Raw genomic sequence first — 144179 nt, forward strand, 5'->3', positions numbered from 1 at the left:
GGCAGACTTGGCCTCTGGCTGCAGATGAGTGCCAGCAGGGAGAGTCTGGTCATGGGAGCAGGAAATTCATCAGAGGCTGCAAAACTCTCCCAAGATGGGCAAAGTACTCCTTAATAAGCTCCTCGCTGGCACAGTGAGACAGCTACCAGTGTGCAAGCAAGGCAGCTTAGGTTAGGTAAGTTTACATTACAAAACCATTCTGTCTGCCATGTAGAGAAATGCTGAAACATTTTGACATTCCTCTAATAGCAGTACCTTTATTCATAATGAGTCTAGGATACTGTAACACCTAGTAAAACCATAGTCCAGACATGCAGAGTTTAAGTACTCACAGTAATTAAATCAAACTAGTAAAATCAAATCCGCTTCCAAAAAGGAGTCCAATACACCTCCAGGTTACCGCTTTGAATGCTTCTCTTTTGAACATCCCAGTTGTCATAGGGAAAGTAGTGAAACTGGATATGAAATGCTGGTTTTGAAATCCTCTGCAGAGCCATGAGCAGGTGAGGAAGATAAGTCTCATGTGTTTTGCTATTTTGGACCCAAGACCTCTGTTCCACTCTGGAGGAATAAGAAACAAACATATTAGACTGGTAAAACAGACAATGGCTGCCTCTTCAGTAGAGACATTGTGTATTCTAGTGGTATAGATTTGGGATAAATTGTCCAGACAAAATAAATATAAGTGCATCTTCTGAGAAGTGCTAATTATCTTTTACCTTTGGAAAGGTGAATTTTTTTAAAGGTAAGGATTTTCTAGTACACAGAATATATTCTTCCTCCAAAATCAGTCTCAATTGTATTTGCTGTCTCTTTCAAGCAACATCAGAAACACTTTGGGGATAAAGGATCATTTTCTAGCGAATACTTTGGTAAGATGAGGGGTCTTTAGCCAAATACGACAATAGTCAACATAGTTCCTTGTGTACTTCACAGTTAAGAAATCTTACTGAAAGTTCAAAGGATTGGATTCAATTCCTCTTGGATTTCCTGTGATAATCTCAGTTGAGTCATCTGCTCTTACATGTTAGAGCTCAACAATGTCTGACTCTGTTAAGGAAAAATGACGTTTATTAGACACAACTTTCCTCTACAAACCTTTCTCGTCTGGCTGGGACAACAAATGCTATTTCAAGGGCTGTCTTGCAGCTAATGAGAATTTTCTATAGAGAACCAAAAAGTAATATCAGATGGGAAAGAATGAACTGCATTAGCCCTTTACCTTAAAAAAAACCCCATGGTGATTTTGGATTTGGCTTCTCCCTCTCCGTATGTTAGAGTCCATTTCATGTGTGCTGCAATTTCAGGTTTTGTTAGCAAAGGTTATACTCATCCTGCTTTGCATTGCTGAAGGACCTGCTTTGAAACATTCATATGTTATTCAAATTCATTACTGGTATGCTCAGGAGTAGTTGCACAGAATGATAATTTTCAGCACCTGTGTGCCAACCTGAAAGTCCAGACGGAGGTTCATGACAAGTTATTTGGTGAACATCAGGGGTCAGAGTCCTTGGATATAGACTTGTATTTCAGGAAATGTGGTTTGTGGGTATTGAAGGATAGAACATCATTCAAATAGACTCATAAATGAGCAGAAGAGTCATTCTTTGCGTTTGCTCTTTGTATCTTTTCTGGCATCCTCCATCAGCTATTTTTAAGGGCATCTAGATGCTGGGAAGGACGCTTATCTGTTTGTTGTGTTAAAATCTAAATACTAAATATTCAGCTAATGGAGATCATCCTAGTCCCACTGACATTAAATTTGCCCAGCTAAGCATCTTTTCTGGTCTATGTGAAGTCACTGGAAGTTTTGTAGTTTACTTTAGAGGACCAGATTTCAGTCACTCTTTTAAATATTTAAACAACTATATTTAGGAATTGTGACCTTGGTGAGTGCTTTGAACACACCTGATAAAGGAAATAAGTTTGTGATGTGTTGTACCATGTGGTGAGAATGCATACATTGTTGTTTTGTTTGGTTTAGTCTATTTTTATAGAGTACTTGAGGAGAAATCCATTAATTTGAGTAGTTTGGTAGCTAAGCAAGTGTAGTGATCTCTTTTGGATCAAAGCTTCTTGTTTCCTCTATTTCTAATGCAGAAGTTATTTTGTAAAGATTTACCTCTATGACAGAGGCAGGGTTGCTAATTCTCTCTATTAGCAGATGTGGATTTTGCTTGAGCAAGGTTAAGTGACTGATAGTGGTCTATGTCATGACTCAAACACAAGCATGGAGGAAAGTTTGTGCTGACTTCCCTGAAAGAATGCTGTTGCTGATTTTTATAGACTTCATCCAAAATCCAATAAGAGAACTGTTCAGTGCTGTTAGAGAGGCAGAAACATTTCCAAGAAAGTGGAAAATTTTAAAATCTGCATTTTCAGCAGTGACTAGTATTGGTTATTCCTTAGTTTCAAAGTTTGCAAGTAGAGAATTCAAAGGAAAATTTGGAAGAGAATCCAAACGAAAAGAGGCCTCAGTTTCAGGTTGTTGGTACTTTCTGCATTTCAGACTCTTCTTTTGAAGTGTCTCCAGTCAGGCAACTGAATTACTAGTTGTTTTAGAGCTCTCGGGCTCATTCTTTTCTTTTTTCTTCATCTTTTTCTCTTTTCCTCTTCTCTTTTTTATTAAGGTCAAATCCTGCTTCTCCTGATGCCAATAATAAAACTCCCATTGATTTCAACATGAGCAGGAAATATGCAGTTTGCTATTTACCACAACCACAACAATGAATCTCTGGGAAGAATTCATTTATATTCATTCCAACGATGCCATGAAAAATGGGCTCTTGCTATTTTATCACATCCAAACTGTTGCTCTAACTCTAACATCCTAGCTGTTGCTAACAAGTCAGTGACGATTTGTAAACCAACAATTTATGGTAACCACATTCCATCCCCATTATGATGTGCGGTTTGGAAATGGAAAAGTAATCAAGACCTCCTGTTAAGAGACTTTATTTCAGTTGAATGTTTCTGTAAATAAAAGCATTTTGAAAGGATCACTGCTATATGTTTCTAACTCCAAATTGTTCGTTTGATCTAGGCCCCATCTACACTCCAAATTCCTGCAAGGTCTGTCTGTCAGGAGTGTGAGATGGTGGCATGAGCATACTGGCAAAACTGTTTCCATCAATAGGAGTATTTTCACTCAACCGGATAGTTTCACTAGACTGGAACAGCAGTTCCATTTCTTGGAGACAGCTATGTCCATTCCTTGGAATACTTCATAATATTTTATCAGCACACTATAAGGGTATTCTGACATAAATAAAGGCCTCCTACCACAGTTACAGTAACAGATGAAGAATTATAGTCAGAGCCATGGTACGTAGAAATGCCCTTGGGAATTAAGAGACTGCGTAGTTTTTTCAAGACTTTGTCTTGGTTGTAAGGATTGTGGGCAGTCACTGTGACACTAAGGAGGACTTTCCAGCACTTTGATGGGAGACCACCTAGAATGACTGGTAAATAGACTCAAACAAGGGAATTTTGTTCCAGTACTAGGTTCCAGTACCAACTAGGTTATGAGCCTTCTTTTGATCTCTTGGACACTAATACACTCTGTCCTTTCAATCCTGTGTAAGGAGCCTAGCAGCCTGGGTTTGAGGTTAGAGCCACTTTGTTTGGTAACCTGCTAAAGGAGATAGATACCAAATTAGGCAGTTTAGAGCGTGCTCTAGTTAAGCAGCACTAACTATGATGTAATATGAAGACAGAGACCACACTTATTAGGAGATAAAACTCTCTTCCTACCCCTTCCTCTCCAGAAAAAATCACTAGTTGATTAGTTGACATATTCTAGGCTTGTGCACAATTCATGGGGGTGGTAGGATGTCAGCTCAAAGGGATTATATGAATGCTTTGATTTTCTGTTGAACAAAAAACCGACTACTAAAAATCACTCTCAAACTGACTTTTGTGACTTAAGAGTATGAAGAGGTTTTGAAGCATGTATGAAGTCCACAATAAAAAGTATTCATGGGCTTAAATCCAGTTTGACGTTGTCTTTCCCACTCCTAACTCTCTGCTGCAAGCACAGCGCCTTCTCATCAGTGGTAGTACAACCATTCACAAGCCTGTGAACTAGACCTCTGAAATGTGGTTGAAATGTGGTTGTGAAAAAGCAGTATGTGTAAGAGAGAGAATAACAAAGTTGAAGTAGTTCCCTGATCTGTTGTAGTCATGCTGCCGGGTGTGGCAGACAGCAATGAGGGGTGGAAAGTGGGAGGAGGTGGTAGATGGGACTGTCTGAAACCAGTAGTAGTGTTGCCAAAGGCAAAACTATAATCTGAACTAGCTTTAGAGAAGAGCCTAAATATCTCACTAAAGAGATGACCAACATATAGTCCTACAAACCGCTAGATATGGGTTCTGGTGGGCCTTGAAAGGACAAGTTCTACCACACCACGCTGCAGCCAGAGAGCCACTCAAGTGTGATGTTAGGGGCCACTGCAGCCCAGGCATTTTCACCCCCCTTGAGCAGCATTTGATAATATCTGGCCTAACCAGTTATGGAAAAAAGTCAAAAATCTCTAAGCTGGGTTACATGATTTTATGCCTACCACTTACTGCTTCCAAATAGCCCTTTTGGGCATGGAAATAGATTTTCTGTATCTCTTCTTTATTTTCACAAATATTTGCTATCCCGGTGTATATGTCTTCATCCTAACAAATCACACTGTTCTTTAATTAGAAAGTTAACAAAAGGAAGAAGATTGTCAACATTTGTCCAATAGTAGGAGTCTGTCAGGTAAGTGGGCAGAAGTCTGCCCCCATGTTTACATTAATGCTAATGCTGCGCTACCATCTTGTGGACAAAAGGTAAATAGCACTGAGCTGTTCGGCACTCAGGTACGTTGTCCGTATGAAATAAACAAAGCACTAGTTGGGAAGGTGATTGTGGGCAGTTTAGCTGATAAGGACAGTATAGCCTGAATCCCTCATACTGAGCCAGTTCAGGATCTGGGCAGCCAATAGAAGCCGAACAGATTGGAAAATCTGCTGGAGCTCTAAAGTGTAAGAGAAGCTGATGGGTATCCCTCAAAGGGATATGATAGTCTGATTCTCCTCTAGGATAGCGATAGAAGCAAGTAGGAAATCATGTTCCTATGATACTAGTTTACTAATGCCTTTACATAGGCAACTTCTCTGATCTTCCTGCTCTCAACTGCAGTCCTCAGAGCTGCTTGCACCTTTCTTGACTGCCTTCTACCTGCTAGCTCAACTGACAAGTTCTTTGGCAGTGTATTACCTTGGAGTTCAACTCCTCCGTGGTCTTCTCTCCACATGCTGGGATTACAGCAGCTGTCTTGCACTTCAGTGCTGTGCTTCAGGGAAAATAGAAATCAGAATGCTACCTAAAAGTTCAGTTACTGAACATGTTATTAATAAAAATATTATTGGTGGTCTCTTCATCGGGATAGGATGAAGAGGTTCCACTATGGCATAGGTCCCCTACTGCATTAACATATTTCAAGAGAAGAAGGTGTATTCAAGACCTTATCTTCCTTTTCCCTAAAACTGAAGGAATCCCCCTGGATCAGGAGGAGGTGTACTGCCTGATGTGCCTCCTCGCACATGAAATACACTGAGATACTGAAAAATAAGTATCACTTAGGCATCTCAATTACATGACAAAGATGATGGTTCTGATTTGGGTCTTACACTGCTGAAGGCAAAAACTTTTAGGGGACTGAGCCTCCTGCTAGTAAATAGGTTGGAGATCCAGATTAATAATGATGTCAAATTCTCTCTGGGGTCTTATGTGACACAAAATCAGACTGAGGCTTTCCACATTCAGAGAACACATCCACAAAAAAAACCAGCTTATGTGATATTATAGAAAATTCCTCAATTGCTTTTCTATTAGGGTAGGTCTCATTTGGTAAATTAGGTGTCCACGGGAGCAAGCACAAGAACTTGGGTCTCCAGCATGGCCACAGATTGCCTTAATGACAGGTAGCAGAATTCCTGCTGTTTTCCTCCATCTCACATCCCCCACCCTCTACATTTTCATAAGACAGTTTGAGCATTTTTTCCAGGATTGCCTCTTCCGAGCTCAAGAATGGTACATCCTGTCGCACAGGAAGCCAAGAAAAGACAGTAGGAGGCCTGGATGGGTGAAACAAGTAGCTCCAGACAAACCTAAAACATAAAAGTTAAACATGCAAGAGGTGGAATTAGTTTCAGATCTCCCATAAGGAATATAGACATATTATATCATGCAGGGATGTGGTTAGGAAAACCAAAGCCCAGCTGGGCTGGGCTTGGATGTAAAGGGCAAGAGGAAGGGCTTCTACAGATATATCTGCAGAAAAAACTGGAAGAAATGTAGGTGTGCTGCTGAATGAGGTCATGGAAGAGGCTGAGGAACTCATAGACTTCTTGGCTGGAGAAATGGTACAACGAGAATCTCAGGAAACTCGGTGAAGTACAAAATCCTGCACTTCAGGATGATTAGCCCCATTCACCAGTGCAGGCACCAGTAGAAGCTTGTCAGAAAAAGGCTGCTGGCCTGGGAGTACCAATGGGCAATAAATTGACTTTAAGCCAGGAATCTACCGTTAAAGCAAAGATGGTCAACAGCATCCTAGGCTGCATTAGGAAGACCATTGAAGGCAGATGGAGGAAGGTGATCCTTCCTTTGTGCGTATCACTGGTGAAACCACATCTGAAGTGCTGCAGCCAGCTCTGGGCTCCCCGTACAAGGATATGGACATACAGGGGCATGTCTAATGAAGGATCATGAGTATGATTTGGGGATTAGAGCATGTGAAATACAGGGAGATGCTGAGAGAGCTGAGACTGTTCAGCCTGGAAAAGAGAAAGCTCAGTGGGATCTTATCAGTATGTATAAATACCTGATGAGGAGAGTAAAGAAGGTAGACACAGACTCTTCTTAGCAGTATCCTGTGAAATTACAAGAGGCAATGGGCACAATTTCAAATACAGAAAATTCTGTTTAAATATAAACCCCTTTTTTTTACTGTAAAAGTGACCAAACATTAGAACAGGCAGCCCAGAGAGGTTGTGGAGTCCCTGTCCTTGAAGATATTAAAATCCTGACTGGACACATTACTGATCAACCTGCTCTAGTGACCCTGCCTTCAGTAGGGTCTGGGACTAGACAATCTCCAGAGGTCCCTTCCAACATCTGTGATTCTGTGAAGTAACATGTTCATTATTCCAGACACAGTTCTGATAGGAGGAATACTCCTGTGTACAATTTATTGTTCCCTTTTTGGCAGAGGGAGGAAAAACATTTCTATCTTTTGATTCTGCTTTCAGGATAACATGACTCTCTTCAGCACTTTTCTCTGCCCTACTTCTCCTGTTACCCAAAGAAACTTACTGAAGCATCACAGCCCTCTTCTCTCCCCAGCTTCTGTCTTACAAGGAGATGGGAAAGACCAAAGTATATATATTATTTTTTGGTATGACAGAAGAACAGGAGAAGTTTAGGGCATGAAGGGCAGTAAATGTACTGCAGACATTCTTCCTGTCCAGCTCTATGGAATAGTGGTACTTTAATACAGGATTAGATCACTCACCCCTTGTTCTGCCTCAAGTACAGCAAAATTGTTACACAGGACTATCACGAATCTAGGTCTTTCTCCCATTTATGCTTCCCTGCTGTCCTTTTGCTTCTCTCTTCCACTGACCCATACTGTGAAATAGCAAAGATGCCATGGAGAAATGGGTTGTGTACCAAAGACTTTAATCTTAAAGATGTGTTAATTTCATCTACCAAGATCTTGTTAGTGACAAATTTTCATGTCATACCAAAAATAACAATTTCTTTACTGAGGGTGGAAGTCTGGTAATGTGACAAATGCTGAATCTGTTTCTCTGGAGAGAAATTTCCAGCAGAAGACTCTGTGATGGTGTTGTAGGAGGAATTCAGAGCAAAACAGTTCTTGCTGGGTTTTGTTAGTGCCCTCAGCTACAGGAGTACATTCTTCCTCACTTCCAGGATTTTGGTTACTTACGTAAAAAATTATTTCTTTTTGCTCCATGTTTCCTAATTGATATTATCTATCTCACTCTGTCTTGTACACGACTATAAACAGGATTCCATAATTTCAAAACTGATATATTAAAAAGTGCAAAACTCCAACTTCCTTTCATGAATTCTCAGGAGACATAGCAGGCCATGTAGCATAGCCTAAGCCAGCTCTTCTGAAACTGGTGTTGTAATAACATTTTACTATCACCTTAAGATACAAACTAAGCCATCAATGGGAATCATACTAGGCCAAACAATCCTCTGTAATAACTTTAGTTTCTTCAGCTTTTAGTCAGCACCTAAAGAATTTACTAAACTGTTGGAATGTGAAGAACAGTTTGCAGAAATTAGTTAGAAAAGTCTTTGTACAGCCCATCTTTGCCATTCAAGGAGTAAAGACTGATGTGCTCTCTAATTTTCTGCATGATGACATCATTGTTTCCTTGCTTCATTTTTCAGTCTGGTTGCTGGACAAATACAGATGTCAAAGCAATAGGAAAGTCAGTTCTCTCCACCAAAATTTTTTTATCTGTCTCTAACTGCATTTCACCAAGTAAGTATCAATGCAGAAACTAATGAAGTACTTTTAGAAAATGTGCTGGAACGGTTTGCCCACAACCCAAACAAACAAAATCATCATAAAGCCATTACCACATTAGTGAGGGAGTGGAACTATTACCAAACTATATGCGCTTGATAGAACTATTGGATGATACCTTCATAATAGAAAATCCATTCTGGTAACTTTTAACTTGTTTCCTGCATGGGATAAAGATCAGTAATAGGAAGAAAGTCACAAGCAGCACAGTGATTAGCAAGTTTCATTTATGAAACTCCTTCTTTCTCAAGCTCCCTGCAGCTAACATAATGTTTTGTAAAGGGGGCTGAAATTCAGATTCAGTTATAAAGCCTGCCTTTGTAGGACACTAGAGACACAAGAATCTAGTGAAATCATTTTGTTTGCTCAGATTTAAACCAAGAAATATGAACTAATGCAAGAGTCAGAACCAAATTGAAATGTCTGAAGTACAAGACTTAAACACTGTACAAAATTCATGCCATCATCCAACACACATTCCATTTCTAACCCATCAGTTTTGGGATTCATTCAGGAAATACTTAAAAACAGGCCTTTTTTTTCTTTCTTTTTTTTTTTTTTTTTTTTTTACGGGTTCTATTGAGAATGTTTCTAACTTTCTTGTATAAAACATAATGGTAATAATCCATGTAATCTTGTGAGATGTTCTTGAAAGACAGCATTTGTTAATTAACAAACTAATAGGTATTTTCCTTTTACAAGTTCATTTTAATTGTCTATTCATGTCAGAGTATTTGAAGTGTGCCAGTCTACCACTGCATGGAATATTTCTATAACACTGATAGCTGGGTTGTTTTTTTTTTCTGTCAGTAAATATAAGAGGAAAGTACTAAATGCTGCACTGTGATATGACTGTGAATTAATCCTTCATTTTTACTTCCACATTTTAGCTCTCAGCCTGCTCAACAGAAATTTTGGTGTTGATTCTTAGTCTTTAAGTGGGATTGGTCAAACTGGCTTTGCTAAAGGCAACAGCATATTCTGCTTTCTTGCACACCATGCTCAAACTCCACAACTTCAGCAACAGCTGCAATAGGCCACATAATTTTAAATGGTATCCAAAATTGTTACAAACCAGCCAGTTCAGATACTGAACTTCCAAGTCGGAAGATTTTTCTAGTTACCCTACCTGTCAGGTGTTATGTGATATGTTTTATGCTTAGTAGTTTATGTTTAAATGTATCTTTTGTGAAAGATGTAGCTTGAAGGCTAACACTACTGGTTGTGGATGGGAGTAGAGATTTGGTTTGGATACATTAAATGGTAGCTGTCACCTCTTTTACCAAAATGTAACCATTTTGCCAAGTCTTAATTGCCATTGGCAAAGGTCAGGTTTAAGTTTAAGAGGGTCCACTTGTTGCTAAAGTTCCACCTAAAATCCTGGGAAAATAATTTTGAACTTTCTTGTGTTCGGTCAACTAATTTTCCCCATTTGCAAACACAGGTCAAAGGGATCAATAATTAAAGAGAAAAAGAAAACTCTTGAAAAAGCAGTCATGCAGGGTAAAAGACAGAACCTACCATACAGCCGTAGCAATAATGATTGCAATTTCACAGTCACCTCCCATACAGGCAGCGCATGGCCAGCTCACTTTCCCCTCTTAAGGAAGCCTTCACACAAAATTTAGGATTCTTGTGTCTTGCAGGGCAGCAAGGCCTTGTCAGCTTCAGCTTTCCCACACACGATTAAAAAATCCTTTCACAAAGACCCCTTTTCAACTTTCTAACCTATGTATCCAGCGCTGAAAGTAAATGGCCTTAGATAAAGTTAACACTCCTCAGGCACAGTTAAAAAGTCTTAGCTGGTCTCACCTCATCTACAGTTCTACAGGTACAAAATTTCCTCCTTTGTGCTAAAAAGCTCCCTTTCAAGCAGAAATGTTTCACAAGTATAATGAAACAACATATGCAAAACAAACATGCTTTAGGCCTATCTACTGGTCCTTTCCATTCCTTGTCCCTTTGCTCTGCCAGTTGTCAGCCAGACTCCTTTTCTAGTCTGACTTTCATTCCTCTGAGGAATTCTTGTGGTGGGAGGAAGCGCCAGCGATTTTCTTTCACTTTGGGCCTCAGCCACCAGCATTACCCAAAGTTAGTGTATATTTAATATGATACAGCCAGTAACCCTTTCTGCCAACTTCTGATCATACGCCAGCTGAAGAATGCTGCAAAGTTATGTCCTCTAACTAAACCTCAAAGCCCACGTATAAACTCCTGATTAGCGGTGGGTGAGATTACTAGGGATGTATGTATATATCCTTCTGTTTCTTTGCCAGCTGGAATTCTTCCATGCTGTAGGATATCTGCAGAAGCAGGCTCCAGAGAACCTTCTGTTTTTGCAGTACGTGCCTAAGGCAAAGCTACCGGAGGGTTTTTCCTGGTAGCTTCATTCCCTGCCTCAAGCAGTCGTGTAACACTTCTGTGCGTGATTAATTGTTGGTCATGGTTTACAGGGTAAATTATAGCATTTCAGTGGTGGGTGTAAGGTGATCTTCATGTGTATAGTTGTACAAGAAACAATTTAATGGTTTAGGTTTCTTCAGGAATACACTATCATTTCCATGGAAGTTTGCTTTTTTGTTTTCTTTTCTTCTTTCTGCATGGATCAGCAGAGACAAGGAATACTGACTGTAATGAAGTTTCCTCTCTTGGAAGATCTTTTTTTGTTTGTTTGTTTCTGGTTTCCCCCCTTTGGTATTTCTTTAATTGATTAAACAAGGTTTACATTCACCAGGTAGTATAAAGGTCAAAATGTTAAGGGAACCAGAGGGAAATGATTGAGAAGGTCTTTCTGAGGATGACAGCTCTGCCTTGTAATACAATACTATTTCTCATGGGAGTGGGTGGAAGGCCTGCCTAAATTTCCTCTTCCTGTCCTGCCAAATTCCTCAAATTGCATAACTGTGTATTCTCCTTACACAGTGGTACCCTTGGCATCCCTAGTAAATCTGCAGGGAAGCAGTGAAGCAGCTGGAGGCTTGAAGGTGGACCAAAATTGGTAGAGGACAGACTTGGTTAGCCAAGAAACAAAACAAACCCAAACCCACAAACTGAATTACTAACTCTCCCATGTATAACAGAACAACACAATACAGATTTAATAACATACACTATTTTGTTCTAAATGCACTCCATCTAGGAAAAATAAGTTTATCGGGATAAGCAAAGGACCCATGGGGAGTTCATCAGTTCAGTTTCAAGTCACAAGATGTGTTTTACTTGGCTTTGGAGACTTCTTGTGCAAGATTAATGTGAAACTGCTGAAATGCAAACTGACAAAAAGACATATTTTTGCTGGTTGGTGCTTTTTCCTCTGTGTCATTATTTTCATCAGGAGGCTCCATCACTGCCTGCCCCATCACTACCTTCCCCATCACTCCTCCTTTAGACTGACAGGAATATGAGGTACTACTTGGCTTCTGTGAGGAAATGAAAGAATGACTATTAGAAAAGCAGCATGACTAGCGTACCTCATAAGGATGTAACCCTGAAGGCTTTGTCACTACGCTGAATCAAAAGAGAAGAATTTGGACCTTCTTAGAGGCGAGTGTCAAACATGGCTACCCTGGGATAGGTCTTGCCTGAATAAGGAGGGTAAGATTTGCCTCCTTTGGAAAAACATATCTGTTTCTTTAAAGCTCAGGTATCCAAATTCATTACTTTCGAAGCTTTGCTAAGCTTCACTGGAGCCTACCTTAGCTGTGTACACTGGCTGACTGTCATTAAGACAATAAAAAAGCAAGTACACCCGCAGAGGTTTTGATAATCCTGCTTTAACTGTCTGTGTACAGCACCTTAAATACGCTCAGTACCGTCTCTGAGATTGCTTGAGAGATCGGGTACTACTCAGCGTGTGTAAGGGTGGGAGAATCTGGCTCCAAATGGTTTCTTTTTCTCTCCTTGCTACAGGAACTGGAAAAGACAAGGGTGCGTGGGCGGGCCTGGAGTCCCTCCAAGGAAAGTGTGAGGCCTTGGGCAAAACAAATCCATCAGGTCTCTCATTTCTTCCAAATATAGGTCTGTTCTGAGCAATAGCCAAGCTCAAGTCTAAACTCCACATCCAACCATTTCAGAGGGAATACATGAAAAAGACCCTATGGCCTACAGAGTCCATCTACAGAAAATATTTTGATAGCTCTTCCGCTCTGGCATTATCTTCCACTTAAAAAGAAAGAAAAAGAGAACACACAAAACTGGAGCACATGGTTCAATTTTCACTGTAAAACAACTGATTGATGAAAATAATAGTTCCGAAAACAATCTGTTGTGAGCTATCAAGCATTTTTGCCTATGCACCAATTGGCAGGAATAAGACAGATAAATTATTACAATATGTAACAAAACAAATTGCTCTGAAGAGAAATGGTATTTCTCTGTGTGTGTACGAGCAGGATGAGTAGAATTAAATCCATAAAAGTATGCTGAGAGATCATTCTCAATCACAGCAGAAATATACTGGAAGCAAAGGAACTCACTTCAGCTCTGTCACTGTCTGAGTCTCTATCAAAACAGGGTTTATGATATGCAAGTGTTCTGGAGTAGAACAGAAGAATCCTGGACTTAAACTAAAAAAAAAGAACAAACCTGGGATGTTTCTGCTGTTGAGTGGAAGAGGTTTCAGAGCCATTTTTCCAAGACGCTTCCAAATTTTTCAGGCATCACCACATTTTAATAAAATGGATCAATTGCAGCAGCTCCCCAAACCTTGAATATTCTATTACTGCCCATGGGAAAATTTTCTGAAGTGCTTATAGACATGAAGATTTAAGAGACAAAATCCCATTAACTTTCAATAAGGCTTTCTTTAGAGCCTGGCACATGGACAAATTACAGTGAGATAAGCGCTGTAAGCAGTAACAGCATGTGTATTTTTCTGTTGTGACTGTCTGTGTACACACTCCTATCCCACAGTGACCAGTTAAGGCAAAGATGATGGCTCCTTTTCCATCAAGAAGCAAAGCACATCACGTTTACCTCAAACTTCATACCCTGTACACTGGCAGTTAGTGGATAGCAGTGGACAAGTTTGCTGTCCAATCTACTTTTGAAAAAAATAAGTAAAGTTTCTAAGTTGCACGAGATAAATCTACCTTGACACTTGTGGATCACGGTCACCCACCCTGAGCCATGAGATCCACATTGCCCCTGTTTATGCCATACCTGATACCTGCCCCAACCCTGTCTGCACTGCTGCTAACAGGAGAGGGGATCCTTCTAGGCATGAGCCTTGTTGTCTTTTCCTGAACTAGTCTCTACTTGTGGATAATAGAGGAAAGAAGGAGACACAAAGAGCATGAAAGTCTGGAAAATGCAATTATGGTATTGATTCTGGGAAATGTATCCTCTAGAATGTAGATAAATTTCAGACATATCCCAGAGAGGAACTGGAGAGGGAGGCAAGATGAGTTGGAGCACATATCTGATATTGTTTTCGTAGCAAAGCTATATGGCTACTAGTGGTTGATCTTAAGTTTTGCACCAAGTGTTCCATAGATTTGGCCTTTTGGTTATTACTACAGTCATAATGACATCAATAAGAAACACAGGTTTTTAAAGGTCTTCAAGGGTGTCTGAAGATGAAAAACAAATGGGACTTTATTTCTTAAAGGCTTCTTCAAAAATCATTCCTTAAACCGAGATTTCCTTTCCAGGATTGAAAATTCCTTTTCAAATTAAGCACCCTTGTATGTGTCAGAGCCAGAGTATCATGGGTCTATTATTTTCTGCCTTTTTTTTTTTTTTTTAGCCAAGGGACAAACATTCTGAGATGTCAAATATGACAGGAAATTATTTTGACATATTTGAAGGCTGCTGAATGAAATGAGTGTCTAAAAAATAAATAGTGAGTGGAAGTGAAGGGTTCTTTTTACAAGCTCTTGCATTTGCACATTGTAAGGGAACCATTCATAGTTTGTGAGCACAATAGCTTATAGTAATTGCTAACAGAAATGAGCTAACTGCAAGGACTGCTAACAGTAGGCAACTAGCCAACCTAAAAGACTGTGATCATGTCAGTAAAGCAGCAAGTAAAAGACTGTGTAGCTGAAGAATTACTGTGCTGTTCTGTGACAGATAACTTGAAAAGGTGGCAGGTGAATAAAAAAACAAACCTGTAAGGGTCCAATAATAACAGATAAACACACTCCAAACAGCTGTAGCTCATATCACCTACCAAAAATTGGAGTACTTTGGTCTTGCTTGTCATTGAAATATACTCATTAGGAACTTATTACTGTGGCTAAGTCAGCAGCCTGAATTACAGTGAAAAGATTAGCTTAACAGAGCTGTTTTGCGGCTTAAAGATTTTCATATGCAACTACAACTTCTTCTCTAAATCTTCAAGTGCTGGAACCCTCTACAAGTATCTCAGTGCCAGATGAGATGCACTGCTGTCGATTTAAGAGAGGTTTTCAAGGGCCAAGCAGAGGTTTTTCAGTTCCTCTTTCATCTGACAGAGTGTCTTCTTGACTTTCTGAGGTGTGTTCATAACCTCTATGCTGCTGGTGAACGGGTTGTAGTGCAGAGAAAAAGGCTTCTTGATCTTCATTGCATAGTTTCTGTGGGGGGAAGAAGACAGAGCTGCTAATTCAGAAGACATTTCCCAAAGTGTAAAACCTGCAGGACCTGATTTCTTAGTATGTGGGCATGGACTTGGAGAGCAGAGGCTGCTGTGACACCTCATCACTGCTACTCGTTAACGTTGTCTGGTGCAGCACACTCTCCCCACGGCTGAGCTACTTGCAGCCCAAAAGATCTGCAGTGCCTGCTTTTCAGTGCAGCTGGCTCAGACCCGTCTGTGCTCTTACAGCTCTACGCTAACACAATTCAGAGTTATTACAACCACAAGCTGAGGAATGCAAGAACACAGCATGTCTGCTGCCTTCACTTCCAAGAAATAACCTGGAGTAGCTCTTTCTGCATAAAATTCTAAAAACCTGCTGATAGTGGGCATCTTGGACTATTTTTCTGTCTCTATTAAAAGAAAAAACATGATTTTTTGCCATTTTTGACAATGTTTCCATTAAGTACATGGTGGTAGGAACCCCCTGTACTGATGTTGCTTTATGTTTTCGATTCTGACAGATTCTTGTGCCTTTGGTTATTTTGAGCTGCTTTGGCTGCACAACTATTTTGAAAAAATGCATGAAAAAGCTTCAAGTCTGAGAATGGTGTATTCCCTATCCTTGTAAGTTCTTTTCAGGTTTGCCTGAGTCAAATGCTCTTGAAAGTCTGCTCTTTTCTGCCAGTGAGTTCTCAGCCACGTTTTTACTCACATTAATAAGTGACTGTGAACCTTCCCATTTAAGACGAGGGGTCTAATTTGCCATTGTTATAACCCCAGCAGACAGTGCATCTGGGGGAAAGGTGGGGGGAGTAGGGAAGAAGTCTGGCACAGGTTCTCTTCCTCTAATAAATTCCTCATTTCAGATCCTACATGTTCCTCAGTAGCTCCACAACCAGTCTTCTGCCTCCAGCCAGAATTGGTTATGTTGTTCTAACTGTTGGAGATAAAGGTCAGGATTTGAACCCTGCTTACTTTAAAAAGAATTAAAAAAAAAAAGTAAATAAAACCTTACTGCATAACACAGTCAAAAAAATGCATTTAGAAACACCTCGAGCTAATTTGAAATAATGTTATTCAAGTTGCAGTCGGCTACTTTGTAGAAATTAGATTGCCTGCGAATGCTGATTCTGCATTCTTGTGCAGATATAATCAGAGGAGAAAGGCAATTCTGTTTTTAAGACCCTTGCTGATCCATGGTAATTCCTAAGTCTGCTATAAAATTTCTGTGTGGCCTTGGGTAAATCAGTTCTTCATGACCTCCTATTTGTATGGACTAGCACACAGGCACCCCAACCATTGGACTGCTCTCTACTCTCACTGTTCAGTTTCAGATTTTACTTCAGAAGTTGCTAAAATGAGGTATTGCTCAGATGAAGCATGGAACAGGGCATAACAATATATAGTTATGGTTTTCTATGAAGCTTTTATGAGATAAACAACCTCATGTTTATCTTTGTTGTGAAAAAGCCACTGTGCGGAGGAAGTGCACAGCGAGATAGCCTGGCATGGTTATTGCAGTATTGGTGGATGTATTTGAGAGTAGGATTCAAGCCAGAGTGCACCCCTCAACGAAAACACATTCAAACACTTACTGAAGCTTGGCCTTGGCATCTTCCAGACTTTCTGCTATGAAATAGAGAGGTTGAAAGGCTTGATCCTGATAGGGGTGAACTGCAGTCGCTTCTGGATCAAAAGGCTTGTACTCTGGCTTGTTGGATAAAGCATACTTCATAATGGGAACAACACAGGTTAGATGTGTTAGCAGGTGAATGAACATAGCAAGAATTAGTGCCCACGTGGCTGTGAAATACACTTTGTGGCATAGTTGAAGGTAATATCAAGTCCTGTTCTGTCACAGGTGAAAGCTGCTTTTTATAATTACCAGTTACTAAACCAAATAATAAATTTTAAAAATTAAAAAAAAAAAAAAGAGAGAGCTGTATTTCCTGCATTAAAGTCATGCATGATTTAGTACCAAGGCCACATTCTCAGACAGGGAGGGGAAAGACTATGCCAGCTCCCAAAACTTAATATCTAGAACAAAAAATAATCTCCTGCTACTTTTTTTCAGCTAGTATCATAGAAGATTCACAGTCCTGTGCAGCACTATTTCAAAGTCCCCAGCCCATGTCACAGATCTCACATTTCCTGCTGCAAGGAAGAACAGACAGAATGCTCCTGGTACTTTTTGCACAGCTCCCATGCCAGTTAAGCAGCCTAAAATCTTCCTTGAAATCCAAGATATAAATATGCGCTATACTCTGTGCATGCGTGTTTGTGTTTTGGGTCCACAGAGGTTCTTTTATATGTTCTTCTCAGGTTCTTCTACATCCTCCCCTCAGGCAGACAGGAGGATTATGGAAGCCACTCCTGTCCACACTGCAGTCCATAAGCACAACTATCGTTTATTTGCACATACTGGAGATGCCTTTAAACCAGCCAGCACCAGAGCTGGCCACAGCATGATTGCGAAGGTATTGGTGTTGGCTGTTTAGTACATGCATAGGGTCCTGGGAAGGCAGTGCAACTCAGGCCTGAAGTGAATTCCTGCACTTTTTTTCTGCCCCTGAAACGTAAGCGAAATAGTTTAAAGCCAGCTCAGCTCCAGTGACAGTGCAACTGCACCACAGATGTGCCTAAAACCTGGTTTGGCCTCCGTTTGTCCTCCGTTTGGCCTTCATTTGGCCAAGTTGGGGAATGCTATGGCCGCTTCGATGAAGTGTCCTTTGTACAAGGACACTTTGTACTACAAAAAAGAAAAATACAACTCATTCCAGTCAACACTTAGACATTTCTTTCCACCTTCAGCCTGGTCAGTGGGCCCCATCCACCTAGGGACAGCCTCTTAATACCCACATACTCTTTGAGATCTTCCTGTTTGTCTTTCTCTCTCCTTCCCCAGTCTTCAGAAACCAGCCTTCACTATTTGATAGTCCAAATACCAACTCCCATGATACTTGTAAATAACTAGTAGGTGTGCATGACACTTCACAAGACTTTCAACTCTATCTGCTAACTGAAAAAATTCAGACAGTACCTTAAGCACAGTTTTGGATATTTCACTGAACTGAGCTTGAACTCTCCATCACTGGAGGCCTGCCTTAACCAGTAGGCCAATTTGCTGCAGAACTGGTGCAGAAATTAATACAGGGCTTTAAAAATAAATAATATATAAACAATGCTAAAAGATGGTGTTTTTCCTGTTCTTCATTTGCAGTGTGTAATTGAAGAATAAACCTTGGAGAGCACTCATACAATCTAAGATGGATGGTATACACAAACATGAGGCTGCTCTTATAATCTTAGAAGCTCTGGGGACTAATGGGAAAAGATTTCAGAAACTCAAAACCTGACAGGGGTCCCACTATGCTGTCAGTGTTGAAGCAGAACTGAAATCCCATTGATTTCAGTGGAAGTTCAGCTTAAAACTGGATGGCCTTAAAGGCCTCTACAATAAGTACTTGTTGTGCTGCAAGAAAAGCATATGTAGCACTGAGTGCTGCCAGAAGTGTGGTATGAGCCATAAGATTTTACAGTATGTAGGACAGAGTCCAGCTGAGTGTTAACAGGAGAAGCATTTTGGATAATGTAGAACAGCTGACAATATAGTGAAATAAACAGTGCAATACTGAGAGTTGTTGGAGAGGAATTCTTACAGTTCAGAGGAGGCAAGGTTGGCCAGCAGTCAGACCCATTACAACTGTTCAGTTTAGACTTAGTATGGTTATCCTGTCCCTTCCAATAACTAGCTGCTGTCACTAAATGATTTGTTAAATAATACAGATTCAAGTGCAAATCACATGCAGAGGGTGTCTAGCTCTACTTCTTATCCTCTGCCTTTCTCTCATGTTATGCCCCAAGCTTGAGCACAACCAGCCAACAGAAGATAACTACCTGAAGTTGAGTTCAAACTGGTCAAAGTGGGTGCTGTGGAGAAGAGGAAAACATTTTGAAGATTTCATAGTCAGGATATGGTTCCGTGGGTTACAGTCACACACCCACAGACAGTCGGTCCAGGGTGCAGTTCAGAGATGTTCCCAGGCTCCTTGCTGATGCTAAGTTCTCAGATAACATTAGCTGGACATGCTGCTGCTCACCCTCTCCAGCTGGTTAGATGTTATCTTCTTGTAGCCAACCACCTAGCCTTAGTAACTCATACCTTTATTGCCTCCTCTATGTTCATCATCCTGCTGTTCCTGACTCAGAAACCTTCAGTGATGAGGAAACCCCTTCTTTGCTCAGGTTGCTGTAGCATGTCTCCTTCCACCACATGAGCTGCAGCCAAATATGCCTGTGCCAAATATGCTGATCAGCTAAATGATATAGAATCAAGTTTGAGGCCTCCATGCAGAAGCCCTCATGTGGGCCCATACTGAGAAGACTGGCAGATAATTGTAAGGATGGACAATGGCTTTCTCCCAAGCAGTAGCAAAACTTACCTAGAGCTTTCTCAAGAGTCAGACTAAGACTGCAAAATGAGCTTTGTAAGAAACTGAAAGCTATCATGAGCCTCACTACCCTCCAACCTTCATCTTCTCTGACAAAACTGCCTAGCCACTGCTGTATTTCCAAAAACATCCCTGCTACAAAACAGGCACTGCACTACACATATTTCCTCTCTTCAGCTGTGAAAGAAACAGTTGGTATACATTTTCAAGTTGCTAGCAGGTGCTTAGGCATAGGACCTCAGAACTTTACTCATACCACCACTGTCTGAAGTTAGAATCAGATGCTTATACAGACTAGAATGATTAAATGTAAACATTTTTGTATTTTAGTTTTGTTCCAAATAAAAACCTCTGAGATAAATCAGTCAACTGTAAAAGGAAACTTCAGCATGTCAGGCCATGGATATAATTGTGTACAAGAAGTCTGAGATGTTCAAGGTGAAGTGCACCGAACCCACTAAGCTGCTCTCCCAAAAGCAGTGAGTGAGAAACTTGCAAAGGTCGCACAGGGGTTGTACAGGGCAGATAGCAGCATTGCTGGTGAACTGCTTGCTCATCTTCAGACTGTCTTAGTGCTACATGCAAGATGGACACTTTGGATGGGGGGTAATATTTCTTCGTCACCTATTAAATATAAATGCTATCACATCTGCATGTAATTTCAGTAATGTGATGGATGAAGACTTAGGTGGACTCAGCTGTAACAAAAGTTTATCCAGCAGCACTACCCAACAACAACTGATGATAAAAGAATCTACCATTTATCAACTCAAGGACAGTTACTACTTCCATTGTCAATCTTAGTGGTAGGGAATTGGAGATGCAGTTATAGTTTTGTGTTATATAGCACAGTTTTGTGAACAAGCAGTTCTTGCCTACCACTTTAATCAAAAGCAGGAGAGCTCATCAGTGTCTGGTGAAGAAAAGGGTAGAAAGAGAGGAGAGCAAGCACAAGTCTGATACACTCAACTCCAGCCACCAAATTGAACATTTCTGATATGAATTTACCTTCATCTGTGTCAGAATTAAACAGAAAAAGGAGGTAACATCGTGCAGACAGATTCTGTGGTGCATATTACTATGAAAACTACATAAGTATCGGAGTCATGATTTTAGTACCATGTTTAACATGTAAATGCATTTGAAACGGTAAGATATTCAGGCAGGCAGAGTAGAATAAATGTTGCCTTGAACTGTGTTTTGTTATTGAACTTTTTTAGTTTTATAAGGTAGATAAAAGCAAGCTCTGCAAATCATATGCCACAGAGTTTACTCACAAAAGTCTCCAAATTGCAAGTGTTGGGAGAAAACCAGGGCTAAACTCAGCAGGAAGGTTGACATCTGGAAGGGTTCCCTTTCTATATGTTAACTCTCCACTGCCACTCTGTTGGGACTCCTATTATAAATGTCTTGAGATATGTTAACATGTAGTTTCTTCCTTCTGTCAATTGACTGGGAAGCCAGCTGACCTGTATACCGCTAGGACAGTTTTGTAATATGTTTATTGTCATAACAATCCAACTATCTCCAGTTATGGGAGTCCAAGCTGTGCTAATCCTGCCATGGTTCCATATGAATGTATCATGTAGCTGGCTGTTAGACTGCTGTGTCTACCTGTTAAGCTTAAAATATATCTCCCATGAAAACAAATGGTTTCTGGTCTATAAAAATGCTTTAAAAATATGCTTTTTTATTTTCCTTTGGCTCTTACTAATTCCAAAAAATCATCTAATATCTGCATAACCCGAAGCAATTGAGACCTACTGATACCAGTTTAGGGCTTTTTGCTTCAGAGCTCTGTGAAACTAAGGACAAATTACTATCTCCCCTATCATCTGTTTTTGAGGGGAAACCCATAAGCTTTCTGTAAAGGTGTACAGTCTCTCTTTCTACAGTTAATCTGTGCAGGCAGGGCAGTATCAAACCGATGTACACAGATTTTCATCTACATAAATTTAGTTTTGAAACATATTTATGCGTATAAAATACTAAAGCATTTTCTTTTTGTCAGTGTCTGTGATATTTACAATTTCTTTGCAACTTTTCTGTCCAGTCAACAACTTTCTGATTCATACATACATGAATGTCAATGGCATGGACGAAGTAGCAGAGTTCATTATAGGCATAATATTGCCCTCTAGTGTGTAATTCAGAAAGGTACATGAATTTTATGTTAAAAGTCAACTATATTGCTACTGGCCAGGAGCAATAAGAAGCAAATCTAATGCTTTACGGTATGTTTGTTTTCACTGCATTTCTTCTCTTTGGGTGAAAGACTGGTACAATCCTACAGTAGTTTTTTCCCTACTCAGTAACTTCTGGGAAGGAAGAATAAATTTCTTTGCAAAAGAAAAATACATGTTTTAAAATCATATTGGTTTATGTGAGGAAACAATATTTTGTTTTTACCAGAGATTTCAGAAAACTGGATTATAGAAATCTTTCAATCCCATGCATTTGATACATACCATAAGCTCCCCATATGACGAAAGCAGTCCTGCCCCATAAGCTTTGATCGATCCATTTTGCTTGCAGAGACCAAACTCCACAGTGAACCAGTAAAGCTGGTAATAAGAACAGCTTGTGAAATACAGTCTCAACAGGCAGCTGATTTTTAAGCTTCTCATTTATCTTTTAATTTTCTTTCATTCCTATATTTTAATGTCTTTTTAAGTTTTACAGTTGTATATTTTAAGGAAATTATTTTTTCTCTCAACACATGTAACACAAATTGCAACATATTTTTTCAAAACTTGCCATCCTTCCCATTCTGAGTCCCTCAAAAGAATGAAAAAAAAAAAAAGAATTGCCAATGATAATTACATGGGTAAATAAAGTCATAAAGTCCTATCCCCTTCTTTCTTTGGAAGATTTTAAAAATTACCCTGCAACCTCTTAGACCTGAGTTTCATCACAGTCAATGGAAGCTGACAGATTTCAACCCATAGTTCCCAGAAGGACAGGCAGACCCTCATCATGGGTTCAAGACCTTAGGAAAGGTACTTGAAAGGACAGCTTCCCTTCTCCTTTGTCTGTGTGATAGCGTTCAGAAGAATTGAAGAATGACTTCTGCCTTAGCAGCAATGTGCCCTTTAAGATTATACCAACTGCATCTTTTTAATGATCCAGTAGAAAATAAAGATACATGTCGCTAGGATTCTCTTGCAATAAAGTGTGATTAGGACCATACCTCCTTTACCTACTGGACAGTAGTGGGATAAAAGCAACGCTTGGCTGTGTCAACCTGTTAGCCCTCCCCTTATTATAACATCTAAGGAAATGGGCAGTGAAGGACCAATTCTGGTCATAGCCTGACCCCATAGCAGCTGGATAAATGTTGTGCAAAAGAAAAACATGGAAAACATGAGGCATTTCAAGAATACGGATCTGTGTCACAACTCTTCAAGGCTCCTTTAGGGACACATAGCTCTTTGCTGACTTCTACGCAGGGCTTGGCCTTGGCTTTGGTTTAGGCATAAGTAAGTATTGCATTCTCAACACACTTCTCAAAGAACTGCAGGCAGTTTGTAAAATAATGTGAAACTATGTTATTCTGTCTATTCTGCTGCTTACTTTCTTTTTCCTTCTTTCTCCCACCCTCTTTCATGTCTTTTAATTTTGATGACTTTGTTTTAGCCTGCAAATTTACCTCTAGAGAAACAGCATGCCAGGATCTTTCTGCAGAAACCCAAGATGCTTTCTCTATAGTACAGATAATAATTCTGCATTCTAATTGTGTTAATAATCTTAATTCTTATTTCACAGTGAAAAGTCTTTCAAGTATCTCCTCATTTTGCAGAAGGTTTTTTTGTCTGCAGAATGAGACATGAAAGGAGAAGGAAAAATTCTTTTTAATGTTTCCTTAGATATCCTGCATTTGGCTTTTAGTTAGTGTGGCTCTTTCAACTCTCACTGTTTTAGCAGGGTACAAGACACAGTACTACTGCCATTCTGGGGACAACATGAACACTGGCAATTTCCCATCTTTTGTGCATGGATCCACCTGTTTAGAGAAGTCCAGGGACTAAATGAAATAATGGCATTTCAAAGTTTGTCTTGTAAATGTTATAGACCATAGCAACAAGCAAAGTTGAGATTCATTAAATGAATTTTTAGTTAGCTTAAATATTGTTGTATCATCTAAACTAGTTACCTACATTCTCTTTATAATGAATAGAGAATGACAGGGACATCCAGAGAGAAAAAAGGTTGACAGACATCCATGGCAGGATAGTGAACACATTACAGGTTCTTCTCTATCTCCACTTGCTAGTGAAGGAACCTAAACAATAAGCCCAGATTAAATGTCTAACATTTCAACAGTTGAAGATTGAGAAACCAGAATATGTTTATTGTTCAGAAAACTTGAATGGCACTTAAAAATTGTATTCTCACAGATCCTGACCTGCAGGTAGCCCTTTCAAAAAGGGGCCCTTATTCTACCTCCCCAAACCAGAGATGATACTATGGCAATTTCAAATGTGAGACCCATCATTCTTCTAACCTTAACCCTATCCCTTATCTAGTACTAGCCAGTCCAGGGTCAGGGAGGAGTGCTTGCAGGTGAAAATTCTGTAGGCCACTGGCCTTCACCCAATCTCACCAAGACCTGGGTAACAATGCAAAATGGCTCTGTAGGACACATAATTCTTTTAACGCTAGCAAAGGCATGGATCTTAATCTTACTTTAGCCTCTCTAGACCCAGAGAGAGGAAACTGCAGAGGAAATGTAAATGTGTCACTGCCTCTTCCCACATAGACTCCTCAGATCAGGACATGGATGATGACACGAAAAATGCAGCACTGGTATCTTTTGCTTTCCGAACTCTGAAAATACTGCTAGTCTTACCTAGTCCTGATTCAAAGGTGGATATGTGCAGATAGGTTTTAGCTGAGCCATAATCTCCTTCACAGAGTGCCTCATTTCACTTCACCATGAGCGGGGCTGTGAGATGTGAGGAATTTCAGGAGTGGCACCTCTTTCCTCCCACCTACCCTCTTTCCTGAATGAGCCTCACCCAGCTGGGGAAAGGTAACGCTCCTTTCCTCCCCTGAAAAAATCATCAAGACTGGGAAATGGCTGTCATTAGAGAAAAAAAAAATGATGTGGCCTCCAGTCAACTTTCAGAACAAATTAGGATGGCAGCAAGGGGCTGCATAACTTGGTTTGGCAGATGTATACAGCCTAGTGGCTCAGAACTGAATGACAGTACCTGCTCTCAAATTGCTTTTAAGAGCTCACCTATTTTGTGAGATTAATGACTACAGGGTGAATCAAATTCTGACAGTTCCCTGCATCTTGTGTAGGAGAGAATGCAGAAATCAGTTTGGGTATCCAGTCTATTAGGTGGATCTGGAAAGTGAGTTGGCTGATATTGTAGTAACTCAGCTTCAGCAGTATATTCTTATAGAAGCAACAAGTATAAGCATTCTCTTAGGTGGAATCACATCCCTCTGTGCTCTGCCACAGGGGCTCCAGCCCCTGCTCCAGCCCCTCCCTAACCTGTGCATGAGGAGAGACAATACTCCTGATTCTCCCATTTTTGTAGCTAATCTGAGACACTGGAGAAGCGCCTTCCCTGCACAGTACAGGATAAGCAGTGAATCGTTTGAGTTTAGCCTCTGATATTAAACTGCCATCTGTACTTACTGTGGCCAGTTTCTCAATCTCCGCTTCAGATGATCCAAGAGAAGCCAGTCCAATATCCTAAAGCAAGTAAGCAAGCAGGCAGTGTTACACTAGTGTGATTATTCAGCCCAAGGGAGAGAAAGAGGGGAAGGGGGAGGACCACATCATTTCTAGCATGAATAGCATGAACTATTCATTGTTTTTGTCACCCAAAATGACCTTCCATGGCTTCCAGGATGCCTACCTCTCCCTGGCCCCCAGCTACATACCACTGGGAGCAACATTAGATGAGTGTTTAATCCTCAGTGTTCTCTGTGCAAAGTTAACCATCTCTTGGCTTAATGCTGTACTATCCCTGGCAGACATTTATGGAAAGACATGAGAAGGAAGGACAGCAAGGTGGGTTTTATCATGGTCATTACCTTTCTGTGTTTCACTCTCTTTCTGACAGCCCATATGAGTGGGTCAGATCCACGCAGGGAGGATTCTGCTTACTCCAGTCTGCGCTCCTTGTTAATTGTTATTCTCACAGTAAGAATCTGTAGATGTCTTGTCTTAAACTACCCCGGTAGCCATATCATGCAGTAAACAATCAAAATTAGGGCATTTTCACAATTCATCGTCTCGTATTGAATGGAACAAAAAAGAATTTTCATGGGGTGAATTTCAGCTGTGAAAATACTTTGTGGGGGAAAAAAGTGAAATGTGAAAATCATTTAACGCGATCCCATGTTGTATAATCTGTATTATAGATGGAAAAAAGAGGAAAGCTGAAAATTTTGAAATTGCTACAATCTCTTCTTTCTAATGTGTCTTCAGTCCTGGTACTGAACTGAAGATGTTTCTTCCAGAGTAAACTATAGATCACTAGGATATTTTAAGTACTATTCATCTGTATCTGGTAACAAACAATATTTATGTCCAAAATAGAAACTGGCATGTATCCTAGTCAATACAACTAGAAACTACATTATACGAGGTGAAAAGGCTGGTTTTTTAAGATATTCTGACAGGGACCTATATCGTGTAACCTCTCTGCTCTTATTGCCAGTTTCCACACTGGCCACTGATTGATAAGCCTAGAATGTGAGTAATTTTCCTCCCTATGCTATAGTTTTGAGGCACATTCATAGTTCTGAAGTCTTTAATTATATGAGGTCAGTGAGTTCAGTTGGGTTTGACACAGACTGCTCACACTAAATAGCCCCTTCTTGTACAAAGAAGCCTTGTTTCTTCTTTGGAGCCTCCTGACTAGTACGAGCAATGCTGTGAGAATCTGTTGAGTTGTAAAAGGAAAAACAGCTTGAATGAATGACATGGCGATGGACACAATTAAAGTATCATGTGAGGTAAAAATGTACATCCAGAGACAGAACCAGCCTGGGAGTTCTATGGCTGTTGCTGGTTAGGTTCATGCGGTGTAGGACAGGAAGCGAGTGGAACAGCATAGTCATTACAGCTCAAGCATGCAGCACTGCAGAAGTTCCACTGGCATCCTTCTGCAAACTGACATGGCCCTCCCACAGAGAAGTCCCACAAGCACTGCCTGTCCTTTTTACGCGATGTCCATAGGGAGCAGTGCTGCTACTCCCTTGGAGTAAATGTCTCCCAGAGTGCTGCTAGTCCACCACTTGAGTCTGTGATTCAAGTCGAAATTAGCATTTCAAGTGTCTGAGCTGCTTGCCTGCTTGCTACATCTGAACTGGTAGCCGGAGCAGCTGGTTAAACAGCCAGCAGAACAAGCTTCTTACCTGCGAGAACTGGGCAAACTCCTTGTCAGCTAGCATGGGAACATGACCCAGTAACTCATGGCAGCAGTCTCTGCAAAATAAGTGACCTTTATATTTAATAAAGGTTTCTTTTCCTGTCCAACATGAACTTCTTATGAGGTGCTTTAGCCAATAGATCCCCAGCGGGAGCTGGTGTGAGGGCTGCTCCACGGTAGCTGCATCCATACCTGGCCTGGCTCTGCAGAGAGTATGCCAAAGCATTTCCTCCCACCACGGGGATCTAGCTACCCCCTGCTACCTTGGCTACTGTCTCACTTGGGTGGCATGGGCACTAGTCTCCTATGTCACAACATCTTTGAAAGGCCCCTGTTTTGTCCCAGAATACAACAAAAGTGTCTGTGTGAACTTGTAATTTCTCAGGAAATGTAATTGCTGTTGTCTGGCCAGCACTTACTGGGAGAGTTTCACAGCAGGGAATCAAACCCCAGCAGATGGTAACTGAAGGCAGGATGAAAAGATTAAACCAGATATTCTCCAGTCTCTTCCTTCCCCAGACAACTTTACAAGAGAGACAGAGATCCACATCCTCTCAGGCATGACTTCCCCTTCTAACTCTCCAGCTACCACTTTCTCAATGTTTCATTCTGTGGACTACTGGATAGACCTCCAGAGTGATTCCCAAAAGAATCATCCCCAACACATTCAGAAGAATGAGATTGTGCCAGGGCATCAAACTTACGGTTCTGGGGAATGCATAGGAGAAGAGAAATGCCTTATATACTGCGTGCTTTGGAAGACACGAAATGCCAGGCTGGCAAGGAAGTCACGAGCAGACAGCAGCCCTGCAGCTGGTCTCAGCTGGAAACCTGTTCTCTCTGCAAAGGGAAGTAAGACTGAATTTAGGCATTAATATTAACTACATGGCACACTGACTTCAGGTACTTTCAGAGTACTTTCGTGCTCTGTTGTAGTAGCTCTCTCCTTCTAAGCAGAGTAGGAACATCCTGGCTTATCATTATCACTATGCCCTTGTGCTGCTATAGGTCCAATTACTGCAACATCAAACCACCTAGCCATCCATCCTACACTTATACATACTGCCTACCCCGGATTACATTTTTAGCACATTTACACACATTCATCTACTATGTCACACATATCACTGATGTGTCTGAGGTCACATACAATCTTTATGATCATGCATGGAACAGAACCCGTGTTTTGAGTCTTGTCTAGTCTATTCATTCTTGGATTATCTCTCTCATTTCCTGTACAGCATTTGTAAAAGAAAAACAAGAGTTAGATAAGATAATCCCTACCCTTATCTGAGAGCACCTGGCTCTTCCCTGATGCTAGCCCCCTCCTGCAGAGGAGTCCCCTTCTTATTCCTTGAACTGAAACCCCTGATATCTTGCACTGTTGAAGATGGAAGACGGTGGACCATGGGTCTGCTCCAGTCTGTGCAATTCTTCTGTTCCACAATTGGCCTAGTTCAACATAGCTCAGTGGCAGATTTGGTGCATTCTATTCAAGTTCATTTCCCTTTATCAATGCATGCCCCATATGTACAAGCTAGCTCAACACTGGCAAAACTTGTTATCAATTTTATCTTTTTGCCTGTACTTCATTAGAATGGGAACACACAAGAGAAAGAGCAAACCTTGTCAGAGATAAAGGTGCTGGAGTTTGGCCCTTAACCATTTAACATCAGAGTTCCTATCAGCGCTTTCACCTATTTTTCCCCTCTGGGATTTTTTTTTTCCAGCATTATGTTTGTCTAGAACTAACTACACAGCCTCCCAGTCATGTGATGCTATGTGTTTTGTTTTGCATGTGTCCATAGAACAGGACCAAAGAATGCAATAATTTGGAACCATGATTTCAGCTATCAGTGTTACTCCAGGACACCTTGCATTGCTTTAAGAGGTTTTTTAGAGATGACTAACAAAATAATCAGCCTTATGGTCAGCAGAATACACAATCTTCTTTTCCATGGGAAACACATTGGTGGTCTGCAAAGCTAAGAAAATTGAAAATCACTGCTTTAAAAGAGAGCCAATGATAATCTTTTTGAAGTCCTATATTCAAAATCTGTGTTGCATTCTCAGTTCCCATAAATGACATTTCATCTTCTTTAAAGCATACAACTACACTGAAAAAAAAATCAGAAATGGCTTTATTCTCCCTTCTCTATCCATATTCTATTGTGTTATGAAGCCTGGAACCTAATTTATTTTATGTAAACAAACAAAAAATTCCCACCCAGAAACCAAGCCATTTACAAGTTTTGGGTTGGGTTGGTTTTTAATGTTTCTTCCAGCATTTCTTGTCTTGCTCTGTCTGGCTATTAGCACTTCTCTCATTTAAAAAAAAGAGAGAGAGAGAGAAGAAAAGCAGGGGGAGGGGAAGGCTTCACTGGAAGAATTAGAAGCAGCAAAACATCTGAAGTGATACAGGACAAAGAGTGGACAGCAAGGAATGCTTCTATCTGACAATGTGAGGTACAGGTGGTTAGCATTTTCCATGGTTATTTTCTATTGCGCCACTGAATTCAAAGGTAATGCATACAGAACTGCCTCAAAGCTGAACAACAACAAAAAAACCCATTAAGATTATGTCTTCATCTTTTTTGTATGCTGAGCAAAGGCATCAGAGTTAAACAGGGAATCAGAAGCAGTTATAAGGTAGCTTACTATTCTCACCTATACCCAATTAAGAAAGCAGGGTGTTTGAGTGAATAGACAGACCATCAGCTATGCCTCCTTTGGCACTGGTCAGGACCTGACACAGGAAGGATACTCCCTTGCTGCTGATGCCATACTAAACCAATCCAGAGGAATGTGAAAATCTTAGAATCTGGTCATCTTTGGGCTAAATTCTTAGTCTGAGTGAAGTGAAAACTGCACCAGCTGAAAAACATATCAGACGAGAACTAAGCCGTAAGTAACTCAGTTTTGGAAGGACTACGAAAGAGTCTAGGAAAATTTATATTGCTTTAGCATACATGTTGGAGGAGCAGGAGTGAAAATGAAAATTACAGCTTATGTTCCCTGAGGTGCCCTTTTAAATATAGGTCAGTGAATCAGACAGTCTGCTGATGGAACAGACTTGGCCAGTTGTCTTGAAAAGCCATAGGAAAAAGTTATCTGCTGGAGGTAATATCTGCAAAATCTGAACTTCTATTTCGTTACTGTACAATAAAACCAGCAATCAGTAGAGAATTGGGGGTGTGGCTGATTAGACTGGCTGCCTAAAGATCTATAAAATAAAAATGAGCTGAAGAAAAGGTCTTGAGCAGTTGACCTAAAGTGATCTATAAAGCTTAATTCTTGGCCTAAAAACCTCATGTATACAGGCCTGTGCAATATAGTGTCAGCTTGCTGGAGTTCACTGGCTGTAATTTCTTCCAGCTGCAGAGGACAAGGAATGCCTAAATCCAAACATCTTTCCTAGAAAGAAAGTTGTGCTTAGGTTCACCTAGTTAACTCTTTAGAAAAACACTTGCCAGATTGAACAATCACATGGTTGACCATTTCAACCCACTTTAGGTAATTATGAAGTACTTATGATGTAGAGTTCATTTCTGTTCACACCAGCTTCACTAGCAGGTCATGAAACACTAGACAGATCTTGTAGTTCAACCTGTATTGAAGTCAAATGGAATAATGTGTTTGAGCTCACAGATACTGCTGAGTAAAAGAGAAGGTGGAAGTTTATCTGGCTGTGAGGGCTGGTTATAACATGATCGCTTTCTTTCCAGGATATCCCCCCCTCTCTCTTTCTTCAGTTTATTATATTCAAAGCTGAGCCAGGGGGAGGTTTTTCAAAGCTGCACCAGGAGAGGTTCACACTGGACATTAGGGAGCGTTTCTTTACCAGGAAGGTGGTCAAACACTGGTACGTGCATACTAGAGAGGTGGCTGATGCCACAAGCCTGTTGGTGTATGAGAGGCATTTAGAAAATGCTTTAACTTTTAGTAGGCCCTGAACTGGTCATGCTGTTGGACTAGATGATCACTGCAGATCCATTCCAATTGAATTATTCTATTCTGTTCTGTTCTATTCTATATAAAGTCTTAGCATCATATATGCTAAAGAATGGTCCGGTTCTTAGAGGCAGTATTTAGCAAAGATACATGCTGGGATTTATGTTGTAAATGGGAGAGTGGGGCAGTTCAGGGCTCACCCAGAGCTACCTTGTGACTGGAGGAAACGCACTATGCATTTCCACACAAGCTGTAGTTGAAATATATCCACTGTATGCCAAGGAATTTTGGGAGGCACGTCACAGTCTATAGTTTGGTTAAGGTTTGGTTGGTTGAACACTGCAGCACACTGATGCATTGCAGTGCTCAACTGTAACACAGGAAAGAGCCTAAGCACACAGTTGGTTGATGAGTTGTAAGGAGAAAAGATTCTTGCCTTGCTGACACTGGTGGTAAAAGCCACCCAAATTAGTAATAAATCACTACTTATAACTCATTATAAATCATACCCCTCACCCAGTAGCTGCTTGGCATGAAGCTGTCTTTAACACAGATTTTACAGACTTTGTGGATACTTATGACTCAGACTGAGTTTGTTACACAGGAACCTTGCAATAATGTCAATATTCCTGCTATTGTACTAGTCTATTTCTGCATAGTGAAATAATCTTATTGGAGGTAATCATTGAAGATAAGATATTAGTTCAAAGCCTCATATAATGGAACTAAAACAGCTTTAGCAGCCCAGTTACTATAGGAGGGAAGTAAAATGGATAGTTGAATAGAAAGGAAAATACATAATGCATACGTCGAATTCCTGCAGCCGGATGTGATGGTGCTCATGAGAGATGCTTTTCATATGCCAATCTCCTGGTCCCTTTCACTAAAGGTGCAATAAATACTTTGTCATTGAACAGCTTAATCTTCCATAAAAAATGGCAATGTCTTAGAAAACTTCAGCAACAGAAAGCTTATTCAAGCTTACTAGCATCACTTACTGATACATGGAGCATGTCACTTGATTTCCTGAATATTGTATTTAAATTAAATTTACTTATAGCTAAGCCATACTTTTTATTATTTATTTCATCATAGTGATCAGCTATCCTCCTTTTTCTGGCAGATCTCCTTCTTCCTGAGAAGGAAGGAGACTTTAAAACACTGCCCTTCTTTATTCATTCTTGATAATGGTAGGAAATTGGCTGGTTGACACAAAGCACCTGGATTTAGCAATCCATGCAGCTTCATAAAAATAATGCAGGCTCCCTTCCTCTTGTGTCTCTTGCTAGTCAGGCCCCAAGAAACAGCAGGTAGGTCAGCCTAGAAATCTTATGTGTCTTTTCAACTATGGCCACATCGTCATGCATTTACAGACTTGTTGCCATGGCCTTTCTGCTCTCCTGTCACAGCTACACAAGTAGGTATCAGAGTTTAGTGTGGCAAATAGGACTACAGAGACAGAAAGAAGCAGTGTTGTTTCAAGGTAGCTGTTGACTTTGCTCCTGTAAATCATTTCTTTCAGCAAATATTGCCATTCTGTCTCATGCTTCAGAAAAAAAAGAGGGACCTGAGAGGTATGTACCTGTATTTGTGTTTGGGTCTTATGAGCAGTGTAGTTATAGAAGCATAAAATATAGCCAAACCCATAGAAAACCTGTGTATGGAAGTCATGCTGAGCAGGGTGCAGTACGGCCATACTGCTGCTAGTACTGGAATTAGCTGGGTAGTGCTACCATGACTGAAGCCACACATAGAACAAACACAAGCTTACCTATAGCTTCATACCTAGATATGCCTGGTATTAGTGCCCTGTGCTACAGCTCTTCTTGCTTCAGGGAACTCTACAGCTAATCAGCTCTGCTCAGCAGCTTGAGTCCTACGAGATGGCTTACATGTGTATGTGGTGCACAAACATATCCAGGAAACCCTAGAATAAACCATGGTTCAGCATGACTGACCTTTTAAAAATCTGGAAACTTCCTGAAGTTGAGGTATGTTATTCTCTTGGTAGCCACAGTATTTCTCCAGCTGCTGGAAAGCATCCAGGTACTGCGTACAGGCATGAGTAGGGTAAAGGCTGCTCAGCTTCCTGTAGACTTCCCTCCTGAAAAACAAAAACCATATAGCATGACCCGCCTCCATAAAGCAGTACTTACCTGCTCTATCTACAGAGAGGCATAAATCCCCAGCACAAGCAATGCTCTAAAAATCTGAACTAAGGACATTGGTTCCTGAGATCTTGGAAGCTGATGCCTGGGTGGACGTAACAAAGCGTAAGGGTGTCATGGTTTAAGCCCCGCTGGTAACTCAGAACCACACAGCCGCTTGCTCACTCACCCCTCTCTTCCTCCCCCCACTCCTGGAGAGTTGGGGAGGAGAATCAAAAGAATGTAACTCCAACGGGTTGAGATAAGAGCAGTCCAGTAACTAAGGTATAATACCAAACCACTACTACCACTAATAATACTATTGATAAGGGAAATAACAAGGCGAGAGAATACAACTGCTCACCGCCCACCGACCGATAACCAGCCCGACCCGAGCAGCGATCTGGGCCTTCCAGGTAACTCCCCCGAGTTTATATACCGGGCATGACGTGCTGTGGTATGGAATACCCCTTTGGCTAGTTTGGCTCAGATGTCCTGTCTCTGCTTCCTCCCGGCTTCCCTCCTCCCCGGCAGAGCGTGAGCCTGAGAAAGTCCTTGGTCAGAGTAAACATTACTTAGCAACAACTAAAAACATTGGTGTTATCAGCGTTGTTCCCAGGCTGAAAGTCAAAAACACAGCACTGCAACAGCTGAACCCAGGACAAAGGGGTTTTGGTTACACTTTTCCTTCAGAAGGTGGGTTCTGTTCAGCAAATCTTTTTTATCCCTTCCTACACCCTCCTTTAACAGGAGGATCCTGTAACAGGACTCTAATCCTGATTCAGAAGTGTATCTTGCTTAGGTATAAATCTGTTGGAGGTACCAGGGAAACCCCAGAGAGAAAGTTGAAGCCATGGCCCTCTCCATGTTGTGCAGTTTAGGGATGGAATGAGCCAATTATTCTCTTTCTTTCTATGATTGGGTACAAGATTAAATGATGGTCCCACCATCTCCATGCTGAAGCCTAGCCTATATTTGATTCTTACAAGCCTCCTGAAAAAGCACGTTTTCTGATACTGAAGAGTGATATTTGGACAGGCAAAGAGGTTCATACTTTTGCTGTTCAAAATGCCTGGCATGGGCTATGTATTTGAAAGACTTGCCAATTTCCTGAAGCATTTAGCCCATTATGCAAAAAGAGACCAGCTGAAGGAAAATATATATAACCAGATTTTGGCACAGGCTTCAAGCTTCTCCCAAACTTGATGGTGCTTGGATTTAGAGCTGTGGTTTGGAATATGTTTAGCTGTTGCAAAATAAACAAGTAGTAATAGGATGGCAAAGAACCTTATAGAAATGGTTATTTTTGTTCAGACATGGCCCTAGGGTGTTAACAATTTTATAAACATTGTTTTATGAAAATTGAGATCATTCTTGGAAATGTTGGGTACGGAAAGTGACCTTTTGTTGTTTTTGTATTGTATTTTTTTTTGTGATGCTATTGTTGCTATGGAGGTGATAGCCAATCCCTGGTAATGGCTCTCTTCATTTGTATGAATGTCTTACACAGTGTGGGAGTAATGAACCAGAATGATGGGGGGGAGGAAAACCTTAGGAGGACAAAAAAAAAATAAAAGAACAGAGGAAAACAGTGGCTGCTGTCACTATTGCAAAAGCCACAGGAGACTGGGCCATTTCCATAGAAGAATTAGGAAAAAATGAGGAGGACTAGAGTTCAAGTGTTGCCCTGGCTTATTTCCCCATAGAATACTACTGACTTCAGTGGGATTGCATAGAATCTGAACCAGTACACAGTTCATCCCCAGACTGGAGTCTAGAGACTTGTTTAAGCTTCTGCACATATGGTCTCTTTTATCAAAGTACCCACTGTGTGTCCAAGCATTGACTATCACAGAATCATGGGCAGTCTCGGAGACTAGTGATGAATTATCCAATGCTAAGTGTCCGTCCTCTCTAAGTACCTCTAAGACAATCATTTAAGTTTCCTCCAAAGTCAATAGAGTAGCAGATATTTCCAGACAACAATTTAGCTTGCCCTAATGTTGTGTCTCAAATAGATGTAATGCCTTACCGTATGGAGGTGCTATCCCTCAAAGGACCATTAAGCTGCTAATTGATGGTACTTCAGTCCAGAGATGGAAAGAGAAACTACTGAAAGTGTGGTCTATGAAATACTCTAGAAAGGAGCCTCAGAACAAAGGATAGAGCAGCCACTTGAAAGACTTTATTGTCAATGACCTTATTTTACATAAATATTGTTTAAGAAAAAAGTGGCACTATTCAGCTTTGTTATGAAGATGTGACAGGTGCATTTCCATAATTTTGTCCTGGATTTTCCCTTTTCTTATATAACTTTTACCCGTAAGACATCTTAGTTTCAGGGACTTCCAAGAAGCCTGCTTGAAAACAGAAACTCTGATCATCTCTACTCTCTGTTTTCTGAAAGTCGTATTTCTTCACTTGATTAGTTTTCATTTTTACAACCATGTTGCTACAAACTGAAGGCATCCAACAACTCTTCAGAGTGAGCACCAAGGGAATTTAATCTGTGCTACAAATTTCCCGTTCAATTGCACAGCGCTCAATTAAGTCGTGCTGTAATGCAGCTGACCTCAGGGCACAGCCCCAGGGGGCTGTGATGACCATTGATGGGGTCTAATTTTGGAAACAGCTTTACATAACAAGACAACCCGGGTTTGTGGGGCTCACTGTTTGGGGAAATGGGCAGATATTCCTTTAAAGGTCTACTCCGTTACCACAGTGGGACTAATTCTAGGTGGAGAATGGCTGGAATGACGGAGGTTGGCAACAAAAGAGAAAAACAGGAAAGAACACAGAATTCAATTTTCTTAAATATGACATTCCCACACACCATCCCATGCCAAGATTGTTGGCTGGTGGTAGCAATCATGAGAATGACACCGACCATCAATCTTTGACAATTGAAAGATGCTGTAAAAACCTATTTGAGCTTAATAAAAATGTGACTGCCTGGCTGAGTTGGGTGCAAGGTTTCTACGTGATTGTGGCCAACACCACCCAAACTTTCTATGGCACAGTAGATTTTATTTAAAATGAAATGATCACTGAAAAAGATGGGGTAGCCCCATGGCTGAGGTTCTGGCATGTAACATCTAGTGTATGGATTTAATTCCTGGCATTGACATAAACTTTATATATAATTTGGAGCAAATCACTTAAGCTCCATCTTTTTCAGTTCCACAGTTATAAAATGTGGTTATTATTCTTCCTGTTTTCCACCTTTAGGCTGTCTTTTAGTTTCAATTGTAAACTTTTCTGAACAAAGATTTTCTCATTAAGTGCACATGTGGCACAATCCTCGGACTCTGCTCTTAATTGGGTCATTTGGACACATTTATGTTTGTATTACCATACAAATGTGTAATTATTGCTGCTTACTGAGATTTGTTAAAGTTAGTGGGAGAAAGTGAAAACAGGTATACGAAATAAGCAGTCTGTTTTCTTTCAGATCTGCCTCATATCTCACATAGTGTCTACAAACATACTTTGAATTTAACTAGTTTTGTTTGTTTGTTTGTCTGTCTTTGGGGTTTTTTTGGATGCCAAACCTTCAAGAGAAACAAAGTCCCAGTGCAGAAATGCTGCACCCATGTGAAAGTAACTTGCCATCATTTCATATGACATCAAAGGCCATTTTACAGTGTAAATAATACGTCATAAGGACACTCCAAATTTTCCTTTAACTTCCATTTGAGATAATGACACCTATTCATATTAACAGCAATGAATACTTGCAGGAGAACAAGCAAGGCAGGTCTGTCCTATGAACATTGGATTAGCCACACCCTATCAGTGAACTTCCGTCCTGCAAGTGGGCATTTTCTCCTTGTAACAGATTTGGAAAGGTGATATTTATGTCACCACCATAGTTATGGTTAATTAGAGAACAGTTAAAAGAAGTTGCTGGAACTAGATGATCTTAAGGTCCTTTCCAACCCTAACTATTCTATGATTCTAAGTTATACTATAGGCTCCAGCTTTTTCTGGCTTCTCATATCTTGATACGATTGGCAGGCAGGGAGATAGTCAGAAAAATTTTTCTCTAGAAAGTGAGTAGTTATGACCAGCTCTGAGAATGGATTTCTGCAAAACATATGACCAAAAGCTGACACTTAACCAACCAGTAAAATTTGAGGTAGATAAACATGGTTTTAAAGCGTTTTAACTGTCTCACATTGACAGTCTTTCCTGGGACTGCAGTGAAATGGCCCAGGAGTCAGAGTATAAGCAACAAACTCACCAAGTTGCAGTCTCCTGTGCTGTGTATTCAATGCGAGGCAGAGGGTCACCTCTGTAATGAAGAGAGGAAATAATGCCTGTGTCTAAAGCAGATTACAAGTTTGGTTTCTAAGTATTATTTTCTTTCCCTGCACCATGAATATTTGCCAGAATGAGAACAGAAACAGCAAAATAGTACATAAGTAACAACATCTTAGTCTCGGTAGGCTCCAATGTGTGCATTTTCTTCTCCTTTCCAGTGTGGGGAGGAAACAGAGGGATACGATAAGAAAGTGAATCATGTTCTGCTTTACAGAAGAAAAAAGAAGCCTTCAGGCTTATCCTTACCTCTGCTGAAGGCAATCTAGCAACCAAAATGCAGTGTCCATCCCTGAGGGATGTGATCAGCAAAGTAACATTGCAGAGAAGCATTCATAAACTCAGCAATAGAGAGCTGCCCAGGCGTACACTGCATGGTTATCACTAACTTCTCTGATCAGCAGTCTTCTCTTCCTCGCTGTTGCTCCTTCAGTAGCAACAGTTCAGTGTGTGCTTTTGTTCTGTTTTGTGCTTCATCTGCTGTGAAACATGGTGGCTGTGAGAAAACTGTACTCAAACAGAAGCCTCTAAAGACTTGGGAGATTTCACCAGTTCTTGGACACCATGAAGATGATAACCCGCAGCCAGTTCTACCTATGCATCTGATTGACTCTGTCAGACAGCAGTGTGATTCTGATGAAGTTTTATACATAAAGGCAGAAACATTTTCTACCACCCACACGAGTCCTGAGAGGTTTTTAGGTACATGGCTAGAGGCATTTTGTCAAATAAATAACAAAAATATTAAATTGCTTTTCTTTGTCAAAAATATGTTCCTAAACATTATTCCTTATAGTTCCTTGAAAAACATCAACCTCAGCTCAGTGCAAGTCCTAAAAGGAAATCCAAAATTGAAATGAAGGAGTCACATTGAGAAATCGCCTCTGGTAAGACAAAATACAACACTGAAGGAGATGTGAATGCAATCGTAAGATTTTCATCTTAAGGTATATTTGCTGTGTTGTGGGAAAAGTCTATTTCATATGGAGTGAAAGCTTCTGTGGCTGAATTCTTTTTTCTAAGAGATAAGCCCATTGGTAAACGGGAAGTTCAGGTTAGATATAAGGAAGAAGTACTTTACTGTGAGGGTGGTGAGGCACTGGAACAAGTTGCCCAAAGAAGTGGTAAATGCCCCATCCCTGGCACTGTTCAAGGCCAGGTTGGACAGAGTCTTGGGCAACATGGTCTAGGGTGAGGCATCCCTACCCATGGCAGGGGGGGTGGAGCCAGGTGATGAACAGGTCCTTTCCAACCCAAACCATCCTGTGATTCTATAATTCTATGATACATTGACAAAAGATTTCTCTGGTATTTCTCACACTCAAAGATGTCTGAAAGCACACGTAGACTGCTGAAGCTTTGTACTACTTTGGACCTTCAGAAGCTTTGTTCTTACGATCTGTAATTAAAGGCAAGGTCAGCAAAGAATGCCCTCCGTTTCTTATACTCCAGGTCAGCGTATCCCTGAGTTAGAACACAATTTTTAAGTTTTACATTAAGAGAGATTTGTGGGTATAAATGCTAACAAAAGCATTCAGAAAACCTAGGCCTCAAATAGGTTGTTTTCTCTGACACAATGAATCTTGAGCCTTATGAACAGGGTAAGCCAAAGTCCGCAATCAGTTACATTCATGACATTTGATGAAAATTTGGCCCCTGTGACCAAACCTTCGTGGGAAGGTTTTGGAGTTGTTCATAAACATTACAGCGCAGACCAATAAACTTACAGGCAAATTTAAATGCAAATCACATTAAAAATTAAATTGAAATAGAGGTGTAATTTCTGTTGGCAGAAGAGCTGAATCTCTGAATCATTTCTTTCCTGCACTAAGCACAAAGGTTGCAATATAGGGCTGTCATGGACATGATGGTACCAAGCCTAGTACCACCTTGACAGGAAAAGTACACTGCACCTGCACAATACCCTTCACTTTGGGTGAAGATGGGGTCCTCACTGGCTAGAAATCATTAGAGCTGCCACTGAATCTGTAGAAAGAACAGGTTTTCAGCTCAAGACCCCCTCACCCATTTACTACCCTGTAATGATAAAGACAGATTCAGTGATATCTGTTTAAAGGGGCAGTTCACTTGTTAAATATTGGAGTTTTCTTTTAGCCCCCTCAGCTTTTACTAGAAGATGAGCTTCAAGCAGGCTTCTGCAGCTATTGAATACAAACAGACATGTGGAATCAAATTCCTTTGAATTTTACATCATTCATAATAGGAATAAAATCTGAAATTTGGCACTGTGTTACTAATATAACTCAGAAAGAAGCGCTGATCAGCATCACTGTACAAATATTTATTATTCTAAAATATTCAGAATTTACTGGAACCACTTTGCATACTACAAGCCAAATTTGTCCCTTAGGTTTATTCACATAATTTTGAGTGTAGCAATAATACCAGTAATAGTTCAGTTAATAAGTATTGTGTGTGTGAATCTGAGGAAAGAACTGGATCCTGAGAGCATGCTTATTTTTGTCATGTGTTATGTTCATTCAAATGCCACCTTTGTTACAGTAGCTGTAACAAGTCCATGCAAAGCACACGGAAAAGACATTGGGCCAGACGAGCACTGATGCTGTCACTTCTCAGCTTTGTTCCTGCTGTTCGAAGGGTTCTGTACTCATACTCTAACCAGCAAGAGCCTCCCTGGGGACCCCTACAGCCAGTGCCAGTGTGTCCCAGAGAATAGTGTTACAGTGTCATCAGTTTGCTTTTCTGGCCATTAAAGAGACAGTAAAGAACAAAACAAAGCTGTTGAGATGGACAGCCCAAACTGCCTATTTGGTAGTAAATGTATATGCAAAATCTTTGCTGAACTACTTTTACATCAGCTTTGTACTTTCCTCCAACCTGTCCTTTTCTGAGCCACGCTCGGCAGCACAGTAAATGAGCCCATGTTGAGATTCCTCCTGCCACAGACAAATGATTTTCAGCACCTGAGCTAACTTGTTTCAAGCTAGTTTAGGTATTTCTACATAGATTTCTACATGTAGATTTATCCCCACTCAATACTTTGGTAACTCTGCACCCCTGGTGCCTTCTCTTGTCCTCTTTATTACTCACACCTCCTATTTGGTGAAGTAGGAAGGGAATTTAGCCTAATTCAAAAAATTCCCAATGTGCATTCATTTATCTCATGAGAAACAGCTTCAGGGCTAGCTCAGGAAAATGACCAATTTTTTGATTGTTTCTATAAGAAAGGTATAAGAAAAAATGAAAGATGTCCTGGTTAAGGAGGATGTGAAGCTCTCCTATAACATTATAGCTGAAATAAGCAATTCTCAATAATAGAAAATAGACTTGGAAAGTTTTGTCGTAGCACACAGAACTGTACATAGCTAACATTAACATTGTGTAAGTGATAAAAGGGTCTAAATAGAATTCAGACATTTCAAGAAGGGAATGACAATCTTGTAGATTCTATTGACACCCATGTAAATCTTCCTTGTGCTTTTCAGTGCAAAGTTTATTCCTTCCCATGCATCACTTCTATGTGATGATTGTCAGAACACTTCACAACAGCTTCATTACCTACCTTGCCAATCAACAAATGGCCCTTTGGAGGCCCTTTTTCGTCTACACCTAACTCATATCTCATCTGTACTAAAGTTGGGAAATTTTGATAAGAAATGGGTGTTGGTTCCAGTACTTTGCCTTACTATTATCATCACTAGAGCAGGACTGTACAGTGCATTTTTCCTTTTCCTAGGATTTCTGCTTATGGCAAGCTGAGAGTACACATGCAAAATTGCTATGAGTAAAGCCCTTTTTGCAGCCCATTCATAACCAAACCCTACTTCCTGAATCCAAGGGAAAGCCCATCACAAATATTCTAACAATATCCTGCTGAGTAGTATCAACAAACACTGCCAAAATCCTGGCTCCAAACGCCTGGGGGAACGTCAGATGTAAATTAGGATTAATTAAATTAGGATTAATTGAATAGCAATTTACTTGCTATTTAAACTTTAGATGCTTACCTCGACTGAAATCACTAGACCTTTTGAGCTTCTCCAGTCACATTTAAATCTCAGTTCAGGTATTATATCCATTATCAGTGCTGCCATGTATTTATCTTATTTTCTGTCTAGACAATTTTTTGCAAGTCTAAGCATAATACTCCCCTCTGTGGTATCTGAGGATCTGGTATTTATTAGTGACTAGCTATTTGCCACTTGTTCTCAATATCATTCTCTGTACATCGGCACTTGAATGAGATTCCTAGCGTATAGGAAATCTAAAAATGCAGATACGGAATATCTGAAAGGTCAAAACATAGAAAACACAAAAAGCAGAAGGCTGGGAAACTTGACTCCTGTGTGGACCAGAAGGTACAAAGTGGGCATACTTCAAATATAGCAGGGGTGAAATAATAAACAAGAGATATTTTTAAACTAAGCAATGAAATGTAAACTCATGCTAAAGAAGATGTCAAATACAAATTACTTCAGCATGTGCCTGATGTTAATCATAAGTACCTTGGTGAATCAGAGCCATAAGTTTTCCTCTGTATTAAGTTATTCGTTCTGCAGTCCCTAATTCCATTGCAGATCAGACTTTATCTGGCCCTTTATTTTTACTGTCCTTTCACGAATATTTCCTTACTCCTGAAATTTTCCTAACAATTTTTTTTCTATAGTTTCTTTTTAAAAAATGAAATAACATTGATGTTAAACTTACAGGGTGACGATGGTCCAAACTGGGGTCATACTTAGTGATCAGATCGTGACATTTGTCCAGATCTTGGATTTTTCTAGGGAACCAGGGCACTGGAGAGAAAGCAGCAAGACTTAAATGAGATAGGATCAAACAATTTTCAAAAGACACAGAAAATAAAAGTTATGCTGATGATTACAAGCTGTTTTTTTCATCACCTACATGCCACCATATGTCAGTAATTGAATTAATTTGCCAACCAAACTGGCAGACTGGATAAAAAATAATCTAAAACTAACTTGCAATGATAATCTCTTTTTTAATAAGTAGAAACACTTTTTAAAGGCCAAACGAGATGTTCTGTTTGACACAGAACAATAAATTTATTTCTATATTTTGGGTTTACAAAAATATTTTGTCTAAAAAGTAGTCCTAAATTTTCATACCTTTAAAAGTGAAAACATTTTAAAAGGCAAACATGAAATTTCTAGAAACAAAACAGGTCAAGAAGTATCCTGACTTCAAGTTTTTTCCTTCTGGCTCTTCTTTTTTTTTTTCTTTTTTTCCCCCAGCAAAAATATTCTAGCATTAGCTGAATTTCCAAACATTTTCTTCCCCCTCAAATGGAGACCTTTTCCAGTGACTATTTTAAGTGCCAGCATTTAAAACTAATGAATTTAAAAAATTACTGAAAAAAGACAAAGTTGATACTGTTTTCTGAGGTCAGACAGATGATGCATTACAGCTCAGGAAAGGTCCGTTTGGGGTCACCTTAACCTCATACTTGACAGGAGACCAGGAATCTCTGGCAAATGAATGGCAAATTCAGCTTTCACCCTGTTATATTATATCCAAGCACAGACAGTTCTCAAAAGTACAAGACTACAAGTACACACTGATATTTGGAAATTCCAGTTCTTTCATGCAGTTATGGCCAATTCTATGGCCATAGGCCGATAGGAAGGAAGAAATACTAGTCTGACAGATGTCTTACATCTACCCAGAATTTTTTGCTGAGCCTTTGTCTTTGGCTGTACCATACTACATGCAAGATGCCCATCCTGTCATTTATGGCCATATCTCCTCAAAATCCATACCTGATCATAAGTCCCCTAGCTGTGAGAAAGTGCCTCTCTTTGCACATCATTCCCATTGGGAAGTATCCCAATTCAGGGCAAAAAGTTATGCCGTGAAGAAAAATGAATGCACACTCACCTGCTTTCCAAACAAATTAAATCACTATTAGGAAGCTGAAGCTTAAAAAGTTACTCCAAAAAGAAACAGAACAGCACTAGCAGATGCATATGTTTCTTACCTTTGTCTTCTCTGCTAGTTCTCACATCCTCTGCTACTCTCTTTAAGGAAGAGATAAAGGTACTAACATCAGCACTGTGAACTTCACATTGAACAAAAATATCAAGATCAACAGCAGAGTTCTTGGGCTTCTTGGCTCGTCTGGTTTCAAAGTGATGTATCTGAGCTTCAAACATCTGCAAGAGCCAGATGTTCATATGATGCAACTTCTCCAAAGACTGAAAATCCAGCTAAGTCTAGATACACTTCTACAATGTCTTTAAAAGATTATTAAAAGAGCTATTAACTCTTTTAAAGTTAAGTGCATATTAAGCTATGAAGTCTAATAACGTCCAGTTTAGAAGGAGCTAAAATACAGGCAGAGCTAAAAATTAAACATTGTAGAATTGGGTAGAGATAGAGGGAGATGAAAGATGAGATGCTGTTGACTGTAGCATTTCATCTGTGCAGAAATAACAAATGAGTGGCTGGGTAACTCTTAAAACCCTCGCAGAATGAAAGCAGATCTATCAATGTATAATAACACCACAATCATTAAATAATTGTGAACGATTAAAAATAAGTAACATATACAATACTTCTCTTTTGAGTTATTCATTTTTCACAGATGAGAGTGAGCACCTGGCAGGGATACTTCAAGTGCCCAGAATATGCAATGCCTGTATGGTTTACAGCTCTTGTTCTCTGGATCTCCTTGCCAAATATGCAGAGAAAATTCATTGGCTTCAAACATCCCCACAATCTGAGCACTTGAAATGCTGGCCTGTTGTTTAATCATGGCTGGCCACCACAACTGCTAAGAAATAATAGATCGGTATCTGCTCTAAACAGCCCTTAAATAAAATGCTGATTCTTCTAAATGGCTGTGTCCAACTGATCCCTCCCTCCAGACCACTAACCTTCTTCACCTGGAGAGGCCAGATGACCTCTCTGAGCAGCTGTAGTGGAACAGGGACAACGCGAAAGGAGGAAGCCAGATGGAGGCATAAGTCAGGCAGGGAGTATGTGATGCATGAGAGAGGGTTGATGCGGAATGGGAAGGGTGAAAGCAATAGCTACAGAAGAGAGGGCTTGGTGGAGGTCTGTACCTCAAAGACTTGGGCTGCCTTAGAGAGCTCAATCTTCCTGACATTGTAGAGAGTGAGAGTCAGGGTGAGAGTGGCTCTGCCGTCCTCCCTGTTATAGTCCAGGCTGCCTTGCCTGTTCAATGACTCTATGCCACACATCTCTTTCTCCTTGCTGGCCTCTTCCTTTTGGCCTGAGATCCTCACCAAGTCAGTCTTCATTGGAGACGTTGAGTGGAAACTGCCTGAGGATGTGAGTGCTTCCCCCAGAGCAATGTCCAGGGGCGGTGATGGGACTGGAGATGCAATGTATCTATGTGGGTGGTAAGATCAGAGCTGCCAGACAGCAGTGAAGCAAGCTGTTTGCTACTGTGTTAGGTGTACAGACATTTCTGTTGGCCGTGCCAGTCACATCAAGGAAAACCTCTTGCGTAGGATGTGCGGAAGAGCCCGAAATAACCCTCCTCCTCTGGTGACTTCAAAGCATGGCCCTCCTGTTCTGTTTGAAGGTGTCTGCAAATTTTTCAACCTTGAAGATGGGCTCCTTTGTGGAAAAGCAGTTACCCGGAGCCCCATTTGCGTCTCCCAGTCTGGACTGCACTGCACAATGTCTGAGGTTGCCCTTCCTCCCCATTCTCTCTTACCTCACTGGGGCCCTCTCTGCATTGACCATGCACCCAGAGGACAAAAGGGGGCTCTTCCCCCAAATCCCAGCCTAATCCAAGTGGTGTTCCCTCTGCACAAACACAATTGTGGGAGTGCCAGAGAGACCTGAGCCAAACTCAAAGTTTATTGCCTGCTTCTAAGTTTTTCCTTCCCACAAGGTCTGTCTGACCTGTTCTACCCTAGCTCTACAAATGCTGAGTGTTACTTCCAGGCATAGCTCCTCTTTTGCAACTTATTTCTGTCATGATTTTTTCTCCGTGAAGTAGACTCTCAAAAAGCCCAGGGTCACATCTGTCTAGCAGGTGGCAGGGCAACCTCTGGGTGGGATTCAGCTCTGCTCTTGCCAAGGCATGGTATCCCTTGACATCCACAAACATGTTTCTGGGTATGAGCACCCGTATACTTTCATACCCCAAGGTACAGTGTGCTGGAACCCTTGTGAAAGTCAATTTGCAGGCCCACAGAGAGGACCACCTTTTTGTCCTCTCTTTGCAGATGGAGCCATTTCTGATATGCCTCTTAGCTGATCCTGGCTGGATCACACACCCCAATACTATATTGCTTTTGCCTTCTCCATGGCCAAGGAAGATAAAGACAGTGCAGAAAAATTTTGTTCTCCAGAGACCATGGCAGCACCATGTTTCCCCTTTGCCCAAGACAGAGCACTGTGAAGGTCTCAATTTCTTCATCTATTGCCTGTCTGAGACAGACAAACCAACATGAATTTTGGAGCACCATGCACAGGAGGCAGGTCTCAGGGTCCTGAGGAACATTGCCCCACCCAGACCTCAGGCACTGCGGGCTTTGCAGGTCATGGTGAGTACTAGCCTGAGAAAAGGTGCCCTCTGGCCAGGCCCATCCAGGTCTGACTGCTGCCCGGGGGCAGGGCAAGGCAAGGCAAGGCAAGGCAGGGCAGAGTGTGAAGTGCAGGGCAGTGCAGGGCAGGGCAGGGCAGGGCGAGGTGGGGCAGGGCAGGACGCTGTCCGCAGTGCTGAAGTTGGCCTGGGTCTGGGCTGTGGCACCCTCTGCTATGCAGGCGGCTCCGGTCCTCCCACCCCGGCCTGGCTCGGCTCATGTCCCGGGGGAGTCCAGGAGGGCAAAGGGGCACTTCAGAGGAGGCTGAATTGCAGCTTCAAACTGGACGGGGCAGGGGAAGAAGAGGGGCACTTTAAGAGGGGAAAAAGGCTCTTCCCACTCCCATGTACCCCCAGCAGTGGAGGCAAGCGAGCTGAGTCTATCTGAGTCCGAATTGGGTCTTTCCCATGCATCGCCACATCCAGGCCACAGGCATGGCACAAACAACAAATAGCACAAGGTCCTCTACTCCGGCTACATGTGGACATGTAGACGAAGGGGAAATCCTGCCTGACCAATTTGGTGGCCTTCTATGATGGGGCTACAGAACTGATGGACAGTGGCAGAGCAGTTGACGTCATCTACCTGGACTTGTGCAAAGTGTTCGACATCCTTGTCTCTAAATTGGAGAGACATTAATTTGATAGATGGACCACTCAGTGGATAAAGAACTGGCTTGATGGCTGCATGCAAAGAGTTGTGGTAAACGGCTCAATGTCCAGTTGGAAAACAGTAACGAGTGGTGTCCCTCAGGGATCGGTGTTGGGACCTGTCCTGTTCAACATCCTTGTCGGTGACATGGACAGTGGGATTGATGTACCCTCAGCAAGTTTGCAGATGACACTAAGCTGTGTGGTTCAGTTGATACACTGGAGGGAAGGGATGCCATCCAGAGGGGCCTTGACATGCTTATGAGGTGGGCTGATGCCAATCTCATGAAGTTTAACCAAGCCAAGTGCAAGGTCCTACACCTGGGTTGGGGCAATCCAAGGCACAGCTACAGGTTGGGCGGAGAAGAGATTCAGAGCAGCCCTGCAGAGAAGAACTTGGGGGTGTTGGTTGATGAGAACCTTAACATGAGCCAGCAGTGTGCGCTTGCAGCCCAGAAAGCCAACCGTATCCTGGGCTGCATCAAAAGAAGCGTGACAAGCAGGTCAAAGGAGGTGATCCTGCCCCTCTGCTCTGCTCTCGTGAGACCTCGCTTGGAGTGTTGTGCACAGTTTTGGTGGCCTCAACATAAAAAGGACATGGAGCTGTTGGAGCAAGTCCAGAGGAGGGCCATGAGGATGATAAGAGGGCTAGAGCACCTGCTGTATGAAGACAGGCTGAGAGAGTTGGGGCTGTTCAGCCTGGAGAAGAGAAGGCTGCGTGGAGACCTCATAGCAGCCTTCCAGTACCTGAAGGGGGCCTATAAGGATGCTGGGGAGGGACTCTTCATTAGGGACTGTAGTGGTAGGACAAGGGGTAATGGCTTCAAACTTAAACAGGGGAAGTTTAGATTGGATATAAGGAAGAAGTTCTTTACAGTGAGGGTGGTGAAGCACTGGAATGGGTTGCCCAAGGAAGTTGTGAATGCTCCATCCCTGGCGGTGTTCAAGGCCAGGTTGGACAGAGCCTTGGGCCACATGGTTTAGTGCGAGGTGTCCCTGTCCATGGCAGGGGGGTTGGAAGTAGACGATCTGAAAATCCTTTCCAACCCTAACTATTCTATGATTCTATGATTCTATGACATATATGTAAAGGCTATAGGGTTCAAGATGCATGTTTCAGGCACTGGTTACAAGTATGGGCAGATAAGGGACATCAGGCTCCATGGCTGGCTTTTATGTTCTATTGTCTGAGCCCTGTCTCTATATGTTTTTACTAATGATGGTTCTGCATATGAATTGAGGTTTCTTTATAGAGCCAGAATGGACTCATCAGACAGTGTGATGGTTGAAGCAGCATGGGCAGAGCTTACAGCACAGCTTTGTAACCCACTGCAAAAGCAGCACAGAGAGCCCTGGCTTCCAGGTATTGAAATGTCCTTGCCTTGCCAGTGGACACTCCAATACTACCTTGAATCCATGCTTGGGACAGGTCCATGAAGGCCTCACTCATGATGTAAGTCAGCTCTGATGAGACATCCCAGAGTCCTGCTTTCAGCACTTTTGGGGACCTCTAGGAGTACAGCAGGAGAGGTGTCAGGCTGGGTGCTGCATTTTAAAGGGCTATGAAAGGACCGGAGCACAGTATGTCATCCTTTCACATGGGGACAGGCAGCTTCTCCCTGCAGAAGCTGAGACTCTCCCCCTCCAAGAGTAGTCTCACCCCTCTCCTGCAGCCACTGGTGTGGGTGCTTTGAATGGCCATGGCTGATCATCACGAACAACCTGCCCAATTTTGATTTGTTACTGTTGCAGGTATCTCCACACTGTATGAGCTCAGTGCTATTAATCTGAGAAGGATATGGCATTAATATTTTTATTTATTTAGATTAATTCATATGGTTACATTTGAACATCAAAAAAGTCTTCTTTACCAACTGCCAGAATGGTTTGAAGCCACAAAGAAACAGGTTTTCAAAAAGAATGCACTCTTGTGGAGTCCTCCTGTACTTAATCCCTCTTTCAATAATTTCTGTGCCCTTTGGCGAATGAAGTGTCCCTTCTCCAAGGCTGCTGCCAGATCTAGGCATCTTGAGACCCCCAAAGGAGACCACCTCCCTGTGTCACCTGTGCTGACAAGCCCTCCCTCCATCACCATCACTGACCTTGGACAAGGTCACTGGAAAGGAAAAGAGCCTCATGAAAGGGCTTCTCTGATCACCTGAAACATGGGGAAATCAAGAAATGTGGGGAAATCAAGAAATGTGATCACAGTGGGATAGAAGAGAGTAAGGTTACTCACAAGATTGGTTTGGGATAGGTTAGTCAAAGTAGCATACAAAGATCTACAAAGTATGAAAAGATAGAGCAAGCAAGGCTTTGCTGTACATTTCTAGGTAATTACACACATCAAGAGATATTTTTTTAATATCAGTTTAATGATCTTCTCTGAATGAGTGATAGTCAACCAGCCCAAGAAAGCCGCCTTTGAATTGGAACACACCTCTAATGGGCATTCCCAGATGGGTATTTAATTCTGATTGACCTGTGTGGTTGCCTTACAAAGAGGAGTTACACTGGCTGGATAATACAAAAAGCATTTTGCTACACAACTTTAATTTTCCTTAAGCATGAAATAAGAATCCATCCATTAAGAAGCACTATTTAAAATGCAAGTTATTCGTACTATTTAAAGCTAATTTGTTCTGCAAGAAAATCTACTTGCAGTATATTTTTTCTGCTTTTAAAATACTGAGTATTTAACTTTTTCTCATCTCTCAGTTTTGCTGAACAGGTGTGTTATGCTACTTTGGCTGGAGTCATTGCTCATTTAAACCTGCATTAAGGGACACAAAATCAGATATGTGCCATCAATACTCTTTAACCATTCCACTTGTACATAAAAGACAACCATGAATTCTCAGTATCACTACAGATTTACTGCTGCTGTCCCTCACAACAACAATCAGAAGCAGAGAAGTTTGGACAGCTGCCTGAGGATTAGTTTGAAAGACTTCACTCTTGGGATGAAATTTTCTCTTTGTGGTACTCAGTTACCTTGTGGGCCCTATTATATTAAGAGAGAAAAATATGGGCTACTTTCATACTGAAAATACATGTCAAGCAGTATTGAAAGATCTACACAGACATTGTCATGAGAAAAAAAGGAAGAAAAAAGATACAGAGATAAAAAAGCTTACTTCAAAGCACCAAAATTATACCGTTTTGCATAAGTATATGTCTATTGAAAAGGGTTCCAGCTGATATCCTTAGATTAATGTCATTACTCACCATAAACATAATGGAAACAGCTGTACTTTCTACCTTCCTAAAGGATGATGCTTACATTAAAGCTCCATTGATTTTCAAACTATAACTACAAGAGTAGTACAAAAGCAGGTATGAGACTCATGGACTTTCAAATCTCTCTCCATCATTGGATCCTCAACAGAAAAATGACTCCTGAATCATATTAGTATCATGATGCAGAATTGTTTCAAGCTGGAAATAGTGTTCTGCTTTGCTTTGCTCTATTCTGTTCCAATGTACAAGTGTCCAGAAAGTTAGGAGACACCTTGTAACAGAGCTGATAAAACACTCTTAGAGGACACACATAACACAAGGTAGCCTTCACACATCAGCCTTTCACAGTGAGTAGCTGAATATGTCTATTAAGAGAGGCCTCCCTCTTCTGTAAGCTGACTGATCCTGAAAAGTGATGATCCTGAATCAGCTCTGAATCCATAATGTTACACAACATTACAGCCAGCACAGCTCTGAGACTGGACTAATAAGGCCTTGATGTCCTGTTAAAACATCTGCATGGTTTCTTGCTTGGCAAACTGACCTCACATCCAGCTGCAAAAAGCCATGCAGACTTGCCCTTACATAACTTTCCTCTGAAGGGCCTTTTTTTGGATACTGTATTGAGGCACAGACTCCGTGCTCTGAATAAGCAATCTTAGTGCCTTGCTCTGCTCTGCAGACCAATGACACATCCCAGCACACAGCATTCTTGACTTGCACAAACCTTTTTGAGATTGGTGCCTGTGCAAATACAGTATATTTGTACATATAAATCTTTGTTAATGAGTCTGCAGCATATCTGCTGTCTTTTCGGCTAGCACCTATGCTTTGGATCAATAGCAGCATCACATTTTTAGGAAAAAAATGTATTTCAGGATAGAGGTGCTTGTGATGTAAGAGTAGAGGTACAGAGGGCTAAGCAGTATATGTACACACCCTGAAAGGTATAGAGTTTGGGACTCCGTGGGAACCTTACACAAAAGTGAGGGACTGAGGGGACAATGACTTTGAGAGAAAGCAAAGTGGATTAGTCTGCCTGTGGGCCCAGTGTGGTAGTGCAACCTCACAGTTGCAGCAGACTATAGCTTTGCATGGTGGAGATCTCCCTCTTCTGTTAACCTTTGGTGCAAGACTTATGGAGGCTTTCCCCTGATTCCCAGAAATAAGGTCATTTTTATACATTAGTGAGAAAAAATGGTTAGTTTCTGAAGGCTGAAAGAGTCAAGGGTCACCTGCAAATGTCTGTTTCTCTGCTAATCTATAGTAATTAAGATATATAGCATAGGCATTTATGCAGTACACAGGAAGATAATAGACAGAGGCTAGATGAAGACTGGCATTTTCACGTGGCACTTCTAGTCAGTAGCCAATGATTGGTATGTTACAGCAAATCTTCATTTTATCTTCTGGAGGGCATTGCAAAGGATCCCCATCTCACCTGCAAAGGAAATAATCAAAGCAGTTAATTCTACAGCTAGCCCGTTTCTAACACTCCTGTATATATTTACCCTTCCTATCATCCATTCCCTGAAAGAGTAAAGGAAATGCTGGATTGGACACATTTAGTAAGGTCCTTACACAGTAACAGAGTAAGGTCTGCAGAGTCAGCCCTTTGCCTTCATCAGCCATACAAGGATGGCTCACAGGATCAGGCTCTCAGCAGGCTGGCCAATGTTAGGGGGGAAATGTATCAGGAAAAGTGCTAGAATGGCAAAATGAAATGGGGTTAAAGCCAAGCTCTTCCTTTTGCTCCTTCCTGAGAACAGCTAAGGCATCAAAATCCATCACAAGGCCTTCTGGCCTTTTCTAGCATCGCCACTAAAAACTGGGTATTTCAGATGTAACAAAGTACAGTCAAGTGGAAATACTATTTTGAAGCTTGAATAGAATTAGGAAGCATTTTTGCATGAGAAAGTAGATGTGTGTCAGTTTATCTTGGTCAGGCTGAGAGCATTAAATACATCCGAACAAAATCTGCTTTATGGTTGCTATTTCTGATCCAAGTTTTGAGGAAGTCAAGGTAACAAATCTGTAGTTCCTTACTATTGATAGTGTCAGCTAAGTTCTTCAGCTGCTTTGCGTTGTCCAAGACTTCAATCCTCTGGGTGTAGGGATTGTACCGAACAGAGAAAGGACGAGGGATCGTCTGAGCAAATTTCCTGAGGCAAAAATACAAAAACACATACAAACTTGAAAAGTTTCTTTTTTTGGTAACTCACTCTTTTCTTAGTGCATGCTTTTGTTAATGAGGAGAATAAGAAAATCTATGAGAGGAAATAACTGAAATTCCTGCTGAGTCATCTTAGACCTATAGCATTCTGTAACACTTGAATCTGCATTTGCCCTTACTACCTTTGTTGTTTTCCAAACAGGACTAGTTACATTATTGGCATGGCAACACTGCTCCTGATATAGGCCAACTATGTAGCTATTGGGATTTGCCAAACTTAAAAACCTCATTTTCCCTTCAGTAATGCAAAATATAGGAAATCTGCAATTTCTGGGGAAATAAGGGCAAGTACCTATGCCATCCTGGCATAAAACGAGCAAGCAGAGTGCTAACTTCTGGCATGGTTGGTAGTGGCTTCTAGGTCATTACAAAGATAGAAGATAGTCAATGGAGTGAAGCTGTATTCTTGCCACCCCTTATTTGCAGCCCTCCCTGCTGCAAAATAGTTAATTCTGTGGCAGAAGCAATAAGATTTTTGAAAACATTAGTTTACATAACCACAGAACTGTGGAAAGGAGGACTCTGAATGGGATGAAATAGTCAGAGTCAGAGCTATTGTTCCATGCTCCTTGTAGACCCCAGCAGGATACTGGCTTATATATCTGCTTTGGATTAGTGAAGTTATTGCTGAAAGAGGAAGGAAAGCACGCAGGAGTTGATCATGGAGACCCACTATACAGACTGTGACTCAGCATGGTAAATCTCATATGCCCAGAACAGTGGAATATGCTGGATGCTATCTCCACATTGCTCCTTCAGTTTAGTCATAATTATTATCAGCTAAGGCTATTGTCTTAGATAGAATTCAGTGTGAGCAGGCCACAAGGTGTCACAGTGGATAAAAATTATACTGGCCATGATGAAACTGTTCTGTGGCATCAGACCAGCTTTTCTAAGGGGAGAGATCCACCTTAGAAGACAGTCTGCCTAAATCTCAGCTGAAGGTGAGATCCTAATCAGAAGATGAATGCCTTGAGCTGAAATATTTTAGGTCAGCCTCAGAATAATTTTTCAGGGAGGTTTTCTATTACACACAACACACATGTCCAGGTGCAAGCCACAGACAGAAGGCACTGGACCAATCCTGCAGACCTCTATTTCTATTTAACCACTTTTCCAGTTTTGTCATTGAAACAGACAAAAGAATATCCAAGATAGTTTGTAAGGCAGGGTAAGGCAGCATCTTCTACTTTCTCAGGGAACATGCTATTCATTTAGAGAAGTATACAGAGAAGGTAGAAACCATGTGCAGTATATTAATAGCACAAACCAGAAGAGAAGGCCATCTTTCTCAGGTATTACCCCAAAGAAAAGGGCAGAAGGAGATTCTGCAAGCTTATGAAGACTGAGGAAGCAGCGGGAGGTAGCTAGGAAGACCTTGGAGCTAGGGAGCCTGGGACAGCAGAATATCTAAGGTGTCAGGATGTGTTTATCTGTGAATGGGAGAAAGGAGGAGAAAGAAGACACTGCAGGTCTGGGACAAGTCCCTGTGTGGCATCTCCATGTGAAAAATCTGTTGAGTGTGAACTAAGGCTAACAGCCAGTAGCTTGACTAACATCCAGAAATACAGTGGTGGTTTTCTTAAACAGAAATAGAAATACTGCTGTGAGGTAGAACCCAAGCTGAACCCCAAATACAATCTGAGCCATTCCTGTTTCAAGAACCAGAACTGAACCTGACTATTTTTTTCAAAATCTTGTTGAACTGGAACTGAATCTGTATTTCAGTCACAGATGACTGAAAGATTTACTGTGTAGCCCTGTTGTCTTGTAAACACATGGCTCGTAACAACCTGGAGGCTCTGTTTTAAACTAACCACACACGGCCTCAGGACTGGGGTTATTAGGGTTGCTTCGAGTTTTGTTTAGCTGTAATAACAGTTGTCTAATGACCATGTAGCTATTACCTAATTTGTTTTAGTTTTGCTTAATTCTGAATAATTGTGTGTTATAATGCCTTTTTAAAATATTTTTCACATAGGCAGGAATCACAAGTAGTTGCACTGTACATAGGGAACTAAGTCTGACCCTAAAGTAATGATGCACCATAAAGCAGTACCAGCATGGGATGATAACAGAAGCCTTAAAGGTATGAGCATAGAATGATGCTGGCGGTCCCCAGGCAATCAACAACTGGTCAGTTATTCACAGAAAAGCAAACTTAGGAGCTGAGGAGAAAAAAGAACAAAGAAAAAAGTATTTAACATAAATAGTAAAGTAACACAGATTTGCAGACCCATGTAGAAAGAGCAAGATGTAAAGCATGTCAGAAAGCATAAAAATGGCCCTGAGGAAACCTTAGGCTGAGGATGAAGAACGAAAGCATCCACACCATCCACCTTCTACAAAAGAGAGGAAGAAACTCCATTCATTAACATCACAGTCCTGCTCTGAAAACCTGAAGATGTTGATTACTTGACAACTTCATCCCCTACCACAAGACTGAAACTATTGACTTAAGATACAAAAGACAGAGAAAAGAAGCAGATACTAGGAGATTTTTTTCTACAAGAACTTTCAACTATAATAATATTATTAAAGAGACTTGTTCTATATTAGTTAGCCTTGACCCTAAGCATTAGTATCATTGCTATTGGACTAGTAATTTTTTGTTGCATTTTGGTTATACAGATGAAAGTCTTAAACTAACCACAAATTCTTGGCTTCATGCATAAGGTAACAACTGTGTCATCTCTTTAAGCACTGCACATCTTTTTCTAATCCCTCTCAAAATGTTGTTGCCAACCCAAGACCTGTTATGGCAATGGGATCCACTGTATTGGCAATGGACAAGAAACTAGGTCTTCTGTGGAATGACTGGATTACCTTAGCTTTTCTTTTGCATCTTTAAAACTTTCAGCAACGTAGTAGGTAGGCTGGAACTCAGTAACAAGGTACTTCTGCACAGCAGTCTTCTCCAGGACAAGAGGCTGAATCTCAGGCTTACTTGATAAACAATACTATGAGCAAAAATGTAATAAATCTATTTCAGTTTAAAAGTGCTTGAATTTGGCTGAGAAAGAAATATAAAGCTCCTGAATGCCACCCAGCTTCGGACAGGAAAGAGTTGCTCCTGTGGAATACAATGACAATGTCACTTACTAGGACACAAGCAGGAATGACTCCCCTGTGTATATACACTGACACATTTATTAGAGCTCTTCAGTGAAGTACAACATTTCATGCTACTTCTATGCACAAAGTATGAAGCAAAATAAGGATCTGAAGACACTCAGAAGATAATTTGAGAAATTATAAACATCTTTGAAATGTTGTTTTATAAAACACACCTGCAGCTCCCCAAATGAAGACAGCAGCCCTGCACCATATGCCTTGAGTGAGTCACCTTCCTTACATAGTCCAAACTCCACTGTAAACCAATAAACCTAAAAAGAAAATAGACAGAAGCATATGATTCCTTGGTCAAAGAATAGGTGCACATCATTAATTTGATTACATTTGGAGTTTGCATTTCTATTTAAAATGTTGCCATATGTCAAATATCAACTGTATAAATTCAGTAAATGTCCCCACAGACTGAAATTCTTCTCCTGAAGGGGCACAGTGCTAGACTCAGTGTGCCTGCAAATCAGTTCAGTTTCCTGACAAACACAGTTGTGTTTTATTGTGCTTACATTTGTCAGCAGAGCAGAGACAATGAAACTATAGCAATAAAATTTTTTTTTGGCTAGCTGACTGAAGTTTGAACCTTAGTTGGCAGAAGTTTGTGTCCTGTTTCACACAGAGGGCATCTAGCTGCAGCAGCAAGAGAGGGAATGGGCTGTTAGTGCAATATTGAAGGAAGATGGTGTGTGGCCTAGCTTGGCTTCTTGGTCTGTCATTTTGAAGGGATACCTAGCCTCTTCTGGCTCTGAAGAATTACCTCATCTATTAGAAGCAGTAAAGATGGTGCAATGTTTTGCCCAGGTGAGTTGGTGCTGGGGACACTAGTCTTACAGGCATACCCTTGTTTTTATTAGAACTTTGCAACGCTGGGTCTCAGCAGTCTCAGAGTAGGATTTAGGTGAGCCACACTAACTGCAGAGGATATTATCTACCTGGCAAGGTGGAAGAGAAGAGACACTTGCAGGTAGAAGAGCTACTGAAGCTGCATCATGAAATTTCCTGTGGGGATGTAGTAACATGTAATCACTTCTTGCCCAATATGTTTGTGCTGGAGGAAATCTTGTCTGGGTTTCTGCATTTAATCTCATCTGTCACTTTGAATAAGGGGTGCCAAAGCTATTTTTCTTTAATGCAACTGTTTCAGGGTGGAGTTTTCCAATCATGGACTTTGTTTCCATTCAGCTCTATGGGAGTTCTATCAGTGACTTCAGTGGCAGCAGAATTAAGACAACACAAGGCACTTTGGAAAATTGAACCCTCATTTATTAAATTACCGTAGCAAGTTTCTCGATGAAATCATCCGGAGCTCCCAGAGATGCCAGTCCAATTTCCTGTAACAATAAACCATTATTCTTCAAGCTGTTTATTACAAACATTCTTCCTGTCTTGTCTTATGTAATTTCTCACATTTTAAATGTTACCATTGCTTACTACCACACACAAATGTTTACAGGACATGTTCCTATCATGCAACATCAATTTTAAACCAGAAATCTCTCCAGAAATGAACAAAGGGTCTTGTCCAAATGTCATTTACAAGGCATGAATCTTTGTGCCTGGTACAAAGCCCATTGAGGTCAAATAAAATTCTCCTCTCGCTTTGACAGGCTTTTGATCTAGTCTACAATGTACATCTGAGAGAATTATATGGTCAAAAGGAGGTATATCAATCACACCCACACACCTTAAATATTTCTCTTTGTTCTGAGGGGCCGTGATTGCAGGAGTTTTCCTGGAGTCTTGAATGAGTTATTTTTTCTGAATAATGGGGCATGATTTGAAAGAGCTATTCATACCTTGGGAGCTAATGCAGACTTTCCTAGGAGGTATAGCTGGATTCAGAAGACAGCCACACAAGACCATATATAACCAAGTTCCTTTCTTGGTTTGCCCCAGTGAGGACTGCACAGTGCAAAACTTGGAGCGTCCCACACACACACACCCCAAGACCATGGGAGCAGACATCACCATGTCAAATCCTAGTAAGCCAAAGTGCAGAAGGATTTATCTTGAAGGAAACCCCAGTCCGGGGAAAGGGCAGAACCTGAGGTCAATACTGAGTGCTTGCTAACTACATCAAGTCAACTTTTGTCTTGTCCCTTCCTTCCTTCCTTCCTTCCTTCCTTCCTTCCTTCCTTCCTTCCTTCCTTCCTTCCTTTCCTTCCTTCCTTCCTTCCTTCCTTCCTTCCTTCCTTCCTTCCTTCCTTCCTTCCTTCCTTCCTTCCTTCCTCCTTCCTTCCTTCCTTCCTTCCTTCCTTCCTTCTTCCTTCCTTCCTTCCTTCCTTCCTTCCTTCCTTCCTTCCTTTCCTTCCTTCCTTCCTTCCTTCCTTCCTTCCTTCCTTCCTTCCTTCCTTCCTTCCTTCCTTCCTTCCTTCTTCCTTTCCTTCCTTCCTTCCTTCCTTCCTTCCTTCCTTCCTTCCTTCCTTCCTTCCTTCCTTCCTTCCTTCCTTCCTTCCTTCCTTCCTTCCTTCCTTCCTTCCTTCCTTTCCATCCTTCTTTCCTTCCTTCCTTCCTCCCTCCCTCTCTCGCTCCCTCCCTCCCTCCCCCCCCTTCTCCCTTTCTCCCTCCCTTCCTCCCTCCCTCCCTTTCTCCCTTTCTCCCTTCCCTCCCTCCCTCCCTTCCTCCCTGCCTCCCTCCCTTCCTCCCTGCCTCACTCCCTCCCTTCCTCTCTCCCTCCCTTCCTCCCTCCCATCCTCCCTCCCTTTCTCCCTTTCTCCCTTCCTCCCTTCCTCCCTGCCTCCCTCCCTTCCTCCCTGCCTCCCTCCCTCCCTTTCTCCCTCCCTTTCTCCCTTCCTCCCTGCCTCCCTTCCTCCCTGCCTCCCTCCCTTCCTCCCTTCCTCCCTCCCTTCCTCCCTGCCTCCCTTCCTCTCTCCCTCTATCCCTCCCTCCCTCCCTTCCTCTCTCCCTCCCTCCCTCCCTCCCTCCCTCCCTTCCTCCCTTCCTCCCTTCCTTCCTTCCTTCGCTCCTTCCCTCACTCTTTCCCTCCTTCCCTCACTCTTTCTCTCCTTCCTCCCTCTTCTTTTTTCTCATCTTTATTTTTTCTTCTTTCCTTTTTTCCTCCTTCTCTGTGTCTTTTCATGTTTTCTGGTAAGATGCAGCCAAAAGTTTACTCCTTCACCGAGGTTTGGCTTCTTTTCCAAAGATGTTAACACTACCAAAGAGAAAGCTCCTTTCCAGCCTTCTCTCATGCTTGCAGCTGAGACAGTTATTCACTTTACTCAGTCGTCTCCTCTGTGGCTTCAATAGAAAACAAAAAATCCCTCCACTTTCCCTAACATTTAGACTGCATGGTGGGGCAATAATTCATCTGACTCATAAGCCATTTAACTTTGCTCAGCAGGATCAACATCTACAAAAGGGTTTTTAGATGGTAGCTTTGCAAAGGGTTTGCCTGCAAAAAAACAACTCACACAAGTTTGGAGTTTGAGTGAGTGAGTTCACGTAAGTGATTTGTGTCAAGACTTAAAGCAATAAGTAAACCGGCCTCAGCCACTCTTAAACAGTATACTTCAAGGTGAAACCACCCCAACACTCATAGCTGTTGGCTCATCCTCTGAATTACCAAGCCTCTGGTGTGTTCAATTATATAAATATTATAACCACTGAGAAACTTACCTGAGAAAACTGAGCAAAACTGGGATCAGCAAAAAGAGGCACATGTCCTAGCAGCTCATGACAAATATCACTGCAGGAAAACATGACATCTGAATAACTTTAAATTAGAAAAAGTCCAGCAATACTGGATGAATGCCCTAGAGTCAGCACATAATCAAGAGTGCAATGCATTTGCTCCTAACAGCAAATAATGCTCAAGAATCATGGGAAAATGTCCCAAAATTATTCTTGTGATGGAAAAGCTTGCACACTCCAAGGTTTTCAGTACTTCTATCATCATGCATCCCTCAGAGGAAGGTTGATATATTGTTTGTTTATGCTTATGGAAGAAAACCATCCATTCAACTGCCTGCTCAGCTCAGAAAAGCCCAGAAAGAAAACACCCCATCAAAGAGAACATAGACTTTTCAGTCTCAAGGACAAGAAACCTCTTTAGGTTAAGTTCAAGCTATTAAGACAATTAACCATGGTGTCAACATCTACATCAAGAGCTCAATTCCGGTCCCTGTTCAGGCCCACAGCCTCCCACTAAGGGGTAGGAACTTTCCCTTCCTTAGATAGGACTATTTTCATAACAAGTGGGAGCTTGACAGGTATGTTTGGGGAAGAACTCATCTAAAGACTGATAGATTTTTCAAAGAGAGAGAAGTGATTTGGTAAGAGGGAAAGGGAAGAGGAATAAGATGCTCCCAGGAGGGTCAGGACTTTGGAAGACATTTAGGCACAGCTTTGTGCAGGATGAGAATGGGGTAAGCAGAAGTAGGGAAAAAAATCAGAAAAATGAGGGATAGAAAAATGGAGAGGGAAAGGAGGTTGTGGGAAGAAGTAAGAAGCAAAGAAAAGATAAGGGAGGGGAGGAAGAATTGCAACAACATGAAGCAGAGGAAGAAAACTGTTTTGAAAAAGGCACATGGAAAAGGGCAATGGACAGGGACAGAAAGAAACATTACAGCATAAAACTGAAAAAGAGAAGGGATCAATAATCTGGTCTTCCTTTATCTTGCTGCCAGAAGCTTGCTTGCAACATGTTGAGTCATTCCTGCACTAGATTTCACACCACTATTTGGGTGCTAATAGCTAAGCTAAATGCCTTTGTACACTGCTCTCTCTCGCATCCCAGCCACCACGCAAGCATGCCTTCAGTAGCAAAACTGTTTCATCCATCCCATGAGAACTTGCAGAAGAGGATGAAGCTTGTTAAAAAGACTAGAAATCTTCCAAAAAATGTTTTCAAAAGAGAGCAGCCACTTGGCTGCTCTCCATTAGCTCTGTTCCCAAGAGTGCTCCAGAGTCCCACATGGTTATTATCAGTTGGGCTGACCCTGCTTTTATCCTGCTGCAACTTTACACGCTTTCTGTGCCAAAATACTTACGGCTCTGGTGTGTACATGGGTTTGGATGCATGGCGAATATACTGTGTAGAGTGGAATACTCGGAACGCCAGCCCAGCCAAGAAATCCCGAGAGGACAGCAAGCCTGCAACAGGACGTAGGCGAAACCCAGTGCAGGCTGAAGGGACAAAAGAATGGTGTCATGTGTTTGATTTATCCTTATGCAGACTCCTCACAGTGGAAAAAATTTGTTAATTGTTTTGTTTGCTCTCCTTATGTTAAACAGAGTTTGATTGTGAAAAAGCAGGGAATTTTCTACCCATGTACACTACCATCACAGTATCTGAGCATCGGTACCATTGTTCCCCTGGAAGGTTTAGAGAGGGACCTGGGGCACAGGCTAAGTGATGTACCCAAGCACCATGGGGAACCTGTGATAAAGCAGGGACCACTTTTCCACCTCTGAAAGCACCACACCACTGACAGCTGAGGCCTTTCATTTGTTTTGGTATTTTTTAATATGCTGCAAACTTACTCTGCAAGAATTTTGAAACATCTTCAAGCTGGGGAATGTTGTCCTCCCGGTAGCCACAGTACTTCTCCAGCAGTGGGAACACGTGATTGTGTTCGTAACAAGCATGAGTTGGATAGAGACTTTTCAGCTCCCTGAAGACGGTGCCCCAAGTTTTCCTTTCTTCTTCCGTGTAGGTGACTCGAGGAATAGGTTGGCCACTGGAAAGAAAACAGATGCACTCCATAAAAGCAACAGAGAAAATGTCCTATGTTACCAGCATCATACTCAGGACCATCACACGGACTGGACAGAAGCTGTTAGTGCAGGAGGAGAGATGCTTTTGGTCTGACGCACAGGTGTAAAAGGAGCCTCACTTGCCCCTAGGCACAGGCTGGGAAGGTCTTTACTGACCTCAGTTGAGATACTGGCCTTTAGACAACTCCTCGCGCTATTGTGGTGAAGACAAGTAAGTGCTTATTTGTCCTAGAAAGATGTTCTTCTAAGTATATTTGCTGGCTGTTGGTTTCAGTTTATTTGCATTTCCAGATATGAAGCAGCTGTTGTATTTCTTGCTCTAATACACATTACATTAATTGTTTTGGTTACAACAGGGAAACCATCAGCTCCAAAAAACTGTTTCTTGGAGGGGCAGAGAAATTCTGATCAGTGCTTTATGTTGTAACAGATGCAGACTCCAGCCAGATTGACTTTTTACGATTATAATGAGTAATTTTGAGTCAAATCCCACCCTCAGGCCTCCATGTGCTTAGTTCATGTTGAAGCTAGTAGGAATTAGACAATCACAAGCAATGTATTTTGACCTCCCGTGAATAGCCAATTCCTTTGCAATAATGATAGGGCCATAGGTGAATCCAGCAGCTTTGAAAAATCAAAGGGTTTTAAGTAACTTAATAGGGTTAACATCACTGCTGGAATAATGGTGGAGCTTTCCAAGCCCCAGAGACCCACTGTTAAACTCTTGATGACACCCCACTGTCTCACACTCCCTCTTCTTTTCCTTGAGCTGCAGGGCAGCTCCTCTGGAGCACCATCATTTTCTGTCTCTCTGTATCAGCCCTCCTTGATCTGTGGAGCTTTAAACATCATGTTGAATTATGAAGATTGCTAGGGATTGTTGTTCTATAGCACTCCTAAGTAATCCTCAACCACCTTCCAGGGTTACAGGGGGAAGCTATGGCTTAGAAACCTTTCAAATTTCAATTAAAATATTTCAGGGATCAACAGGACTGGAAGCAGTGGAAGGCAGAGGGAAAAGGCAAGCTAAAAGTAAAGAAAAGAAAAGTCAGGAAAATTAAGCATTGAACAAAAACAACAGGTAAATGTATCAAGAGAGAAGGCAAAAGAGCAAAGGCAGAGTAGAGAGGCAAACAGCAGGAGGAAGAGGACAAAATAGGCAAAAAGAAGGGGCACAGAAGAGGGTAAAATTGATGGTGGGAAGAAGAGTACAAGACAAGCAACCACAGACCCACCTCATTTTTCTAGCGGGGTAGCACCTTCACAAGCTAAGCACATTTGCCTTTTCAGATACTTCCTACAAAGCCTGATAACTTTGCGTGTCCCTCTCCTCCTGCCCAGTTCTCCTGCATCTCTGTCCTTCCATGCTGGAGACACCCCCTTGACCTCTCCTCCCCACAGTAGACCTTGAAAGGAATGTCTGTCTGGTGTAGCACCCAGGGTAAAGACATCACAGGTCCATCTAGGCCATCATGAATCAACACCCAAGGTCACAAAAAACACATGCCTTCTTTCCACAAGTCCCAGAAGCCCAGATGCATGACACCCTACTTACTGCACTGATACTGAAAGACCTAGTTGGAAAACCCAATAATTTCACATAAAAGGTGCTTTTGGGTCATAGGTCCACGTCTGTGTAGGCTCTGTTATCAATGTGTCTGAGTATCTGGCTAACAGACTAAATATTAATTAGTTATATGTTGTAATATAATGGTTTCATCTGAATAAGATGGTTTCTGTTTTAATCTTCGACAGGGAGGGGAATAACATTATTTTTGTTTTATTTCTATGTAGGATTTGGTGAAAGCATGCAAATGAGAGACCAGAATTTGCTATTTATTATGCAGGAAAGGTATATCTTCTGTGGGATACCTATAAATGGGCATCAGATTCATCTACATCTGTCTATAAAGTCTTATCCAAATTTTCTAGTTTTAAACTGGGCTCCTGACTTTTTTCACCTGACTTTTTTTTCACTTTCCACCAATCGGTCCAATTTGGCCTCTCATTTTGCGATTAGATTATTAGCTCTTTGGCTCAGGGACTATCTCTTCATCACAGTCCTGTGAAAAGTGGAGCCCCAAATGTACAACATATGTTAGTTTATCCTTTGCAATCACAATTTTTTCCAGTCCCAGCAGGACACAGGCCTGATAGTACTGATATAAATGTGTGAGTGACTCTGGGAACAGAATTTTGTCTCCACCAGATCTGATCACTGAAAGCAATCAAGCAAGCCTGTTCTAAATGAATTTATCTCCATTTATTTTTCTTGGGAAATGAGAGCCCAAATTGCTGATTGCAGCTGGGTCAGACATGATAAAAGTAGAGTATCAAGCGCTGGATTAGCATCAGAACCATAAGTTATTCATTATTTTAATAGCATATGCAGCTCCTGCTTTAATGTAAATGATAGGCACTCCTCCCCCAGCCCTGGTTTAATGGGGAGAATACCAGAAACGGCTTTATTCAAAGCTCAGGTCTTTGTAGTAGCAACAGAGTCTGATGCTCAATTAGACAACAAAGCTGGAGAAGAGGGGTGTTGTGGGGAAGGAAGGGAGGCGATGTTCTCTTCTGAACGTGTGCCTGGAACAATTTACTTTTGTTTTACTGCAATTTGGGGATAAATGCATGAACAGGAAGATTTAAACACATGGCAAATTTACAGCAGACAACAGCAGAAGGACGCTTGTGGAAAAATACAGATTGCCAGCAGGGTGAGAGCCCTAAAAGAGGGCAGGAGATGTGGCCTTACTTTCTGCCCATTCACTGAGCACTCACTGTTTGTAGTTGTAGGCGATATCTGCAAACTCCTTCCTCCGGGCCTGGTACACAGGATCTTTGAACCCCTAAAGAGAAACAGCAATGGACAGTCCCTGCATAAGTGCAAATGGTAAACTGCTTTCCTCTCACCGAGCAGCCTTGTGCGTGGCTGGTGCAGTCCAAGAAGTGAAGGCGGGTGAGCAGCGAAGCTGCCTCCATCCTGCCCAGCTCCACTCTTTCCCGGTCTGCAGGGCCACCAGAGCAACCATCCCGCCACAGCCTCCTAGCACCTCTCGCCCCTCAAGTCCTTTCACTTTCTCACTTCTACTTGCAACATACAAAGGAAACATAGTCCTTTACAGTGCTCCCCCGGGAGCAGTACACTGAATTAATGGCACTCAAATAACCACATCTTTCTGGTTTCTCAGGAAGCTTGTTGCAGGTCCTGGCACAGCTGGGCTGACCTACAGGAGCAGAGTTAGACCAAATTAGAAAGATACTCATCAACTCAGTCAGACTTCTTCAGCAGATTTTCAGCATGAACCGCACTTAAAGGTCCTCGTTTTCAAGCTCTTAGAAGAACAGAGGCACTTTGCAAGCCAAAAAAGCCCTATTTGCACTACAAATTCAACCATCTGAAGGGATTTAATTACTACAGAGAATGACTAATAGATCTTGCAGTTGGGAGCTTGACCTTTTCAGCTAATTACCAATAAAACCAGGGATGAGAAATACAATCTCTAAACCTTCATCTAGGATAACCATTCCCCTATCCCAGTTGCCTGCTATTTAGACTAAAAGTTCCACAGGGCTAGGAGTGTCTTCACCACCTAAGGTGGAGAAACATCCTTCCAAGCTAGGACACATTTCTGCAGGGCAAATAGCAGCAACTCACTGGGCACTGCAGCAGTTCATGAACGCATCTCTTTGTGGTACATGGCACAGCTGGACCGAGTGACCATGAAGCTACAACCAAGCACAGGAGGCAGCCGAAGTGGAGTGGAGATCTAAGAGTGTGAGTCAAGAAGGGGCAGCCTGTGGCCTAAAAAATATGCTGGCCAAGATTAGCCTGGCATAGAGGTATTTGTGATTAAATCCCATATCACTTAACCATTAAAAACACAGGCTCCTTTAATTTCTACTTTATGCAGTCTATGTACTGTCACACCTATTTACCCCAGCAGCTGTGTTTTCTTCTTAAGGCATAAACTGCTCACTAACTAATTCTAGGAACTGGAGCAGAGATGCTTCATTCTTTTTCATATCTTTTTTGTTTTGTTTTGTTTCTTTTTTTAAATACAATCCTGGTCTATTCCCGCATGACACACAAGGGGGCCATTGACTCAGTGTATCTCCTTTCATTCTGCCTTTCATATGACCACGCTGAACATCATGAATCATTGTACATGATACATAACACATCTCGAATTAAGCAATAGGTAGTGAATGACTAATCACCCCATCTCAATTAAACTAATAGCAGCAATTTTTGTTGCACTGCATGTAATTTATTTATAATCACCCTATCTCAATTAAACTAATAGCAGCAATTTCTGTTGCACTGCATGGAACTCAGTGTGTTTTGACAAATGAAAATAAGTTGTTGTTTGCTTGGAGAGGGAATAGAGGCAGAAAGTATTCTTGTATCTGGAAGAGCTGAAAAAAAGCTGAATATTTTATTTTTATCAGCTAAACCAATGAACAAAACTTTCTGACCCTACCATTTAAACCACAAACTTTTTGAAACAAGGACCTTTTCTTTTGTTGTGTCTCATGATACAAGAATCATGCCAGATTGAACAACCACATAACTAGGTATTAAGCTCAATCATGTGTATATGTAATTAAGGATTAAAAAAAACAGTCATCTTATCTCTGGGCTCTGATATGTTGCTTCGAAAGTTTTTGTTGCTAGTGATTCACAGAATAAGTCTAAAGTCACCATGTCAGAGCCACATGGGAAAACTAGAGGTGTCCTTGTGGTGGCCCTGTGCTCTGGTGACAGCTGTGACTTTTAAGGTTGGTATTTGCACAAGTTAAAGCAGCCTTTGGTCTGATTTACTTCATAACCAAGGATTGGGCTGATTCTAACCCTACAAATGCGGTACCCTTCTCGTCCTGTATCATGTGAGACTTAGTCTATTAGGTCTGTCTGAAAGCAGAGCACGTGTAAATGAGAGAAACTTCTGCCCCAATAACTAGAAGCATGTTAAAAACATAAAGCTTTTTTTCTTACAGGATGATCAGCATCCAATTCTGCTCCATAGCTTAGGATCTGATTGGCAAACCTGTCCAGCTCTTGGATACTTCTTGGGAACCATGGCACTGTAAAACAGAAAAGAAAATGTGAGTGGTATGCTTCTTCATTACTTGGTTTGGGCCTGCTTTCTGGTCTTTCCTTCTTTTCATCATAAATTTAAAGAAACATATGCAAAGGGCTAAATTCTTTGGACAGCAACGGTCTTTCCCTGTAGCAGAAAGCAAAAGCAAACCTTGCAAGTTGTCTTGAATTTGTGGTTGTTTTGCACTGTTGGAAGAATACCGAGCATCAGGAATGTCTAGCTCTTGGCACAGAGCTGGCTTGTAATGTTTATGGTTTTCTGTTTATTATTCTGGTTTCTTGGCTTACCAAAATGCAGGAATTTTTCCAGAGTGTGCTTCCTTTCACAGTAGCTGGAATATGCCATTTTAAAGGAATATCAAGAAACCCCACAATAAGAAGGATACAGGATTATTTGACCCTCCGAAAATCTTTTTCTAAGACCTACTTGGTGGCCTCACTTAAGCTAGGATGCTGAAATAAAATGATAAATGGCATCCTAATACCTCAGACTGGCATTGTATTACTGTAGTCATTATACAATAATGCATTCATTTAATTGACATTTTGGGTCTGGTTCTCTATTGCCTTGTAACTCACATAGTATATACACTGCCTAGGGCACGTTCAGGATATGAAATGGGACCACACTGACTATACAGCATGCAATGCCCATGTGGCCCTCCCCTTACAGAAGGGCATAAGGTGGGAGTCAAGGAAGAATCACAGAGCTTCCCAGATGTGATGCATTCAGACAGGGGAAAGCGGAAGGCAAGTGTCTTCATGGCAATTGCACTACAAGGAGGGGTTCTTTGTAGCTTGTGAGGTACATGGGGCAGTCATTCCAGGTCAGACTTCCTTTCTGGCACCAACACCGCCACCTAAGGATATATCCCATTTTCAGGGTGTGCTGTCATGTCCCATATGGTCCCCGTGCTGAGTACAAGTCAGCAACACAGACTTCAAGGCTAATACTATGCATAAGTGAGCTGGTCCAAGCCCAGGGGCTTTCAGCAGTCTATCAGTAACATGTTTGGAGTTCATTTAGTGACTTTCTTGCACAGATGGATGTCACTTGCTCAGTCAATGCTTGGAAAACAGCTCATTGCCCTGTGTGGCTCTCTGCTCAGCTGGGAGTACTGCCACTCAGCCATACCTCCCCATTTGATTTTGGGGGATTGTACCAAGTGAACCTGATCCCCAGTCAGCAGCTGCTGCATGAGTTCCCTGCAGTGCCTTACTGATGGGGCTCATCCCAGACCTGATGGACCGCCTACAGGATAAGAGGATCACTGTCTCCAGGACTATTCAGCCTTGTTTTGTGCTGAGCCTAACAACAGCGAGGGCACTTGTGGCGCTGGGCTTCTGCGAGGCACTTGCACAGAGGGGTCAGAGCAACAACAGCACATTTGCAGGGCACACTTTGGGCAGCCACAGCTCAGCCCCATACAGAGTCCCCACCTTCCCTGACCTACTGTCCTACCACCAGCACAGCTCCATCCAACGCTTCCCCTTGGAGCCCTCAGTTTGTTTCAGGCAGGGCAGGGAGGGCAGGCATCTGGTTGCTGCCAGCTTGGTGAGGTCAACAGAGATTGAGCCCGGCGGCTCGGTAGTGTTACCATCCAGCAGAAGTAGGGTTTTTTGCCGCCTTCCCGAGCAGCACACCCGTCTGCTTTGCCGTAAAGAACAGTCCTGAACAAGTCACTAGATGGCAGCAGCACTCCCAAGAAGATCTTCCCAAAATGACTTTTTTTGTGGGGTTTCTCCAGAAATACTTTCTCACCTTGCTGTCAGCATCCTTCTGGCACCTCCAACCCCTTGAGTTAAACTAGTCAGAGTAGAAAAAAGTGTGAGTCCTAGAGAGGTGTGATGGGCGAGCACACCAAGCCATGCTGCCCCAATTTTCTATACGGGCATGCAGACACTGGGTTTATCCCCTAGCTCTGCCGCTGAGCTTTGCGTGATGGTGGGGAACTGCTTCACCGTTTAGTGCTTCAGACTCACCAGGATCAGCCTGGGGGAAGGCACACTGATAAATTTTTAATTAGGCACTGGCAAAAAAGCTGTCTGGCAGCCCCACAGCAAAGAATTTGTCAGTGTTAAAGTGAATAACCACTATCTTCAGGGACACACCATGATCTGAAGGGTCCAGGCTATGCAAACAAATCAGTGGGGGCTGAAGTCTGCCATGGATTTCAGCAGTGATGTCTCTGGGGTTTTGCTGCCCTGAATCAGAAAGGTGCAGGTTGGGACTCAATGTGGATCTTTTGCCTAGCTGTGGTGTGCAGGAGGCTGTCCCCAGCCCTCCCAGCAACTATTTAAAAGATCAAATCAAATTACCCCCTGGGTGAATCTATCCCGTATTTTGTTTGCAACATCCTCCTCCAGCCCATTCGCCAGACTTGCTGTCTGTCTGCACGGCCATTAATGAATTGCCAGGGCAAGCTGTTGCAACACTGGGCCTCTGTGAAGGTCTGAGAAGCAAACATGGGCTGATCAGTAATAAATATTGATTTGTCTGTAAGAGAAACAGCAGCATTTATGGGATGGTGCTGGACACCCAAGTGGTGACCAAATTACCATGGGGTCAAATGCTTGGCAGAATGCTAATAAGCCATTTATATAAGAGGCAGCAAAGCAGGGGCAGCGAGGACTTCTGCAGAACTCCTCCATTCGGACCATTGTGAGGAGGGTCAAAGACAGGTCTATGCAATTTATAACAGTTCGAGCCCAGGTTTAGTCCTTTCTTAAACAGTCCCAAATGCTTTGGCCAGCCTCAGGGTCTAGCAAACAAGGCCCCTACAGAACAGCAGCTCCCAGCCTGTCTCAGAAATGCAATAAATTGTCTGCATTTCCCTAATGCTGCAACAGGATAATATTTAATTCTTTTTATTCATGGGCTCCAAGTGGACTGCAGACACCCAGCTTGTTTCCAAAAACAGCCATGAAGAGACACACTGTTTTCACAACTAATCTTTCCATCTCTAAAAAGGCTTCTGGCCCAGTGACTGCTAGCCCATCTCATCTGAAACTCTAAAAGTACCTTTTGATTTAGGGCATTTTGCTGGCCTGCTGTCAGCTAAAATGACCCTGTTGATCCAAATTTGGTATTTGTAACTATTTGGGTGTAATTTAATTGAGATAAGACCCTAAAAGCAGTTGAATGACCAAAAAAAAAAGGAGAAAAAAAAGACATTCATTTATCCCTTGCCCAGTAAAGCACATACACACACGTTTAACACTGAACTATACTGAAGGGGAAGAATAGAGAAATTTCCTCTGACTGTCCACAAAATGGTGCCCCAAGAATGGCACCGTGTTCCTCCTATAGGAGACTGAGAAAAATAAGTTTGGGTTTGGGTTGTTTTTTTTCTCAAATCGTGAGCTTGAGCAAAATTAATCCTTTGCAAGGAAGGGCTGAGACCGTCTTTAGACAGCAGTGAAAGAACTGGTCCCATGGGAGCCTGGACTGCTTCCAGGAGAGAACCTTCCCAGCTTTTACCTGCCCACTGAGAGGGGTGTGATAATATCCCCATATACCATATTTCTGAGCTTTTGCTCCCTGGAGATATATTGCTCTCATTCTGCTTTTTAGGAATAAAATTTCACAGAGCATATCTGTGGATTATGACCAGATTTGGAGGATACATTTGAAAGGCAGGATGACCTAAAAGGCACCACGAGGCCTGTTATTTGTTAATGCCATCCCTGATAAAGGACAACATCTTACCACGCTTCCTACAGCTTCGGTTGCTCCAGTCTCACTCTGCCCTTGTAGAGCTGTCTGAGCCCAGAATGTGCCACCCACAGTTCATCCCCTAAGCACGGCTTGTTTGACCTTTCAAAATATGGCTCTTTGGGGATTTCAGTTTGAGTGGATCCTTACTACTCTTGGGAGAAGTTGAAATTGAAGGAAAAAAGAAAAAAGGAAAAGAAAAAGGGAAAGGGCAAAAAAAAAAATCAATCTTCCTCTTTTTTGGCAATAAATTGCTCCCACTTTATACTATTTCTGAATTACTGAAACTAACAAACAAACACAAGTTATCCTCCCAAACAGAAAGAGATCAAGTCCCTTTCTGCTGCACTGAAAGGATAATCTGGCTCAAAAAACCTTGATAAACACAGTAACATGCAGTGAAATCCTAATCCTACAGCTGATCACAGCAGTTTTGACTTCTGTGAGGTCAGAATTTCACTCATAAGCCTTTCTTGGCCTATGTTTATAGCTGTGTCTCTATCCAACTCTAGCCTATGCTTATATACAACTTTATTATTTAATAAAGTTTCTTATTAACTTCTTAATAATAACTAGAAAAATAAAAGTAGTGGCAAGCTCTGCTAGGCCCTGTAGCTTTCTTCTGGAAATAAAAGGGTCCCCAGAAGAGAACCTCTTTGATTTGACACGATCATAAATCATCTAATCAACCTTTTGTCCCTTCACCTCATGAATGGAGAGAACTGGCTCCAAAGAGTATCTGCCTTCTTCTTTTTCATCTTCAAATGTATTGTCATGGGTAGGACACAAAGGAAACGGTAAAAGGATTACCAGCACTGATCTCAAGAAGGTATTAATGTCCTTTCATGTTGTTCCTAGGAAGGAAGCGGAAGGTCCAGACCTAAAGTATTTAAAGTCTGAAATCCTATTAAAATCACATCTGTTATCTGAAAAGGCATTTAAGCATGTCTCAGACTGGATGCTGGGCAGCCATCACTGTACCAAGCAGCTTCAGATCCAGCAAATCTCTGAGAATTAGGAGTATAGCTTGCAAAATCTTTCCTATTTCCCTCCAAAGTCAGAATTACGACTGACCTCCCTGGGATTTCTTACAGGAATGCGAAGTTATTCCTGCTTCCAACAAAGTGGATTGCAGAGACTTCCTATAGCAGGATTGAAGAGCATCCACAAACCCAAGAAGTGGAGAGGCAGATGGGTGGTGTGAGGGATAGCGGTAAGCAGGGTGGGCAGTCACCCATGGGACTTTTCCTCCCTCCTCTCATATCGGCCCAGAGGTACAAGGATCCCACAAGGATGAGGCTGCAGCAGCCACAGTCAGGGTCCATGAGGCCAAATTGGAAAGTAAATCCAGGTGTTCAGAGGGGCATGCCAGCCCCAGGGAGCACAGGAGCGTAATTCCTCCCTCTGCCCCATGAGGATGCCACCATTCCCTACCAGGCCTTTAACACGATTGGGCTCTTGTTGTCTCTGCTACATGACAAAGTTTGTGCCAGAGTGGTTTGTGAGGTCTCAGAGATATTTGGCAAGGGGGAGGGCACTGCGACAGCACTTCCCAGCACTTCCAGATGGCAAAGTCTGACTGGGTTCACAGGGCCTGTGTATCACTGTAAAGTCAATATACAGCTTCTTTTCTCCTGAGTGCTGTCTGGGAGAAGTGTTCAAGACATCACAGCCCCCCAGCTGGGTCGCACAATGCACAGTCATTGTAAATGTCTCCAGGACACCCTTTTGGTGACCTTCCTGGAGGACTTCAGGGAGCCATCCTTCCTTAGGAAGGTGAAAGGCAGTCTTCAATAGGTGACATTTTTCCACAAAATGGCACTGTAGAGGCTTGACTCTACTGGGTATTGAACAGACACAGATTTATTATGGGGATGGGGTAGGAGGGAAAAGGAGACAGATTGAGGCCTGGTTTTCTCAGGGGAATTGATCTACCATCTACAGGCCAAGTCTATGCATGCAGCTGCAGATTTTTGCTGGAACTGTTTGCCCTTTTAAACTGTGATCGAGTTTATGTGGTTTTTTTTAATCAGGACAGTAACTAGACAGATGTAGTGCATCCCACATAGAGATCCTTCTTTTCTCTCTTCTTCTAAGTTCTCATGTGTACAGAGAGCTTAAGAAAAGGTGAAAGTGTACAAGCCCTGCAGTGACTTTCAGTGCTCAGTGGTCCAAAGGCTATGGGATGATAGTCAGAGATTCAGGGAACATGTCATTGGACTTGATAAGCTAATCTATCTGCATTAAACATGGTGGTATAGATCCCACCTGCACTCCTGTTATTCCTTCACATTACAGGTGTGAATCAAGAATAAAAGTTGCCACTCTGCATGACTTGCCCAAAGCTGTGTATGTAAGTGCTGCCTAATTTAAAATAGGGCAGAGATTGGGAGCAGAAAATAGATGTAGCAAACTTCCTGCACCCTTGCTTAGGGATTTACAAGTTGAGCTCTTAGCCTGTAATTCAAATCATCCTTTGATGCCTGTTAACTTCTGCAGGTAGTGTAAAAAACTACCACAACAAGGCTATCTTTAAGAGACTGAGAGTGCTGTCAACCAACCAGACAGATGACACCAGTTCCCAGGAGACCTAGGCAGAAGCATGGCAAAAGATGGAGCATGGCAGTTTAAACTGAGAGAAAATCTCCAAATGAAAAATCTTACAATATAAGCAAAATAGACAGAGGAAGGGAAATACAGCTGTACAGATCCTTTGCTACAGGAAAAAAAAGTCATTTAAGTATGTGATGTAAATATTCCTTGACAATATTATCGTTGTCAGTGTATCCTTACCAGTGTCCTTCTTCTTTGTTCGTGAAAGCTCATGGACTGTTGCTCCAATATCATTTCTCAAGGACTTGATGATCTTGTCCAGTGCTGGGACATTCTTGCCTTCCAAGTTAATGAAGAATTCATACTCATCTTTGTTGAGTCGGGAAGGTCGGGACTCAATGTGGGTCAGGTTTATTCCTTTTTCCTATAAGAAACAGAGCTTTTGGTCCCACATGGCTTGAGGGAAGAAATATGACGTAAAGACTAGCTAAAATTAATGTATCAGACAACAGCTCCTACTATACAATCCAAACAACTCAACAGTAGAGACTTGCCTCTGGTGGCCATTGAACCGAGGATTTTCACAACAGGGAGGGAGACAAAAAAGAAGAATGAGAAGGATGTGGTATTCACCCTTGTGCTCTGCACAACATAAAGACTGTGCATGACATAAACCTTTGAAAAAGGTGGAAGCAGGATACAAGTTGTAAACAGGCTTTGTATTGTAAATGGTGGCTCCAGTACCCCAAGTACATAATGGGAGCTTGTCTGTGTAGACAAGAACATTTCCCCAGGATCAACTTGGGAAGTAGGCGTTCCACCTGAAGAGAACCCTCTCATGAGAAAATGAATGCTGTATTTATACGCATCTTGAAAGGAGGTTGGAAAAGCAAGCAGCTGGGCACCCTGTGAGATAAGCTTCTGCCAAGCCACTGCACAGTCACCTGCAAAGCCACCTGCATGGTTTCCAGGGCTGTGAGCAGGTGTTGGGCAGAGATCCAATTGGAAACATGGATCCGCACCAAAAAGGCAGCCAAGGGTTTTGCAAATAAAAACACGGGTGTTTTAAATCACAGAATCACAGAGTTGTTGAGGTTGAATGGAGCCTCTGGAGATCATCTAACAGTCTGCTCAGGCAGGGTCTGCCAGGGCAGAGCACTCAGGACTATGTACAGCTGAGTTTTGAGTATTTCCACAGATGGAAACTCCACAGCCTTGGTGGAGAACTGCTCTGGAGTCTGACCATTCTCACAGCAAAGAAGTCTTTTCTTTAGCACAGAAATTCAAATTCCGTCCCACCAAATATCTTCCCTGACTGGCAGGGAAGCTCTGAAGAAAGGCATCATTGGCAGCTATAGTCTTGATGACTATGGCCAGTCAGTACCCAACCTCAGACATGTCACCATGTCAATGTGTAAAGCAACAGGTAGCCAAAAATCCTATTTTTCCAGTCACATAAAAACAACTCCAGGAAAATCTACCTCATTTTAGCTGAACTCAAATGTTTTCCTGAGCACTGTAATTTGAATATGAAAATATTGCTTTCTTCTTTTTTTTGAGAAAAACCTTTTAAACAGATTTTGGTTGGTGCTGACTTTACCACCTGACCTTCTTGTCAGGCTTACACTGGAGTGGTGGCCACAGCACACCATGGCCAGGTCTGGGCTTCTGCCCCTTTGGAGGAATAGATAAACCCTTGCAGGAAGTTTTGGCTTGAGGATCAACCACAGAGGAGTCAGAGGAGCTGACACACAGTGCTCAGCAGCCCCGGAGCAGCTTTTGTTTTGCTGCTTTCAGGTTTAAGACCTCAAACTATATGGGGAGAAATGATGGCCTTCTTGATGTCAGTGTCAAACCCCCTGCTGCAGTGGGGTCAGAATTTAATCCATGAAGAAATGCTGTGAGGATCTACTTGTGACCTACAGGGAAGAAAGAGGGAAGCTTTTTTTCTGTGCCTCCCTCCAGTCTGAGCTTCTCAAGCCCTTTAAGGTTTTCTTTGCTCCTCTCAGTGCTTGCACAGTGCAGGGGGGCATCTGGCCATCAGCGGCAAAGACCTCATTCACTCCACCACAAAAGGCAGTTTATTACTTGGTAGGAAACAGCATGCATGTCATTCCTGTTTCCTGAGTGTCGCACGCTACAGATGTACTTAAATTGTTTGGCTAGATACCAACACAATAAGTTGAAAAGGTCAAAAGCGCATTCACCAACTGCTGCTCTTGAGAGATGCTGTCCTCACGGGGCCGTCTGGGGGAGAGAATGGCTGCCACTGTCCTGGGCCCCGAGGACAATTTGGTTTAGGCCTCCGAAGCCCCATTTCACAGACAGACTGCACATTGTACCCTCTGCTTGGTGAGGGGCTGGGAGGTGGGGTGGCCTGGAGCTGGAAGTCCAGATGACTCAGGGCTAGAAAGCTTTTGACAAAGAGCAGGCACAGGGGGCTGCTAGCCCCTTTGCCGTGGTCACGCTGTGGAGAGCAGTGGGGCAATGTGGGGCTGGTACCCAGAGCATGAGGCTGTTCGGCTGCTCTGTGTAGCCGCTCACAGAGGTGGAGAGCAGGTGTAAAACCATCCACTGCCAAAGGCTTGGCTCAGGCACACTGAGGTGCTGCTTTACTTTCACCTTGCACTGGTATGTCAGGGTGTTGCATTGTGTCTCTCTGTGGATTCATGGGAGAATGGGGTCCCAGGTCTCAACTGGCTTTCTATGTGTTTCAGTCTGTGATAAGTGTTCAAGGCCAGGTTGGATGGAGTTTTGAGCAACCTGGTCTAGTGGAAGGTGACCCTGCCCATGGCAGGGGGGTAGGAACTAAATGATCTGTAAGGTCCCTTCCAACCCAAACCATTTTATGATTCTGCAATTCTATAACATGGGCTTCTGTTCAGTGGCCGCGATCTCCTGCTTCCCTCCCCCACCCACAAGTGTTCAACCCTGCCTTAGCATCCCTACCCCAGAGATTGCAGAGCTGTTTGAGGCTGGTACTTCAATTATATCCTTTTTTTTTTTTTCTGGCCTTTTTCATTGTATCAGCTCTCCAACCTGTCTCAGCAGGCAGCTGCACGAACAGCGGTACCCACAAAATGGAGGGAATGATGCAGGGGCTGTGAATAAAGAGACAAGCTGCAGGATTGGCACATGGCATACTTAAGGCAGCAGGAGCATCAATGCCTCCCGAAGTATCACTACAATCTAAGAGAGTGGGGAAAAGGAAAAAAAAAAAAAAGAGCTCACGAGAGAGTCACCTCCCTTCTTACACCTGAGATAAGCAGAACAGCTTTCCACAGAGTGGGAAGAGATCCTTGTTTTCTCTGTTCTATTTGAGGGATGCCTGCAGCTCAGCAATATGCGGAGCTAACCCGTTACTTCTTTGTGCCAAGGCTTTGGGACCTCGCAGCAGAGAAGCTGAAGGGAGAACCCTTCTGGAGACTGTTTTTAAATCAAGAATTCAGCAGCACCCGTCCAACTCCCTGAACTAGTGCTCTTGGAGAACATGTTCTCGTATGCTGTGCCTTGATACTAAGCCACTGATTTCAAAATATTTACAGTGACTGTTACTAGAGTTGTTTAACAAATCTCAATTTCATTCTAGTCCAACTACTCCATCTAGTGTTTAATCTTCATAGTTTCACATTGTTCAAAATATTTTTGTATCCTCAGTATCTTGCAATTGCATCAGGTTTCTCACAGTAGTTGATACTTTACTTAAAGCTCCAACTTCTGGAGACAAATGATTACCTGAGAAAGAAGAATGGGGACTTTTTTTGTCTAGTTGCTTATTTTGAGCAGTTTTCGATCTCTATGGTTTTTAGTAGAGCATGAAATCTTGACAACATATGCCCTCAAAAGGCAACCAATAAAAGTTCTGCATTTATTTTATGTGACTTTGTGATTTCTGAGCTATTTTTTGTTGATGGAACCTAGATCCTAACCTAACTAGTTTTGGAAGATCTGAGCTGTCACACTTTTGAGGCTGGATTCACACACAAACTACTAGTATTGATCTCTTCTGCCTCTCATATTTTAGACTTGGTAGGAATCAGATCAGCCCATGTCTTGAGATTAGATGTGCCTTTGCTAAATTCACCCCACCATCCACTGCAGCAGCAAAGAATTTGTAGCAGGTTGGTACTTCCCTAGTGACCCGCTGGAGTGAGTGCAGAGCAGGACCAAAAAGACGGCTGGAGCACCTCTGCCATGGAGACAGGCTGAGAGAGTTGGGATTGTTCAGCCTGGAGAAGAGAAGGCTCCAGAGAGACCTTAGAGCAGCTTCCAGTACCTAAAGAGGGCCTACAAGAAATCTGGAGAGGAACTTTTTACAAAGGCATGTGGGGATAGAATGACTTTAAACTGAAAGAGGGGAGACTTGGATTAGATGTTAGGAAAAAAATTATTCACAGGGCAGTGAGACACTGGCACAGGTTGCCCAGAGAACCTGTGGCTGCCCCATCCCTGGCAGTGTTCAAAGTCATGTTGGACGAGGCTTGGAGCAATGTGGTCTAGTGGAAGGTGTCCCTGCCCATGGCAGGGAGGTTGGAACTAGATGATCTTCAAGGTCTCTTCCAACCCAAACCATTCTATGATTCTCCTCAGGTTTAAGACCAGCATACAGGTTATCTCCTACAGGGATACATCATGTCATACAACCATGCATCTACTAGAGCGTTCTGTGTTTGTAGAGGAGTGGTTTCTGTTCACCTTGCATTTATTTCAAAGCAGTGTACTAGGCCATTTCTAATTTACTTTTTAGCAAGTATTAACAATTCAGAACAGATTTTTACCTTGAGGACTAACACCTAATGTAAATCACAGAGGTACAGTATTGCCAAATCCCTTGAAGTAAGCAGACGCCACTCCAAATTTCTTGCTTTTTTTCTTAAAACCTCCACTCCTGGGGGTGAAAAATCTCAGCTTTCATTATTTGAATATCCAAGTTAACTGTATGTCTATCATCTCTATCATTCCCCATTAGAGAAAGAAGTCACAAGACACGCTTTCAGAGTTCAAAAATAAGTCCATTTTGTGTAAATCATGATTTTTGAATGACAGGAGTTAGCAATGCAGATTGCCATTTACAGCAGAGGCAATGGTGGATGCAGGAGGAGATCGCCCATCTCCCTGCCTGCCTTACCCACAGTGCTGGATCTCAGCCTTGGTTCCCTCTCACAGGCTGTGAAGCATCTCCAGCCTCTTCCCCATGTTATTCCAGTTATGGCATCCTGACTGAACATCTGCCACACTGCAGCAGCCCCACACCAGCAGGATCAAAACAGCCTGGTGATACATTGCACAGAAACAGTCTTGCAGAGGTCACTGTCAAGAGAATTTGGTCCCACCCTCAGAGTTGAATGGCCTGATCATTGGAAAAGAAAAGTTGTGTTTTCCTAGCTACATGGGGAAACTTTCCATGGGGATGGATACTTTCTGGGAATGTTATGGGCTACTACTTCCCATGATGTTCCTATGTCTCTCTGTTTATTCATTACTAAATGCCCCTGCATATGGTTGCTAAAACTAAGTACAGCTGGGAAATCCATCTGCAGCTTGTTTTCATGGCTGCTGTCATTAAATTTGTCTTCATCAGAACACCCCACATTGTTACCAGATGAAGAACAGTCAGCAGCACTATGATGCCACTAATCAACATTCAGTGAGAACTTGGATGAAATTTCCCAAAACAAGGATTGACTTGCACTTTCCTGATCAGAAAAAAAAAGAAATAAAAAAGAGCAAAACGTGACATGTTCTTTTAACTCTTGCCATGGCCTAGTTCAGGGCTTACTGAAGGAGAACACTTTCAGAAGCACAAGTAAAAACTCAGTGCCCAATTTCCACAAGAGATCAGGGAAGTCAGGAAGTTACAAGAAATGCCTTCAGCTGTGGTTTTCCAAAGTGAAGGCAAAGGCAGCTCTCGGGGTCAGCTTCACTGTCCAACAGCCTGCTTCTCAGCTGAAGACAGTGCTTCCTTATCTTCTTCTTTACACCTGCTAGGATATTCCTAGCATGATAAACTCACAGAGGCAAAGGGACCCAGAGCTGGCCCCTGACAGCAAAGAGCTCCAGAGGGCAGCTGGCCCTGAGGCAGCACTTGGTGTCCATCACTCTGCACTTCTGCTCATACAGCTGCACATACAAACTCTGAAGTTTGGTATGAGGCGTTAAGCACAATCCAGCCACAAAACACATCGGCAAACCAAAAAGCAAAGGTGACAGTATCTGGCACTGCTCAAGCACCAAGCACCAAGCAAGGGTGCTCCTCTCCTTAACTCATGTTGGTTTACTAGATTAAGGAGTCTTGTTTTCCTGGCCCAGGAAAGAGGAAAGGTCAGGCTAAGGACACGGATTTGGAGCAATGAGTTCGTTTGTAATTAAGTTATTGTAGCTGTGTATATGCGTATTATAATGAAAAAAACGAGTCTTTGGTAGAAGCACACCTGGTCTGTTCACCTATCACTGCAGACACCTCCAACACACCCCCTGGCCAAAGCACGAGCTCATTTCTCCTGATTTGGAAACAAACGAAAACACTGCAGAGCAAATACTTTCCCAAGGGGCAAAAAGATAGGAGTCACTCTGGACTTCTTGTTGAATGGAGGGAGCTCCTAAACAGAAAAAGAGCACAGTCATCTTTGCTGGCTCTGAAAGTGCAGGGTCCCATTTAGTCCAGCTTGTTACTCTCACCCCATCCTCCTGTGGTGCAGTACCTTCCTCCCACAGAGCATCACTCTGGGAGCAAGAGTACTGCTCAGTGCAAACCGATGGGGCTGCTTTTGAGCTAGAGCCCTAACCACTGTAAGAAAATCACTGAAAATTCACTGTACTGAAGTCTTGCTCTGTATTTGGGAAGGTCACTTCAGTGAAGACAAGATGGAAGGGTCCTCTCAGAGAATCATTTGAGCAAACTTGTAACATATACCAACCCAGTGTTTTCCACATGCTACAGCTGACATATCTTCCACTACTTGTAAATCCCTCAGGAAAATAACTTGAGAGAAGATCAATGTATTCACAAATTCATGTGGAAAAATATCAACTAGAACTGAGGGCTATCCTTTTACATATTGAAATGTATAGTTCTGATATTTTTAATGATTTATTTAACTTTGGAAATGCAAATCTTGGGGGGGGACAATGTTTTTCTTTTTTTTCTTTTCACTCTTTTTCATGTAAAATGGACTTTGTTGTTGTTTTAAAAAGTGTTCTCAATTTCAGTAGTCTTTTATCACTACAGAGGAAAATAAACATTCCCATCAAGTGTAGCGCTTGGTTTAACTCAAAATGATCTGCTTTACTTTTTCAGTTTTGACAAGAAACCTGGAAGATTTCTGTCTTTTTTCTGACCTGGACTTATACTCTGTAACTCTTTGATGTGTCCCCCCAAAGACTGAATCAAAAAAGAAACATAATTCCACAAAGACTATTCTGTATTCCTGATTTTAGGTGTGATATTTTAACTATATGTGATGTTCTATTTCAGACTAAGGCATTTATTTGTGTTTTGGCTTCCTACCTACCATCTTCTATAACAGCACAAGACAAATAAACAGCATATGGCTGCACCAAGCAGTGCCTTAGTGTAGAGCGGGTCCTATTAAAAAGAAGTTTTAGTGGTGGTGGACTCTGCTGGTGGGTTTGTGCTGTCCCCACAGCCACCCTCAAGCCTGCAATGATGTCAGGGTTGTTGCTGAAGCAGAACCTGTAAGGAAGCTGTATGCACACTAAGACAGACAAAGAATATGGACAACTAGGCTTTTCAACTGCAAAATAATTGGGTTTGGTAAGCAGAAAGTGAATCTTTACCACATCCTAATATACACACAGAGCAGCTAGTGTGAAAGCAAAGTAGCTTCATTTTTAGCAATCTGCTTATTACTGGGCATGATAGAGCTGCTGTTGCATTACAGCACATGTCAGAGTGCAAGTCTGGCCTTGCAGGCACTGCGTCTCCGCAGGGAAGGTGAAGGCACTGCAGTGATTGTACCGCCAACAGTGGCATAGGGCACCCTGGGTACAGAGCAGTCCAGGAGGAGCAGGTTCACACAACCAGGCAAGGATTTGCAAAACAGGGGGTGGACAAGAGCCAGTGGTCAGAAGAGCTTAGGAGCCTGCTCAGGTCTGCTGTTTGGGGGATCTTCATGAGTGCTGCTTATTTTCATGTGTGAGACTGGGAAAGGACTCTCCTCATACCCAAAGCAGATGTTGAACCCTTCCATAGACATGGTCTGGGTTTGCTTTCAGAGACAGAAATGCTTTCAGCTTAAAAAGCTATATAGTCTTTCTTTAACTGTGTGCCTGCCCTTCTGAGGGTCCAACCCTTCTTCTATGCAGACCGATTGCTCTTTTTGGCATTGTGCATTGGTCCAACACTGAAATGCATTAGAGAGAATATGAATCAAGAGTAAATGTAAGAAAAATGTGGATATGTTCAAGTACATTTTGGACATAAAGCCAGTAGACATAAGGAGCTGAGTACCTAGAGGAGATTCTTCAGGAAAAAAAGCCTCCAAGCTACATAGGAAAAACAATAGTTTCACTGTAGCCACATACCTGTATGCAACTGAGACCTGAACAGAAAACAAGAGTTTGGGTCTTTGAGCAAAAAATTAAACATGAAAGCATGCAGCTCTGTCAACTGCATGTGCAACCTTGAGGGATGTTTGAGTAGGACTAACAACACTGGTTCCCCAAAATACATTGAAATTCCCTTAAACTTGGTGTCTCAGTTACAGGATGTAATTCTGTGCCATGAGTGCTCTCTCTGTAACCACTGGCCTTGTACCTTCAACCTACCTGGGTATGAGGCTCCCCTACCTTCAGTCCATCTTGGCCCACAATGGTGGCTTACACAGTTCATCTGGGCTGTGTTTGGACACTACTTCCTTCCCTGGGAGGTTTACCTTTTGGGTGAGTGCAGATTACATCTGGACTGGGGAGCAGCCATGGTGCTTGATGAGCTGCAGGGCTAGGCTGCAGATCCCTTTGGGTTTTTGCTCCCCATGGAGATCAAGCTGTGGAGGGGGCTAATGCCTGGCCAAGTTTCACCCCAGCACAGAAGCAAGACATGGGCAGTATGTGAACTTGGGAATGAGGACCTGCTTGTGCATCCTGGGCAGGGACATAAGAGTGATTGAACCGCCCTCTCAGGGTAACAGAATTTTTTTTGTCCAGCTCTTAAACCAAGGAGAAGATGAATGTCCCCAGGTCCACACCTCCTTTACAGAAAGGCAACCTGGCTGCTGATGGTGCCACAAGATCTATCCGTTCTTTAGCAATCCCCTCAATTCTCTGTGTCTTAATCTGGATCTTGTTTCCCCACTTTGTTCCCTGCCTTGAGAGAAGATTTATTTTCAAGATTTTCATATTTACAGCTCACTTAACCCTCCTTCTCCCCCCCTTCATGCCCCAGAGTAGTTTTTTAGATTGTCTAAAGAGGAGGCAAAACCTTCAAAACCAGTGCTGGAGGTACTGTCTCTTAATCACTCCCAAGGACAACGTGGGAGGAGGAGAGGGTTGAGCTGTGCTCTCTGCCTGCATTCCCACACACAAGTGCCCACAGAGAATACAGCAGCCTCAGCAAGGATCAGAGGGGCTCCAAACACACCACGCATGGCCAGCAGCAGCAGCGGCCACACAAGGTCTGTCCCTTCCTGGGGGTCGATGGCTACAGTGCCGTGTCTGCTCCAGGGAACAGCCTGATCATATCTTGTGGCTTCTGTGTTGTGCTTTTTCCTACTTCATGTGGTTGTGTGAGGCAATGACTGCCAGAGAAGCTGTCCCCACATCTCCTTCCTGTGCCACCCCTCTGAGACAAAGCCACTGTGTTTCCCCAGGCCAGCATCAAGCTGGCAACAGAATCCCTGGGGACAAGGCGACGGGTGTCCCTGCCCAGAGAAGCCCACCCACAGAGAGTCTGAACTAACTTTCATAGCTAATCTGCATCACACAGTTGATTTTATTAAGCAGGGAAAGGGTACAAGAGGAAAAAATCCTCTCGAGGTCCTCCTCCTTGTCCCCACGCTTCACCTGCATATCACCACCTTCCTCCTCTCTGCTGCGGATGTCACTGAGCACAAAGTCTGTGTCTCTGAGGCACCATGGTTATGGACCAGGTGGGAAAGGGTGGAGGTTCTTTTAGCCATGCATTCTCATGAGTCTTACACCACTGCACACAGAGTGAGGTCCTTTGCACTGAGCATGAACAGCCCAAGGGAAGCTCTGGTTTATACACCCCAACACTCGTGAATTCACTGATGACAGCCCTGAGGAGCTGAAGCTGCAGGTCAAGCTTGTACCATTAAATCCGTTTCCTCCACCTAGCTACCTATTTCCCTACTACACTGCCAACAGCATGCAAAACTGATATAACCTATGCCAGGTCTCCTGTCAAGCCTTGGCGCTGGGGGAGGCTGCAAGTCTGCACAGAAAGAATTGGCTTCGTTGGGATGGGAAACCACCCAGGCACCAGTGCAGACATCTTTATCTGAGCCCCATCCCCTCAGTTGCCAGCAGGGTCACTGGGGAAAACTGTGACTCAGCTGGTCTAGTTTAGGTACCTGCTTTGGGGTGGGAAAAGTCACGTCCAAGAAGTGGCTACTTCTCCCTTTCCTACACTAGCTCCCCTGCAGGTTTTCCTTTAGAGCTGACAGCAATGTGGTTAGTAGACAGCAATGTATTTAACGAGAGAATATTAACAGCCTCCTTAATTCACTTACTTACAGACATGCACACCACCAACATGTAGATGTTTTGCAAGACTGCATTACAGTGTTCAGTTCACAGATTTAGACTAGCTGAGCTGTCATTGGTGTGAATTTCCTTTCATCTTAATGAATCAAATATGTCCTATAACTCATAATTAGTTTTCATTTCGACTAATACCACACAAATCTTTTATTTCCTAGTCAGTTCAATTTACAAATGGAAAGTATGCAGGCCACAACTTTTTAGTGTTCTACAGAAAGAGCTGTTTTCAGGCACAACTAGTACATGATGACGTTCAAAAAAAAAAAGAAGTTGTAAAACCAATATGAGAGTGTATTTGCTTGGAAGCACAGAGTACACAGCTCTGTGTGTTGCAACACAACCTGAATCGCAAGGATTTTGTGCTTTTTAAACATCATCCATATCATCTGGGAAATATTTCTGCAAGAATAAATAGGCACATAATGTCCTGAAAGGTAAATGGCTCCTTGTTTCTCCAAAAGCTTTCCCAGTCAGGCAGTGCAAGTTGCTGAGTCCCTTTGGTGTGAAAAAAGCTCTGCCATTTTGATGCTGTTTTGTAGGTACCATCTACTGCCCCTGTAGAAGTACCACTGGTGGGAGATGGCGGGCTTAGTTAGACCAGATTCACTGAAATGAACAACGGCTAAGAGGACAATAGCTACTCCCAGTAGAAATACTTCATGCAACATGTACGCTACGAGTCACACAGCTCACATGCAGGTTATATTTGCCTTTATATACATATACATATACATACACATACTCCAATGTCAATCTCAGATTATTGCCTAATTCACTTCTACTCTTACTTAAGCAGTTACAATGGACTATTTCCTTCTTAAATGGAGAAAATGCATTTTTTCCATCTTCAAGTCAGTTAAAGTAGAGGTTTTAATTTAAACATTTGAAATAAAATTTTAACTTTAAAAGGCTAGTTCTTCTCCAAGAATTAAAGGGATTTTAATCCCAGAAAAGACATGCATGCTGCTTTCCACCATTATGCCAATGAAATGGGATCACAAAAATGTTGCTGCAATACAAAAATTTAAATACCTGCTCAGATCTCCTGAAGCAAAATACTTACCTCAAATGTGCGCAGAACTTTAGCCAATGCCCCAACTTCTTCTTTCAGAGAGAAAATCAAAGAAATCACACCATTTTCATTTGAGGACTCTTCAATGTACATAGATTCCTGGAAAAAAAATAGAGCAAACAAAAAGATTTACATTCACCACAGGAGTCAGTTTTGCTTAGCTCCGTTTCCTTTTGCATGCCATCAACAATGTAAAGAGGGTATAAAGTTGCTTTAAGTGGAAATCAAGGCAATTGTTGCTGCCAGAAGTAGAGTAGCTCTGGAGCTGCTCTCTTTATGATGGTAGAGACAAAAATCCCATGTTTCAAACTAGGGCCCATGTGGAAGCAAAGTAGTCCAAAAGGACATGAAAATAATATCATCTCTGCCTTGCTTCACCTCTCAAGTGTATCAAGACCAAGGGTGGCTGGAAACATTACTGTGCTTCGGCTTCAGCTGCAGTGCAAAGACCTTCCCTCAGGCTTTCGTTTCATTAACACTCAGGATGAAGCAGAGTGATGGAGATGAGCTCTGTGCATAGATGCAGGCCGTGATCTATGTTTCTCTTCAGTTCTGCTTGTACCCTTCCAGGAAGCCCCATGAGATGTGGTATTCACAAGAGGGATATGGAAAGTTGTTTAAAACCAAAATAACAACAACAAACAAACAAAAAGAACAGGGAAAAATGTTGGAGCAAATGTTTAGATTTTCCCTAAATTCCACAACAAGTAGAGACTCAGGGCAAGACATGTTTTCATTTATGTTTGTTCCCTTTCTTTTACTGAATTTCTCTGCACATTCCAAAAGCAATTTCCAGTATTCCCAAGCAAGGAGAATGTTTATTTTAATTATTTTCATGGTTCTCATTACCAGAATGTCTTGGTATTTCTCAGTCATGTATTTCTTTTCACAAAAGCCCTCTTAAGTAGGAAGGAGCTATTTCATCACTTCAGAAACAGGAAACTGAGTCCTGGAGTGGGCCCAGATTTTCAAAATTATCTGGGTACCTGACATGGCAGGTAAGTGCCTGCCGAGATTTCCAGAATCTCTTAATTTTTCTGATGACAGTAAATCAGATGCACAACCAACAGAAATGTTTGGAAGTCACATTAATACCTTATTTGTTGGGGGTGAGGTGGGGTGGTGGTGTTAACATCTACTGGCCTTGGGCAAATTGCCCCTGGTTGGTATTTCAAAGACCACACAAGACATCTGCAACACAGACAGGTACTGATATAACAAGTCCTCAGCCAAAACTTGACTCAAGGTATCCATTCAATTCTTCTTTATGTATCCAAAGATCTGTATTTTCAGTCAAAGCCTGTCTTTATTGTAACTATTGCTTAATTTAAGGTATAAATCAGAGCATAACGAATCTCAGTTCCCAAATACTGTCCTTAGAAAAGACAGTCTTTGTAACAGACAAATTAACAATCAAATCTAGCTGCCCTGAAGCCCTACAGTTCTTGGTGGGACTACATGTTCTGAGGCAGTGTTATAAGGAATTGTCTTCTTTTGTAAACTAAATAATTGCTGATTATTCAGGTTGTCTGTGAGGCTGCTGCTAACCTGAGAATTCACTGCCAGAAACTGGTAACAGATTTTTCTATCTGGCTTTATTTCCAGAGGTTGCAAAGGTTATCCAAATGTTTTCCACATTTGGGGAACCTCTAGTGGGAACTGTAGTAGAAATACTGGGTTTATGCACCAGAGGGAAGATTGTCACCTGTTCAACTGCGATGTTACCCACAGCATCTCAGTGTCTCCTGGATCCTCACCCAGACAGGGAGTTGGCCCAGCTCTTACATGGTGGGAACCAAAAGAACAAGCAGTCAGGAGCGATGTGGCATCTGGCTAATGAAACCCATTTACACCTCAAGCAACCTCATTACAAGGGAAAATGATGACAGGAGTCTGTCAAAAGGCAAACCAAATGAGGGCAGTTCAGAAATTTTATGACAGTGTAACCAAAATGCATTTGAAATACCACCTCTGCATTGCTTTGCCCTTCTGTTTTCTTCCACCACAGCCAAAACTGATATTAAGGACAGAACTGTGTCTGTCCAATGGACTGAGAATTTGCTTTTCATGGTCTGCACTGGAATTGCTCTTAAAACATTGCAGTTATGTATTTAAAATACTCTTGTCAAGCTGTGGTGTGAGGACCAACTTCTATGGCAAGTTGACTTGAAGCTGTGTGACAAAGGAAGAATTTGTGGTTTGGACACCTGCAGGAGGTATAACAGAAGGTTCAAGTCCTGCAAGATAATTCTGATGTTAATTTATACTGCAAGATGACCCAAAAATGCCTTAACCTTCTTTCCAACTCAGATAGATTTTCATTGGTCACTAGATCTGATGTGTTGAGATCAGCCTCTTTCAATCTGTCGTCACTCATTTCCCCACTCTTGTAAATCAACTTATGTTGATGTTTAAATTAAGACACATTGCAGTAGGAAGAAGGCACTAATCCTGCAAAGAGAGTGATACTTGCTTAACTTCTTGCACATCTGTATATGCACTCAGTTCACTCAAAGATCTTTGTACAAGTGCCAGTTCCAGCCTGAGTTGGCCCACAGAGATGACAGCTTTCATTGCAAGAGAAGAGTAAAATCATTTTCCTGGTACCCAGTTCTTATCAATATATATTGAAGCATATATATTGGAGACAACACATATTGGGGAGGCACATACTGGGGACAACATACATCAACATATAAACTGGAGGTAATAAACATCAACACACACACGGCACTCACATTTATTGGTGAGCTTTTTGTAGTACCTATGCATAGTTTTAACTGCTGATCACAGTTTATCATTCTCAATTCTAATTTATTCCTTTTGAACATATAGAAAGGAATTGCAACTTTGGGGGTAGTTCTACTTGTCTAGTACAATCTCAAAGACAGGTGATGTGTAGTTGGATGAGTTTATCTGAGCACAATGTAAATCTGCATTTTTTTGTTAACCACTTTGCAAGTAGACTGATATTGCCTTTCTGACACATGTGGCAGTATTGGAGGTCAATAACACAGACCTTTTAGCCTTCTAATCCATTTCTGAGCTGGTGAGGTAAAGCCATTCAGAGTGAATTCCAACACTGTTAAAGCCACAGGAAAGTTTCCTCGAAGTTTAAAGGAAATGAGAGTCCTAAGTTGCTTCTGAAAATGGAACTAGTTTCCAAGTAAGATTTCTTAGGGCATTTAGATGCTCAGCTCCAATAGATGTCATTGGGACCAAGCAGTTACACAACTTGGAAAAGTAGTAAGGTGAGACCTTAGGGAATTGTTGTAAGAGTTCAGCCTCAGTACCCATAGTAGGAAACTAAGCTTCCTTGGTGGCTCTGCTCTTTAAAAACCTTGTAGAAACTGAAGCCCTTTTTTGCACATCTTCTGCAGCTTGTCTCTGGCTTCAGCAGCATTGCATAGGACACATAAACACAGAATGTGGTCTTAATAATTAACCATGCTGGCCTCAGGTTATGTCACTCGCCCCTGTAGTAACTATAGTGCCTGTAATCGAAAGGCATGGGCTTCAGGACTTTCCTGTATTTCCCAAAAGCAAAGAGTCCAAAGTCAGTCGGTAAACATTAAAAAAGGGGATGTCAGAATCCCAGAATTTAACAAATAGTTCCACCAGAGGAGCAGGTAACTTCAGCTGCTTTCCTTTAACAGAAGAAGACAGCTTTCTTTCATCACACAGGTTTAAGACCTCTAAATTAGCTGTTGCTCTTTTCTGCTTTTTCTCCTTCTCTTTGACATACATGCAAGGATACTGTTGCAATGTTCATTTTCATTCTCACTGCACTTTTGTGAGCACAATTAACAACAGACAAGCATGGAGGCTGCCAAAAGGGAAAACAGTGGCAACCAGGCACCGCAAAACATCAGGACAGGGACATTGTTTCCTCCCATCTTTGGTCACGCTGCCTCTCAGAGAGCAGGGGACAAGATTTGCAAGCAAGCGGGGAGAGGGGGCAGGAGGAAGGCAGCCACAGTCCCCCCCCCCGTGCAAAGAGCAGGCACACAGACCTCATCACTTACCTGGAAAGGGTCACCATTCATTCTGCAGTGCTGTGCATCCATGTCGCAGAGGCAGTGATGCCCACACAGGGAGGCCCCTTCGTCACTGCAGGTGAAGCCTTCTGACCTTACTACAGTGGACAGAGCTCTGTGCAAAGGTATTTAAAGTGGAGCAAGCGAGGCAAAGCCATCCCTTTTCCCCCCTCTACCCAGCTCCCTCCCCTAGACACGGTGCCAAGGGGGCGTTCTCCCTACACGCCCCCCCCACCCACCCTTGGCACATGGACAAGCTGTTCCACGCTGGCCAGCCCCTGCGAGTCCCACCCCAGTGCGTAGCTGCTCTTCAGCAAATTGTTTCTATCTGTGCCTAATGTGGACGAGCGGCATGCTTTGAATTAACAGCCTTCCTCCTCCTGATCAACATCAGATGCTGTTTTCATGTTTTCATGTCAACACATAGTCTTTGGTTCAACCTTCCCCCCCAGTCCATTCCCACCGCTTCATGCATGTTCAGCTTCAGGTGGATTCCCATCAGGGCTCATTCCACGTGACCAGAGATCAGATGTTCTCCAGGATCTGCTCTTTGGATGCCAGACATGAGCCAGGGCGGGCTGTGGCACAGTGCAGCAGCTAAGGGATTTGTCCTTTTGGGATGCGTCCAAGAGGTCGGAAAGCAGGAGACATTGCTCCACACATCAGATATTGGAAAGAGAAACTCAGTATAAAGGATGTGTGAGACAGGAGTCAGCTGCATGAACTTCACGCCGAGTCTCGACATGGAGAGAGAGAAGAAGGTAAAGAAAGAAAAGGAGCAGGGAAAACTAGCTCAGAGATACAGGACAGGCAGATGCAGAAGAACTGCAGAAGACGTATGTGTGCTTGTATATAGTGTCAGCCATAGAGAGCTACAAGGGGAACGGGGAGAGGGGCATAAATTATTTCAGAAAAGGTTGGTGAAGGATTGGAGCCCAGATTTGGTTTAGAAAGAGCCACCAAAGGGGCTGAGAGAATAAGGGAAAGCTGTGGACCAATACTGGAGAGCAGGTGAAACAAACAAAAAAAACCCCAACAGATAAAAACAACCAACTGGTCAAGTGTCTGTCTTGCTATTTGGGATGGTGAAGTCTGCACCAAGACAAACTATGTCAAAGCAGATAATCTTGCTATACTTTTGTGATGAAGATGAGTTCTGTGGAGTAGAGAAATCATCTCTTTACAGTTATTTTAGCCTTGAGGGTACCCCTACTGCATGCACCAGTGGAAACCCAGATTGGTGAGTACCAACAAAGACTTACCATGAATTATTGGTACTTACAAAATACAATAGCTACTAAATCTGATCAGCCTTATGGTAAGGAAAGCGAGCAGAGCCACTTTCAAGGATCTCAGTCCGATCACAGCCATGTTGAACCCCATGACTGTGGAGCCAGAATCCAGCCCACTGAAATTATTGACTGTACCATGTGCATCTGAAGTCACTCAGTGCTCTGGGTATAAATACTTACCTTTTTTTGGAAGAGATGCTTGTTTATGCATCCTGTGGCTGCACACAGGGGTAGAAAGTTACTTTGTGACTGATCAGCAAGCCTGTGGCATGGGCTGGCAGGTCAAGGAAGGCAGCCCAATGCGATGCACACAGAACACACTGGGCCCTGCTTACATCATGGCATCACGTCAAGGCAAGGCAAAGTGGAGCAGCAGAGGAAAGCAAGGCTAACCTTAGTAACTTCCAGCAGTGCAAACACTACTGGCTTTGAACTGCTCAGCCAATAAATTCTCTATATTAGGCAGTATTTTGTGTCTTATGCTTGTGCAGCATGAGGCACAGTCCTAACCAGGGTAGAGATATTGAAGGCCACCTTGCAAAAAAACCCAGTGAGATGAGGATGATGACAACACTGATGTTGGTAGTCCCTGTGCAGGACATGACAGTCTCTAGCAACTGGTCTTGTTTACTTTGCCACACACAATGCCTCACTACCTGGTATATTTTTCAACTAGATTAAAAAACACTTAAATGTATGTCCTACAGCTGGCCAAAATAACTGTGACATCCAAAGTCATAAACTACTTCTGCCATTTGTTTGTGCCTTCCTCTTTCTTTCTTTTTTCCTTCTCTTTTCACTAATCCTTGATCTGTCTCTTTTCCTTCTCTGTGACTTCTACATACATTTAGTCATTTTTTTCTTTCTTTCATCCCTTTTCCTATGTATGTTCACTCTGCCCTGGCAGTAATGGCAAGGCAAAGTGAAATACTGGATAAGAAAAATACTGCTCATGCCAAAACCTCGTAATTATCTGTTTCGCCTCCTCCTACTCCATGTTTTTTTCATTTATGTTGCAAGCTTATCTCTTACTCTCACTGCAAATTTGTGTGTGTGTCTGCATACCCAGTGGCATTTCAGTATGAACACACAATTGCATCAGCACTGGTTACCTTGGACCATTTCAGAGTCCAAATTGCCCAAGGTTTCCTGTGCCCTTTGGAGTACATTGAGCATGCCAAGCACAGGTTGATCCCCCTCAGTGACATTGCTAACTGAGATTTCCCACATGGGTTTCAAGTTGCCCCATGTGTCTGATTCCATGGCCCCTGGATGAGCTTTGGTTCTGTTAGTCCTGCTCTGGGCTCTTGCTGTAGCACTGTGCAACCCTGCTCCTTTAAACCATATGCAGGTACTCACTGATGTCTCTATCTAAAATCCTTTTGCCCTCATAAACACACACTTTCTTGGAGCACACACGTATGCACCCACCACACTCATCCATTCCTGGCTCTGCTGCTCAGCCACGACTAAGAGGGCTCTTTGCACTGAAAGTTGGCAGGTTCCCCTGGCCTGCATGATGCAAGTTCAAAGGGCCACGGGCTTTGGCTGCTTGTCAGATGGTTCTTTCCCACCTCTGCCTTTAGCCAGTATTTGCAGCACGGCAGCTCCCTGCAGTTGCACGTCTTCTGTTTTGGACGGGGATGCCCTTTCCCGTGTAAGGACACTGGAACTACCCTAAGCCCGCAGCTCCCTGCCTTCCCAGCTCATTCAGGGTGTCCCAGATCCTTGGAGGGAGCAGTGAGCAATGGATGGGGGCTTTGTTAGCAAGACCAGAAGCTCCAAAACAAATCCCAAATGAGGGTACAGTGAGTATCTCCGGGGATACTCACTGTGTACACTATATGTGCATAGATGGTGGGGGGCAGTCCCCCTTATCAATATTGTGTATGCATTTACAAGAGATGTTCAGGCGCTATAGCTCTCCTTTACGTGCCAACCAGGCTGCATTTCCTCACACCCCGGTGTACATCGTGGCTGCAACACCGCCTAGCCACAACCCCTCTCCTTGCAGAGCCGGGCTCCCCGAAACCTCCCGCAGCACGCTGCTAAACGCTTTTTGCCTTCACCCCATCCATCCCTCCCCTGCCCACAGGGTTTCCCTCACCTCCTCCCGTGTCCAGGAGGTGGCACTGTGTCCCCACGGCAGTGGCCGCCGAATCCGGGAGCGGGATGAGGGGGCGACGGGGACGTACACCCTGTTGTCCCAGCCGCCTGCCCTCGGGGAACCGAGGGCTGTCCGCCTCCTAAGCATCACGAAAACCCCGCTCTCACCCCTCCTGCCCTGCCCTGACAGGGGACTGCCGCCTAGGAGGCGCCGGGAAAAACACACCCCCCCTCCGCCTCCAAAATTTCTGTCTCCACATCGTGGCAATGGGGGGAGCAGCGCGGTGTGATTTATCCCCCGGGGATGTGATGGACGCGGGACGCGTGGCCGCACAATGGGGCCACCCGGCGGGGCCGGCGGTCTGAGGGCCCCGCTCTGCGGGCGCGAAGGGACGGGGGCACCGGACCTGGCGGGACCGGCGGAGGGGCGAGCGGGCCGGGCCGAGCCGGGCCGGGGCTGGAGCCAGGGCTGAGGCTGGAGAAGGGGGGTGGCTGCCGCCGCTCCTGCCTTTCTTTTCTTTCTTTTTTTCTTTTCCTTTTTTTTTTTTTCCTTTTTCTTTCTTAATTTTTTTCTTTTTTCTTTTTTTTTTTTCCTTTTCAGTTTTTGCAGCCCTATATGCAAACTGTCACTTCAGGTTAGCACAAGACCTGCTGTAGCTCATTAACATGAGCTGTATCTAATATGCTTAAAACCTCTAATTATTTATTATGCCCTAATTGGCAGCCTAAGAAATATCTGCAAAGCGATGAGTGTTCATCCCAAAGACGCCTCTAGAGAAGAATTCAGCAGTGTCCCTGGTCAAATGTCATTTTTAATTCTTCATTAGGGCACAGGCTTTATTCCTCTTGTAGACGATACAACGCTAAGAAAACTCGTACAACTTGCTGTCCGGAGAACTAGACTGCCTCCGCCCTGGGCAGGGTGGGCAACAATTACTCACCAAGATGGTTTAATGCTCAAAGTCCTTCTTTCTCTGAAGGGACGCTTAAGAAGAGACGCTCAAGTTTATCAAGTAAAAGTACATTGCAAAAGTGTAGGCAGATGCTCCTTGAAAATTACTTACCTGAAGGAATGGGGAGAAATTGCTTTTTTTCCTGCCTTCTGAAAGTAGCAAAGTTCTGAAAATTATATTCACATAGAAACTGTTTCAAAATAAGTTTACCTCTCTGGGATCGCCCCCCACCTCCTAATTGCCTTTTCTTTTTTTTCCTTCCAAGTCCGTATTATGTTTCTTCAGTTGCACCAACTATTTATTTATCTTTATTCTTTCTCTCCTTCTTTTCATTCATTATTCTCTCTCCCTCTCTTTTTTCTTTTCCCCCTTCCCCCCACCCCCTTCCTTGTGTGTGTGGCTTCTCGGTCTGATCTGTAGCTTGTTACCACCCACTGCACGCTCTCTCCTGCAGCCGAGGTGTTTCTATACAAACTTCAGCGTCCAGTTGTCATATTAATTATTACACTGAGTAATGACTGAAATAGTCAAAATAAGGGGAGACTCAAGAGAGCTTTTTCTTGCTGCTCAAAGATTCAGCAAAGAAGCCTTGCAACAAAGCACTAATTGGTCCCCAGAAATACTCTGACAAGGCATGGAAGATAGGTTTCATAAAGCCCAGCAATTGTGAAGGGGGAAAAGATCCTTGAATAGACCCCACGCTTCTTTTCTAAACTCTCTTGCTGAGCAAAAAATGGACTGCTTCTTGAATACTGGACTGATCTTGAATGCTATACCCAGCAGAGAAAAAAATGCACCATTTATTGTAAGTTTTTTTTCCAGCTATTCATGTGTTCTATGTGGAGAATAAGCTGGTTTTGTTTACCATGAAAGACCTTTTACTTTATTTTCACTCTTGGGGGGGAAGCTGGAACGGGGAGGGGGAGGGCGAGGGGAGGGAGAGAAACACATGTGCCCAAATCCAGACGAGCTGCCTACTGTAACAAAATGGAGTGTAACAAATCCTACAAAAGTCCCGAATGTATCGATTCTTTGAAGATCTATATAGATTAACGACTTTCATTCTGCTTTTCCAAGACGGCATTTAATCATAACGTAAATGGTCTTTAAAAAAGAAAAGGGGAGGGGGGGAGGGGGGAGAAGAGGGGGGGAAAGCATACCAAAGTTTAGGGGGTTTTAATATTTTTTTTTTAAAAGCAAGGACTTCAAAAGACCTCATGAGCGTGGCCACAATTTAGACACACAAAAAAGCCACTATAAAATAATGACAGTTCAAGATTTTTAAAAAAATAAAAGGAGGGGAGTGAGGAAAAATAGCCCAATGAAAAGGGCAAGGGCTATTTATCATTATGTTAGAATTAAGAATTTCAAAGTGCAGGTGCAGGACTGTGCATAGGAGTGGGTGGAGGCAGGGGACCTTGAAACAATATTTATTATCTATAAATCTGGCAGCCCCAGCCCCCTTACCTCCACAGAGAGCAGCCAGGGGAGCCGCAAGCATTGGCATCATCTCAGCCAAGGCAAATGGAGAGTTTGCTCCGCAGTGGCAGTGGATGATAGAAACATAGAATCACAGAATGGTTTGGGTTGGATGGGACCTTAAAGCTCATCCAGTTCCAACCCCCTGCCATGGGCAGGGACATCTTCCACTAGACCAGGTTGCTCAAAGCCCCGTCCAGCCTGGCCTTGAACACTGCCAGGGATGGGGCAGCCACAGGTTCTCTGGGCAACCTGTGCCAGTGTCTCACCACCCTCAGAATAAAGAATTTCTTCCTAATATCTAACTTAAATCTACTGTCTTTCAGTCTAAAGCCACCACACCTTGTCCTGTCCCTATAGGCCCTTGTTAAAAGTCCCTCTCCAGGTTTCTTGTAGCCCCTTTAGGTGCGGGAAGCTGCTCTAAGGTCTCTCTAGAGCCTTCTCATCTTCAGGTCGAACAAACCTAGCTCTCTCAGCCTGTCTCCAGAGCAGAGGTGCTCCAGCCCTCTGAGCATCTTTGTGGCCTCCTCTGGACTCGCTCAAGCAGGTCCACATCCCTCTTGTGTTGGGGGCCCCAGAGCTGAACACAGTAATCCAGGTGGGGCAAGGGAAGTGCTGAGCAAAGGTAGGAAAAGGATCTGCCCTCCCCCTTTGCCCCCACACCGGGCCTGAACAGTGGCAGGGACAGAGCCACAGAGGCAAAATGATATGCGAGTTACACTCAGTGACCTCTGGGATTCCCAGTTGTTGCCTTTTTAAGGGTCCTCCGAGACTCCAGAAGGGAGAACCCAGAAACTCCAGCCTCACTCTACCATTTCAGGGAGAAAAAGTGTGAATTCTCTTCAGTGGTGTTTCCATGCCAATTCTGGTAGTGGGCTGCTCCAGTGGGCTGCTCCAGTGGGCTGCATTACTCTCTTCAAACACGTGTATAGTTTAGCTGGCTGCAATTATTTTGGTATCTCTTCCCAAAGCCCTGGAGTTGCAGGGCTGGTTCATTACCATTCTCACTCCAGCGATGTCACAATGCAGAGCTGCTGATGCAACAGCTATTTCCAGTGCAGAGAATTCTGTTGTCAGGCAAGGGATGTTGAACAAACCATCCAGAAGACTTGGAACTGAAGAGCGAGAGCTCCCTATACAGAAAATAGAAACAAATCCTTCTTAGGCCTGGCTGTCTTGCCCAAGAGAGAATAAAATCATTTCACACATTTCAAATGCTATGAGACAGTAGGCTAAAAATCAGAAAGAAACTCAGCGACCAGTGAAGAGGGCCTTGAAATAAATATGTCAGAGGTTAGGCCAGACAGAACTGATTCACTTTTTCATCATACATGTGCATTAAAAGCTGCCATGTTAAAAACTACTACAAGACTACTCAGCAGGTGCACATTAAGGTGCTGCCATGCAACACGGCCGCTTATTGCTGTTTAAACTCACGTGCCCAACCAGGGTCAGGGATGCAGTGGCAGATGAGAAGTGATCTCCACAGCTCCTGACTGCTGTAATTGAGGCCAGCGGCAGAGCAGAGCTTAATTTTGCACTCATTTCCACTGAAACCTGAACAGGGACTGTGCAAGTCCCTTCCTTCCATGCTTTAGAGCTGGTGTGAGCACCAGGGACAAATGCCACTTGCCCAGGACTTCCTAAAGCCATAATCTCACCCATGGCAAGACTGTCATACCATGACTCTGCTTTTTCTTAGGGAGTCACACACATCTGAGTTTTTGGAGTGGAGAGGAACAGAAAGAAGGGGAGATGAGGCAGAGCTGAAGACAGAAAATGTTGTTAATGCTTGCACAGATACATGGCTACGTGAAAGGCAGGAGGGGCAGGGAGAGAAGGCTATGCTGGAGTACTCACTGCTGCTCATACCACGAACAGGGCTATTGGCATGGCCCCAGGCTGGTCCTGGCTATGGTCTCCCACAGGGTCGGTGTGACCACGGAGTCACACCAACCCAAAGCTCTGCTCTTTCACATTCGGCCATGAGCCACAAGCAAGATTTCACCTGGCAGCAGGGATAATTTCGCCTGCATAGACCAGGTCCATCCTGACTTCCTAGCTATAACCAAGTGTCATCACCCACTTAGAAAGGGGTGATGCTTTGCTTCCACTTTGCAGGGTGCCATGGGAGGTAGTGGGGGCTCGGTGAACTCCCTGTGACCAGCAAGGGGGCTGCATGGCCTGGGAAATGGGCTCTGCCAGCGAGGGGAGGGCTGACTCCTCATCTGCTCGCTCTGCTTAGCACATCCAGACTTTATGCTGCCCTCTGAGGCAAACTTCCCTCCCCTTGCCCAGTGCTGGTGGCAGTACTGTGGCATTCGGACCTTCTGGATACTGTCCATTTTGGTAGCACCCAAGAGGGGTATATTTTTTTGGGGGGGAAAAAGAAAAATCTTCAAAAGGGTTACTGAGCACTGGAACAGGCTGCTCAGGGAAGTGATGGAGTCATCATCCCTGGAGGTGTTCAAAAGACATGTAGATGTGGCAGTTAGGGACATGGCTTAGTGGTGGACTTGGCAGTGCTGGCGTAATGGTTGGACTCGATGATCTTAAGGGTCTTTTCCAACCTAAGCGATTCTAGGATTCTTTCTCTCCAACCAGGCTTGCCCCTTGGCAGTCAGCATTTCAAGGGCTAACTAAGGGAGATCTCTCCCGAGGCTATGCACTCTACTTCCGTGGGCAGCACTCCTCCCGACACCCGCGCCTGTTCGCCCGCCGTCGCCGCAAGCCGACAGAGCCATCGGGCCGCGCACACGCCGCCCCAGCCGCCGTGAGAGGCGCAGCCCCCGGGCGGCGGGCCGTGGACACTCGGTGAGCGAAGTAAGCGGCACCGGGCATCCCGGTGCTTCCCAGTGACAAGCCCAAAACCCGTACACGGAGAAGTTTCCCGTCCCGGCGCTGGCAGGGGCGCTTCTCCCACACGGCCACGGCAAGCCGGTACCTCCGGCACCGCGGCTCTCCCCTCCAAACCAGGTGCCGATGAGGTTATCCCCACCCCGGGAGCTGCCCGCACCCGGGGCGCAACCCGCGCCGCAGCAGCGCACCCCTACCTCGGGGGGCAGCGGGAGGACACTGCAGCCAAACGCCGCTGCCCCCCCTCCCCGTATTGCCCCCCCTCTCCGGGGCAGGGCTCCCCCTTTCCACTTTTTCCCGCACCCCCCCCCCCCGCCCCGCAGCCGGTTCTCCCCCCCCCCCGCGGCGCCCCACGCGCGCCGCCGCCCGCCGCCGCCGCCTCCCCGCGAGGCGCCCCGGCGCGGGTGTTTGCTCAGGGCCGGGAGCGCGGCACGCGCCGGGCGCACGCACTTGCGACAACAAACCCGCGAGGGGCGGCGGGGCGGGGGAGCGGGCACCAGGAGAAAGGAGCGGGGGGGGGTGGAGTGGGGGGGGATGTGTGCGGGGGGGAGGCGGGGCTGTGCGGCGGCCAGCGCGTGTGCGACGGGGGCCGCGGGGAGGGGGGGGTCCGTGTGTGTGCGTTTGTGTGTGTGTGTCGTGGTCCGCCTCCCCCCCCCCCCGCAATGAAAAGGCGGCCGGTAAAGCCGGGGAGCGTGGAAGGCGCAAGGTGCAGTGTGTGTCTGTGTGTGTGTGTGAGAGCGCGGGGGGGCGGCGGGGGGAGAGTGCCTGCGTGTGTGTGTGTGTGTGTGTGTGTGTATGTATGTATATGGGGGGGGCGAGCCCCGTCCGCCCCTTATAAGAGACACAATCCCCAGCCACTTTTTTGCAAAAGGGGCTTTGCAAAGCAGGCTGCGCACACGCGAGCGACACGAGCCTCCCCGCGGCCGCCGCACGGAGGGCGAGAGGGAGGGGGGCGGGCAGAGCCATCCCCGCCCGGCTCCGCCGCCCGCTCCCGCCGGCCGCCGCTGCCCCTTCCCCCGCCGCCTGTTTTATTTTATTTATTTTTTTAAAGCGGACACCGCAAATAATTCCTTTTCTTCCTCTCTTTGAATTTTTCCCGGCGGCAGGCGCACGGGGACCGGCCGCCGCTCGGTTGCCCCCGCGCCCATGGCCAGCGGCAGCCCCGCCAGGATGGCCAGCGGCGCCGGGCAGCCGCCCTTCCTGCAGCCGGCCTGCTTTTTCGCCGCGGCGGTGGCCGCGGCCGCCGCCGCCTCCGCCGCCCCGCCGGGGCCGCCCCCGGGGGCACCGCCGCCGCCGCCGCAGCTGAGCCCGGCGGGCGGGCAGCCGTCGCCGGGCGGGAAGCCGTCGGCGCCGCGGGCCGCCAAGCGGCAGCGCTCGGCCTCGCCGGAGCTGATGCGCTGCAAGCGGCGGCTCAACTTCAGCGGGTTCGGGTACAGCCTGCCGCAGCAGCAGCCGGCGGCCGTGGCGCGGCGCAACGAGCGGGAGCGCAACCGGGTAAAGCTGGTGAACCTGGGCTTCGCCACCCTGCGGGAGCACGTCCCCAACGGCGCCGCCAACAAGAAGATGAGCAAAGTGGAGACACTCCGCTCCGCCGTCGAGTACATCCGCGCCCTGCAGCAGCTGCTCGACGAGCACGACGCCGTCAGCGCCGCCTTCCAGGCCGGCGTCCTCTCTCCCACCATCTCGCCCAGCTACTCCCACGACATGAACTCCATGGCGGGCTCCCCCGTCTCCTCCTACTCCTCCGACGAGGGCTCCTACGACCCGCTCAGCCCCGAGGAGCAGGAGCTGCTCGACTTCACCAGCTGGTTCTGAAACGTGGCAGGTGGGTCCGCGCCCGCGGAGGAACGGGGGAGGCCGGGGGAACAGGGGGGACACGGGGGGATATGGGACGTGCACCTGCCGGGCGGGGTGGGGGGTGTCCGGTACTTACGAGCAGCTCCGGCAGCCTGGCGCTGCGCTGGTCCCGGCGCGGCTCTGACCTCCTCTCTCTTTTGTTGTTACAGGACAGTTGCAAAAGGGAAAAAACCCCAATATGTATCACACAGAGAAAGACAGAAATCCACCCAGAGAAAGAACCTGTTGCATTTCCCTCTCCCCCGCCGTCGGAGGGCGGTGCGGGCACGTCTCTCGCTCGGCGGGCGGGCACAGTTGGGTCGGGGCGGCCGCCCTGCCCCGGTCCCGGGGCACCGGCCGGGCTTTGCCATGGACTGCGCCTCGGCGGAGCGGGGGTCCCGCGGGGGAGCCAGGCGGCGGGGACGGTCGCTGCGCTCCTCGGCCGGCGGAGGAGCTCTGCCTCCCCCTCGAAGGGAAGGTACCCCCCTTCCGCACCCCGCCGCGGCCCTGCAGAGACCGGCGCTCCTCACTCTGTGGACAAAGTTAGTTCCCCAGTGTTTGTGGAGGTGTTGAAATTAAGCTATGCTGTACTCAAAGAAGCCCTGTGCCCCCTCTTCCCCGCTTCTCTCCTTCCCCTCGCTCCGAGCTTTCCCTCTCGTTTCCATCATAGAATGCTTCCAATCTTTTTTTTTCTTCTTTTTTTTTTTTTTTGGTGAATTTTTTTATTATAAGAAAATCTATTTGTATCTATCCTAACCCGTTTGGGGATATATTAAGCTATTTTTGTACATAAGAGAGAGAGAGATTTATAGAGGTTTTGTACAAATGGTTTAAAATGTGTATATCTTGATACTTTTTTTAATATGTAATGCTTATTACCTCTTCATGTTTAGACTTGTAGTCGACGTTACCTTACAACTGGCATTTTTTGTATGTGGTTTTGTAAAGGACTTGGATTTCCTCCAGATGTACTTTAGCACCAACGTGTCTTACTTTATAGAAACTTTGTTAATGTATTAATAATGTTATTAAACAATGTTCAAAGTGAACAAAGTTTATGCAGCTATTGTCCAAACGCAAAATGGTAGCCATTTGTTTGTATATGCTGCCTTTGGGAAAAAAAAAAAATACACAAACAGACGACCCCTATGCCACTGCCTTTTCTTACTGTTTTATTACAAACTGACAAAGGTCCTGTATAACCCTGTTTTATACAAACTAGTTTCGTAATAAAACTTTTTTTAATCAAAAAGATCGGCTGCCTGCTGCATGCAATTTTTATTTATTTCTTTCTGCCATTGACAACGATGAATGTAAGGACAAAACGTTCAATGATGTTGTGCTGGAGCTAAGTTGCGTATGAAGTGCTTGTATCTGATGGATGTAACATACCTATATATATCTTTATCTCTATATAAATATGCAAAGATCCAGCGGTATCACCATTGTTTTCTTGCCCTTCTGTGTTGCTAATGCCGTACCCAAAGCAAAAGGCGAGGAGGTCATTAATGATTGCATTGTCCCTCCTGAAATCACTGCACATTAAAGAATTCCATCCCCCCCAAAAGCCCAGGTCCCAAAAAAAGAGGGCGCTCCATCCCGCATTTCTGCAGAGTGACCCCGTCCTCCGCGGTTTGGACCCCACGGGGCAGAAGAACACGGGGGGGAAGGAAGGCACACGGGAGGGAGGAAGGCACAAGGGCCACCGCGGTGCCTCGGCAAAGAGAGCGGCCGGGTAAATAAACCCGTCGGGGGATGGGGGGGGGGGGGGGGGGGGGGGGGGAAGACGGGAAGCGAGAGGCGAAGTGGAAAGAAATGAAATAAATAAATAAAGTAGTAGAACTGGGTGGCAGCTTAGAGACACTGGTCTTTCTAAGCTTGTTATTCTACCCAAATAGCGTGATCTGCCTGTAAAAGTACCCAATTACCAAGACTCAAAAAAGAAATTAGACTCTCCCCCCCCTTTCTTCCCCCCCCCCCCTTTTTTTTTTTTTTGGCTAGCCTGCTTGTTGTCAGTTAGCAAGGACGTGACCAGAATTCGCCTTCTCCTTTTCGCCTGGCTCCTGCATCACTTGCAAATTCAGTTTGCGTGCACCAAGCCAAGCGGAAAGCAAAGCGCAAAATGCATCTTAAAAAAAAGGAGAGAGAAAAAACCCCAACAAAGAGCGGGGAGAACCAGCGTGTTGTACAGAGTTAAAAAACCCCAGCCCGCTCCGCTCCAAATGTGCTGTCGGGTTGCGACTGATGCGCTATTTCTAAAAAGAAAAACAGGAGGGAAAAACTTCTTTGGAGCACCCAGGGATTTTCCCAGTGTGTACGTACTTGCAACTATATGTGTGCACACACACATAAGCAGCCGTGGACATACATACGTGTGCATATCAGTGCACAGGTCCTTTCTGCTTTGCTTTAAAAATAGACACACGTTTGCCTCTTCGCCTCCTCCGCCCGCGCCCTGAAATGATCAAATGATCAATATGTGATTTAATGGGGGGGTAAGGGGGTGGGGGGGAAGCGGGACACACACAGGGGACGGGACACGCTAGGGTCACGAAATCCCTCATTATTTCAGCAGCACAAACACTCATTGTTTTAACCGCTAGTGGAACTAATGTTTAGTTATGAAAATAATAACCGTTATATGCCTCCGTCCGCTCTCCCTTTTACAGCATCTCCCTTTTTTATTTACCCACTTTTGCAAGTGCGCAGATAAGGTATGCAAAAAAAAGTGCAGCCAGTAATTTATAGCTATGAATATAACATTAGGATAATGTTTCATTCTGTTACAAAGGCGAAATTTCTCTTCCTTGTGTAGACAGGTGTTCTTTTTTGCTCACTACTGAATAGTAAATATCCAGACTCATTAAACTAAAGGCAAAGTTACGCTGTTGTTCGCTACAATGTATAAGGCAGGCTCAGAAATTCACCACCTCCTCCCTCCCTTTTCCCCTCAGCCCCCTCCCGAAAGAAAGAAAGAAAGAAAACACACACACACAGACACACACACACACAATTTTCCTGAAGATAGGGAAAGGGCAAAGCAGGATTGGGGTAAATCTCATTACATCTGCTCTAATCGCTTAGCAACACAAAGCCTTTTCTTGTATGAGCGCGGAGAGCCTTTCAGCGCGCCCTGACAGACAGTATTCAGTCAGCATTAGTAAACTCCATAAATCAGGGACTTCTTTGGGCGCAGGATAAGTTTTAGAGCTACTCAGGGCTGAGGGAGGAAGGCGGGACAAGCGGGAGGGGGGTGCAGATGGAGGTTACTGGGCCACTGGATTTATTAATTTATTTACCTATCTATGTATTTATCGTAATGCTGGAAAAGCGTCCCATTAACAAACGCCTCTTCCCCAGTGTCCGTGTCCCCCCCTCCAGCCCCCAAATCAAGACCCTCGGGCAGCGACGGGGAAGCACTGCTAGACCGCCACCGCGGCCGCGGAGGTGAGCAGCGCTGCCCGCCCCAACCCAAATCCCCCTCCGCGAAGTCCGAGCCCGCAGAGCCGGGGAGCAGCGCCAGGGGGACCGTTCCCTTGGCGCGAGGTTTTCCCCTCGCCCCCCATCCCCGCTCCTGCCGCTGCCCCTTCCCCACAGGACCCTCCGATGACCAAACTTCTTTTCGGGGAGTGGGACTAGCGCCGGCCCCGCGGGGCCTCCGCTCACCCCCCTGCCTCCGCACTCAGGTGAGAGCGGCGGGGGCAGCCCCCCGCCCCTGCTCGGGTACCCCGGAGATCATCCCCGGAGAGAGGCGCCCAGCCCCGCAACACGGGGTTTACCCCTGCTTAAAAACTTTTTTCCTCTCTATTTCCTTTATTTTGATTTTTATTAAGATTTTATTCGCGTTTTGCGTCCCCCCTCCTTTCCCCTTTTTTCCCCGCCCTCCCGCGGCGCAGGTCCTGCCTTTTGTGTGCGGGCTCCCGGGGGCACCGGGAGGTTGCTGCGGGGGGGCCGGGCAGGCAGCGGGCAGCGCTGCCCCCGCGCGTGTCACGCCTCAGCCTTTATCCCGGTGGCGGCGGCGCGGCGGGGGCCCGCGGGGCTGGGGGGCGGTGTGAGCCTCGCTCCGCCCCGCTCCGCGCCCGCGCTTCCCTCCGCACCGGGGCGGGCAGCATGCGAGGAGAGCGGGCACCTGCCCAAGGCGAGGCGGCGCGGCCACGGCCGGGGGATGAGCGCAGCCCCGTAATGCAGCGCCTGTTACTCAGTGTATTCAGGGATTAGCGCGCCTCGAAGTGTAGGGGGAACTCTGGGTCTCCCTTCCTGAAAAGGAGTGCAGGGAGAAGCCCCCCACTCCACACCCCTCCGGCCGCCACCCCGGTCCATCCCGGCGCACAGCAACTTCTTGCTCTCAAGCCAGCTCGGTTTTAGCGTGTCAGCCCGCACAATGCAGGGCTAATTCCTGCTGCAAAAGGCAAGTGGTGAGGAATCAATCGCAGGCTTTATGCAATCAAAAGGGATGATGGGTTTGGGGTTGGGATTTTTCTTTTTTTTTTTTTTAAAGTTCCCTGCCCCGGACTGAATTTCTCCTGCTCCTCACTCCCGTCCTATTAATAATCCCATGCAGGCGATTGCAGACCGAGGTAAAGCTATCATTTGTATGCGCCTGAAGATTAATTTCCCCCATGTACCAACTCAACGGCATAGTTATCTCTTTAACAGGGAAAACAGTTTGGCTCCATTGTCGGGTTGCCAAGACCGCCTTTTGAGAAAGGGAGCCCGGCTAGCCTCTGATCAAACTCAAAGGTTAGTTAAAAGACAAAAACAGCTGAAAATCTTCATGAATAATGCTGTTTCCCCGAGCCCAGTGTAGTGCAAGCGCACATTTCAATGCCAGAGCATTTTGTTATGCTGCTCGCCTAAGTCAGAATTTCACAGAAAAGGCAGAGAAGAAAAGCTCCAACAATTAGAGGAGGCCTGTCAGAAAACATTAACGCCTTCCTCGCCCAGCCTGTCAAGCGTGCTGGAAATAAAAAACTGGCATAGCGAATCGCACCTCCACCCTCCCGAGCTGCGGGAGGGGAGAGGGAGGGGGGTTAGGGATGGAGAAGTAGAGAGAGAGAGACAAATGGACAGGCCCAGGCAGTTAACAGTCCCTCTCGGCTTCGCAGTTCACCCAAGAGCTGGAAAAAAGAAGGGAAAAGGACCTGCAGCTGGATGTTGTCTCTTGATACTCATCCACCTCTTTCATGCTCCTGGATTATATTTTCTCTCAGGACCATCACACGCACTCACACTGTCTCTCTGCATCTTCAGCCCTTTCCTGCGTTGGTCCTGCAAAGCACACCTGAGGTGCGCAGTGAACCAGCAGCATGGCAGATCTGTTACCACCCTTTGCTTTCTGCTCCCTCCAAAGTCCCACTTCTAAGTTTCTGTGTCTGTGGCTACGCACATGCCTGAACCCAGGACACGTGGCTGACCTGCAGCTAGGCTGAAGCACCTCACGTCAGAGGAACTGTGCCCAAGTATAGCACCGGAGCTATCTTGCTCTTTAGATTGTTGTAGGAAAACTCATTTCAAATGTACATCTTTAACTACTTGGACCCATTACCCACATGCTCGAGTCTTTTTCCCTAGTGAAATACCTACTGTCAAGGACACCAAACTGTTTAAAGTCTCTCTTGCACTACCTGTAAGTGAACATCTTGGCTTCGACTTTTCCTGGCCAAAGCACATTTTTTTCCAAAGCATTTAAATTACAAGAGAGCTCTGCTCTTTCTCTTACTGTAAGCAAAACCTCACTTAACCACTTAACCATCACTTAAATCCTTCTCTTTCTTTTCTTTATTTTTTTCCCTTGTTGCCTTTGTTGTCCCATTGCAAATACATGTATATATTAATATCTGGTAAGGACCCAATTAGTACTTCCATAGCCAGCCTTTTGCCGGGGGGGAGGGAAGAGCAGGGGAGAATACTGCTGTGTCTTATAGTATTCAATTGTCTGTTGAAAAAATAAAATTCCAGCAAACTATGAAGTGATTGAAGAAAAGGAGTATATCCAACCTTCATCTGAGGTGTTCTAGTGTGAAAAGGGACATGGTGACACAGCTCAGAACAGCTCAGACAGCATGTAAAAGAAAGACAAGACAGGCTTTGCCATTGGTTAGAGAGCTGTGTGATTCCTACATGTCCTACGTGGAAGGAGCTCTGGCCTGGGGGACGGGATCCCCAGCCCTCCATCCCACAAACACCCTGGAGCAGCACAGCGTAGCCAGGCAATATGTTGCTCGCTGTCCCCTTCAGAGGAGGCAGGCATTTACTGCAGCTCTTGAGTGTGGTGTGTCCCAAGAAGGATGTAAGCAGAGCAAGACCCCCACTGAGCACTGGTCCTTACATTGGCTCTGATACAAGCAACTGGTAGGAGAGGGGAAGAGTTTCATGAGGTCCCTTTTCTCCCTCTGTCTGGCTATCTGGTAGTTACTGTACTAGTTGCAGAGGGAGAGGTTGGGTAAATATGCAGGGAAGGGCAGCTAAGGGAAAGCTGCTTTTAGTGAGAAGGCATTGATCTTGGACTGAAGCTATCTAGATTCATTGCTGGCTATGATTTAGTCCTGTCTCAATCTGTTTTAGTCTGAGATCCACAAATGCTAAACAGAGACCATGAGTAGTTCCTCACAGGTGCCTGGGGATACGCAGCGCTGGGAGAAGGTGAGAAAGCTGGCAAGACAGAGAAGGTTGCTGACCCAGGCTCTGCTCTTGTGCAAAGTGCTGTGGGAAAAGCCAGTAGCTTGCCTTACTTTTCTGGGGGACAAACAATCCATTTTTCCCTTTATCCCACTTTGAGTGGGATTCAATCCTGTTTGTGCTCTTCATCTACCACCCCAGAAAGGGATAGTTATGTATTTTCCCCAGAAGAGCTTCACTTCCCCTAAAACATCAGAGCAAACATCTGGTTGTTGTCCTATATGTTATGGAAGTTGCTTGGGAGCAAAATTCCTTTGAAAATGCCACCCACCAGGCTGTATGTTTCAACCCTCTCTTAGACCCTGTAACAACTGCAGCAGTCAAGTTGCCCAGGTTCTCTGCTGGTGGCTCTTACTTTGCAGCAACATATTGGTTTCTTGTTTTCTGCTTTTATAAACTCCCAATAGTACTGGGGAAGGAAAGGTAAAAATCACAAATACCCCTATAACCAGCTCCAGTGGTACAACCTGGGCCTTTGCGATACAGGTGGGGATTGTCTTCTGAAATGGAGCCCAAATCCACTTCCTCCAATTTCACAGAAGCAGATTAGGGAAAGAGTGCGTGTTCCCCTTTTGGGATGGGGTCCTCCTCCCTGTCCCCCCAGCCACACCACTCTCTTGCTCGCTTTCCCCTCCTGCTGCTGGTTGGAGCTGTGAGCTACTTCAATTCGCACTTGCTGTACTGGCAGGGCTATATTACTCTGGAAGAGGAAAGGAAAAGCCCCATATTAGTAAAGTGTGAAATGCAGTTTTGACTGAAAAGGGAAGCCATTTCGACAGGATTAGACCGTGACAGTGCAGATTAAAACCCTGCCATATGGCCTAAGATAGGCTTGCTTTTACTTTCAGGTAACAGTGCATTGCTAATTAAGTAGTGATGACATTTCTAAATGAAAAAAAGAAAAAAAACATAAAAAAGCCACCTGTATGTGAAATAAAGACAGTCAAGAGAAGGGAAGACATTAATCGGAGCTAATAATACTGGAAAGCAGCCCTCTTTTATTGTTGCGGTTGGCTTTGAATGGGAGAGGGAATTTGTTTAATTTGTTATTGAGTAAACAATAATTCATGTGTGTGCTTGGAGAGGTGAAGACGGTGCTTCTGAAAGGCGTGCGACTGACAGTGAGGGAGAGCAAAGTCCAGCATCGCATCTGGACAAACCTGGAGCGGGCAGTATCATAGAGGAGTTCCCCGCGGTGCTTTGCCAAGGGCCTGCAAGAGGGTAATGGAGGGTTTCCCTATGCAAGGCAGGATGCCAGCCTACCTGCTTAAGTGTTGGTTATATTTAAGCACGTGCTTCATTGTACTGGAGATCTTCACTTTTGTGTCTCTGCGGGTATACCATAGAATGATGGTATAACCAGTCCACACAAAACTTACAGTCCTTCCTACAGCCACTGCTGTGTCACTGTGGGACAGCAACAGCTTCAAGACAATAAATGGTATGATATCAGACTGTTGGTCTACAAGCAAAGGGTCACTGGTAATTAATAACAACCCCTTGAGCCTTTCAGGTGAAAGATGTTCTTCAAAGACCCGAGACTTTTACTTGAAGCTTCTAAGCAATGTCTGCATTTATTCCTCCATGCCATACAAACTGCATTTGGAGCTGCTGACCCAAAAGGCTGAAGAACAGGCAGCAAAATGGGACACATTTTGCTTCATTCTCTTTTAATTTTAAAGAGAAACCACATTTTAGGTTACTGTAATGCCAGCTGTGGACCCTGACCTAGAAAGGGCACTAACAGTGCCATATCCTGTAAAATTGAAGGTACCACTCCCCCCCAAAAAGAAGCACAACTTTATCTCTTCCATCTCTCACTGGCTGTGTTGCCACTCAGATGCACACCAGTATTTCACGTGGTTCTTACAGATTTTTGCATGCTCAATGCTTTGAAGTTGGAATTGAGCATCCAGGTAAAGCTCTAGACAGATGTATGTCCATGGATGAGCCTGGCAGCACTTTACACTTTCTGCTCTCAAATTTTTGCTTCTTTCTCCTCCACCTGTTTGACCTCCTGCTTCTCATATCAGGGGCTGTGGCAGCTTGAGAATTACACTGTGAAACAGCTTCCAGGGTAAGCACCATTTGCAAATGTCTTTATGGAGGCACTCCCACATCCCTCACCAGCATGGTACATCAAGAACAAGTGTGGGGTGGAAGAAGACCAGCAAACCAAGGAGAAAGCACAGACATAACTTTCAGAAGCATCTCACTGCAAATACTACCCACCTGAATCCCAAATTCCCCTGGGCTTTACCAAAGGTTTGGTTTCTGCCTTTTAGGGATCTGCTGGTGAGAATGGTGGTCAACTTCTCCTGCCTCTGAGGCCAGCAAGCCAAGGAGATGGGTAAAAATGTTGGCAATTGCTCCCACCTGTGCAGAAAGGGGGATGGTATGGACCTGCAGTGTGACAGGAGGCAGCACAAGATGCTATGGCAGAAAGTCACAGTAATCATGAAAGGAAAAGAGGCTCCCTACCAAACCAACATGCCATGTACTGCTGGGCAGGACATCAGCACAGAGCAGGGTTGCTGATGAGCAGAAAGGGAGCATATAGAAAGAGCAATGCTGGGCTGACACCCCTGAGATCCAGGCAGAGCCAGCCCCAGGAGATGATCCTATAGCAGCAAGCAGCACCCCAGGGCTGCCAAGGCTCCCTCTCCTCATGGTCACGCATATGCCAGAAGAGAGATGTGTTTGTGCAAGTGACTTGTAGAGGAGGCTGGCAGGAGTGTGAGACAAGCACAGGAGGGTGATGGCTTTATCGTCCACTCACCTCCCTGGTGTCTTTCTGAATGCAGATGTATTTTCACCTATAACATTCCATGGCAATCACCGTGAAGGGTTTATGATGTAAAGACAAACAGAAATAAAATAGCTGCTGGCAGAAGCAGCAAGCAAACCTCCTTCTCTTCTCCCCTGCTCCAAAGTTTCTGCCAGAAGACCACTGTGGCTACAGGGGCAGGTGATGAGAACAATGACAGGTCCATGAGTGGCACTCTGCTCAGACTGGGCTGTCCCTTGGCTTCTCTGCATGGCCAAATCCCATCTTCTTGGCACATCACTTTTAGTTACTGCTACTCCTTGCTCTCTGTGTGGGGAACTCCTACTGACCAATGGAGCATTTATAAATAGAACAATGTTTAATTAACACAACAGTAGGACAGACTTGTTGAAATACTTCCCAGACAGCAGGCAAGAGCCCTGACAAGGAGACTATTATTGGAATTTTAATGAATCCTTCCAGAGTGGGACTGCTTCCATACACCTACATTGCAATGACTAATTTTGTTTGAGAAAATTATATTGGTAAATGATGCAGAGTGACAATAATGTCGGGGACCAGTGAACTGAATAAAGTCACTGGGTGACTATGTGAAATACTGCCTACAGGACAGAGCAGAGTGCTTACTAAATGCAGCGCAGTCATGGGTCCAAGTGCCCAAAAGCCCACGTCAGACCCAGCTACAAATGTAGTTTGCATAAGGCAGGCAAAGAAGCAATTAAATAACCCAAACAAGGATCTAGCTGTGCCAGATGCCACCACAGCATGAAAAGAAGCAAGGACTGCACAGCGACTTCTGTGAGACACGACCAGGAGCATGTGCCTTATTAACACGGCTGTTAAATGCATGCCTGCTAGTGCTGCTGCTGTAATTGAGACAACACACACATATACTTGCCATCTCCCTATCTAAAAAAACAGGAAATTAAAATTGGCTACCTCAGTGATGGGGCCTGTGCGAGGTTCCCACCTACCATACAACAGCCCTGTTCTGCTAACAGGGATGTGTGAAATGTGAATCAAGAGGCACTGAAAGGACAAGATTTACAATGTCAGTGCACTCCCTTGAGTCCACCTCCTCCAAGCTCTGTAAAGTACTCTTTATCCTCTATCAGAGACACTGTACACCATCGGTAAGCCAGTGGCTGTAAGCAGTGAGTACTAATAAGCTCAGAAGTTCAGAAACAGCCTCTTATCCTTCAAGATCTTAAGCAATGAAACTGCCAGGAAGACAGTCTGCAATGACAAATGGATTATTCTTGAATTTGCCAGTTTAGCTGTCCACTGCTGTACTGTATGGACAGTAGCCAACAAGGGACGCTCCTGCAGACCCTGCTCTTCTGATTTCATCATCGTTATACATCTGAGAATCTAGATACTAACAGGCAGATTCAAGATATACATTACCAAGCCACGGAGCCTGGGGCCAATTTTCTTCTCTAGTTTTGCCATTTTCTCTCCCTTACTGGCATGTGCCATTTTTTTTTAGCTGGTGTATAGTGAATAAAGTGCACATTGATTATTAAAATATGTTGCACTGCACTCCAAAAAAAAGATGCTGTAAGGTTAGCTTTGCATGGAAGCATGTGCTAGGATACTAATATTCTAATTTGACTAATAGTCAAATACAGGTTTTGGTACCTTATTTCGCACATTCAGAAGCAAAATCCTCTCTGATTTAGTGGGCTAGACAATGACATACATATTGCTGACAGAGAAAGCCAACAAATTATTGCTAAAAACTTCAGTAACACATAAGGATTTCACTGATCTGGAGTGAAACTTTGCAAAATGGTTGCCATAAGCCTTGGTTTGCTGAGGAAAAAAGGTACGCCAGGAGAGAATATGTCCTTTCTACTGCTACAGATGCTGCTGCACTTGGAGGTGCAGGTTGTGAAAACATTGATTATTTTTATCCACATGCATCTGTTTCCTGTTGAATTCTTCCTTTTGCATAATGTGGAGTCTTGCCTGTCAGATTAACACAGTGCTTCATGCCCAAACAAAAGTGCTGGCCCCCGACAAATCCATCTACAGCACACCTAGCTCCATCGGTCGGCATATTATAAAAGGTAATGAGCTTGATACTCCCCTCAGCTCCAGCTGCTGTAGCAGTGTGTAATGAGCCCTGCTCTATGGACTCCGGCTCTCACACTAAAACGCCATTGAGAAGTGAGACAGCATGCCACTGAATTTAATTTACTGCTTTGCATCAGCTGGCCCCAGATGATGGAAGGTCATCTAGATGGAGGGTCAAGTGGTATAAACAGCTCCAAATCTCCCTTCTGCCCAAGGGCTCAGAGCTGGTAAGCCCCATAGCAAGCAGGCACAGACCTGGCAGGGGCACGTTGGCTGAGCAGGCTCCACAGGCAAGATTCCTTCGGAGCATCTGCTCTCCCAGATGAGGAACCCCTCCCATTGACTGTACCCCATCAGCATTTTCACAGTAATTTAGAGAAAACCCAGTGCAAGTGGCCAGGTTCCTCAGAGGAGTTAGTCTGCCATTGTAGGTACTTCTCTTCTGGTGGAGTAAATTTCCTACCTCCATAACAACTCATCACACTGTATTTTGTAAGGTGTCAAGGATTTTTAGATCACAAAGTACCATCATTCTGTTTCAAGAAAAAAAAGCTGGAGGGAGGGTTTGAGCAGTCCAGAAAGGGCAAGTGCCAGAGGTTGAAGTGAAAAAATAAGAAAAAGTGGTGATACTTTTTGAATAAGAAAAATGTGGTGATACCACGTTCAGTGACATACAGCTCAAGGACATGCAGAGCCAAAGGCAGTGACATTGTATTTAATTACTTCCAGGGACTTTTTTCTGCCATGGGCTTGTACAAATATGTTGTAAGTGGCACTAGCTTTGGCTGCATTTAAAACTAAGCCAAATCAATGAGAAATCTTAAAAGATTCGTTTGTTATAATCAACCTAAGGGCCAGACCTGCCTCTGCTGACCACTGAGCCATCCTGTGCTCCAGGGGAGGGGAGCTCTTTCCTATTGGGAAGATGGGTAATGTTGTTTAAGGATGTTCCAGTCTTAAACCCAGAGATGTGAATGTCCAGCAAGAAACAGTACGGCCAGATCCAGGCCTCTGAAATATGGAAAGCTGCTAGTGGGGATGGGGGTCTGGGGCACGATGTGCTCCAGGCAATTTCTGCAGCTGCTCTTCAAAGACACAATCATTGAATCCAATGAGACCACCTGAGGAGCAGGAAGCCTTCTTGAGAGAGTAACACAGGCAGAATGAGACCCCCAGGGAGTGAAATATGGGTCTTTAAAAATCTACCTCACCGCATGGAAGGGGTTTTGTAGCACAGTGCATGTGCTTGGCTCAGTGCAGCCCATACGTGTGCATGTTCCTTCCCTGCTTACAGCACACCAGGGGGTTCGTGCAGGCCAAAGACACATGTGTGGCGTGGCAGGAGCCCAAAGACAAAGCTGCACAGCTACACCCATGTGGGCAGGCTGTGCACAAAGCCAGGTCTCATCGCTTTTCCTGCATACTGGCACTGCATGGACTGAGCGTGGGTTTATGCCCCAAATGTTTCTCTGTCTTCAGATATTGCCACCTCCTCCAGCATGGACAAAGACCTGTTTGGGAGGCTGCGCTCCTTTTCTGCAGGGATGACAGGTGGGAACTGAGGTCTGATATAAATATAGCCTGATCTGAAGTGGGTTGTGCATGGGATCTCGTCTAATTTTCCACCCTGAAAAAAACAATTTTACTTTGTATGAAACTTTCTCTGAAGAGAATGAGCTCAATTAAGAAAACCACAACAACACAACTTTTAAAAAATACCATCCTTATTGTCCGTGTGGGTTTTGGGTGGGCTGTGGAAATTGATTTACGAGTCAACCACTTTTCTCTTTTCTTACCATCTCTCGCTTGAGTGGTTTGTAGGCCTTGGCCCTTTCTTTCACTCAAGGAGAATAAGGTTGTCTATGGAAGAGGTCAGCATTTCAAATTGGTGGAGTTCAACTGCACAAATGACATAGAACTGACAAGAAAAGACAGGGGGTTTGGAGGTCATAGACTGCATAGGTCCTGGTTAGGGTTTTCGCTTTGTGATGGGACCTGGCACCAAAATGAATTAAATAACAGGCTTAAGGACTATTGAGGGAGGGCTGAATGCAAATCAAAGATAAGTAGAAGTTTTCTTTCCTAAAAGGGGAATAATTTTTTTCCTTACCTCCCCCTTTCCATATCTGCACAGGCAAGGTCTGCATGTTAAACATGATTTAGCAGGCATTATTCTGGAGCCTTTTCATCAGGTTTCTGCAGTGATTGCCTATCTTGGCCTATGATTAATGATCTGCTGTGCAATTTGGAGGCTATAATGACTCAACAATCCACACACAAACTATATAGTCGCATTCCTTTTGCAGATTTGCCAAGCTGTTACCAAGGGGCCCACAACCAAGCAGGATTGTTAGAGAGATAGCTAAACATTTCTGCAAATGCCATTCTGTCCTTATCTTGCTGAGAAGTACGTTGGGCAGCAGGCTCATTTACAAAATTCAAAGCCTAGATTTCAGAGGTTCCTTAAAAAAGGAAAAAAATCTGGACTGAAATAATCATTAAAAAGGCTGGTAAGAAAAGATCCTGGTATATGGCCTCTCAGTGATTATACAGACAAAATACTTTCTTTGTTTCCAAATTTTGAATCTGATTAATTGAGGCCTAATGCTATTAATGCAGTTTGACAAAGAAAAGTTAATCTTTGGAAACCTTTGTCACAAATGAAATCTGAAAATCTAAGCAGATTTTGAAGCAAACATTTTGTCTTTATTTCAGTTTCTATACAGGTATAGGTTATGATGATTTATTTGTAGGTTTCAATTGGATCTGTATCTGGGTAAAAACTGTCTGTAGAATAACTGCTCTATAAAGTTCTTTTGTTCAAAACATGGATCCTTATGAGAGTCATTTTGGAAAATCCATAGTTCCAGTTTGTGAGGTTGTTTTCAATAAAAGTAAATGCAAACTGGAAAAGCAAGGACAGAACAAGAGATGAAATCTGTCTTTCAGAAGGGCATCATTTATCTTATGAAAAATAATTACAGAATAATCTATACATGTTTCTGTTTCTATTATTAATTGTAAGATGCAGCCCAAATAATTCAGTCATAACTGGAAGAATTCTGGTATTAGTTCATTGCAGTCACATTCACTTTAATGATTCACCCAATCTTAGTTTCCTTTTTGTCTGGCTTGAGGGGACGGGAACTGGAAGGGCATATCGCAGATCCATCGTGTACATATTATTATTATTATTATCATTATCATCATTATCATCATGGGAATGCATGCAAGCTTTAAACAAGGATGGAGCTCCAGTGTGCTAACATTGAACCCTCACAATAATATTATATCCTCATGATGAAAGGTATCTCTTAGTCCTGTACATAATGCACAGACACCGTGATTTTAGAAAGCCTTCATGGTTCCAGATTTAAGTTCAACTGTAAGTGCTTCTCTCTACATTCAGGCTTAAGCAAATATATCACACCTTAGTCTATGTCCAGAGTGAAGACTGAAATGTCTCCAAGCCACTTGGGAAAAAAGCCTTTCTTTGATCCCACTGTAGGCAACAGCAACCTCCCCTGCTCTGGCTTCAGAGCCCAACATGTTAGAAAGCACCTGTTTAAAGGAACATTTTTAATACTAGAGACAAATAGGAAGCATACAATAAGTAACTGGAAGGCTCAGAGCTGTCACGGTTTCCTGCTGATGGGGAGGAAAGAGTAACAAACCTCTGTCTACGAACACACTCAAGCAAAGCAGCATTTCCCCTCCCCTCTCTGTACAGGGGCTTTCACCCTTGTGCCAACCCACAGTGATGTGCTATAGAGGTCTTACTGGTCTGTAGGTTTTTAAGTAATCTCTGCCTCAAGTACATACATAAATAAATAAAATCAGCTGTGAGCACACTGCTGTACAGCCATGATAGTGCTGCTGTGTGTTTAAATCTATTAATCTATGAATAGTGGTGTAGCTGACACTGCCTTCAGGGCAAAGGGATGGACTAGATCAGGGTCAACAACTTTTCAGTGGTGCTCTGGTAGCCTGTGGTTATCATCCCCAAAGCAGAGGTTATGCAGGACAATCAGAGCTTGTCATTAGCTGAAGATACTGCCTCTCAGAGAGACAAATACCTGCTGCTGCAGTGGGATTATCAGCCTGTGTGAAACAACCACTCCTCCTGACACAGAGAGTGAAGCGAAGAAAACAGTGTGGATCTCTTAAACCTCTCTGGTTTCACTTTCAGGATGCCATGGCCTCTAGCTCCCAACCTTGCCTGTGCCTCTGAAAATCAGCACCTGTCCTCTCAGGTGGATGGTGTCTCCAAATCTGTTTGGGACTCTATTTCTTTGTTTCATGAAAGTCATGAAACAGAAAAAGTACGCACTTTCCACACAACAAAAAAAGGTCTAGAGCAGGTCTGTTCAGAGGAAATATTTTGTCTGGGAGCTCACAGGTGATTCTGAAAAGGATGAGGAAGTCAGCAATCAATGAATGCTAATTTAAAAGCATCTTCAGTTGCTTTCTGTGTGAGTGGAGTTTGCTTGGCACCTCCTCATCCACATGGAAAGTAACTTGCATGGGAGCAAGGTAAGGCATCAGACCTCTACCACCCTCTGTGGGAAACTTGGCACTGAGGGGAACACAGAGTCTCCCCAACAGCTATGTCCTTGGCTTTTCTACTGGAACCAGCTGTTTCAAATGTGGGTCATGTTTTCTGTGAGACAGCCAACTGCCTGCTAGGCAGTGTGATGAGGTCAATCCTCATTCACACTGGTCATCACCTCTCAGCTCCTTGTGTTTAGTGACCTCAGCTTGAACTGCTGCTTAAAGGTGAACTGGACTGAGATTTTCAAGGGTCATGAGTGAATCTGAAGATGACGGTGTCTGGATATGCAAGAGAGAACATTTCAGGAGTTTCACTTTCTTGAAGGAAGTTTTCAATGCTTTCGACAACCAAGCTCCTTCAAGGTTTCTCTCCCTGAACGCTCAGAATTACTGGTGAGTTTTTGAAAAGCTCTTTCTCAACTTTTGTCATGCTCCCAGTTATCCAAGTGAGCTAGCTTCATGCTTGACACAAACCAGGTACATCTACAAATTGAACTGGAATATGGGCAAGATGATGAGTTGTCTGTCAGGTTTCTTAGTAAACCACCTTCGATCCAGCCAGACTGGAAGCCTGCTAGAGCCAGGTCCTTTGAAGTATTTTGACATTTTCCTTTCAGATTCAGAAAAGGCACAAACAGGATCATGTGGCAGAGAAGGGGAAGTTATTTAAACAATTTCAACCTTAAGAAAGGTTCAGCTGAGGTGTGGCTCAAATATTACCATGCATTATTGTCAGGGACAGGGCAAGCTTTCTTTTCTCTGATTTCTCATCCCAAGGCATTTCATACACTGTAAGCTCCCAGATGATGTTTGTACGCCTATGTTTGTGTGGACTGCTCAGTGTGCAACAACCATATGGTTGAACAATGAAGAAAAATACAGAGAAAAATAGTCATTTTCTTTGAAACTGGGTGATTTGGCAGTATGAAAGAGACAGAAACTATGGTTAGATGGACATGTCATAGTAAGGTCACAATTGGTTTGCATACATATTAAATATAACTGCTAGACACAGTTTACTTTCCAATCACAGAATCATAGAATGGTTTGAGTTGGAAGGAACCTTAAAGATCACCCAGTTCCACGCCCCCTGCCATGGGCAGGGACACCTGCCACTAGACCAGGTTGCTCCAAGCCCCATCCAACCTGGCCTTGAACACTGCCAGGGATGGGGAAGCCACAGCTTCTCTGGGCAACTATTCCAGTGTCTCACCACCCTCACAGGAAAGAATTTCTCCTTAATGTCTAACCTAAATCTCCTCTCTTTCAGTTTAAAGCCATTCCCCCTTGTCCTATCACTACATGCCCTTGTAAAAAGTCCTTCTCCGGATTTCTTGTAGGGCCCCTTTAGGTATTAGAAGACTATTATAAGGTCTCCCCTGAGCCTTCTCCATGCTGAACAAGCCCAACTCAATGACTTGCACATGATCACAGGAAGAACAAGAGTCACTCCAGCTTCATTCTTGGCAACTTTTTCTAGTCCAGGTGTTCTAGGAGGAAAGACTCTGTCCTTTAGTGATGTCTCAGAGCTCCTGGAGGGCCAGAGTTCAAGTGCTGGATTCAAGACTTAAGGAAGTTAAAGATTCTTACACATGGCTGCAAGGCACATACTAATGTGTTTTGGAATCTGAGATTGACTTAAGCCAGGCCTCTCCTTTGATGAAAAAGGAAGTGAGTTTAGGTAAAAGTATTGTAGCTGCAAGAATGTGGACAAGTGTGTAATTTTCCACAGGCAGTGAGAAAAAGATGGATTTCACCAGAAGCTGAAAAATCTGCCCCAGAATCATCCAGAATTACTTCAAGCACTGACATATATATCAATGACTGTTTGCCAAACTAATGCAAAATAGTGAGTATCTGAGCTAGTAGATCATGTCTTTAAAACAAGTGTAACAAACAATCATGCTGGCTGTTGGCAAACAGTGGCTGACAGTTGCAATCACCATTTTCATGGGTTATTTTGGAAGTTACAAGTATACAATTTGAGATAGGCAAACAGGGATGATCACAGCTCTTTCTAAGGAAGCCTGTTCATGGAAAAGCAGCTTGCCCAGAGTTGTATCTTGTTCCTCACTTTTCACTTGGGAACTATAAATTTTGCCCAGCTTACAGAATCACTTTTAGGATGCATGTTAGCCAGTTGCAAAGACAGGAGCTAGAAGTTTATCCTTGTAAATAAATAGAAAGTATTGAGGGATCAGTCCTTCTTTAGGGAATCTTTCCCCCCCCCCCCCATGCCTTTTTAGTTATTTGAGCTCCTTTATGTGCCAAAACCAGGTAAAGTGGGGCCATAGGCCTAAAATAGCTAAGACCCTGGGAGATACTTTGCAAGGAATAGGAATGCCCTTTTTCTACACTGCCTGTGGTCACGCAGAAGCATGACACTATGAGAAATTAAAATCTTGTCCTTCTAATGTATTTTATTCTGCTTGTTCACTAAACGCAGGGCAAGACAGGCATCTCTATCAGGTCGTGCATACTCTGTTGGTTTTAATAGGAACTATGGGGCTGACTTGCCACAGAGCAAGCTGCTAGTTTTTGCCGTATTTTCTGTAAAATAAGCACTGTAATCCAGAGATTACTAAAATAAATAGCAAGGGTTAAAACCAAGTATTTTTCATAGATAAGAACAGTTAAGTTATAAGGGCTGGACCAAAAATCTGAGCTTCCTAGTTAAGGGATCAGAACCACACGAAGGGTTAATATCTGCTCCTCCAGATGTGAACTTCATTAATTTAATCTAAAACATCTTGAGAGATAATAAGACATATTTTCAATTACAAAAATTATTTAAACAGCCCTCATCTTGCACTTCATGAAACCGTTTGCATTCACTCTAATGTCAAGCTCTGCAGGGGAATATGTTAACAAAGAAATGCAACATCTTCTAATTACAGTACTTCTATAAAACAGAAATAGAACTGGGTTTTGAAGGCTGAGCTTTAAGCAGGGACTACTCCATGGCAGATGGGAATGTAGAAGCACCAGGGCCAGTTGTAGACAGATGGGTATACTTTATTTTACTTCTCTGTGGAGACAGCATGCTTGGGAAAAGATCTGTTATGACAAAATGTGTGTGTCATTTTGGTGTAAAAGCACACTCATTGACTGAGTAGCTTCCATAGTTACAGGTCATAAAAGAGAATTATTATGGTTTTGTATGCTCTGATCTTCATATAAGCCTGATACAGCCCATCAGAGGGTCACAACCCAAAATCATGTTCTGAATGAACAGCATCTATGCAATATTTTTAGTTTCTTGGTCAGAACAAGAGAGGCAACTCTGACCTCTGCCACCTACTGTGGAAGGAGAGCAGCAAACGGTAGTGCAGTATTTCCCTCTCAGCCAGACCTGAGGCTATCTGAAAGCACCAATCCCATTTCACTCCTGAGGCTCTTCTTCAGCTCTGAAGGCCTCCGTAGTGATTGCACTGCAGGCAGTTGTCTCCTGCATGGCTCTGTGCAGCTCAGCTTTTGGGGCCACCGCAGCAGCTTGGAGACTACAGCTAAGAAAAAAGTGCCCAGGCCAGGATGTCATGTTGACATACTGAAGCTTTAAAGGACATGTCAGGAAAACCAGTATGAATTTGCAGACGGGAAAACTTCAGATTATCACTCCAGACATGGTGCTGATGCTACATCTGTGTGTTGTCCTCCATGGCAGTGGAAATGAACCCACCGCTTGCATGGGTACATGGGTGGGCATCTCAGAGATGCTCACAACCCATTGAAATTCATATGAGTTGGGTAACACACTGCTTCAGTCTTTATAAATCCTGACCTTACCTTACATTTTCCTGCTATCTGATAAGATTTTCCCAACTGTAACAATGGCTTTACTGCTTTGTAGCAGTAATAATCTGCAAGTAATGTGATGCTAGTAGGCAAAGACACTGGTTTACACTAGAACCTTTTGTATGACATGCCACACAAAGAACAATGACTATTTCTATCAAGAGCTTTTCTGCCACATCTCTACACCTGGTCATCAAAATGTGCATGCATGTTTTTGGAGATGCAGCAGCTTAATTCCCTCTTTGAACTCGACTGGGCTACTGACAAACTGACTGCAGGAATGCAAGCAGGGAAATATGTCCTTCCTGGAATAAATACTCAGAAAAATTCTTCCCCGTGAGGGTGGTGAGACACTGGCACAGGTTGTCCAGAGAAGCTGTGGCTGCCCCATCCCTGGCAGTGTTCAAGGCCAGGCTGGACGGGGCTTGGAGCAACCTGGTCTAGTGGAAGGTGACCCTGCCTGTGGCAGGGGGTTGAAGATAGATGATCTTTACAGTCCTTTCCAACCCCCTTCCATTCCATGATTCTATGTGTATTCAAACCTAGCATCCACCACAAGTGATTACCTCAACTGTTTGGTGATATAATTTAGTGGTGCTACATCTATGCCGTATAGGTAGATAACTGTCCCCCTCCCCAACCCTACACCGCTGTTGGTAATAGGCCATTTGCCGGTAGACGACGCAAGAAGTATGGTAGCTCTTGTAAGGGTTCTGGCACACACAGAGGAATCAAAATCGGGCTTAAAATAACGAACCAACCTTTTGCGCAAAAAGTTTCCAAGTGCAGCAAAGGATCATCCATCTATTCAACACCCCCCAACCTACCCGTCAGTATAAAGGTTTGGTAGTGTGGGGGACTGGGGTTGGGAAAGAGTGATGGGGAGGGAGATTTTTTTTCTTCTTCAAATTGCAATTGTTTGGGTTGCTGATCTAAGGTACATGACAAGAAATCGAAAAACATTCCCAACACACATATTTCAACTGAAGCGAGCGCTTAGGATTATTTTTTTCCCCCTCTGTGTCTGTTTGAAGGTATTCTCCCAAGTTGACAAGCACATGTTTTGGAGACCATTGAAAAGTTTCTGCCATAAATAGAGGAGGCAGCTTGGCTGAAGTGTTGCTAGGGAATACCTGGCAACAGGCAACAATAGTCCTTTTAGAGGGCCCAGGGCAAACAGTGACCGTGGTAATGGGGTGGGCTTAAGGGAGGCTCCTTGCCCAAAGCCCCTCCACTCACACTGCGCCTCCAGCCCTGTGCTGTGTTCCGGAAATTCCCCGCACAAAGCCCCCCATTCAATGGGAGGTGGGCCCGTGCGTGTGCTTTTCTGGCAGGGAGGGGGCTGTAGAAGGAGGGGGCTTTCTTGCCAAAAAACAAAAAGAAAAAAAGAAAAAAAATCCAAATTTTTTTTTTTTTTTTGCATATGCTAAAAGCAGCACAGAAAGTGCTAAATTTGTAAAAGAAGCTGAAAAGGTTCAGAAAGGAGCATAATGGGGCCAGGGAATGCCCTGTGAATTTTGAACAGAGTGCAGAAAAGAGACCCTAAAAAGCAATTAGTGATGCTGCTTGTTGCTGAAGAGTGAGCTTGAAGGAGGTTGGAAGGCACAGAAAGGAAGAGGGCAACTCCAATCACTTAGTAAAGCGTGAGGGAAAGGGGGGGGGCAGGCACGGGGAGAGAGAGAGGCTGGCGCCTTCAGGAATTTTTATAGTAAAGGCGGATGGAGGCACACGGCGCGGGCAGCATGTGAGGAGCAACTGGAGCTGAAGGCACATGCCAAGCTGGGTCTTGGCTTCGCCTCCCCTGCTTATTTCTGCAACGCTGAGGAAGCAGCAGGGCCAGTCTGTCTCTCAGTGTCCCTGCGCGTGCAGGTTCAGCCTCAATTTCTTACCCATCCCTGCGAGGAGGGCTCCTCTGCCAAGCATTCCCTGCCTGATGGATGAAGGCAAGCGGGACATTTCTGAAAGACCTCCGGTCTCCTCTTTCCTGCACCTCATTCCACTTCCAGAACCATGCACAAATGCCTATTTAGCCTCACATTCTCTGTGCAAAATAAAAGTAAGCTGTCTGCTCATTAGCTGGGAGCTGTTGGCGGGGGGGGAAAGAAGAAAAAAAGGGCTGTCTGAACAGGGTTGAATAGCTATAACCTTAATGGGTTGTCAGAAGTCTGCTGGCAGCAGGGTGAGGGCAGCCAATCCCCCTCTAGTCTTTTGTCCCAGACATTGTTTAGGATCGGTGGTAGCTCATTAGGTCGGGACAGTAATATTCCTAACAATCCTGTGGGGCTGAGGCTTCAGACTGTGTCTTCAGCTGTTTTCCTAATGTCAATCTGATTCATGGAGAGGTATTTATCTCGACAGAGATCCTTTGGTGGAAAGTGTTATTTACCTTTCATATCCTGATTACTAACCTTTGACAAAAGTTGCAGCTGGAAGGGGAAAAGGGGAAGCTGCCTGCATGAAGCGAGGTGTGTTACAGTGAAAGGCAAGCTGGAAAAGCCAAGTAGCTGGGGCCTTGGCCTGCAATTTGGCCCTACGGTTTGCCTCCTTGTATTTCAGATTCCATCTGTAAAGTAAGGATAATCACCCATTTTGCATTCTGGTGGTGGTGGAGAACAAAATATTAGAGTGTGAGGTTTCCAGGCAATGGGCCAGATAAGTAGCTAAAATTAATACCTTTCCTGCATTCAGCGGTCTTAGAAGAGCTGGCCTGCTTTGTTATTGTTTTGTGGTTTTCTGGTTTCTAACAACAACAAAAAAATATTCTGAATTAAATTGTAAATCTGAATGGATTTTTTTAGTTGTGTATAATTCCCCTTACATCCTATACTTATTTTCAGCCTAGTAACATGAATCTGCTGAGGAAGGGAGCAAAGTTAAACCCCCATCTTCCTTCAGGCACCTCCACCTGTGAGATACTGGGTGCAGGCATGGGGCCAAGCAGATCCTATTCACTAAGGCAGGCCAAATCCCCAGCCTTGGTCATATGTGCTGTTGGACAGTGTCACAAATCCAAAATGACATATTGGTAAAATGATGAGACTAAGGGATAATTGATCACACAGTAGATTTCCTTGTAATCACGCAACACATTATATAGCCACTTGCCACTCTTGCCAATCACAGAGAGCAAAGTACATCGTCATTCTCTGCCCTCTCCAAGACTTTATCTCAGTATTTAAGGCCTGAGGTTTTCTAAGGAAACACTGAGAGCTCTATGCAGCTGCCCTACACCCCTATTAAAAACCAGCTAAACTAACAAATAATGATGAAATTATTTCCTTATTTATTTTGTGTTAGAAAACAGAGTGAACAATGAACTGCTCTCTGAAACAAAGAGGCAAGAACTACTCGTCCCTTTCACTCCAGTAAGAGGACAGTAAGTACGCAAAGGTCAGCCTACAAACACAAGAGCACAAGGCAATGGGAACAACATCCCAGATCATTGGTGAGCGCAAAGCCCACCAGCAGCTGCCTCTGCAGTGCTCAAGATCCGGCCAGAGCTGGAGCAGCTGCTGTGGGCATCTTGTGGACCAAAATAATTCCCCAGTGGCTCTGTCACTTTCCCTATGCTAAAATCCTGGGAAAGGATTTGGTGCCTGCCAGGACACCATCAAAATACAGAGAAAAGCTTGTGGCTTCTCCACTGTGGCTTAGCTGTGATTGCATTTGGGCAACTGCTACGTGGGGTGAGTTATAAGCGAATATCATGAATTATAAGTTCTGCAGGAAGAACCACCACCCCGAGGGGGGATGGAATTTCAAACCTAAATTAGTATATTCTTACGATGGGGAACATATTCTGCTGTCAGTGAAATACCTGCTTAGGCTAAAGGGTATTCCTCACAGGTTGCCTAAATGTAAGGGAGCATGGGCATCAAGAGGTGCCTGCCACCAGCAGCACATAACAGAGTGAGCAGGCCATGCCTCTGTTGAATAGATCCAGGAATGGATTTCTATCTGATGAGCAGGAGAAGAAATGCTGCCCAGAGATGAAGCAATGGTACACATCTCATCAGCTGCGAGATGGGTTTTGCTGAACACCTTTGCCAGGCTCTTTTTGCTAGCTGGTTTCTCTAGTACCCCAGAAACAGCTTAAATATTTAATCGCACACCTGGGCTACAAGGAACACAGGTGTCTGTGCTTGTTTTCACGGGATAAATCAAGCTTGGCAGGATATAGCAGAAAGTGGGAGTTTTTTCAGAGTTGTTAAATAACCATCAGCATTTCTATTATATGACTGAAATACTACAACTAATGGGACAAGTTCTTCTCTCTACCAACATCAAGCAGAGAAAAGATGATAACCAGAATCACTCAAAGGCTTCTGAAATATTTCAATCTATTTTGAAACAGTGTGGTATTTCTAACAGGAGAAGTAGAGGGATATGAAGGCAATAATAGCTCATACTGTTTCTTCTGTCTCAGACTGGCTTCTCTATCTTGTGCAGGGCTTGAAAAATGCAGGCCTGTAAGGAACTTCTGAGAGTTGTACTGAGAGTCTGACTCTGTGTGTAATGATAAGATATACAAATTATAAAACTTTTAAATATTAATAGTAGAGCAAATGTTTTTGCTTCTACAGAGGGCTGCCATTATGATAAACAAATATGATGACATATTTCGGTGCTGTTTGCAATTTTAACAATAGACTATCTTGTCATTTCAGTATATGCTTTTGAGTATGACAAAGATGTTAATCCACTGCTAACAAATTATGCATTTTAAGTGTTATTAAAATGCCTACTAACTGGAAAAATCTTCTGTTACTTAAACATCCTTCTGTGTGAGCAAGCACATGTTTGTGAGTAGATGGGAGCCCCTATACTCACAAGCATGCACACCTGCACATATCTCTGCCCACACATGCATAGAGTCAAGCCCACCCAAGCACACATGAATGCACGAATGTTCAGACACGTATGAACATGCACACCTGCAGAGAACAACTCACAAGCTCACAGGCACACTTGTACACAAGCCTGCCCATATGCAGAGACATGAATGCACACGCACACCTTGACACAACCACACGCCTGCATGTATATGCATCCCTGCATGCATGGATGACCAAACATATACACATACATATACACAAGTATACCTCAGGACGTGCACCAGCCCATACACACGTCTGTGGCGCTCATGGACTTGCACACACACATACTTGAATGCAGGTGCACATAGATGCAACCCATGTGTGTGCACACACCCCCACGAGCATCTGATCATAGAATCACAGAATACTTAGGGTTGGAAAGGACCTTAAGAGCCTAGTTCCAACCCCCCTGCCACGGGCAGGGACATCACACACTAAACCACATCACCCAAGGCTCCGTCCAGCCTGGCCTTGAACACTGCCAGGGATGGAGCGTTCACAACTTCTAATCACAGAATAGTATTAGTTAAAAGGGACATCCAAGGGTCATCTAATCCAACCCCCCCCATGCAATGAGCACGGACATCTTCAACTACATCAGGTTGCTCAGAACCACATCCAGTCTGGCTTTAAATGTCTCCGGGGATGGCACATCTACCATCTCCCTGGGCAATCTGTTCCAGTATTTTACCACGCTCATTATAAAGAACTTTTTCCTCAAGTCTAGCCTGAATCTCCCCTCTTTTAGTTTAAAGCCATTATGCCTAGTCCTATCGCAACAGATGCCTAGTCCTATCGCAACAGGCCCTGCTAAAAAGTTTTTTCCATCCTTTTTATAGGCCCCTTTTAAGAACTGCAAGGCTGTAAGAAGGTCTTCCCTGAGCCTTTTCTTCTTCAGGCTGAACAACCCCAACTCAGCCGTCCATACTCACTCACAATCAAGCACACACACCTATGCACACAGACATGCGCACAAAAATACAGACTTGCACGCATCTATGTACACACACAGAGGCACATCCCCCCCGCACACCGGCACCCCCGCGCCGCAGCCGGGGCAGCACCACGGACAGCGCCCCGCGCCCCGCCCGGCCCTGCCGAGGTGCATCCAAGCTTGGAACATGTGAGAATACTTCTGGGGTCACGAGGCAAAGTCACACTGGAAATACTCCCATTTCCCAGCGAAATGCCCGAGCCAAAATGCCTGCCAAGTGCCTTTTGTTTCAAAGAGAATATTTGTAGGATCACCTGGCTTAAACACTGAGGAAATATGCCGGCCCAGAAGCATTTCTTACAGCTAAGCACATAAAGAAGAGCTTTGTTTCCACACTGCACCACAGGACAGCAAAGGCATGGGCATTCTCCCTATAATGGTCATGCTTTCTCATGTCCATTTTTAGTGGCTAGTGTCCAGCATGGCGACACATGCCATAACGATAGTGCGTCCCTCATGCCCCAGCACCAAGCCACAAAATAGCTTCTTCCTTAGTAAGTGAAGACTTCAAAAGTGATGGCCTGATTGAGATGATACTCCTAGCTTTCAGATGAATGTGGTTGTGGTTCCTGCTGAACATGTAATGGTGGAAGAACATTTAGGATTTTCTGGATACAATAGCTAACGTTCACCAAGTCTTAATGCTCACTTGGCCACAAGAGGCTATTGAGCTGAGCCTTCTGGTGGTGGTTAGTAAAGCAGATTCACACGTTAGAAGGACAACATAGAATCTATGTGTAGAAATTAGCTCCATGAATGGCAGGCAGGTCTGAGAGATACCAACAGATGGAGAGTGTCTGTCTCTATGCTATGCTAATATTACATTGGTCTAGAAGTAGTGCAAGGTTCACAGACTTCAGATGCAAACTTTAATCTAGCATTTTCAACGTTAAGGACTCAGTCAATATGTTTATTGATCAACTACACAGATACTCTTTTCTATGCCAACACCACCTTTCCTGGTACCAGAAGCAACCAATTTTGGATGCTATGCAGCAGTACTCATCTGGCCAACCCTCAAGCCTTGTAGGACAAAGGCTGTGGGACTGAATACACAGATTCTTAGTTATTGTGTCTGGTTATTCCTCTGAGATTTTTAAAATATGTATAAGAGAATGGGTGTTTTGGGTCTCTGTGAATGTACTGTGCAGAGCATGGATTTTATCCAATGGCCATGAGACCCTTCATGTGCTCTGTGATGTTCTGCCATACATAAACACTCCCAGAAACACTTGAAATATCAATGCTTATGGGAAATACGGGTGTATATGTGCCAGATACAACTCCTTCATAGCTGTAACAGATCTGACAGTTTCAACAGGCACAAGTAGCAAGAAAGCAAGCTTTGCAGCTACCCTTCTAAAACAAGCAAACTGCCTGTTCCCAAGGCAGTTTGAAATAGGGGCTGAACCGAGGGGAGCACAGTGCCCACAGGGGTTGTACCTGCACATGGAAGAGCACACTGCCATGCAGACACGCTTGCAGCAGGATCAGCAGCTTTATCAGCCTGACACACACATGGGCTTTTCCTCTCAGCAAGGAGTATTTGCTTGGGCTCAGCACTCTGTCAGCACAGGCACAGCCTCGGACTAGCAAGTTCAGAGCCAAAAGTGTGTCTTCTCCCTGAACTCCCTCACAACACAGCCACACTCTCTCACCCTGTCTGAGGCTCAGCCAAGCATGCAGAGTACAAAGCCCTCTGCTATGCCTCCCTCTTCTTGATTTCTGGTTGTTTTTTGAGGTACAGTTTGAAACAGGGAAAGACACTTCATATGCTCCTATTGTTTATTGCCAATTCTAAGTTTTCAGTTTTCTTTGCGATAGTCCTCTATGACAAACACAGTACCAGATACACGCTGACTTCATTGCTGCATTTTTATTTTCAGACTTGTGGCTCATGCCATCCCCAAAGGGGCTGAATGCAGGCAGTACAGATCTGGGCAGCAAGGGATGCAGTGTATGCTTGGAAAGCCCAAACTGGCCTTTGCCCAGAGAAGAAGTAGCCCAAGTTTGCAGTAGCCCAATCCCTTAAGCACCTTATCTTCTCCTCTCTGCTGCAGCACAAGGGGGTACAGTGCAGTCAGGACTCTAGCCCTTGCCTGCTGATGCAGAGCCACCTTGGACTAGTACAAGATTAGGATGTTCAGCAGAAATGTAAGAAACTGGAGAGGCAGATATCTGCTTTGCATTATTAGAAAAGAGAATTGAACACACATCTACCACAGGCAAAGGAGAAGATGTATAAACAAACTTGGAGATCATAATCTCTCTGCTCTGGTGAATAACTGGCTAGTGATACAGAGTCTGACATGTACAGCAAATGAGTATAGATCCTATGCAGCCTCATGATGAGGGCACTTGCTTACAGTTTGAACCTCCTGGCTGGGACTAAACATCCTGCGTAATACAGCCTGAAGAGTGGAAAAGTCTGAAGTGATTTAAGCCAATCTATTCCTATTACATAAATCACTGTCAATTAAAACATCATACTCACAAAAAACAAAGTCATATTCAAGACTGGAGCTAATAGTGGCCTACAGTAAAGGGACTTCATACAAGGTAAAACCCAATACCTCATTAGGATGGGCTAAAGCCCACAACTGGTCATCACTTAATAAATGTATTTTGGCTTTGAAGAAGTGATGCAATTCCTGAATACAGATCCTGCAGTGAAATCCAGAAGAGGCCTTAAACCGTTCCTCTTTAGAGTGGATGGGCAGTTGTAATTTGTAGAGCTCACAGAAAAGAAAATAGAGACCAAGAAATATGTAGGCCTTAAAAGACAAATTATCATCTCCCCACCCAAATCATTAGCCAAGAAACTGGCAACAAAAGTAGCAATCACAGAAAAGCATTTTCAAAATAATAGCGAAAGGCGGCAAATTCTTTTAGGATCAATGTCCAGTAAAGAAATAGGAATATTTCCCCACAAGGTAAGATAGAAAGTAACTACATGAAAGAGAGGAAATGCAATTTTAGATAAAGACATCTGAAATGAGTCTAAAAAAAGGACTAGATCAAATTGTTGTGTTTATATTGCATGGAAAAGTGTCTGCCACACTAGCTGTGATGGTGGTCCATGCTGCCCACTCACCTCATACCCACATGAATGCATGGAGGCTGCATAGAACCAAGCACAAATAGGAGTGCCGGTGCCAGCTCTTCAGAGTTCACATCTGTCCCAGACCCATCCTGCATCTGTGCATGTGTGTGGTCTGTCAGGCCTTGAGAATGTCCACATGCAGACCCTCAACAAGCAGCATGGACCTAACCTTGTCTTCATCACATGTTCAATAACTTCCCACCACACTCTGACCATGCCCTGAAACACATCAGCAACTAAAACAGAGCATCTCCTCAGTGGTCACTCTGTACCATGGGACATCAGTAAACATACTCGTGGAGAAAAGGACAATCTTGTCCTTGATTTCAAGTAGCCACAAGGATATAGATCACAGGAGCAGCAGCCACCACCTAGTGGTCTGTCTTAATTAGGAAAAAAGCCAGGTAGAAATGTCAACATAACTTTTTTGTTTCATCTGTTAGATGAACAAATACTTGCAGATTGGACAGTTTGACTCCGAAATAACTTATTCTTGTGGAGAGAAGGGACAGATTTATTCTTTCTCTTTGCTGAGGTAAGTGCTGTAAAGGCCTTCTGTTTCAGGCTCACCACTTTTTAAGTAATCATTTGAGTAACCAGTTAAGTAAGTCCTTTCCTTTTGATGTTAGGGGCTGAAGCTGAGTCCATTTTTTTTTCGCCTTAATTCTTCAGTGCCAGTTTAGAAAGCCTTATTTGTCCAAGCAAAGTTTCTCTTGCACTGGGATTCACCTGCAGTGATACCTATTCAACAGTGACTCATCACTGTGGGATGAAAATTCCATCTCAAATTCTTGGAAAAGATTGCTTTCAGTAGCACTGAAAGAGAAATTGAGGAGCCCCATGTTTTGGGAAATAGCAAACCATTTAAAAAACAAGTCAGAAATCATTGTTAGGTTTAGATATGAAGCGTATAGCAGAGATTTTACTGAAAGAAATGACAAGCGCTTGCTGAAAATTGATCTTAAAATTTCCATGAGTTGTTTTCAGCACTGTTACCAAGTTTGGCGAATTTTCCCTTGCCAGAAATTCAGTCTCCTTTGCACAACAGTCGAGGATGCTGTTTATCCTCTCTGAGCAGAAACTGCCTCTTCAATCTGATTCCCTCTCCACCCCAGACTGGGTTTACCACATGGAATCTATGCTTTGTTGGTGTTTGTCTTGGCTTTTGTCAGTCTGTAAGAAGAAGGGAAGAAGGAGACCCTGACTCTTCATCCCTGGTAGTGCTAGCTATTTCCTGTGTGAGATCACTTTGAGTAATTCATTTCTAAAAAGCCTGTCCCTGTATTTGCACTGTAAATACACCATGTCAGAAATCTCCTTTCAGTACATTCTGCTAAGCTTAAACAAAACTCTTGATTTTGGAAACACTAGACAGGACATTGTAAATCATCACCTTTGAAGGCAAAAGGCAATGCTTTCCTTTCACTAAGTACACTTGTAAAGCTGCACACAGACATTTTCCAGAACTTTGAACAATTCAACCTCCCAGTAAGGCAAAAAAAAAATGGTTTGCTTAAACACCTGTATGGAAAGTGATATCTAATCTTTTATGTTCGCTATTGGAGAGTGCTCAGGTCAATCAACAGTCAATAGAATAGAAGGTAGTGGTAACTCTTATTTTCTATTTTATTTTACAGTCAAGGTTGAGTATTTGTTTTTGAAAGATTGGAGGGGTTGGTTGGCAGTGCCAGGGAACCGGACTCTTTATCTGCCTGCTTGTTATGAGGAGGAGGCAGGTGCAAAGCAAGCTTTCTAACACCGTCGGCAGCAATAATCCCCACCTGAGCATTGGCTGGCCACCTGCTCTTCAGTCACATAGATAATTCAGGCTCTAAGTTAGCCTAGTTCTAAGTGTCTGCTAAGCAAGGACTCATAAATGACTCAAATTGCAGTAACATCAGTGGGTATGTCAATATATCAATATTTGATCACTGACATTGATTCCTTCTGGATTCACCCCAAGGCACGCAGCCCAACCTGAAATGGCCTAACCTGATTTAGTGCACCTGTGGTTTATGGAGGACCTATTCCAAGCACTGCTGAAGTCAGCAGGTAACTTCCTGATACCTTCCATGCCACCAGCTATCCAGCTTATTATTAGAGCCCAAGCATCTTGAAAGCTGATGAATGCTGTGCTTATATTTCAGTCAGTAGTCAAAATCCAAGATCTCATGCAGAGCTTGGGCCTCAATTTACAGTGGGATTTATCATTTTTATGGGAAATCACTTCCCTCTGCTTAGTAATACATACATCCTGAAATACATAGCACAAGACAACTGTTGAGAGGAGCAACAGACAGGAAAATACAGAGCTGTGCAGAAGCAAGTTTGTTAGGAGACAGCACAACTACTTTTATGCGGTGGCGGGGGGGGAGAAGCACGCGCAGATGAGGCTTGGCCTCGTTTTTCTGTTATCTAAATTGATTCATTTATTCCCTGTAAATTACAACTGTCTACATGGCAAACATTCCCGTGAGCCAGGACAACAACATTCCTTGCTCCACAGTCCTGATATGATGCTGTTCCTCCCCACTGACTGAAATACCAGGCTTTACTCTCCTGTGACACTTTAAAGCTGTGCTTTACAGAGATGCCACAACACACTCCAAGGAAAGCATCTGTGGCAGGGAAGCCTTGCAGAAATAGAGCTCTCCACTTAACCTAATGGGTTTTTATCTTTCAGAGGAATATGCTATGTACCATTGAAAGACCCGCCAGATAAACACACGTCACTCACACTTACCTGCAGGGCAGTCACCCCTGGGCTTAAGGGCAGATGGGAATGGACGAGCAGTGCTAGGGCCTGAGCTCAGCTGAAGGGGTTAGAGGAAGGGATGTGAAGGAAGAAATACTCTGTAAACACCTCATTAGCATACAATTAAGAAGCAGGGAAAGTTAATTGTGGCTAATTTTGCAACTACGGCAGGTGAAAATGAAATAAAGACATTGGCTCACTGGAGTTTGCAAGGGGTATGTTACTCTGGATATGCTGAAAATGAGAGTGCAACTATACTGGTCACTGCTGACTCCTTCCTGAGAGCCACTCAAACAAACCCTGCCAAAATCTCAGTAAAAAATCTAGCCTAAATCATAAGATGGCAAAAAAACATATTTTTTTTTTCTTCATAGGAAACTTTGCAAAGATTCACAACCTGCTCTAGGAATTACACGTGGAGCAGACAGTTACCAATACCACCTTTCACCAGTGTTGTTGGCTTCTCGTTGGCCCAGATGGATCCTGAAATGATTTAGGATGGGCTGCAGGTCTCACTGTCATCATGGTGCTTATACATAGGCAACAGGGAGGTTACATGAAATGGGGAAAAAATGGAAGGGAGAAAATGAAGCTATATGGTGGAGATTAATAACAGGAATATACTGCTGGTGAAAGATGGACTCATGAAATTGTGAAGTTTTTTCATGTTCTTTCACTCCAGATTATGCAAAAAGGTTCTCTTTTAAGTGTATTTTTAATTAAAAAATAAAATAAAAATGTTATTTATTCCACACCACCCTTTCAAGAAAGGGGAAAACTAAATTCACTTTTTAGAATGTAAAAAAAATATCAGTAACTGTTCTGATGGCTGGGCTATAAGACCTTTTGATGCTATTGTCCTTATTACCTGTAGCCTCTCCAAACCTCACAAAGATATTAAAAATATCATAACAAGTCCATTTGAAATGCTCATCAAGAAAACAAAGCCAGGTCTCTCACTTTCTAGGAGCCCTAGAAACTAGTATTTGTTAAGTCTGTAACTGTTGTTGGCCAGCACACCATGTGTCTCCACACACCTTTCTGGCTTATTGACACTCTGTGCTCCTTTTGCCAGGGTTTGTCTTTCATTTTGTACATACATGATATCTCTTCAAAACAAGAGCTGCCAATGGATGGTTGAGGATATGCAGGCAATAAAAGTACAGGAAACTGCAGCTATGCTGTAACTTACATCATTCCTTAATCAGGAATGAGGCCAAGCATATTTTAATATATTTAGAAGAAAAGAAAGGAGGAAAACAGCATGCAGAGAACAACTCTGCACTCTGAATGAAGCAGGTACAGTTACTTCATGCTGGATTTATTTCAGCACATCACAGCTTTCCACAAAGTGGTTTAGATGGAATTCCCAGGTGACTTGTTGTTGGGTTTAAATATTGCCTGCCTAGGATTTAAATAAACAGTTTTTATATTAATGAGAAACAAATCCTCTCAATTGGAAGGTATTAACTGTTTCTAAATTGCACACATAACAGTTACTCAGACTTTGATTCAGTTACATGCTTTTAAACTTGTCAGCCATTCATAGTCTAATAACTACAGTTTACAACAGTGCAATAAAATATTGATTCAACTGTTTTGACCTTTCATTGATCAGCATAACATGTAATTAAGTCAGTGTACAGCTTTCCTTGGAGCAAGCAAGCTCATTGCTAGCACACCAGCCTCGGTACATAGTTATATATTTCTCCTAAGCCTAGGAGAATTGTTTTATGTGTGTTTTGCAGTAATACGTATGCCAATTATCTCTTTGCTTGTGTCTGATTGTAATTTCATCAAAGACAATACTATGGAAGTAGGACCTGAATATAGATTGCGAGTCTTTTCACTGGCTAAATTCATTGATTTCACCAGCTGAGAACCTGACTAACATGCTTCATATTACACTGACAGCAAAATCCTTGTAAAAGGACCTGCGGCTGCCAAAAAGTACAGCAGGAGTTGTTAGATGGACCTGATACTGGCAGTGCAAGACTCCTACTGAAGCCAGAGCAAAGCTTCCTTCTTGAATCCTCAGAGATGTTTAGCAGCATTAAAGTTGTTAGAGTCCCAGTATCAGCCTTCTCCAGAAGATAACGGCCTTGTCTGGCTCCTGGGAACAACACTCTGCTTTGCTTTGCTTTGACCCCATTGGGTAAATCCACATTTCTTTTGTGGCTTACTAACCAAAACAAGATGTTGTTTCTCTCGGTTTACCTCACACCATTCAAAACAGCTAAACAGATTCTAAAAATGTTTGTGATCAGATTGAATAGGCCAAATTAATCCTTTGTGCTTTCAGCCTGTTTTTCATTAATTAGTGGAAACCCAACCTGACAATACTCAATATCACAGTCACCAGACTAAGAGTGCATTGCTGAGATAAATGGAGAAGAAGGAAGATGTCAGTTCCTGGCATTATTATCCTCCTGTACAATAGCTGTTTGTTTGAATATATATGATAGAGGCAGATACTTATTTTTTTTCCTAGGATATTACCATCAAATCATGTGAACAAAATATACAGACCATGAACAATTGTAGTTGTCCAGGTTTTTTTAAAATCTCATGTCATGTACAAAACTCCTTTCTATTTTTGGTGCCTTCGGACATGTCCCTGGGTGTATTTTCAGAAGTATGAGTGCACAGTACCCTTTTTCTAGCAGCACCTTTTCTCTCTCAAAATGTACATTCACACTGAACCAGTGTTATCCCATGCCTCGGTCTCTCTCAGATGAGCTCCCACAGGCCACCACCACAAGAAATGCTGATTAGCTTTGGTTGCTCACAACCTCTGTGCTACTACCAGAGTGGCTCTTGCCAGAAAACGTTACCTCAGAAGACCTTAAGAGTTTCTGGTTTCTCTCCTATTCACACTGGGTTAGTTTGTCACTTTGTCTTAAAATCGCCCAGTGAGTTGACAGTGGATCCAAAGGATGAGGGGCAGGCAGATTAGGATATTCAGGATACCCAGCTGCCAGATGTGTTGTAGCACCCTTCTCACAGATTCCTCATGGCCTTCACTTCTCCCTTCTGCACTCAACATCCCCCAAAACTGCTTCAGCTCTGTGTGAACAGGACTTGATGTTGCACAGAAGTGACTGCTGGGAAACAAGGAGGTTATTATTCTTATTTAGCAGTTTCTGCTCAGCTTTGGCTGGTTCTAACCTCACAATTTCCATTAATCACATCAGGTTTTTGTGAGGCTGTCTCGGTGCAAGTCACAGCTCACGCCCAGTGTGGCAGAGGGTGGCAGGGCCATTTTCATCCCTTTAATGCAGAGGGCAGCTGAGGGTGAGATGATCCCTCTGCACCAGACGGAGCAGCCACAGGACTGCTCTAATTTATTCTTTGGTGATGCAAACTGCCCACACCACGATGTGGTGGGATAAAACCTCTGTATCTGCCTGCAGTGAAAACTCAGCATCTTGCTCCTACTGAAGTGGTACACAGCTTTCACCATTCAAATTTCAAGTAACATCAAAAATAACTTTATATCTCTCTAAGCGTATAGAGAAATGTGTGTGGTAGGAGAGGAAGACAGCACTTTTTCATACTTTTCAAAAGTGCTAGTATCAAATTGTGCAGACCCTAAAGAAAGGTTATAGGAAAATTCTTTTGAGGACTGATGACAGGAGAGAAAGGAATGATATGAGTGGGAACCATGGACTGTTCCTGCATCTACAGGAGGGAAAGGTGAAGGGACAGGGGCTACAGCACTCCCAGAAAGATAATTTGACCACCAATTCTGTACCAGTTCACATGGAAGGATGACAAAGGCATACTAGCACAGTTTTAGGAAGGATAAGCCAGCCCTTTCTCTACAAACCACACTCCTGGAAAGCAGTGGAAGATTCTCCATCCTCCTGTTTCTGTGTGACACAGAAGGTCCTACATCTCTTGCCTCTAGTGTGCAGTGCAGCAAAACATGAAGCTTATGTCACATACTCTGACTGAGTAATTAAAAGCCTTCTAAATAAAGTCCACTTTGCTATTGCCCACCATGTAGAGAGCTTTCAAGATACCTGCTGAGGATACAGGTAGCCTTGAGGTCTGGTAGCCTGAAGGCAGTATAAGAAGGTAGCTAAGGAGGAAGGTCTTTTCCTTCCCACATACCTCCATGGCTGAAGCTAGTTTGAGAATATCTTCTGTATACTGCAGCATGCAGATCTATGCTTAGGAAGCATTGGAAATTGCGATAACATCTGGACAATAAGTTACATGCAGAGGGTTAAAGAACTGCGAAGGTGTCAGACTTTCAAAGGGCCATCAGTCCAGCTGCTAAATTCCTACCTGCAAACATGCAGGGTGTGCATGTGTGCACCAGTCTTTATCTTTGCAAATGAACAAACCATTTGTTTAAGCAAATCCACTTGCCCTGTATCTCAGCTACTTAATTTATGAGCTACTAAATTTATTACTTAAATAATGGCTTGCACTTACAGAGGACGTCATCTCTGAACTTAAGGTCCAGTGCTTGCCTTCATGTTCTCTTGATCCTGCGCTCAGCCTGAAAAAAAATAAGGAGCATGTTGACAACAGCTTTTACACACTTTTTAACATCACCTTCAGAACAGAAGGAACATCCTGTATCATACTTCTTTACCCATTGTTTGTCCGTGCTGCCAAGCTGATTGACCCATAGAAAACTAAAGAATCTGAGCTTAGTTTGAGAGATGGCTAATCAAGGGGGCCTAACCCATGGGTACACACTGCAACCGTCCCTACCAGCTCCTGCCTTGTGTGCCAGCAGGGGACTGAAACTGATGAGACCATTAAGCTCAAAAAGAGCATGGGATCTCATTGCTAAGTGGGGGCATGCTTAGGGAATACTTGAGCTCACCTCTCCCCCATGCAGAGTTCAGTCCCTCCAAATTAAGGCTGAGGGTCACTGATGAGGCTGGTTGAGGAAGCTGCAGGTGCAGTGTCAGCTTTGGGTTGGACAAAAGAAAAAGAGAGAGAGAAAATTGCATTTCACTTGTAATTTCTGAGGTGCAGTCTCTCCTGCTGTAAATTTGTAAGAATACATAAACGAGGAGTGGGGGTGAGTGTAACAAATAGGGGTACTCTGGAGTGCTTTTATCTATAATCAGAAAACTTTTCTAGAAAGCAAATGTAAGCTGTCAGTGAGAGTATGAACACCTTGCTAGATCAGGGTGTGATGCTGAACTCCCAGAGCACTTCCCTCAGTACCACCATCACCCTCTGATTTATGCCTTTCGAGCCTGATTTGGGGGAATACAGTGTTTCAGACCATTTTAAGAGAAAGACTTCTCCATTGACCCCTAGTTTCCTCTATCCCACTTCTTTCAGGGCCTCAGCCGTGCCACTGCACTTTCATTGCTCCCTTCACAACACAGAGGAGTATGTTTGTTATGATGTTGTTATATTCAGGGGGTTGTCTACCAGTCACAAACTCCCGGCCATGATGCCCATGGTCGGCGGACACCAGCTACAGCTGCTGAGCACCTGATTGTACAACCTGGCACAGCTCTCAGGAGAGCCAGGCACATGCATTACCTGTGTAATCAGCACCAGATATCACAGTCCCACACAGATACAACGGCTAAATTGCTAGTGCTCTAGCCCCATGGCCTGACACCATCATAGCTGATCATGTGCAGGTGGGATAAGTTCTCATCTGGCTCATTGCCCTAAGGCTTGAGCAGAGACCTCAGCTCCAGCCAGCTGTGAGATGTAAAGAGGACCACGATGAAAATATCACTTTTACTAGATTCTGTCCCTTTTAAAATAAACACAGTGGCAAGAAATCTTAGAATTCTTTCAAATGGCTCCAGAAAAAAAAACAAACAACCCCACAACATTTTCAAGTGAGAAATAATAATTTAAAAAAACAACAAACAATAAGAAACAAACGAAACAAATTTAAAACCAGCCTGGCTCCTTTGTAACACTCCTCCCTTGTTATGGAGGAGTGAAAACTGCTTCGCTCAGAGGTTTATCTATAAAACCAAACCCCTATGGGTTTGCAGGGTATTCCCCACACATGGTGAACAAAGAGCAGGCTGTGGTTCCAAGCGGACCACAGGAACGATAATCAGAGCCATCAGTCTGTCAGTGAGGCTCGCACATGCAGTGGTATGTCACAGCTGCACGGCTCCCCGTCATGAACACGCCACGTAACGATATCTCCAACCCACTTTTTGTGCCACACAAGCCAGTGTGAGAGCCAGCACTTTCCTCACTCTGTTTACTCCCTTGCACCTTGCAAATAAACAACTGTTACTGTTTTCCAAGGATCTGTCTCTCCATTAGCCGTGTTTTCCTGGGCTCTCACATTACTTCTGGACACAGTTATGTTTAATAATGTGACAAATGTTGTGTTATACACACCATACTCATTCCTGTCATGCAGAACTTTTATGAAGCACAATTTACCTGATTTTTTTACAAGCTGTGTAAGGAGCAGGTCTCAGCTCACTTGACCAAGTGATCTTTTTTTATTAAAGAGAAATTTTCTATGCTCTAAATGGGTCATTTTGTGGTCAGTGTGTCTGAACCTCAATTACAATTTAAATGTTTAACAGTTGGGGGAGTTTTATTTCTGAAAAACTTCCCTACAGGGTCTTTACTCTCCTAGCTTTATTTGATCAGCCCTATGAGCACACTAATCCAAAATGTAGGCAAGTTCTGCAGACCAGATGCGCTGCTGATGGAAAACTAGGATCATCCATGGAGAACCATGTCCCCTAGCAACCTGTTTTACATAAAATGAGATAAAATGGTGGGGCTTTTTTAAAGATATTGCAGAAAAAACTGAGAATGACCTCCTCAGGCTGACAACAAACTCCACTTTGTTGTCATCCTTCTCAGTGAAACATCCTCATGAGACATGACACACCACAAGAGGTCGAAGGAAGGAGGCGCTGTCCCAGCAGAGCTGCAGGAGACATGCATCTGCATCTTCCTCCCCTCCGTGCAGATCCTCTGTTGTTAACAGTATAGCTGAGATCAGGTTTCAGGCTTTATTCCAGTAAGAAATATTCATCCAGCTGCTTCTCTTCTAGCCAAGCAGCCAAGTTCAGAAAATTAAGAGACCTGGAGCCAGTTTATCCATGCATCGCCTCTTAGGGACTGGGGCTAAAAAGGAGGAACACAAAAGAACCTCACCTTACCATGCATCAAACTTCAGGCAAGCCAGTAAGGAAGAAATACGTTTCTTGGTGAGCTCTGCTGTCAGCCATATTTAATGAAGGACCACCTTATCTTAAGACACCTCAACTAATCCCAGCTACTGCAGTATCACACAGGAGATGCAAAATCTCATCCAGAGCTTGAACTCCAGGAATATGAAACATGCACCTATTGGAAACTGTCCTGAGAACCATGTAACTGGGCTTACCCTGCATTTTCAAATGACATACTTACTTGTTAGGCAACGCAGACCATGTCAAACAAAGCTGAGTTTACTCAACTTTTTACTAATAATAGTTAAAAAATTTGTGTTGATAATACCAAAACGTTTTTTTTCAGTAAAAATGTTTAAACTGTAATGAAGTGCTATTTACTCCCATGTATCTACAGAAATTATAAAGTTACTCACAGAGAACAAATTTCTGATTTCTGAGTTTCTCTAAACCAGGACATGATCTCAGACATCCCCTCTTGGCTATGCTGTGACACAGACAAATAATATAACAATCTTCAGTTTCTGCCATCAAGTCAACACCAACACTTTAAATTCAGATAGAAACAAAACCTGATTCACCATAAAGTCTACTTGTGTTACCTCAGGGCTCTTTCTGGGACAGGAAAGTGTCAATCCTTCACAACCCTGCCTGGAGGACTTGGAGCATGTCGGCTGAAGAAGTAGGATCAAAACAACAGTCAGGAGGGTGACGGGTCTTGCTGGGATGACAGGCAGGGCGTGCATGTGGGAGTGAGCACATACATGTGTACTCTGTTGCCCCTAAACTCCCCGCTGTCCCTTTTCTTGTGAGCCAGCGGGGTACTGAGCCCGCTGAGAGGACTGACTTGTGCAATTTCAATGCCCTTTAGTGATGCACAAGAACAGAGCCGACAGGAGAGCAGAGAGGATGGGGCATGGCAAGGCTGCTGTTTATTTGCATAGTTGTGAAGCCCATGATTTGCCCACACCACGTGATTCAGGGACCAGCAATTTCAGATTTTTATGCTGTCAATTCTTTATAGCAAGTATTCTAAGGAGGTCTCTTTTCAGGGACCACCAGGCTCTAACTACAAACAAAGCCATAGGTGTCTTCAAGTTCTTGCTTAGAATCATAGAAACCCCACTACAGGGCATTAGTCAGGGAAACATCGATATGTCATCCCAGACCTGTTCCACCCCTCCATTACTCACTCATATAGAGCTTCTGTGACTTTTCTTTGTATTGTGGGGAGCAAGGTAGTAGTAACAAGTCAGTAGATATCTGGAGGCTTCCCTCAAATGCAGGGCAGTCACTAAGCAGTGACCCAGATCCCTAAAGTCCTGTTTCCTCCCACAAAAAAACGTTCCCATGTGAGAAAGAGCTTCCCATGAGGAAGACCCAAATAACCCCTTCTCTCCCTCCCTAGATTCCCCTAGATGTCCACATGCAAATCCTGAACAGCTAGGATTGTGGTAATTTACAGTAAACACTGAAACACACCTCTTGATACACAGTGTTTCATATTCGAAAGTGGCACCAACAACCTTCTCCTAGTTTAGTTTTGCAAGGGAACTGTGCAAAAGTACATCATTATTTTCTGAGATGAGGAGATTAGGAAGTGCCTAATGTACATAAATAAATCAACACACAAAGACAGATTAAAAAGGCAACACCAAAAAAAAAAGATAACAAGGACCAAGTGCTTATGTTGGCTGTTTTGATTGTCAAGATATTTTTAACTTCATTTAAAAATATCTCCCTATCTCTGTCTGAATACACATTTGCAGGACATTTAGAGAGAAGTCCTGGTTAGCAGGATCCAGTTTGCAAAGGGAGCTATTAGCAAGCAGATTTCAGAAACTATATTCTTCTTATGAGTAACTTTGTCTGCTGCAAAATTATTCCAATGAAAAGTTTTTTTTTCTTTTTTGTGGTGAAGCACAATTAAGGTTGACTTCCTTTGCTTAAATTAAAACAGCAGTGAAATGAAGAATCTGACTCGTTCCTCTAATTCTACGGGCTCAATAGTAATCTAGCTATGCTATTCACTTAGAGAAACCATTAATTTTGCTATGTGGCTGAAACTAGAAGGCCTCAGCTTTCTTTCTCTCACTTTTCCCCCCCTTTTTTGCTCTTTGTCTGTGCACCTGTTTGCACCACTTTACCATCCCATTTGAAAAACTTTGGGTAATCCTCTGGCACTAACCCTGGTGTGATAATACTTCTGTTATTCAGCAGCATAATTACAAAGGACAACACAGATAAAACATGTCTTTTACTTCTGCTTTGAATATGCCAGTTTTGCCAATCTTCAAGGTGAATGATTTCTAAAACCTTCTGTATGTAATGTTAATCTAAATTCTCCACACAATGAAACTTCCCTCACCTTGGGGGAAAATGGTTACTTTTGACACATCAAAGTGAACGCTAATGATCAAAATTTTTACAGCAGCTCTCTTAGCAGCAGCACCTTCTCCAAAACACTTTGTGAACCTTGATGAATGGACCTGCTCAGAGACAGTTTAATATTAGATCTTCTTCGACAAGGCAAAGCTACATGTGTGGAAAGATCAACAAGATAATTAAATATTGCTTAGTTCCCCAATTAGAGAAAGGGAAAGTCAGCATCTTCACACCCCTTTTCTCCTTCTCCTTTGTCCCTGAACAGGAAAGGCCAAGCTTTGCTCTTTGTATCTCACAGCACATTTGGATTTATTTGGGCTGTTATCCAGGTGGAAGAGTCCTGGTGGCTTGGGTCTTTCCTCACAAATTCCAGCCTGGCAGCCACTCCTGTTAAACCCACAAGAGCATTTGCCTGAATGTCTTATGTGGGTGCAATGGCTGAAACATAACCCAGGAGGAGTACAATGGCTGAAAGATGACCCAAGAAGAAACCTAATTCAAACAGGTAGGCAATAAGGAACTCATAAAACAAGATCATTTACCCCATGCTCTCTTTTCAATAGCCTAAACAAATCATCTAAGTTTAGAATCAGGATTCATATCAGCACAGGACAGACAAATGTTGTTCCCTTATGTTCCTCTCGCATATTGTTTTATTTTTCTCAGACTGCAGAGCTATTTGGGGCAGGACATCTGTTCCAGACCCATGCTTAGCTCTGGGCCCACAGCTAGGCATGGTGATTATACAGTGATGACAACAGTAGCAAATTTGACATGTTAAAGGAATGGCCTCCATTTCTTGGTGAGGGTTTATCTGAAAACATTGCATTCTTATGCTTTAAGAGCACCTTGCAGCAGCTCAGATCGGACTCCTACCTCGTGCCCTAAAACCTTCCCCACTGAATCATAAATTAGCATGCATCTTCAGGGAATCTTTAAAACACTTGTTGATTTTTCTGGCACCTTTGCCCAGCTGAAACAAAAAACCTTCAGACAGGAGCCCTGAGTAATCTCCAGGGTGCTCCCATAGAGCTCCCTGTGGTAACTCAAATGTCATTAGTTGACCGAGCCTGTAAGATCAACGGTTGAGGTTGTAGTGTGGAGTGACAGGGCCTCATGGTAATAGACAAAATGCTCATTTGTCCCACTCTCACGTTGAATACAGGATTGAGAATGAGTTTCAATATCTGAATCAAGAGAAAAACTCTCTATGTTGTCAGCTTAGTGTCCATGAAAACTTGAAATGCACCAAAAAAATTATCACAAAGGGAACGAAAGTAGCCTGTGTTCCTACCAATTCAGTGACAAGCCTTCCAATGTCAAGCAAGAATAACATCTTCTGCACAAATGGCAAAAGAGAAACCTAATGAATTCCCTCTGTACACAGGTTCCTCAGGTGAAGGATGTCAGTTACTTTGTGGATGGGCATATTTTCAAAGTTTCAATTCATTTACAATAATTTTCTAACCATTTGGCTACTCATCAGAATCTCATCAGGATAGAAATTGGGCAAAAGTCCTTCTAGAACAAACCTGATTGTGAGAGATCTTTCATTCCATGGTCCTAGCCAGCTGGAAACACTGTGAATAGCCTCTTCAATGATATTTCAGTCTCCTGCTTTTGGACCCAGCTGAAACCAGGAAGTGCAGTGAAACCATAAATACCATTAAAAGACAGGGAGGGAGAAAGATTAACCAGATTTTGGCCAACCTCCAAAACTCTGCATTTCAGTTTGGGGCAAAGGTTCAGGCTGGTTTTCCCAGATTAGTTCATCCACCCCAGTTATTTCCCGCTCTTAAATGGTGCAAAGTGCATTTGCTTATCTTTCGCTCCCTCATACATCAAGTGCTGCTCTTATTTCTTATACACCAGGCAACGTGTGTGCAGAACAAGCAAGAGGACTGAATTCATGGCAAGACTCCACAACTAATTTGGGATCAGAAATAGTGGGCGTGAAAAGCTGATTCCAGCTGCAAGGGGTTATATGGAAATATCCCTCTCCATTTTTCAAAGTCCTGTCCCATGTAGCACTGTTGTTCATTAATTAGAAATTATAATATGTATTATCAATCACAGATGAATGGAGAAATTCATTGCATAGGTCTGCTGAGGGAAAAGCAAATGAAAAACAAGGCATAACGCTGTTTGGGTTTTGTTCTGGTTGTTAATGGAGAGAGGTCCATTAACCCCTCCAAAGTAGCGGTCCATTCCTGCTCACCTGGTTCCTGTGTCCCAACAGTCAAGCACAAGGTAGGATTCAGCAGAAGCAAGGAAGATGGGCTGCTTACCCTTTAGCCTCCTGGGTTTTAAAACAGCTATTCAAAGGCCCTTTGAGCACAAATGTAAGTACTGTCCTGAGCAGAGATTGGCGTGTGCTCCTAAGTTTAGAAGCAAATTCTTTTCAGGTGCCTTCATGGACAGAGTGCCTTCAGCCCCCAGCATCAAACTGCAGCGTGGGGCACTGCCACAGAATGTGAAATTGTCTTTTAAGATTGCCTGAATGGCATAACTAACTACACTAGAGCCCAAAAGGCTCCTTTGGAAGAGTGGCCACAGATGCTGAGCATACCACATGCCGCTGCTGAAACAATACAGAGTGGACAGACACATCCAAAATAGGCTGAGGCAACATCAACAGAAATAGCAGGTAGAAAGCAGTGTATGATTTTCCAGAAATTATTTTCAGACAAATCCATTTACTTTTCCTTTTGGGAATGGAAGGGGGAAAAAAGCGAGCTGCATGTCCTTTAGAAACAGTGCTGGTATTATTCACACTGCCAACCAAACCACTTAAGCTATAGAACCTTTGCAGTACCACAAGTGTAAAAAACAACTAAAACCCACTTACTTCCTTTTTCCCTCCCCCGAGTATTGACATTCTTCTGCAGTATTAGGAGAGCTAATTTAGCTTCCAGTTCTAAGAATTTTTGAATCTATAGCCAGTAATTATTTGCATTCAGGGGTACAAAAGAGGAAAACAAAGCCCACAAATTCTAGCACATTCATGTGGGATTGGGAGTTGAATTAGGATCCTCACACCCCATTGAATTATCGGCCCCCCTATTAGAGCCTTATTAAAATGGTAATGATTATAATGCCAGTCATAGGCAGGCTGTCGCACCTGTCAAAAAAAATACCCCGATTATCCTGTTCATTCAACTGTCTGGCACTCGAATCCGTGTCTCAGGTTTACTATTCTGTGAAGTTTTTATTTTTCTTTCTTTTTTTCCTTTTTATGAAGAAAAAGAAAAGATACAAGAACAAACACTTCCACAAAGGTGATAAAAAATCCCCTCTAATTTAGCACATCTACTACCCATGTGGTGTTACGGTATCTAGGACAGCAATCTGAGGAAATAGATACTATTTCACTGGTTTTCTCTGTAGTGGAGAAGAATACAGAGGACTACACTAAAATCTCTTTATTAAAAGGAACACTGGTTTTTAGGAACAAAAAGAACAATTGTCCTTCCTGCTTCCACACATACACACACCATTTCTACACACAGCCAGGATTACGTTGCTCAGAGCAGTGAAGTCTTTCTTCACACACAAAAATAAACACCTCAGATAGTTTAAAGGGACGGTCCTCAAAAGGCCAACATTAGCCTCTGTCCACAGGCTTTGCTATGGAGGAAACTGTGATCATTCATTTTCTCCTTTAAAATTAGTAAAAATATAATTTGAACTACACAGCACAAATCTAGGGTCTAATCCTGAACGTGCGTTTAGTAAAAGGGCACTGAGGCTTGGAGACCTCAGCCAGCTTTCAATTTTAAATCCTATAGGGGTTATTCCAATTGCTGTTGTAAACAGCAAGAACAGCAATGATTTCAATAATAATGAAAAGACACATAGATACTTGGCTTCTCCCAAAGTAGAAAACAATTAGAAAGAGTGTGGATGGGTTCCTGAGACTTTTAACTGGTAATCAGGTGGAGAGAAGTTTAAATATTTTCTACCCTATTCAAAAGATGCCTTTCCCCTTTCCTCTATCCCAGTTGTATGAGTTTGTCAAATACCACAGCATAAAAGAATGTCAGTGGAAGAGCATTTAGGGGCTGAATGCCTTCAATAGCATCTGAGACAGATGCTGTGCCACTAAGTGCCCAGGACCCTTTTGGGAAGTGGAGCGACCAACAAAAGATCGGTTGGGTTCTGTTTGTTTTGGTTTGTTCCAGAAAACATTTTTGATGAAACATAAAAAAAAAAGCTAGGGTTTTCTTAGCACTGGGGATAAAGAAACATGTAAGAACTGCACTTAGCAGGCATCGGCTCCTAAGTGCATGAAGCACTAGATTTGGTCCTGTTTTCACTGAAATAGCTA

At 43.6% G+C, this 144179-nt stretch overlaps 3 protein-coding genes across 3 annotated transcripts; 1 reads left to right on the forward strand and 2 right to left on the reverse strand.

Moving 5' to 3' along the window:
* Positions 1-14331: 14331 nt before the first annotated feature.
* Positions 14332-43814, reverse strand: LOC115605549 (tyrosine 3-monooxygenase-like). The gene is made up of 11 exons (XM_030480170.1): positions 43409-43814; positions 42118-42206; positions 38825-38892; positions 37352-37402; positions 32920-33065; positions 27715-27850; positions 26997-27066; positions 25267-25323; positions 22085-22180; positions 16761-16894; positions 14332-15160 (listed from the first exon to the last, which is right to left on the reverse strand). Exons 1-11 carry the CDS (start codon positions 43602-43604, stop codon positions 15001-15003), a joined length of 1203 nt encoding a protein of 400 aa, XP_030336030.1. The 5' UTR covers positions 43605-43814; the 3' UTR covers positions 14332-15000.
* A 4627-nt stretch (positions 43815-48441) lies between these two features.
* On the reverse strand, positions 48442-88691 carry PAH (phenylalanine hydroxylase). Its single transcript, XM_030480168.1, has 14 exons — positions 88618-88691; positions 88166-88292; positions 84132-84239; positions 72569-72752; positions 65956-66044; positions 63738-63805; positions 60723-60919; positions 60230-60365; positions 58857-58926; positions 56516-56572; positions 55406-55501; positions 54942-55075; positions 51929-52044; positions 48442-51323 (listed from the first exon to the last, which is right to left on the reverse strand). The coding sequence occupies exons 1-14, from the start codon at positions 88674-88676 to the stop codon at positions 51280-51282; spliced, it is 1485 nt and encodes a 494-aa protein (XP_030336028.1). The 5' UTR covers positions 88677-88691; the 3' UTR covers positions 48442-51279.
* An 8850-nt stretch (positions 88692-97541) lies between these two features.
* On the forward strand, positions 97542-100132 carry ASCL1 (achaete-scute family bHLH transcription factor 1). The gene is made up of 2 exons (XM_030480556.1): positions 97542-98688; positions 98870-100132. The coding sequence occupies exon 1, from the start codon at positions 98010-98012 to the stop codon at positions 98676-98678; it is 669 nt and encodes a 222-aa protein (XP_030336416.1). The 5' UTR covers positions 97542-98009; the 3' UTR covers positions 98679-98688; positions 98870-100132.
* The last annotated feature ends 44047 nt before the right edge of the window (positions 100133-144179 follow it).

This window comes from Strigops habroptila, chromosome 3, assembly GCF_004027225.2.
Source record: "Strigops habroptila isolate Jane chromosome 3, bStrHab1.2.pri, whole genome shotgun sequence".
NCBI classification, from domain to species: Eukaryota; Metazoa; Chordata; class Aves; order Psittaciformes; family Psittacidae; genus Strigops; species Strigops habroptila.

Coding starts and splice junctions, on each gene's coding strand:
- PAH (XM_030480168.1), bottom strand. CDS start 88,676: ATGGGAATCCACCTGAAGCTGAACATGCATGAAGCGGTGGGAATGGAC. Junction 56,573..58,856: donor GTTTTGCTCAGTTTTCTCAG/GTAAGTTTCTCA, acceptor TTATTGTTACAG/GAAATTGGACTGGCATCTCT. Junction 55,076..55,405: donor CTTCATTTGGGGAGCTGCAG/GTGTGTTTTATA, acceptor TTTTGCTCATAG/TATTGTTTATCAAGTAAGCC.
- LOC115605549 (XM_030480170.1), bottom strand. CDS start 43,604: ATGAACATCTGGCTCTTGCAGATGTTTGAAGCTCAGATACATCACTTT. Junction 25,324..26,996: donor AGTTTGCCCAGTTCTCGCAG/GTAAGAAGCTTG, acceptor TACTTGCTTTAG/GATATTGGACTGGCTTCTCT. Junction 16,895..22,084: donor CGTCATATGGGGAGCTTATG/GTATGTATCAAA, acceptor CCCATTATGAAG/TATGCTTTATCCAACAAGCC.
- ASCL1 (XM_030480556.1), top strand. CDS start 98,010: ATGGCCAGCGGCAGCCCCGCCAGGATGGCCAGCGGCGCCGGGCAGCCG.